Source organism: Falco cherrug, chromosome Z (assembly GCF_023634085.1).
Source record: "Falco cherrug isolate bFalChe1 chromosome Z, bFalChe1.pri, whole genome shotgun sequence".
Lineage (NCBI taxonomy): Eukaryota > Metazoa > Chordata > Aves > Falconiformes > Falconidae > Falco > Falco cherrug.
In genome coordinates, this window is record NC_073720.1 from 12,692,420 (window position 1) to 12,836,598 (window position 144,179).

At 39.9% G+C, this 144,179-nt stretch overlaps 2 protein-coding genes across 21 annotated transcripts in view; one reads left to right on the forward strand and one right to left on the reverse strand.

Annotated features, from left to right (window-relative positions):
- The first annotated feature begins 4,787 nt into the window (after window positions 1–4,787).
- Window positions 4,788–79,081, forward strand: LOC114016878 (uncharacterized). Of its 18 annotated transcripts, none has more exons than XM_027810905.2 (6): window positions 4,788–6,073; window positions 13,923–14,054; window positions 18,666–18,854; window positions 21,916–21,975; window positions 26,601–26,673; window positions 29,353–32,450. In XM_027810905.2, the coding sequence occupies exons 2-6, from the start codon at window positions 14,016–14,018 to the stop codon at window positions 29,613–29,615; spliced, it is 624 nt and encodes a 207-aa protein (XP_027666706.1). In that variant the 5' UTR covers window positions 4,788–6,073; window positions 13,923–14,015; the 3' UTR covers window positions 29,616–32,450. The 18 variants fall into 18 exon arrangements, 4 of the variants coding, with proteins under 4 accessions (XP_027666706.1, XP_027666742.1, XP_027666767.1 ...); XM_027810941.2 differs by lacking the exon at window positions 29,353–32,450 and adding an exon at window positions 78,978–79,081 and having other exon boundaries at window positions 4,793–6,073; XM_027810966.2 differs by lacking the exon at window positions 29,353–32,450 and adding an exon at window positions 28,017–28,635 and having other exon boundaries at window positions 5,423–6,073.
- A 20,352-nt stretch (window positions 79,082–99,433) lies between these two features.
- Window positions 99,434–144,179, reverse strand: part of NPR3 (natriuretic peptide receptor 3) — a 48,200-nt gene continuing 3,454 nt past the window's right edge. For 2 of the 3 annotated variants that reach the window (XM_055699383.1, XM_014283046.3), the window contains exons 2-8: window positions 140,328–140,450; window positions 135,302–135,468; window positions 117,561–117,696; window positions 113,615–113,709; window positions 110,862–110,997; window positions 109,226–109,313; window positions 99,434–107,063 (exon numbers count right to left, since the gene is read on the reverse strand). In XM_055699383.1, the coding sequence (XP_055555358.1) occupies window positions 106,952–107,063; window positions 109,226–109,313; window positions 110,862–110,997; window positions 113,615–113,709; window positions 117,561–117,696; window positions 135,302–135,468; window positions 140,328–140,450 (857 nt within the window). In that variant the 3' untranslated portion in view covers window positions 99,434–106,951. The remainder of the gene's footprint in view (window positions 107,064–109,225; window positions 109,314–110,861; window positions 110,998–113,614; window positions 113,710–117,560; window positions 117,697–135,301; window positions 135,469–140,327; window positions 140,451–144,179) is intronic. The other variant, XM_027810985.2, reaches the window with a different exon arrangement.

Genomic DNA, 144,179 nt, shown 5'->3' on the forward strand with positions numbered 1-144,179 from the left:
CCTCACCATCAGACCTCTTGCTACTGCACTATACAGAAAACTTATTCCTACATAACTACAAAACAGGATTCTCTGCTGCATGGTGGCCTTGAAGAGCCCTTACCCAAACTGTTTCTTCACACAGTCTGGGAGCAACCATTCCACTATAACTTCACACAGTCTGGGAACAACAATTCCCAAATAGGATGTGTGCTGCCAGGCACCCCTCTCAGGGTAGGAGATTTTATTGGTGTCGACACAACGTGGTGTGTGCCAATTAGACTCAGTGCTGCAGAACAGTCTGGAGCCCATTCAGTGCCCTAGTACAGGCGTAAACATATTTTTTCTAACAGCTTGCAGTCTAACACTTACCCTTTAATCATTTGGAAGGGTATTTTCTAATTCTGTCCTCACTGGAAGGTGCTGGGAAATATAACAAGTTTACACCCGAAGAATCAATATACTGAATTCCTCCACCACATATAGAAGAGTTGAATACAGTCCAATTTCTGAGTTCACAGTCCATGGAAAATACTGTGAGACTGAACAAGCTTTTACTGCAGTAGGAAAAAATGGTAGACACATCAGTGGCAAAGAGGACCTTGAAACAGATAGCTATGACAAAGGCTGAAATCAAAGCTGCATATGAAAAAATGGTGCAGAAACTCTGTCAAAGTTCTCTCTATCTGGTATGAGACTAGGAATTAGTTTAAAAAGTGAGAATCTAGGAATTTCTGATAGATCAAAGTGGAAATTATAGGCAACCGGCTGCGTTCTCTGCATGAAATCTCCATTAGTACAGCAGAAATCTAAACATGACCTGTGACATTTTCTCAGCAAGCCCATTCATTCATTCTTCTTTTCTTCCACAAATGAAAATCACATTAGAAATGTTTTTCTTGATAGGCTTTCACCGTTGTATTCAACATTCCCATGCTAAACCTAAACTAAGTGCATTGGTAGCAGGAAACCTACTATTGTACAAAAAATTTGTTCAGACAACAGGAGCAAAGTCTTACTAATGATAATTTAATGTTGACAGAACTAGGGTGTAACTTTTGTATCGTGTGAATGATTAAAAGATATCAGATGCCGGAATTTTATTAAAACATCTTCTAGAACACCTGGTCATACTGATGAAGACTTGACCAATACTAGTCTGAATTAGAAGGTGTTCACCAATTGTACCATGTTGCATGGGAAAGCCTAAAACCTCCAGCTACTGTTGTCATTGTTGTACTTTACAAAGAATTAAAGTAGGGAAATTGTTTTCATCTGACTGTAAGCCTATATGGCTAAAGCACAAAACCAATAAAAGGTGGCAAAACTGCAGTGACAACTCATTTATGTGAACATTTGAACATCTGATCATAAAGTGAAAACTGGGGTTTGACTGCTTTATTCTCAGTGTGTTTCTTTGACTTTATTACTATCATTACAAACATTATTCACCAAGACATATTCTAGTAATTACACGGCATAAATTCCTGGAACTAAAATTATTATCCAGTATGTTACCTTCACCAAAAAGTCCATAATATGGTTTCTCTTCTTTGCAAAGACAATTTAAAAGCTGGAAATCTTTAAACCTTGGATGTTGTAAAGAAAAACAAATCAAAAAAGCTATTTTGCAGACTTGTCTGGTGTGACCTTGTCTGTGTTTCCAGCCCTATGGGGTTTTGCCTCATTCTGATCTTTAAATATTTATCCTAAAAAATGGGGGTGCGGCGAGGGGGTGGAGAGAGAGAGAGCGAATGAAGGGGGGATGGGGGATGGAGGGACCTCTCTGCCTGTAACCATTCCCACAGCCTGCTGTCCCCCAGCTGGAATGAACGGAATCCAATAATACTCACTTGTTCAGAAACGCAAAACTCACCCAGACTGTGCAGACACAGCTTTAGCTGAACATTGCATGGCATTCTGGATTATGGGAGAGGGGACGATAAAATAATTAAAAGCAATGTCAACCTAGAAAACTCAGACTGGTATAGAAATTGCCATCCAATCATTACAGAGGACATTGCCTTAAAAAAGATCAGGTTGAAATTAATTTGGGCCAGATCCTCTTTCTTAAGATTTCTGTGGTAGCATGCCATCCTAAAATGTCCTTTTTTTGTATCTTCCTTAACCACATAGGCTTTGCACATTGGAGGCCAGAACTGTTTGACTGCCACTCCACAAAGTGCTTAGCAGCTTCCCAGTGGATGCTTGGGGTACTTGTTCCTTGACTGTTCTTCTAAAAGCTGCTATTTTGCATTTCAGAAGCTAACTATCAGCAGTAGACCCTCGAGATCAAATTCTGGGGGGTGTATACATATCTATGGTATGTATATTATATATCCAGAGACAGTATGAGTCTCTCTCTGCATAACACACATGAAATGAAGACCTAGGTATGTTATTCCCCTGTTTTTTGGCAGCTCACTCTGCCAAGAGCCATTGGGAGTGTCTTTGAAAGATTTCCTTAGTTAGAAAGACACAAAGATTGGCTAAGGAAATCCAAAGTCTGGGTATTTGTAGTTAATGTTGTTGATTTGGGTCCACAGCCTACAGGAGGATTTACTTTGAGAGATGTAATCACATGGTTATGTTGTCTTGGTGATAAACAGAACAGCTGATGAGTCACCTGCATGTTCAATAAGATACATCTAAAGGCTGTGCCTTTGTTTTGAACATACAGCTAGCAAAAAAAGGAGGTGGCCATGAAAAATAAGCAAAGCAGTGAAACAGAAAGGTCTTGCCCTCCCTTGATGGATATTAAGTTAAGTTGCTTACAGTTTTGGAAGTGTTTAATAATGCTTCAGGTTTTGGGTTGTACTTTCAGGATTGTGAATAATAACTTTAATTTTTCTTGAAAAGTTGTTGCAGAAAACTACCTGGACATTGAAGTCATTCCAGTGGGTGGAAACTACTGTTTGTTTTGCTCAAGGTGGAGTAATGGCAGCTGCACCCACTTTCTTAAGATTCAGGCATAAGAATGGCACTGACAACTGAATTGGCGAGTTTACAGGCTAAGGTTTTATCTTCTGGCTTACAGGTAGGCAGAGTATTCTTCAGCTACTGTCCTGATTCCAGCCTTTCCTTTTGGGTAAAAAAAACCCAAGAAAAAAGTAACCATCAACATTGAACAACAGGTGACATTAGCTGACCCTTGAGAAGGCTCATAAGCAGAGTTTAAACTAGGACAGAGTGCTGAGGCTACTTGAAAACTTCCTCCAGGCCATAGGCACACACAAAATACTCCTGATCAAACTACTGGATTTTCCTGTAGCCTTGACACAGCAAAGCACACTAGCACTACCACCAGCATCTTTGTCCTGTAGCAGGAATAGATAGGCATGGTCTACTAGACTTCTTCCCAGTAGTAATGTGCAACTGATCTTTCCCTCTGAACATCTTGCAGAGATCAGTGCTAACCTTGGGTTGTTTTTTAATTTTTCCAAATCTACATGAAACTTCTGGGAGGAGGGGAGAGAGAAACACCACGGTCTCAGCTACCAATGACAGAATGATAACACCCAACTATTTATCTTGTTTGCTGCTCATGCAGCTGTCATTATGTCTCATGCATTGGCATAGGTCAGGAAATAACCTTTCAGATGACAGCCAACTGACTCAAGCTGAAACAAGCAAGATGAAAGCAGTTTGGAAGGAAAAACACATCAAAGAATTGTCCATGATGCTGTTTCCACACGTCCTTGTAGGCATCCAACCCACAACAGTGCAAAAACTTTGCAATACTCTACTCTTCCTGACAAGTCTGAATGCCTTTCTTTTATTTTCTGACTTGCTAGGAAACTTTTTTCAGAGTGCAGGCCTGGACACAGCAGCCCATGTGTTTATTGCACTCGTTCTGGAGGATGGTTTTACTGCACCGAACTGTGATGTTGACTCCCAGGTTAATATCTAATATGGCTTATGACCTGTGACTTTGGCTGCTGTGTGAATCCCCTATTTGTACAGTGCTCAAGCTGACAGCTGGTTCCTAGTTCACTTGTGATACCAGTTCAAGCTTTTGATTCTAATTTCAGCACAACTTAATAGACCAAGCCTTACATCTTGAATTTTGGGGTCTCAACCATTGCAGCAACTGCTTCTTTTAAAGCAATACAGACCAAAACTGAGAAGGAAGCTCATGAGATTGGGAACAAATATTCTGTGATATTCTGATTGGAAGAAACTCCCACAAAACATCAGGCAAGTACAGGGTTTTGCTGTGTTCATGAAATATCTTAAAATCCTCATTTGTGTGCAAGTATTTACTACCAGTATTATTATTTTTTTAAATACAAGGAAGGATTTAGAGGGAAATGTAAATAGTTTTATCAAACTAATCTTGTTTTTAGAGAAGTTAGAAAAGCTTATGGGGGTTGGGGGTGGGGGTGTCATGTTTCCTCCAGACTCATGACTGAATGCTTTTCTTTATTTTTCTCTCTACATTGGTTACTCATCATAAATTATGTTCTCATTGTTCAAAACGATATTTCTTCTTCCAAATAATTTGCTTTATTTTCCCATGTGCCAACATAACCTGCCTCAACTTACTCCACATTCCCAGTAGAATTGTTGCTAGTGCTATTCATTCTTTGTGCTGACACTTTTACCAGCTAATTTAATAATTTTTCTAATTGTTTGAAATGTTTTTCATTTTATATGTTTTCCTTTAATAACATAAATCACAAGTTTTAAACCCATAAAACAAGAAACTTAAATATATTTATTTCTAAGTTTTGAAGATAAAAGTTTAACAACAAAAATTTCTTATTTAGGACTACTGTGGTTGAGATTTTTCATTTTCCAGATATTTAGAAATGGATCAGAATTAAAACATCATATTGAAATACTCAGAAAGTCGGGCAATGCAGCAGTTCCAATTTGTATTACAACAAACGCCCAATTCTGGTCTGCAGCTAGAGTGTGGAGAGACTTGGAAAAAATTATATGACAGGCAATTCTCTGGATGCTTTAGAAAAAGAAGTATACTTTTTTATCTCTTTTTGAGGAAAAATAAGAGACATTAATTAGCAGGACATAGGTTGAGGGGCCTTGACCTTACAGAGCCTTTGCAGAGCTCTGCGGAAGACAATGTAGTTTCCTAAGACATCTGTTTGGAGATCAGATTCTGAATTTAGTTATTTGCACAGGTGAATGTGAGGCCATGAATTTAAGGCCAGAATTTGGCTTGCAGAAACATTATTATTCTTGATGACTCACAAGAAAGAACGTGCTTGACCTTTAGATCAGGTTGCATTTGAAGGGGTAATATTTAGAGAAGCCATCTTTTTGCATAAGCCTTATATGTGATTCTGAGCCAAACTAAGCATAAACGTATAAAGCTGTGTTAAAAGATCAAGAGGCAATCAGACTAATAGAGTTTTTTTGGACAGATAGACTAAGAGGAAACTATGACTACTTTAAGTTTAATGAATTTCTCTGAAATTGAGTAGAAATGACCTCCCAGACTGTACCATATTCATGTTTAACTCATTGCCTTAACATAAAGGCCCCCAAACTGCCTTAATTCATTCTGTATCATTCTGCTCTGAAGCAGAAAAATGAGGGCATAACATAATTCAGCTTAATAACATTTTTGTCTTCCCAAGTGTACTCATTTCTGTAGTCAAATGTGTAATAAGAGGCTTGGCTCAGTTCCCAGGCTTGCTGAGCACCACAAGAACATGATACAAATCAGTTTATGCCATAGCAAAGATATTTATAAAGGTGTAGTGGGTACGCTACAAACCTCCCAGAAAGGACTTGTGCTTTGAGTTGGCTGAATTCCCTAACACACGAAATACAGGGCTTAAGAGGTAAAGAGGCACCAAATACCTCTGTGCAGTGTCTCTGCCTGATCAGCAGAATGACTATGAGACAGTTTTACTTAAAGAACTGTGTTAAATTCAGATAATTTTGTTTGTATCAACAGAAAAAGCTAAAGAACCCATTAGAAAGTTGAAAACCACCCAATGGTACAGATCACTCTTCTCAGAGCGTGAGACTGCATGAACAGGCACAGAGACAGTCAGAGTGGTTTCCTCTGCCCTGTTACTGAGCAGCCGCCCCAGGTGAGCTTGTATAACCCTGTTTTAGAAAGGTATGTGGTAACCTAAGTTTCGTATTTCTTCATATCAGACTTGAGAGGTGAGTTAACATTTTTAAAAGTTGTGAAGGAATAAAAATTCCATCAGTTTGAGTGGGAGGGGGTTGCTTTCAGACACCTAAGAAGATAGGTTGGAAAAAGCATGTAGGAGTCTAGTGTGTGTCTTAGGTACCTAAACTGCACAAGCAATCTACAACTCCTAGTTCCCCAGTTAAACCGAAGGACCACAGGCACTAGTGAAGTTACTTAGTCATCTAGAATATTGTGGCTTCACATACCCCAAAGTGTTTTTGATTAGCATCTCCTAAATGACACTCAGCAGTTTGTGCACACCTGAATTTCCCAAAGTAGGTTATCCTATGTGCAAGTTTTACGAGTGACCTACTTGCAGAGCTAGGCTATGAGCATAGCTCCAGCATACTTACAGATGGCAACTTCAGCCACCTTAACTGAAAACGTACAAGTGATGAAGTTGGTTCCACAAACCTTTTGTACAGTAAACCTTTAAGCCAAAACATGCATTCAGGAATGGCAGCCTGTGGTTCACCAGTGCTCTGGATATACTACATATTTCCCATGAAAAGCAGCGTTTCTGGTGCCACTATTTGCTGAAATGCATATTGATTTTCTTCTAAATACGTTAACAATTCCAGTGAATGTAGTCAACAGCAATAAGTTATTTATGGGCATTTTCAGGGTGCATAGTGTACTGCTGAGCCTAGGGCTCCCACTTCCTGCACAAATGCTCTCACCACCAGGCTGTTACAAAAAATACGGCACTACCATCTCATCTTCTAAAAGAATAGAGTCGCCAGGCTTCCACATCAAATGGAAAAGTTAAGTCAAGGGTGGGTTTGAGACTGTTACCCATATTCTCATGCAAGCATCAGGTGTGGTGTTGCAGACACTGCCTAAATCTAGAAACAAAGTGGCTGTTAAGACTTTGTTCTTCATCATTGCACCTGTTTGGTAGTGTAGATGTGCTCTTCTTCTGTATACGGGCTTCTGTGAATGCTGTTATCAAGTGTGTAACTCACAGCACAGTGGTTTTGTCATACTCCGCAATGAAAGACTTTGGTGTCTGATTCCACTTAATTAAAGTGCTTCAACCATAGGGTAACCGGTAAGTGAATAAATCAAATGCCCAGCAGTCACCACTAACTTTTGGCTCAAGATTTTTTGGCTATTGGTGGTGGAAGATTTCTTTAGTTACCATTTCCAGGTAAGTGTGCTACTGTGAAGGACTGGGGCTCATTAGCTGTGCTGAGGTGGAACTAGGGAAATACGTATAAACTTATCTAAATGATCTGAACCTCTGAACTTAAGTAAGTTCTGAAAGTCTCTGGAGAACAGATGAGCACTACAGAAGTCCAGCGAATAGTGCTTTCTTTCTGTCTAACAGGAAACACTGGAAGAGTGGACTTTCTATAACAGTGGCTATTTATAATTCAGCTGAAAACAAGATGATAACATCAGGAAAATGAAAAGTTAAAAGGAAACAGTGAAATTTTTTAATTGACAAAACATGGGGACTGGTCAGTTTTTCAGCAGTCCAAGGCAAATGTGAACACCTTATTTATGCATCAATGAATATATAAAGTTTACCAAGAGACAGTAAATGCTCCATTGAAAAGAACACCTCATAATATATTCCTTTTCACGAGTAACTGTTGAGAGCCTAAACATTCCTTTCTGTGGGGCTATTATACTTAATTCTTTAAACATGTTTTAGACCATCTACGATTCTGCTGCAAATATGAGCTCAGCTGTGGGTGGTAAATGGTAGACGTATTTTCAGTTTATTTGAAATATTTGACACTTTTTGTTAGCCTTGGGCTTCAACCCCCTGTAAGTGAGTGAAATGGATGATCTTAGGGTTACTGACTCATATTTCCTGGCCTCATGATAATAAAACAGAGTAAGAACAAATATGGAGAAATTAAGAAACAACTTGGGACTAATTATAAGTTAGGGTGCCTTCAAGAAAGCCAATGATCTTCAAAAATAAATACTTTTGTTTCATTTTCAAGTCTGACTGCAGAGTGATATTGAGTGAAATCTTTCTCCTTAAACTTAGCAGCAGATTGGAAGGCAGCAGCTGGAATATTTTAAAATAAGTACTTTTAAAGAAATACAGACCCTTTCATCCTTGGGAAGAAGGAAAGTGCCTGTGTGAGTGGGAAATACAGGAAATTGAATTGTTATGAGGGTTATTAAGCCTGCATTATGAGCCTGCTTTCCCTACAGAAAGACAGAGCGCAGTTCAAACCAAGAGACTGTTCATTGTAGGCGTTTGCCAAACATCTCAGAAGGGACTGCAGCACAGTCACATCTATATAAAAGTGAACATTCCTTTTCTGCTTCTGCTGCCAGCTACAGTTATCTTCCAACGTGGATGCCACATCAAAGCTAACAAGGCAATGTACGTGAATTACTGTGCTCTGGTAGAGCAATCCGCTCTTTGATTACCTATATTGGTGTCTCGGCAACAAAATTCAGAGGACTGTGGGAAGGCATTGGAGGGAAGACTCGGTGAAGGATGCTTTCAAATACGCATTTTCTAGGGATATTCCTTGAATACCCCTTGTCAGCTGTTGCTTGGGTTCACTGGTGTTGAAGCAGTATAAGAACATAAATATTCATAGGTATTCACAGAGATTTTTTCATCCCTCAATCTTTCCTGCAAAGCTGGATTGACTTGATTTTTATTCTGCTGTCTTTTCTTATTGTTGTTTTTTTTTAGCATTTGTGCATCAGCCATTTATGCTGAAATCATAGAAATGTTAGCTGGACGAGACTGTGGAGGTCATCCAGTCCACCATCTCACTTGGAGCAGAACTTTTGCCAATACTAGATCAAATCAGCAATGTGTTGTATAGTGAAGTGTTGAAAAACTCCGAGGATGGAAAATCCACCTCTGCTTTGAGTAACCTGTTGCAGTACTATAATGCCCTCCTAATGAAGAAGTTGTTCTACTCTCCAGTCTGAACCTCTGAAACTTTAACTTGTGGCTGGCAGCTTTGTTTTGTAATCTGCCACTATATCAAAGAGTTCAGCCATACTGTCTCTGTAACTCCTTCAAGTAATGCCCAATAATGGGCAGAAAATTTTTCATCTTCATTTTCAGTATCAGAATAAACAGATTATTTATTCTTTCTGGAATAGCAAATGAAAAGTCTTCTTCTGATTTAACAATCCTACTTGCAGGTCCTTGTGACACTTTGCCATATGCCATATCTTCTCCAAGAGGGGCTACTTCACCTATGTAGTGAACCTAGTAGCAAGAAAAGATGATTTGAAGTGAAATATCCTGCCACGTGATCCCAGAAACAAGGATTTGACACTGAAAAATTATGCTGGATTTTTACTTCTTATTGCATATGTAGATCTGAAATGCATTTTCAGAGTACGGACTGCTCTGAGTGATGGAAACAAATCTGACTTTACAGGCCTGAATGAAGTAAAAAGATACTATGATATATTAAGATATCAGTAGAGCATGGCAATACAGTACTTGTAGTTGAGAAAAATTTTGCCTCTAATGTACCTCTTGGTTTTCCCACTCAGGACAATTGTTGTGTTTTAACCCCAGCCAGCAGCTAAGACCCAGACAGCCACTTGCTCACTCCCCCTGATGGGGTGGGGGAGACAATCAGAAGGGCAAAATAAAACTTATGGGTTGAGATAAAACCAGTTTATTAGGTAAAGCAAAATCTGTGCACGCAAGCAAAGCAAAACAAGGAATTAATTCGTCACTTCCCATCGGCAGGAAAATGTTCAGCCACCTCCAGGAAAGCAGGGCTCCACCACATGTAATGGTTACTTGGGAAGACAAGTGCCGTGCCTCCAAATGCGCCTCCACCTCTTTCTTCTTCCCTCAGTTTTACATGCTGAGCATGACGTTGTATGGTCTGGAATACCCCAGTGGTCAGTTGGGGGTCAGCTGCCCCAGCTGTGCCACCTCCCAACCCCTTGTGCCCCCAGCCCCTCGCTGGTGGGGTGGGGTGAGAGGCAGAAAAGACCTTGATGCTGTGTAAGCCCTGCTCAGCTGGACTGAAACATCCCTGTGTTCTGATCAGTGTTTTCTGCACAAATCCAAAACATGGTCCCATATTAGCTACTATGAAGAAAATTAACTCAGCCAAACCAGCACAGCAAGGGAAGAGAATCATATCAGTTTCCGTCCCATCAAGTGTAAATATATTGACTTTGAACTTGAACTGCAGAGTACGTAATGCTGCCTAACACTTTTTGGACAGAGGTGTTAGTTATAACACTGGGTGATGAGAGAATCCCAGTTTGAGGTGAAAGCTTCTATGTTTTGGACATTGCTCCAGCTGTATGTATGTTGTTTATGTGTGTACATTGTCAAATGAATCATCTTTAAGAAGGCATATTAAGGGCTGTAAGACATTATTGCAGTAGGGCCCTTATACTGAATAGCAGCAGTGTGTACTCCAGGGAACTGTCCTCTCGTCTTTACAAACCCATTAGACAGAGTTCATCTGCTAACACTGGCTCCTCAAAGATGTAAGGGAACAGTTGACTCACTGAAAAGTCTGTCCAAAAAAACCCTAGTTGCACGCACTGCATACGACAGACATCCTTCTGGGGCTAACCATAAACTCTGTATCTTGTGAGCTGTGATATTTGAATTATGTTTACTCTGCTGCTCCCTTAGCAATCTTTTATGCGCTCTTCACCAAACAGTGATACCCCTTTCCCTCCAGAAATTATGATCCTGCAAAGAAATGAAAACATAATGAGGATTCATTCACATCAAGCTTTATAATGAGGATAATGGAGGCACAGGACAAAAGGACTTTACCTACTTCAGCTTTAAAACATTTTTTTTCCAGTTTTAGTGGGAGAGAATTCAGCAACCGTCAAGAGAAGCAGACAGAATCCTTAGTGCCAAAGCGAAGTGCCTGTGTTCTCAAGACCTTAACACTCCTGAAGGGGGATGTGGAATAAGTCTTCTGGAGATGTCAGCAAGACCACAAATAGCTTGAGAAAAATTAAGTAAAATTTTAAAATAATGGACTACAGCTGGCCTGTGGGAAGACCCCCAGTACACAAGGAATATGTTTGGCTTATACCAAGATGCCTTTGAGCTGTGTTTTTAATATAAGCTGAAATCTGGGATATAACAAGATTTAGTTAGATGGCATGTAAAATGGGATGATAGCAGTTATAGCATATAATTATATTCTTAATTCAGCAGACCTAGCTGCATGAGAAACTTTTTTTCCCACTGCACTATTAATGCTCTGTGAGTAATATATATCTATACTCATAATACATATCTGTGTTATATGAAAAGGCTGATCTGAAACAGAGGCAGGATCAGATGCCAAAATCAAGTAAAATCACAGACAACTCCAATCTCTGATTCATGATTATGAAAAGTTAAGCAGATTTGAACCAGCATTACAAAGGCTGAACATAATCCATGTATTTAGTATAAACTGTCATATTTGATTTCGGTCTTCAGGAACAACTAACACAAGCAAGGATTTCAAGTTTGGCAACTGTGTGCCCTATATTCATCCCCACAGGCCCCAGAAGGATAATTCTTAAACTTACAAACTGTCTCGTGCAGCCTCTTTTTTTTTTTTTTTTTTTTTTTCCTGAAAGACTATCCAATTACTTAGTGCTGTGCTGGGACTACCTGGGGAAATAGTAAAAGGAAATACAACTGAGAGCCACTGCGGTTTGACTCCTCTCCAGATACTTTGAAAATATTTTGGCAAAAACAAGGTTTTAAGTAAAACTGTTTCCTTTGGTAACATACCCAGAACTGCAGGTTTTACATTTTTGTACTTAGTATGGAAGGCCAAAAAAAAAAAAAAAAAAAAGACCTTGTGTGAGAAGGTTGTACACATGGTAGTAATATTAGTGGGGAAGAAATAGAGAGCAAGCGGCAGGGGGAATCTGAGCAAAATGCAGAAAGAAGACAAGGAGAGAACATATTACAAATATCTATATTCTACTGGTAAAATATACATCGCTGCAAGAAGGTACCTTTGAGTACCTTAGGCTTTTAAGTAATGACAGGAGAAGCATGATGTTCTGTTCATCAAAGGATGACTATGACAAAACAAAAAAAAACCCCAAACCCCCCCAAAAGGCAAACAATAATTTATTTTTTGCTGTTTTGTTGTCAAGCAGTGTCAATGAGAGAGCTCTTGAACTGACAATGATGAGTTGGATTTCTTTCTCTTACAGGAGATTCCTTAGAGTACTTCTGATTACTTTTTTCCTCTGAAGTTTTAGTGAGAATAGAAAGAAGTGCTATGAAAACCTTTCTAAATGCATTGTTCATACAGACTTTTCTAGGTATCTCGGTGATTAAGAGGCCTATGAATATTTAAATAAATGAAATGAAACATTAATGCCTTTGCCCTTCAGGACTGCTTACTTCCTTTAGAAAATCATTGTGTTTGTTTGGGTGCTACTGATTACAACATGTTGGTTGCACACACAGATCCAAAATGTCTCACATTTATAGGTCCATTGCTGTCGTGCTCTGTACACTCATTTACAAGAAACACAATGATTGGCATTCAAGAAAACACTGTTAAGTCACTGTTCTTATTCACCATGTTAATTAGCCAGATAACCATAATGTAAGTGCTTTTCTTTAGTTGTTTGTTTCCAACTACAAAAAAATTCCTGGCCACAACCTTCAGACAGATAAGTATTTATGTTTCTCTCAATTTTTATTATGTCTTAATTTTCCTTCAACTTGTGAGAGCTTTTTTCAAGGCTGAATTACTGCTTTTCATCTAGAAGTGCTCACCTTATCACAGCTGGTCAAAGTCTTTCTGCTTTGGATACGAATGTTGTAGGTAACCCCTGTGCACATCACAGCTTTTCTTCAGCAGGATGTATTTTCTATCCTGCAGCCACTTGTTACTTAGAAGGACTCAAAGATGCCATTCGTTAAAAATAGCTGTAGGATGGAAGTTAACTTCAGTGGGATTACACAGGTGCTTACTTGTAGTTTTGCAAACTGGAGTGACATGGAGGTGTTTAAAAAAATGTGTAGATGTGGTGCTCTGGGACATGGTTTAGTGGCGGACTTGGCAGTCCTGGGTTAATGGATGGACTTGATCTTAAAAGTCTTTTCCAACCTAAATGATTCTGTCATTCTACGATTCTGTTGTACTGGGAGAAGTTACCAAGCATGTGAGGTGTGAGTTTAGAAGTAGTCAGAAGACAAGGCTGCAAATCAAGAAGAGAAAAGGAAGAAAGGGTAGGTAGTGAGTGCATGGAGATGATGGAGGTTGGAGGGAATTGAGTATATTTGGGAAGTAAGCTTGAAAAGGTAATGTTAAGCAATAGGCAAGAGTGGCACACTGACACAGGGCTCTAAAGGACAGTAATAGAGCTGAGTTTTGATATTTGAAAAGAAAGGCGAATAGACGTATCCATTTAATGAATGTACTTGAACTCGTAGGTTTGCTTTTCCTTTAAACAAAGCATTCAGTTTAATTCTTACTTAGCTGAACCCAGTGAGAGCTAATATAAAATGAAATGGAGGCTTTTTTTCAGGGGGTGAAAAAACTGCTAACACGAAACAATGTATAATGTCCAGTAACTGGCAACTTGCCTCTTTCCTGTACTATGCTATATCTTTTTTCTCAGAGGCTGAGCTTCATTGTTCTTTGTACTTGGTTGAATTCCTTAGCTATTACACGCTGAAATCTTGTATGTTTAACCATGTCTGTATAACCTATTTCTAACAATTCTTTAATATGCCATGTTTATAAACAACTCATTCTGCTATTTGACCCTCAGCTTCAGTGCTTATTTTTTTCTTCTTTTCTTTTGTTTACAGATTGTTTATCCAGGAAACCTGAACATGCTGTTAGGCACAAACTGTGCTGGAGGGGGTAATAACCTCACTTATGTGACAGGACACTAACATCTGATGGAGCCATCCCAGTTAAGAGTCCAGACTCCTCTTTTGGTAATTAATGGAAGGAAGGAAGTTTCTAATATAACTGTTCTTTGAAAGCTACCTTAAGTTAAACTGTACAAACACCTTCTTTGGATGTTTGAAATTAAAACCCTTTTTTATGTAGCTGTCTTTCAGGAGGAGATCACAAAATAGCCTGCAACTTTGAGATGCTGTTCTGTTCTTTGTTTCTGAGATGCTTAGGGGTGGACTGAGAGAAGCTCATTTTCTTAACAAGTACCTGGAAGAAAAAAAATGTAGCAGTATTGTAGAGCAGTTCAGGGAAGAGCCTTAGTTTGAACAGAGAAGAGTTTGTGAGAAAATACTGTGTTTTCACATATCCGGTACATGTGGGTAAATTTTTCCATAAGAAATGAATGTGTTCCATTAAAGTGTTATGCCAGGAAGTTTTAATTTCTACACCTAATTCTTTCATGATCTGAAGCCAATTTTTTAAATGTTCATGTACTGTCTTCGAAAACAAAGCTTCAATGGAGAAATTCCCTAGATAATTTCTGTAGTCCTCTGTTCTAGTGGTTTGCACCATGCCATGAAGAACCGAAGGAATTCTTCCTGGAATTCCTTGAAGACCTACTATTTAGTCATTTGCACAACTATTCTGAAATTAACTGGGTCTTGAAGCTCTTATTATTGTAATTTACATTAACTATCTTTTTGGAGGCATCCTAGACTTACTTGCAGTGATCTCTTAGAGCAATAATCAGTGTGTCCATTCAGACTTCAGGCTGTGCTAGAGACTGGACACCTTTCCCACAACGGCACTGGACTTCGAACGTGTGGGTCATGTCCTCACTGATGTTAGCAAGAGATCACAGTAGTCACAGCATACACAGTTATTCTCAGCTCACTACCAGACAGGGCATCCACTAGATCTGTATTCTTCTCCAAGCCACAACTCATTTACTGTCATGACTTTTTTTCTTTCTGTCCTCTTTGGTTTTTTCCCTTACCTTTTTTATCAAAAAGGTAAGATACTGAGCCCATAATGCACCTCTGTATACACATAATTACATGTATGAAGATCTGGGTTTACCTTCCGTATTCTGGCAAATGATCTCAGCTGATGCAAACTTTTTAATCATGGACAGTTTAAACACCCTTTCTGCAGCATCAGACAATACCCCAAGATCAGTGGCCTTCAGTTCCCACAGGCTGGCAGGTGTTCTACCTCAAGGAAAAGCCGTACTCACATTCACCCTCAGACCCCTCTTTCTAACCCCACAAAATGAGGAAACAGACCAACCTATTTGGTCCTGTACTACCCACTTTTTCTACTTATTTTTCTACTTCTCTGCTTACTGCTCTTTTTCTTGTGTTCACCATCCCTTTAATCATAGACCTCCCTGTCCCCTGCCTCTCCTCTGAGGGAAGGCTCTTTGGTCTTTCCTCACTTGCCTTTCCTCTGAGATGGTCTCCAGCACTGCCAGTCTCCATCACGTGAGGAACGACAACAATGAAACGGCTCAGAGCAGGTCCCATTCCCTTCCGTTTGCAGCCTTGCTATGACAAACCTGCACCTCTGATGGTGATGGGTGACTGTCATTCATACCTTTACGAAGCACAACCAGGACAGTGGTGACAGCCTCTCTTTAACAGCAGTGACACCAGTCACAAGGTAATTCTGTGTCTGTTACTTGCAACTGCAGAAAGTTTGATAGAGAACATGCATTCTCTGTGAAGATAAAAGGAGGTATCTGGCATACTTGGAGATGTGCAGTCCATATGCATCTTTGCTTCCTAACCTCATTCTTTCCTATACTATTGTCCTGTAACACTTTGATTAGATTGTGGACTGAAAGGTTGGCATGGGATGGCACTCCAGAACAGGCACAATCTCTGGATGCAGGATTGGTGCACCCTAACAAGCGATAATAAGATTAACATTATCAGCAGTAGAAAAAATTCTGTTATATGTATTTGACAGACTGCCATGTATATGTGTGAACTGCACATCCCGAACAATTCCTGTTATTGGTGAGTAGCCTCTTTTCTCTCAGGCAACTTTGTTAAGGACAATTAACATTTAGAGGGAAAGATACTTGTATTCTGGTGACATTTCTGCCTTTCTTTTTTTCTTTGGATGTAAAAGTGCATTGAGATAATGTGGAATTCATAGTCACTCTTATTGTAGGGGTTTTCTTTTTTGTTAACTCTGTTTTTCCTTATATCAGTTTTGTCATTGTGGTGTGCCTCTTCTGAACGAGCATCTCATCTGTTAGATTAGTTCATAAATAACATGTAGATATTAAAGATGGAGATGCCCTAATTAACAATGATTTAATTGTTGGTAGTTTGACTATTAAAAAAATCTTGGTTTACACTTTGAAATAATCTAGACAAACCAGATTCTTTGAATTTCATTCAGAATCACTTGGACATGGGCGTAGATTAGCAGGTGCAAGGAAAAATGTTGGGCATCCTTTTTACAGCAGTCTTCCAAGGCTGATTTCTTATCAGAGGCAAGACAGAGGGAGAAGCTGACACAGAGACATCTACCGGTAAAGCGGGAGAGTAGTATTGAATGCAAGCTCTCATTCAGCCTTCCTGGGAGGCTTCTTGCACTGAACCGAGCTTTTGAGTCTTGATTAATGTTCTTGATTTGATTCACCATGCTTTTATCTCCCTGCACTAGAAGCGTAGGTCTTAAACCAATAAAAAGTAGTATGAAAATTGAACCACTCTTCACTCCAGCATGCCACCTTTGAATAACTTGTATTGTCTCCCTTTTACAACAAAGAAGAAAAGCAAACAAATTGTATTGCAAGTATTTAATGTAGGAATACTTGAGTGATTTCAAAAAAATAACAGTCCTGAAGTCAAGGAATCATTTTCCCAGCCATCATATCAACCCAATTCTAATGATAGCAAGAAACAAGCTGGAAGCTCCTGCAGTCTTCAGAGCGCAGACATGAAGCAGTTAATGGTGCAAGCACCCTCTCCTTGGTAACTGTAAATAACACTTCACAGTTAGGACCAGTTTAATAAAAAAATTGATGCTATTTATGAAAAAGAATGTTAATAAGTTTTGTGAAAGCTAAGAAGTAGCAGAAAATGGAGGCTGGTAAATGAGTTAATGGGCTTCATGGATATGAAACAGTAATGTGTTCACAGCTTGAAACTTATTTGCTCTGACTCAGGCTGAAAAGGAAGTTCTTCAGACGAGGTACAGATTTATTTTAAGAGGTGGCACCATGGTTAATCTGAGTCATGTTCAGTCTGTGGCTGGGTAGAGTCCCTCTTGTTATGAAAAAAAATCTGATGTTTCTATTGATGAAATAATTTTAATTTGGATTTCCCATTTTTACAGCATAGAAAAAAAGATTTTAAGCTGGCAAGTGGGATGCTCTGCCTGGCCCCCTGAACATGCCTCGAGTGTGCTGCTAGAAAACATTTCTGCTTTTTCCAGCACCCTCTGCCCTTTCTTATGAGCTTTTCATCTCACCTATCAAAATCCAAATGGGAAATGCAGTGTTACCCCTAGGATCTACAGGGGAGTCAGGACACTTATTAACATGGCCCAGAGTCTTGGTTTATAGATTTACTCCACCCTTTTTGTTCTCTAGGTACTTTAAATCATACCTGTCTCAAGCCAAATCAAGCAAAAATACAAACCCAAGCACCACCCATGGTGTTCGAAATAGCCAGCATAGTGAAAAATGCTTTCTAAAGGCCCAGGTGAATAAATGCAAGAAAAGATGTAGTTGATCTACAACATTTTTTCTAGGAAGGACCTCTCCTTCCACCATCTAACTGGCTGGCACCCTCTTGACCAGGTGATACTTCGAGTTTCAGGGTACGCACACGCATTCCCTCTTTTTCTTATGGAATATGCTCATTGTTCCAGTCAGTCTTGCCTTTGCTGTCTACTAGCTGTATGAATATTTAGTCTTTCTCCCTGAAACTCATTCTGTTCCCTCTGTAAGTAGGAGGTAGCCTGACCAGTATCCTAAACGTGTCTGTCACTGGAAATGTGTTCTGTATCAGTTTGTGTATTATAAATGTGCATGGTACAATCATTCTAAACCAATAATCATAGTATTAATGGCCCTCTGTGGAGAGCATACACAATATTGAGTAACGTCTTAGAAGTAAAAATGTTTTTAGGATGATGGCTTACTGAGCTAGGTTTACAAAAACGCATACCCTAATTTTTTTGTCACAATGATCACTATCAACACGATGATCAAAAGCAGCTACTTTGCATATTAAACTGCTTCTGCAGGAAGAGAACTACATGAGAGACCCTGTTAGGCTCTGTAGAGCTGTTCAGTGAATCAGCTGGTGTAGAAGGTGTTATGAGGCAAGAGAGCTCACCCCGCCTCTAAATGAGTCGTGTTTATCTGTAATATCTTGAAAAGACATAATCATCCTTAGGCATTGTGCAAGCACATTTTCCAGGCAAAAAATAATTAACTGAAAGAAGAAAAAATGAACAAATTGCTTTAGGGTCATCCTCAAAACCAGTGGAGCACCTTAACACCAATGGCCAGAGTCACTGTGTATGCTGCAACTGCTCTGCACAATCCAAAATAGCTGTGAACTTGATTGATGAAGAGTCGCAGATCAAATACAAAATGTTGTAATTGATCTACATTTCTGCAGGTATCCCTCGTGTTTATCACTGTGTTCTACTGGTCAGGTGCATCTGACATGTCAGTCACTCATCAGGAACAAAAATATCCCAAAGTGCTGCAGCTAAAAGCATGCCATCCCTGGACATCTGCCCAAAGAGAAGGCACTCAACACTCGCAGAGATCTTCTGCAGATGACAGAATGCTTCTACTTGGAAAGGTATTAGGCCAACAAAAATAGATAGTTTTCCTAAGTTGCTCAAAAATAAGCCAGTTCCTAGGTTAAAGGTACATTATTTATTTCAATATCTGGAGCAGGTAGACCAGGGACCCTTGCTGAGATCTGTGGATCTCACTGGAAAACAGGCTATTTTCAGTGGAGTTTGAATCAAGCACAAGTTCTTATAAACCAGGCTAGTGTGTGCTCGTGGGGTTAGTTTTCCTGATATTTAAGCCTGAAAAAGGGCTTACAAAGGAAAAACTGTCCTCTGGTGGATCTGTCCTAAAGCTGTTTCAAATTACACTTCCCATAGGTTAATAATTTAACCTCTAGTTAACACTTGAAATAATGAATCAATGGTGCAACCTTTTTATAAGTGTATTTTTCATACTTCTTCAAAAACATAATTGTTTCCTTTTATGATAAGTACATATAGTAAACTATTTTTTTACAACAAAATTTTTAATTTAGAGTCAGAATTGCTCAACTGTATTTCCTATCAATGTCATAGTTAAATTCCAGGAAATTGATAATAAAGGCATCAAACCAACCATACTGACGTCAAATCATGGGTCTTATTAAACAAAACCGTAACACCCCAACACCTACCCACACATCGCAGCCCCACAGCAAATGTAGTTTTATGCCAACATACAATCCACATCTTCACTTCCTATTCAAGGGAGAACTCTTACTGTAAAATCCCAGAAGAACCTGGAGCCTGAAACACTACTTAAACATAGACGCACAGAGACTGATGTTTGTACTTTACTTGCTGGATTCAGAGAAAATTAAGGTCTCTGAGGAAATATTTTAAAAAAGATAGTCATTATTGTGCCATATGAACACTACAGAAAACTCTTTCCCCGTATTTTTTGGAAGTTATGGTAACACTCAAAGCTAAATTCTGATGCCAAAATTGCAAAGAAAATGTTTTAACTCTTTTTATTTTGCAAACTCAGTATAAAAATGCCTCTGATCTTTCTCTGATGTTTTACCAACTTAGATTTTGCTATAATTTACTTAATATACTTTTATCCTCTTATCTTTATCTTTTTTTCTGTTGTTGGTTTGGGTTTTTTTTTAACCCCAAGAAACAATTACTCACAGCTTTAGCTAAATGACCAACTTTCTGTTAGTTCAGAGATGGGTTGGTTTTGGCTTGTAAATGGGGATGAATTATTTAAGAATCGTCATGCATTCCGCATCTGGGGCATAAAGCAACAGTGAATGTTTATAGCGAAAGAGTGAGAATGGCCCATACAGACGGATCTTTCCTCCACCCTACTCCAAGCTTCAGAAGCTAGTGGTTAAGGACTTCCTGAGTTGAAGACTGTATCAATTAAGCTACCTGCTATTAATTTATCAGATCTGTCTTCTCACACTTTAATTGACACAGAATTCTGACCTTCCAATAAAAGGGCGTAAGTTCTTGCTGACTCTTTGAGACTAGGGGCTGTTGATGCTCATTAGCCTTTAGCTCTCCAGATCCTCCTTGTCCTTCTAGAAGACAGGAATGATGTTTTCTTTCTTCTGTTTGTTGGCAGCCTCCCCAGATCACCGTGACTTTTCAAAAACTTTTGAGAGTGACCTTACAATAACATTGACCAGCTGTGAAACTCAGTAATGCTAGAAAGGACCTCACCTGCCAGTGAGTACCTCATCTGTAGATGAGGGGCTGATGAAGGTGTTTTGGCAGCAGTGTTTTGGGAGGCTGGAAAATCCTTATAATTATGGATGGAGTTCAAAAGCATGGCTGATACCAGTCCTTTAGAAAGTCCCCCAAGGAACCATGGTTCAGATACTATAAATATTGCCTCTATCTCCCTCCTTCTAGTTTAACACTTTTGTTTGTTTGTTTGTTTGTTTTTTAACAACAAATAGAAGAGAAACTCTGTAGACCAAATGTAAAGCTTTTCACTATGAAAAGATACAACTGGAAATCAGGATACTTAAGTGTGGTCAGCCAACCGCTTCCTTCCTAGATGGAATCTTTCCAGAAGTTACTGCTGTTTAGCTCACATACAATACCCATGTGATCATGTGAACAACTTCTAGTAGAACTGAATCTCGTTTATTTTGTAATGGTATGGACCAAAACTGTTTCCAGTGCTTCGTCTAAACATTAGAGTCATGGGAGAATGACATCTCAGGGCAGTGCTGATCTTCCACAAGCGAACCATGTGGTTAATCAACTCCTGAGCCCTGGTTCTCTCAGTATATAATGTAAGAAAAGTTTCACAAGATTTTGCAGAAAATTGTTAAATATAGAGTGACTGGAAATGTTGTCCCCCCTCTACCACTACCTCTAAGAAAGAAAAAAAGCCAGAAAAAGAAGGTAGAAGCTGCAGAGAGCAGAGCCTGGGGCTTTTTCTGGGGAGCTGGAAAACTACTACTTGTCAGCATTATTCCATTGAGTGGTTTTGTCACATGTTGTCACAAGTTACAGCTGCGCTGTAGGGATCTTCTCCGAAGGAATCTGTGATCTCTGAGCAAAATTTGCCCTTCCCATGCTGATTTGTGGCACAGTGTAAACTATAGCTTTACTGAGCAATCACACGATCTTAATACTTTGACCTTTTCCTTTTTTTCCCCCTTCAACAGCTGCTGACTGTTTTGTGTTTTCATATTAATTGTAACACTTCTGATGTGAGGCTCCAGCCTTGCTCACAGATGTGCATGAGGAGGTCATCTTAGACTCTAAGAAAGAATTTCTGCTGAGAAAACAAACTCATTTTAATGTTCAAGCTCTGCTTACATAGACGTGTTCTGGAGCAAGACTTAATAACAGATGTTTTTAAAAGTCACTGGAGGCAGGTCTCCTGCATTATTTTTAATGGCTTCAAGATTAATTTTAAAAATAGAATTAAAAGAGTGTAAAAGCATGAATTTAGTAAAAAAAAGAAATTCAGATGAAAGGTAATTGCCTTTCAGGATTTCTTAGCTTGCAAACCAACCTGACCCAGTTCAAGGATGTATATTGACACAGATATTTTATGGCCTTATTTTCTTACAAGTAGTTTCTCTCTCCCTCTTTTTGTCTTCCTTTTCCTCCATGTAGGAGGAAGACAAAAATGAGGGCTCTATCCCATGGCAGAAGACCAATCCAGGACTGAACATTGTGAGTCTCTTTGTGAGCTGGAGTTTCTCCATTAGCGCCAGATGATGCTGGGCTTGCTTTTGATTACTTACTGGAGGAGAAGCCCAGCAGCTGAGTGAGACCCTGCAGCCCTGGCAGAAACTCAGACACCAGACCTGGGTTTCCCACTTTCTCAGTTCTTCTGCAGATTTAAGAGCTACTGTGCTATTTCAGCATAGTCTGTGTAGTTGACTTAAGTTTATACAGCACTGTTTCCATTAGTGTTATCATTTTGTCAGTTAATTTTCGGTGTACATATACTATATGGGACAAGATTGTTTTATTCGTGTTAATGTAAGAGTAAACCATGGCCCATTTTATTTGCAGTGTGGTTAACTGTGGTATTCATGGCAGCTCCTCTGAATATTTTTGATGAAGTCTTTAAGTACATGTAATACCGAAAACACATTCCCATTCAGTAGGTCTCATATAAGACATTAAGCCAAACAGGGCAAATAGCTTCTAGAAAAATTCCATAAACATTAAGCATATTTATGCCATAGCATTAAGGTTGGTCAATTTGAACCTTACTGTATTGTAGTATAAGAAGCATCTTGTTTGCTTTTATTTACCTTCTCAGTAGTAAATGTATTTTGGTTAACCACAATGGCAAACGTGGGCAAGACATTTGTGTCAACAGATCCTTCTTCTCAACAAAGTCACATTCTTAGTTTCTAGGGCAGCAGACTGGATTCTGAGTAATAAGGTTTTTATAAGTCTTGTTGTAAATCTGAAACCATAAACATGTCTAATTTTCTATTAAACCTGCTGCTGTGTTTGAGGCACAATAAGTTCTCTTTTAGGTTCGATGGTAGTGAGCATGTTGGTTTTCCAGTTTTGATTGCTGTTGATTTAACAGTTGCCAGCACCTCCTGCCAAGCTTTTGACCTAAGTCACGCTCCCTGGTGATGTCATTAACAGTGCCTAGAATTTAGTAGTTGATGGTACCTGCTGGTAGGCAGTAAAAGGTTTCATACATCCCTTGTTTTGTTGCAGATATGTTTGGGAACAGTGGTAAGAAACTGGTTCTTTCCACAGCTGACCTCTAATTACTCATTTGTTGATAACAGGTTCAACAAAGATTCAGGCCTGGAGAAGTTTTAATTGGGACATATATTTGCTTTTTATAATACAGGCTTTCAAATGCACCTCAAACACTGCTAACAATGAAATGATTTCTGGAACATTTCTTGCATTCTTCAGCCGCTGTAGGGTACTTCCCTCCTAGTGAGGACCACAAGAGTTATTCCCATGAGGAAAGCCTATTCACATTGGTAAAGTCAGCAGGCACAGTGCCCTTGGTGTATTCTTTTCCTTTGGAATATATTAGGAGTTGTGTGCTGAATTATTTCTTCTGAATGCTTCAAATAGCTATGACTCATTTATTGTGCTGTTATAAACAGTACAAGATAGTGATCCTGTCTGCTGCAGGTGTGCATATCCGTTTTGTGTGCTTCTTCAGGCTGCAGGAATCTGTTCAGCTGAAGCAGTGTTTAGGATCAAGGTCTAATATTGAAATGAAAGTGGTATATTCACTTTCATATTCACACTTTACGGTAACTTAGTTTAATAAAGTAAGAAGTAGGAAGGAAGTTTAACAATGCTTACCATCCTCTATTTGTATCTTCATCTCAATGTCAACAGTTAGGACACATTCATGCATTTCATTAAACGCACCACCATATGACACAGCAAACAGAATTTTATTTCAACACGTGTAAATGAAGGCTGGAACTGATCCAAATTCCTTAACCTCAGTGGACAGCTGCAACTGCAAAAGCAAAAATTAGTGTGTCCTGGAGAGGCCTCAAATTTTCTTGAGTATTTTTCTAAAACTAAATCAAGGAACAACTGAACTTCAGTAATACATTCCATCTAAAACATGGTTAAGTGCTTCTACGGTGCTTAGGAAAAATGCCTACACTCCCGAACCCTTGGATACTTTTCTAGTTTCTCTGTAATCAGTTTGCATCCTATTTCTCATGCATCAGGTTTCACAGTTTCCCTAGACAGTCTGAATGTGGTTATCTGGCAATTTTAAGGTCTCACTTTCACACAGGACATCTTCCTAAAAACACTTGCTGAAAACTGTAGAAAGTAGACCACGAGAAATTATGTTTGCAAACAAGCAGGGCAAAGCATGAAGAATCTTGACCGAATGTCTTATCTTCCTAAATTTTAAACTACACTCTCTTAATAAGATGAATACTCAAAAAGCTTAATATGTATATTGTGTATGCATATGCATATGCATACACGTATACCATATGTGTATCACACTTTCCATTCTTAGAAATGTTCCTGAATCTCAGTGTAAATTTGGTAGAGATCTATTAGAAAGGGATCCTTCAGCTTGCTAGGTTTCACCAGGGAATGCTTCCTAGCAAAGGACAGGGAAGGAGCATATTCTTCCTGAAGTTTGTCTGCTTCTGGTCCTTTTGCAGGAATTGCAGACACTGCAGCCTTTTGGAAGGGCTTGGAAAGGTCTCCTGTTTGCAGGAAACACATGAGTTTCAGGCCTTTGAAGTTTAAATCAGGACTCACAATAAGGCTGTGTGCTGTCATATGTCTCACACCCTTATCTTCTAGATGATGAACCTGGGTGCTTTTGCTAAACCAAAATCCTTTGGGATTTGGCAGAGCTTTTCTGCCAGCAGCTGCTTTAAAGCTGTTCCAAAAGATGACATTTGTGTGTTAAGGATCTGTATCAGTCATGTCTCCACGGTTCCTGCAGAACCAATAAGGTCAGGAAACCTGTACCTGGCCGGTCCTTCCTGCCCATCTGTAACTGAAGGATGGAGAAGGAGTGCTCATCTGCTACAGTACCCCCAGACTGGATTGCAAAATGTTCTCTGCTTTCAGATTTAGAGAGGCAACATTTCAAAGGTAGGAAGCAAAGACTACAGATACTAAACTACAAGCATAAAGAATCATTAAAATTAAATAAAAACAGGTGAAAGGAGGTTTTGTAGCTGAAACTGGCTTTTTCTTCCGCATCAGAGGTCTTTGCAGTTTTCTTCACCATCAGATCCCTCTAGCTCTCCCAGAAATCCCAGGCCCTGATAATGCTATGTGCAGAGTAGGACTCCTTAAAGGTTAAGTGCAATAGTCAGCCTCAGGGCTTATTAGGTGACAATGTGTGACAACTGGGATGACTTGGACAAGAAGATATGGGACTCCAGTAAAACCATGCACGGGAAGGAAAAGGAAGGAAATGCATGAAGAGAGGCTGGATGACAAGAACAATTGCAATATCCTATGGAGGTAAATGTAACAAGAGGAAAAGGACATGCTGAGGCGTGAAGCTGAATGAAGACAATAGGATAAGAGAAGAAAGCACAGCAAAACCAAAAAAGACAAATTATTTCACAAAACTCTGACTGGATAGAAAGCACTCTTAAATTAACTTGTCAAACATGATAAAGAACTGAATGGGTGTTTGGGCTGGTATTTCACCTAAGGCAGCAAAATGCCAGGAGCAATTCTGACTCACATGTTTGTGAGTCAGTCCTTCATCAGAGAGCTGCTAGAACAAGAACTATTTTCACTTGAAAAATATATTTTTGTGCTGATCTAAACAAATTGAAAACATTTTCATTTGTTTTTCATGAGCAACACAGATGTTGTTTGGCAACTTCCATGCAAAGCACCATAGATAAAAACCGTAACAGGACAGCAGAAATGGATGAAGTCTATTTTTTTTAGCAGAACCAAAGATCTCCAAAGTTTTATATACTCTTTGCCAGGGAATGAGGGAAGATTAAATGAGTTTGGGGTCTCTGTGTTTGTGTAGTTTCATCCATCTCACATGGAAACAAAAGAAAAACCTCCGGAGATTTCTTTCTCATGCTGGAAAATCCAGTAGGCAGGAAAGTACATTCTTTTAAATCCACTGAACAGTTTAAGTTTATTTATTTGTACTGCATATGTGCTTTCTGCAGATGTAAACCAGCAATGGAAAGACTAATACCAGAGTTTGCAATGAATATGTAGCCCACATGCAAATTGTGGCACAGAAACTTCCAGTTTTTGACAGCTAAATGCTGTAGTCCTTATACCAAACACTGTATTTCCACAAGGATTTGAGGAGTTTACATACATACATAGATCATGCCATTTGTTCACCTAGAACATAAATTGCATATTATTAGCCACAAATTAATTTTGGAGTGAAATTGCCTCTACTACCTTCCTTTCTGTCCCCTGGGCTACACACATGTACTCTTGATAACCTATAGACAGATAATGTGGCAGTTAAACTGAAGACTGTATTCATATATTACATATTTGGGGGCCAGCCCTTTCTCAAGCACCATCACTTGAGACTATTCCATTTCACTAGTCTTAACTACATCCTCTTAATATCTCACTAAATAATTCATGTGATTTTTCAGCTGCTTTGGCATTTAAGCCTTTGAATACTGTACTAACAGACAATTAATGTCTCCCTTTAGATATCTCATAGCCAAGTTATGTATATATTTAGCTGTTTCATCTTTCCTCATAAATTCAGACATTTAATAATTGTTCTGCTGTTCTCTGAATCCATTCTGGTTTGGCACAATCATCCTTATAGTAAGTTGCTCAAAACCAAATGTATTTTTTAGGTATGGTCTCAGCAGAACCATATGGACAGGGTTATACAGCCTCTGCTCTCCATGACCAAATACCACACAGCTTGTAAGTAAATTTCTTCTTGCTACCATATTACACTGAAAAGTCACGTCAGATGTCTTATCTGTGCCTCTCTCAGAACCTTTCCCCATATCTCTATCTTCCTCTCTTTCTTTTCACACGTTTCTCCTTTTCTCCTCATTTGGCAATAACTCATTCCCCAGAATTGTTTACACTGTATGTTTCTAGTTATAATAGCAGAATGATGGCTTAAGATACTAGCAAAAGATTCGAGAAGTCTGTGTTAACTTTCCTGCTCTGTGTAAAAGGAGGCAGTATAACTTTCTATCACTAAATGGTGCTGTGAGCCAAAGTGCATTGCACTACTGCAAAACACCTGCATGTGTTGAGCTGGGGCTGTTTAAAAGCCATAGATAGTCTTTTTCTGTTGTCCTGTTTATAATTTCAGTAAATACTTGAATACTGTTCTCTGTCCTACTCAGTATTTACCCTTCCTAATTTATCTGGGATTTCATAAAATGTACTCCTATGTACCTGTCAAATATCTGCATAAGTTTAGCATGACTCCAGGTAGGGTAGATACATTAACAAAAAGACATGTTGACAAAAGAAAAGAAATTCCAGAATGTCTATACAGTGTCTGAATGTCTGAGCAACTGTTTCTCCAAATAAACATTTCTGAGAAACAGACACACTAGCAACTGGTGCTGGTCTTGTGCAAGGTGGTAAAATTTCTCACATTGTCTTACAGCATGCTAGCACTTAAGAGTTGTATTTGATAGTCTTTAAAGTGGCTGCAGTGGGTGGGCCGGTTGTTCTTGGCAGCAGCTGCTAAAGCAGTATACCAGACTGGACACCCCCCTACCCCCCCTACCCCGCCCCCAGTATTTATTTAGCAAGTAAACTCACGTCTACATCTGTAAGGTGATATGTACATTATATGTGCATCTGTGTATAGGATTATAAGGCTGACAACTGGCTATCAGCATTCAAACACCATTTTAAAGAAAAAAGGGTTCCTTGATATTTTGAGGGAGACACTTTTTTGGTCAAACATTCAAGCCCATCTGCAGGCAGCAGCTCTAGTTACACAGGTGTCTACTTCACTTCTTTAAATAAAAGCCCAGAATGCCATATGTATACTTCTAAGAGTGATCTTGTATGAAAAAACGTAGTATTGCCAGACATGTAAGAAAACCATGAAAAGAGATCTCTAATAAGTCTTTCCTTTTTCAGTGCTAATTGTTAATCCTTCCCAAGATGAATTTTGCTGCTACCTGAAATGAAATGAAACCTGCAGGTTCATGTGGATGTTCTCAGGAGAAAGGCTGCAGTTCTCTGCACTGAGGAAAGACCAGGCTTCTTTTTTTTTTTTTTGTGCATTATAGGAACCAGCTTGTTCACTGATGGAAATTTTGCATCTGTGTCCTCGGTAAATAATTCTGACTCTGTAAAAGCAAAGATTTTGTCATCAGCACCCAACATGTCAAGTATCTGCTGCAATGGTTTGTCTCAGGGTTGTGAGATACTTTTCCTGCTGTCAGGCTGGACAGTTAGTTCTACCACAAACAATCTGCTGCATGAGCCCCAGGTGGCATATTTGAATGTAAAATATCACTCTTTGTTTATGTCACCCAAAGTCAGTAACAGTTACTGTTTCTACAGTTGAGCTTAAATGTTTTCTTTATCTATGTTTATATAGTAAAACAGTGTGCATGAGTGCAATGATTTAAATGCATCTTGGTTTTCTACCTCTCCCAGCTAGCAGGCTCTGGGGAGCTGTCAGTGCATAAAAGCAAGTAAGAGGTTACCTTGAGCCTAGGAGTGAAATATATGTGGGCACATTGACAGCTAAGTGTGCTTTGGGCCCCTAATCTAGTGAACCATTGATTTTATCTTTGAACCCTGAAAATGGATCTTGTCACATGACTTTCATGGTTGCTATTCAAAAATGCTGGACTTAACATGGGCCTCATTTTCAACAGCAATAAAACAGACTTCACTAAACTCTTCAGGATGCTGTGATATTTAACTTCTGCTGGTGTATGTGTTAAAGAAATGCCTTGAGGTCTCACATAACGAGATGAATAAGAATCTGCCACTGTGTTGAAATTCACGGGGAAAATCTGTACTGTATTCTTAGCATATTTTTCTTTTATTATCTGTGGGCTTGCACTGAGAACATCTCTGTAAGCTCTTCTTTCAAACAAGGGTTCACTGGCACAATGGAACAAGGTTTTAATTTGCTCAGAAATCAAGCTGGCAACTGTCAAATAAAAAGACTCTTACCTGTCTGAACCAATCCCTGGTTTTGACACATGGCACTGCCTGTTGCTCCATTTGGAAATATCACAAATGCTATGTTTTGTAACTGACAGCCTAATTACTGTCTAGTGATTAGAGTTTGGCATAATAGACCTTTTCTTGGATTGCTTTAGCTGTTAATACTTTGCATGAGTATTTCACAACTTAAGATCATAAAATGGCAAGCTAAATTAATTCACAGGCGTGAATGGACCTGAAAAGTTTAACCTTGACCACATTTTTCCAGCTGGTTATCCATTCCCAGTAACTCTCTTGTTACAGCACATGCACATACTTTCAAAAAGACCTGTCACCAACACCACTAAAATATAAATGTCTGTGTACACAGTGCACAACAGGTTTTATGTAGGCAGAAGCCTCCTCCTCCCCTCTGGCCTTAAAAATGCTTTTTTGTTTCAGATTGTATAACTCTTTTCGGCAGTTACAGAAGTGCCAAGAGTCCGGCTTTGGCTGGGATGGGTTTTCTTTGTATCAGTTGCAGTGGTCCCTGCCAGCATCTCAGCTCTGGGGGCTGCAGAGGGCTGTTGTTCTCCAGCTGCAGCACCACCTCTCGTGGCTGCTTGTTGTGTGTCCCTTCAGTCCTTCCGGTGGCCTCAGATGCACAGCTTCTTCGAGCTGCTCCCACATCTCAGCGCTGCGGGTACACGCATGAGCAGCTGTAGATGCTTGTTGAGGAGGGCAGCGGCCAGCAACAGACACAGTACTGGCTGCCTCGAAACAAGAAGATCCAGACTTACAGATGGTTCCGTGAATGCACGCTGGGAGAGGCAGAGGCCATGAAGAATCCAGAGCTGAAAGGAAAGCTCAAGAAGACCCAGTAAAGAGAAGAGGACTATAAATCCCCTGGGATCACCAAGGTTAGAGAATGGGTCCTGTGATGTTTTGCATGGGATGTCTGGCTTTATCAGAGAGAAAAATGATTTGCTTTCAGCCCTTTAGGACGATGGCATTCTGGAGAACACCTGTGTCAAAAATCATTTTGCAGCTAGCAGGCTCAACCCCAACACCTGTCCACAGAATATTTTATCTCTAGCTTATCTCAGCAAACTCAGCAAGTCAAATTTTGTTCAGGATAAGCTCAGAAGCACAAGAGTGAAGAGCAGGAGGAAAAATATGATTGCTCAGGGCTGCTCATGAAGAAATACCTCCCTTGTACAATCGCAGCTACAGCGACCACTGTTCTGCAGCGCAGGAATGAAAGCAAGGGATGGGCCAGAAATGTTCCCTCCTATCTCCAGTGTGTCCTGGTGAGCCTAGCCTCCAGAGTTTCCAAGAGGGGTCAAATGATTGTCTCCTGGCTAAAGTCCCTTATGACACCATTAAAATGCCAGCAGATGAAAGGAGAAGCCATTGGCCCAGGAGACATTATTAACTCAGCTAATTAATTAATATCACAATATTAACTAGGCTGGACACAGCTGTTTCATGGATGGGAAGGGCTCTTTGTAGCTGTGCAAGCATTACCCATGTTGACCATGAAGTTCTGATAGTTTTTACCCATTTGGGCACCTCAGTTCCAGGGCAGCCTCATGAGGACAGCTGACCCCACCAGATGGACAACAACAGACCTGGAGCTGGGCACTTAGTACTAGACTGATGTGTGTGCGAAAACGTTTCTTTTTCAAACTGTCATTATTAGACTTTCAAAAAAGGAGGCAGCTTCTAACAAAAGCTCCTGCTCCCTGTGAATTTTTTTCCATGAGGACTGAAGTTCAGGGAAATGTTTCTGCTTTCCCACAAAATTATGAAGGAATTATTTGGGCTTGTTGCTGCAGGAATTAGTCACATTTTCTCTCAGCTCTAAGGACCTGCTACCCTGAGTATCCAAAGCAGACAACAGAAGAGGACTGCGCAAGTAGGCAGATTTTTACCTCTCTGTTGTGTTTTTGCCTTTCTCAAATGTTGTAAAATAGAAGAACCAACAACCAAGAATCAGAACCTGAACCTTTATCCTAGCTTTTTAGGCTGCTTCATTTTGACATGTGTCTCTAGGGAGTGTTTATGCGTGGTGTAAAAACAATCCAGGCTGCCAACACATCAAAAAGGAAACAGAGCAATAAAGGTTGGGCTGGTTTTGTTTGGTTTGTTCAACATGCTTCATAAAGTGAGTGCTAGCTGGCCAATGAAATTATATATAAACCTGTTATGTGAATCCCTACCTAAATATAAAACCCAAGTTCAGTTTGCAGCATGACTGGTAGGGAATTACAACATTATTGAATCATGATTATTTGGACAACTTTCCACTCTTCCGTGAATGCTAATAAATCATAAAGGAGTTGTGGATTTTAGCACAAATGATCAATGACAGCAGAAGTCTGATCTCTCTTCTTCTGGTTCATCTTTAAGTTTGGGATCAAGAAGAATACACTATGCAAAATATTTCTTGTCCTGTATGTCCTGTAATCTATCATTAGATAGATTGGCCACCAGTTAGCAATAAGGCTGCTCGGGATTCAAAGCATGCCGACAACTGGGGTGGACCTGTCTAAGCAGAGAGGTTTTCACATGCTGGACAGGTATGGATGAGGAACAGATCACTCCCCTGTCAGAGGTAAGGAGAGAGGAGTAAGGTTTTCCCTGAGGTATGGCCACAGCTGTGAGACTATGCACTGGTCCTCTTTGCAGGTTAAATTTCCTTCCTGTTTGCAACACAAGATTCAGGCAACCAAAGAGAAAACGGAAAAGAAAGATCTATGGAGAATCTTTCACAAAGACACTCTAAAAATTGTTTAGCAAAGCCCTTGGCAATAATTTGAAAAGTAATGGGCACATTCAAAGGAAATTAGGATCTGTTTGTGATGGGTCACAATATATATATCAGGCTGGTATATTTGTAATTTTTGTATGCAAGCAGCAGTGTAACAAATGTTAATACAGATCACAGGTATACATCTTTACTGCAGCTTCTTCCCCCAGTCTCCGCATCAAGGAATATTCCACCCATCAATATCAATGTTGCTTTTTATAGCAACAAGCGTTATATAAACACAAATATTTGCCCTTTAGCCATAACTCAATCAAAAAACCACTCCAGACTGTCCTTTTTACATATCACATCTTCTGCTACTCAATTTATCTTTCGGGGTGTGTGCAAGGGATTAACACCCACCTCAAAATTAAATAAAACTTAATTGTTTTTGAAACAGCTCATTCCACCTAAGTGTCTTCAGTTTAGTAACTGAATGCCAGTGCACTTCAGTATTTACCCCTGCAGCTAGATGAGGTGGCAGCTAGAGGAGCATTAACTTTGGAAAGCTTGGTGGGGTGTTTCTTTTGGCCTCCATTATTTAGAGATGCAAGGACTAATAACAAAAAAATTTGCTGTTTGAAATCTCATTTGAATGCATCCCTGGGTCATAGGCCCAAAGATGGGTAAGTGGTTTTCAAATAAACCAACTGATGCAAATGTTAAATAAGCCTTGTGCCTTATTGAAGCAGTCTTGTGGGAGATGACTTAGTCTAAGTACCTGAGAGCTGCTGGGAACTAGCCAGTATGTCTTAGGAAGCTGGATACTCACCATGCAGATACCACGAAGATGAGAAGATCATGCATAGCCTCGAAACAACAGGTAAATACAGTCATTAAAAGCAGTCCTCGAATTTGTCCTTCAGGATTAAGTGATGGAAAGGCTCTGAACTTCAGGCTGCTGATACAGCTTGCATTAGCCAAAGGGCGCTGCTCATAGCCATTCAGTGATCTGTGAAAAATGAATCAGCCTTTCTTTGTTTCCTAGAGGACAAAAAAATACTTTATTGTACAACATAGTACTAAACGTGGGTTTATTGGCAACTTGTTGGAATGTCAAGAATTAAAGAAGCATTCTGGACTGGGTTCTAAGCTTGGTAACACCAGTGTAAATTACATTAAAGCATAACTCTGTGTGTACAACAGCTCTGAAAATCAGTGCATTTGATGGAAGCAGCTGTCATGTATATTGGTTTCTTATCATTACGGCTTTTAATCACAAAATTGCCTGGGCCACACTAGTTTGAGGAAACTTGCACTCTCTCTGTAGTTGTTATGTAGGTAAATATTGTGGTTTAAGTGCTAAAATGCACATAGTTGAAAAATAATTATCCATAGTGTTAGCCAAGAAAAACTTGGCAAGCACTCTAATGCCATAGAGCTGGAAAGTTATAAAGCACCTTTATTTTCTTAAATAAGTAGGATTAGATAAAATACGTCAGTCAAAGGCACCTTTTTCTATTAGAATTAGGTTAAACTATCTTCTGGGTTTTTTTCTTAAAAAAAGGAAAATTTTCTCCAAATTTTGAACTGCATTCAACAATTAGTTTATATTTCTTTATTTCTTCTGTGCCTTTTCTGTCAAGGAAGCATATTTTCAGGAATAATAACTAAGACAGCACACAGAGCAAATACTACAAAATATCTAAGGGAAATTAATTCCTATGTATGCTAAATCAAAAATTGGACATGAAGTGTTATTTTTCTTAGTCCATTTAAACAGAAGCAAACACACCAGGCTTAAAGTGTGTTCAAATAAACATTTGTTATAGATATTTACAGATAGGTATATGAGATACGCATTTGAACACACAAATATTAATATTGAATTATTGAATTTTAAAACGCAGCAGTAATTTCTTAAAATGCAAAGTGTAAATTACAGGTCTTTCACATGAACAACATTCAGTGTTCACTTTTCTGTCTTGACAGCACTGAGAGAAATGATTCAGAGGTTTACTAATGTCACATGCAAAACTTTTTATATAGACTTGTCTTTGCTGTATCTTAATGAAGTCTGCTTTTTATTGTACTGTAAGATAAATAGTGTTAATTCCTAGGCAACGTTAGCTAAAATAAATATGTTTTGTACTTTGAGGAAGAAAGGGGTTACTTTATCACTGTCACATACAAAGTGTCCCAAGTTTGTTATCGGCACACGGTGAATGCTTGCCTTAAGATTAGCTTAATATCAGCAACCTTAGAAATGAGCAACTAAAAAACAGGCACTGATAGAAATGTGATGAAAGAGTTCCCTTTGTCAAATGCAGTTAAAGTGCACTGTGCTTAGTGCTCTGTTGCACTCTGGGGCACACAGGATTAGCCCATTTTCAGTCAATTCTATTTTAACTTGCCAGGACCCAGTGGAGGCCTGGGAATACTCAAGAGTTCTGATGACAGTCACTGGAGATCTGTTATCTTTAAATGAAGTGTTTTAGGGCCATCCCAACCTGAATTTGTGTATCCAGGTCATTTGGTTAAGCCCAGAGGAGATCCAGGTGGTGTTCTGGCAGCACAAGCCTCCTCATATTGCCTCCTTCATGTTCTCCAGCGCTGGCTCAGATAGTGCACCTGTAGGAATGAGAAGGAATTTCCCCCACCCCACTCATTTGCTTTCAGGCTTGACCTATCTTGTTCTGCTAGGATTGCCAACAAAGGTTTAGGTCATGGTAGTAGTATTTTTTATCTTTATGCAACCGAGAATAAAATTGAAACTACTAATTCATTCTTTATGCAGCCTGGAACAACTACTAAATCTTAACATGCCTTGCCCCTTTCTAGTTCAACTCGGTGATCTAAAGCCAAACAGTTCTGTTTCTCAATACTAATTCCATCATCCCAGAAAAATTGGTTTTCTCCAGCTGTGTTACTGGGAAATGATAAAAGAACACAGCAGAAAACCAAGCAAATATGGGGCAGGGGTGGTGGCAGTGGTGATGATGTTCAAGTTAAACTGAGGCAGTACTTTGAAAGAGTTAAACCAAAACATGATGTAAGAACTTCTTCAGCCAGGTTTTCAGTTCTATCAGTTTGCTCTGGAAATTTCAGGGATTTCAGCTGGTCAGCTGCTTCAGAGGCTGAATTGATCATAGATGCATGTCTGGAGCCTGGGCTCCTTTCCTTAGTGCCTTATGCAGGCTACAGAGACATAGTCTCTCCCACCCCTGACCCTGCATCCAGATGCTGTTCACATTCCTGTTTTAATACTGATGAAACATCATCACCATGAACCTCCTTCAATAAAAGTCAAAAAAAGGGAAGAAACAAACTCTTAACAACTGTTTTCAGTTTTATGCTGAATTTAAGATAGTTCACAATGCAAAAGTTCAAAATGAAACTTCAAATTTCATTAAAATAAAACAACAACAACAACAAAAAGCCCACATCCCAAAGCAGTATTATGTGATCCTGAGTTTGATTATATAAACTAAGACAGATCAACAAAATAAGTTACCTGCAACTCACCCCTCTGACAGGGCAGAGAATCAGCTCCCATCCCTCATAATCCTGAAGAGAAGCAGAATCAGTGCAGGACAAGTTAAGGGAAAAGTCCTGCTGAGGTGCAGGCTGCTGACAGGCACCACGCTGCAGGGATGGTGCTCTTAACTTCTGGCTGCCGCCTCTCAAGAGACCATCGTGTCCCATATGGATTGACCAGGCTGAGGTTCTTCTGTCTGAGGAGCCTAAAACAAAGGCTTGACAGAGACATGCCCTTTGGGGCTCTCTTCATGACTTGGTTTCACATTCACTGGGCATCTTGACCTCCCAGGAACCTTTCTAAAATCCTAAGTATAATCAGAATCTTAATAGGTACAGATGATTTTTTAAGTAGTTAACTTCTATGAAACCCATTTGATGATGGAGAAATGTCACCTCCTCCTCCTCCTATCAGATTGCATGACCCTACACCTGCATGCGTCATCTGATGCAGTCAGGAAGAACAGGGTCATTCAGAGGGTTGCTTACCTGGGACACGGACTCCAGCTTTGAAAATAAACATCTCAGCTTTTTCTTGACATTCCATTTTGACAGTGACTTGAATGCACTTCGGCATTTGTCTAGTAAAAGAAGGTAATTGCACTGGGGTAAAATGGTCTCAGAGGGCCCTTCTGTTCCAGTTCTGGAGCTCCTGTTGGGATCGCTTGCTGTCTCTTGATCTTCTTAGTGATCTGCTATTCTGTGAAGTATTATGCAGCACAGCAGATGCAAACAATCTGCATTCATTGAAGACCTTAGTTGGAATAATATTTTCTTTTTGCATTTTCTTCTATCTATAAATCTTTCATATGGAAGCTTTAAAAAAAACCCAAGTAAAACTAATACAACATCTTAATCACCTATTTATTTTATTTCAAATTATACATCCTACTGCTACAATATGAAAGTAAGCAAACTTAAAAAAACACACCAAGCTAAGTCTATAGTTACTGTATACACTCCAAGTTTTTTTGTACTATCAAATATTGCTTAGAGACTTTGAACAAAACTCTGCCATCTGTATCTATCATGCTGTTTGTCAGAATGGAAGCCTTATCATATTACTATTTTTTTAAGGGATAGGTTGCTGGCCTATCACGCAACTCCTATCCTGAGGGCAGCTTTTTGTCTGTATTTAGCTCTTTAATCTCTCCAGCTATGTGGATTTCCAGGAATTTAAACTCTCAGGAGTCTAAAAGTCTTAATGGGTTTCAGAACTTTCCTGCCATTCCAACACATTAAGGAAGAGTCTCCAGGGAAAACACCATGTTTATGTTGCACTGTACTACCTCTTGAAGACTGCAGCACATGCCCCATACCGCCTTACTATGATTATATGGTCATGACCAGACAGTCACCTGGACTCCACTTTGTTCTTCATTTCCTCTGTTTGGAAATTCACTCCATATGAGAATGAGAGGAGAGAAAAGGTCTGAATTCACTGCGATGTCTGACTACTCCTGGGTCAGGCTAAAAAGGCAGATGTGTTATGCTCTGCATGTTTCTAGTAAGAATCTTCAGCAGCAGTACTGCAAGGAAATTACGAGTCATGGCTCCATCCTGATTTTGCTGATTTGCTCTAAAAAAAGGAAAAAGAACAAAAGAAGAACACGCATTCTTATGTAGTTGTCCATAATTGTCCAGTGACAATGTGATCTTTATTAACAACTTGCTCCCTGGTTTAACGTGTGCAATGTGATGTAGATGTGTTCACAACTTTGGTAGGTGGGTTGGCACAGGTTTTTTGGAACCTGCAGCAGTGTAACGAGGTGATATCTCCTAAGGCTTTATACTAAGGTTGGGTTTCCATATGAATTTAAAATGTATTTAAACATCTTGAATAAATTGAGAGGAGAGCAGCCTTCCTCAAGACTTTTGGCACTTCAGATGCAATCAGAAACCAAAAGTGGAACAGACTTGCTGAAATGGTTCTGAACTTCAAAAACCAGTGCAATTTGGAGGTAGTTGTAGGAATGGGGAAGGTTCAAGGGTCATAGGAAATACAGAAGCCTGCCTGCATGTGGCCATCCAGTTCAAACCTCTGTACCACCAAATCCCTTCACCACCTTGGCCAGCTTTATTAGCTTCCCTCACGCTGAACACTTAGAAGAGTTAGAGCACCAAACTTCATTCATCTTATCCTTCTTTAATGTCAACATTAGGTTTTGGTGTAAAGATGAATCAAAAGGTTTTTACTTGCCAAGAGTTGAGTCCGGAGTTCTGGATTTCTTCTGCAATGGCAGATAATTTTGCTCACACTTAAAGCATATGCTCTGCTTCATGTATTAGTTTCTTATGCAGTACAAATCCAGAGACATGCAGTTATGCCCTGGCAATAAAAACAGGGGTGCTTATCAGCCGTCACTTGATTTTAAAACAAATTAATTAGAAATTGATCTATATTTAAGTATCCTAAACTTGCAGCTGGTTCCTATTTTTCTTAATGTTGACCCCCACATAATTTTAGTGAACATTCTACCTTTTTGGAAATGCGGTTATGGATTTAAGCTTCACATCTCCAGGCCATTCCTGGATTTAAATTGAATGTGCAAGTCTATCCATATTGGACTGAATCTGATCTCATGCTGAGGCAGGTCAGAGGTAACTGTACTGAAGTCAATGAAACTGATGCTAACACCATAACGTCCCTATCAGTTGAATTTCACTTACTTCAGTAGAGTTGATTTTGATTTACACTGATTGAATGAGATCAGTTAGATATCATGTTAAAGTCATTATTTTTCTTTTGATTTTAGTAAAAATCCCAATACAGCAATTCAAAAATAAGCTAGATTTTTCTGCTAAAAGTGCTGGTTAAGTTTCTTTAAAGTAAACACATGAAAAGTTTTGCATTGTCTTTATATAGAAATGCATGCTATTAGGTAAGAGAGAGAAGAAACGTTCTGCAGTGTTGAATCTTATTTTACAGTTCAATCATCTGGAAGATTTCCATATATCATATTTACCTTCACTTCTTATTTAATGCAATACAGATTTTTTACTTGCATAGACCTTGAAAGTGAGTAACATATGGAGAAGCCTTGTAGTTATTTTTTTTAATGAAATGGTATGCTTATGTTTTACAAAAGAATTTTAATGGGGAGAGTGCAAGACTATTAAACAAGGCAGTATTTCTTTAGGTCAACATTTTTCCATTTTCATTGCCCAGCTCAAGCTGTGAAATAGTCCCAGAAGAAGTCCCAGAACATGAAGATTTCATATATTCCATCCAAGTCAATGATTTATCAAATTCAGTAATCACAAAGAACGAACATATAGTTACAGAATCCTTGAATCCTTTAGGCTGGAAAAGACCTTTAAGGTCACCAAGTACAACTATTAACATAGGACTGACAATTCCACCACTAAACCATGTCCCTAAGTGTCACATCTACACATCTTATAAACACCTCCAGGGATGGCAATTCTGCCACCTCCCTAAGCAGCCTGTTCCAATGTTTCAACACCCCTTCAGTAACAAAATTTTTCCTAGTATCAAATCTATAGCTTCCCTAGTGCAGCTTGAGGCTGTTTCTACTTGCCCTGTCACTTGTCACCTGGGAGAAGAGACCGACCCCCCTGCCTACACCCTCCTGTCAGGCAGCTGCAGGGAGCCACAAGGTGCCCCCGAGCCTCCTCCTCTCCAGGCTGACCCCCCCCAGTTCCCCCAGCCGCTCCCCACCAGCCTTGTGCCCCAGCCCCGGCACCAGCCCCCTGCCCGTCTCTGGACACGCTGCAGCCCCTCTGCGTCCCCCTGGCAGTGAGGGGCCCAACCTGAACACAGGAGTCGAGGGGCGGCCTCGCCAGTGCCCAGTGCAGTTGTACCTGAATACTTCATACCCAAGTTTGATTATCCTAAAATGCCCTTTTATGATCCCTGTGCTGGTGTTAAAAATGCAAGTCACTTAAATTCCACTTTGAAATGTTTCCTGATAAGTGAACTGCTATTGTTGTAACCTAGGATGGTGAATAAATGCTGGGTTTCTGAGCATAGCCTAGTACCTTTATGGTTAAAATGTGCAGTAAAACGTGTTTCTCTTGAAGAAAGGATTATTTTAGAGACTGTAGGAAGTGACAAGGCAAAGAATGAACCTCTGACCTCCCGAAAAAAACATTTGGAGACACAGTCTGTCCCCAGTTAGAACTATAAAATTCACTGGATTTTATAAATTAAGATTTAGCCTGAAGAGTTCCACGTAGTTTATGTTGAGACATCTTGAACTGATGGAGCTATTGTGGAACCACATGATTACAAATAAAAAAAATGCAAAGAATGAAATGTAGCTATGTTTGTAAAAAGGAATGCTACAAACAAATCAGCTTTATATGTCAACCATCACATTTGAATCTAGTAGAAGTAAATGCAGCTCCTATGGAAATGTCTGGATGGCATTCAATATGGTCCACATAAGATAGACTGGGCTGAAAGAAAGACAGTTTTAGTTCTCTCTTACTACTGCCCCAAGCCCCAAAGAAAGCCTGAATTTTTTTAACTTGATTTCCTGAGCTTCAATGGAAGAGATCTGGAAATATATCTGTATCGTATCAAGTTGGTTCATTATCAAGAAGCTTGACAGAATAACAATCAAATTTCTCTGTGTGTGTGTTCAGCACCCTGTCTTTTGTTCACATTTATCACTGCATCATCAAGAACTGGTCCATTAATTTGCTGCTGAATATTTAGGCAAGAAGATTGCTTTTCACAAATGAGAATATTACAGAAGACCCCTATCAGTGCCCTGTTTCTACACTGGCACATCACCTGTCTGAAAGCAAAATAAGCTGTAGTACTTAAAGGTGGGAATGACCAGTAATACAAAAAGACTGTGACCTCACCAGACTTTAGGGAATGGTACCCCCAGGTAGACCTACTGTTTATTGTTAGCTTTGCCATCCTGAACAAAGGGCAAACTAGAGAAGACAAAAACAAGCTTCAAACACACTACTATACTTCATGAAACAAAGCAAAAATACTTGAACTTCACTTACTCTTCCTTAAATAACAAAGAAAATGTTTTTGTGTTCTTGGTTAATACCAATACCAAACATCCAATGCTGAGTAATTGCTGGTTGCCAGTACTATTAGCATATGTAACTTGTGGCTCAGAGGCAAACCTTGTGGCTCCTGTCCCCTAAACCTTAGGGCTTTGCCAGATTAGACAGCTACGCTGATCAGGGAGAGGACAGCTGGAGTCTGGAAGCAACCAGTATGTCCTTAATAATATACATGCTGCACACTTTTCAAGAATCAGTAAGACTCAAGCTGATCAATACACCTAGATCTGCACTTGTTAATATGCATTGAGTGGGTTCATCATCTCAGGCTCCTCATGTACAGTAAAGTTGCATGCTGTAAATACAGCCTATGTAAAGTGCTAGTCTTTTTGCATGTTTGGGGCATGCAGGTGAAGGTATTTTTCTTCTATTTTGAGAAGGCTTCCCAAATCCTTCATTTTGAAGTTTTGTTTCAAGCAATAGTCCTCAAACTCATTGGCTTGATAGTGGTTTTACATCAAAATGTGATTTTGAGCTAAGTCAGCAAGGAAGTAACTGTAAATCAGTCCAATCTGACTGGAAACCTTTGGAAGAAAAGTTCATGACCTGAACAAACCTGGCTGCTGTTTAAAGTTTGCAATGAAGTCCAAGGTAATTTGCTACTGAATGCTTCACATGCTTCCATATCCATCTCCTTAATAACCAACTCATCGCTATTTATGGTTTGTATGGCTGTACCAGCGAGAGGGGTCACACTGAAGCACAGGCACAAACTTTAAAAATTAGGCTTTATCTAGACATTGATGTCTGTTACCTATAGCAATATCACTGTAGATTATGAGCTTTCACGTGGCACTGCCTGCCACTGTTGATATGATGTGGTCTTTACTCCCTTCCCTACAGTATGCAGACAAGCTCTAATCAGTCTGACCATTTGCTGAGTGACTTGAGAACTGCAAGAACCAGATGTTAAGTCCTAGCACTTATTTTTCCAGTAGGGTCATTTAGGTCTCTGATTTGTTTCCTTGCTAGCTCTTCTTAAGTCTTTTATCTGCCTTCTTGGCTGATTTCCATCAAAACAATAAAGCATTTATAGTTCTTAGTTTCCCCATAACAATCATCTCCAACCGCAATTCCAAAAAGTCCCCAGTGTAACGATTTGGAGGTTTTATTTTCCTTGTGAACACAGTGAATGAGGTACAGATTTTGTTATGTCAGATACAATATTCATATCTTGTTTGTAACTGCTCAAAAGAACATACTGTGAAGCTTCATTCACAGAACTGACATTTCAAATTTATCAGAACAGGACTTACACTCTCATGTTTGTACATTTACAAAAGTTATCTCTGATGGGTGGAGGAACAAGTTTGTTTTGGGTGGAGTGAATCCATCCCAGTCTCCATGGGTAGCAAAGAAAGGACACAAAAACCTGGGATAGCCTTTGCAATCGTACTGATAACAGAGTGTCACCCTGAAAACACTGGAGAAAAAAGAAATCAAACACCACACATTTTATTAGTAAGGGTTCTTATTCTTTGCTTATTTTCTTTCATTCAGCGATTAATTTTAAACAGAAAAAACTTTCAAGAAATAATTACATAAATCTTTTTAGAAGTGCAGTTTTCAAGCTCCACATATTTTGGTTTTGCATGAAAGAAAACACACAAAAAAAGAAAATGTTGCCTGATATGTCAACACTTATTTGTCAGTATCTAACAGAACTGTACGTGCACTCTCAAGGTACTGCTGCCTCCTTAGTAGGTTTGCTTGCCTTCAGATTTGCATTACAATTCTCTCTCTTTCTGCTATGAAGAAGTTACCTGGTTCTAACCATCTCTTAATTCACTTTTCAACCCTTGATACTTATATGTTTTGTCCAGGCAATACTTTAAATTTTTTTTCTACCTAAGCTTGAAATTGCTGCTGTTCTATAGTTTTGAAGGTGTCTAGAATTCAAGTGCTGGTTTGGGTGGCTATTATGAAAGATTTTCTGTAAACACCTCATTTTTGATGAAACAATTCAAGTGAATCAATCACAAAACATCCCAAACATTGTGTAAAAGAAGACTAAAGATATGGTGCATTTGGCATAGCTTTCCGTACAGCAATATGATGGTACTATCTTAATGCACAAGCAGTTCCCAAAAATGTTAGTAGCATTTCCCACAAACAAGACATTAAATGGATTCAGTGGTTCAGATGCAGATACTACTCCAAAGAACCAAAATCTAAGGAACTGAATTCTACTACTTTTAGTCATGATAAGCAGGATTTCTTCTCCACGTTATTTGAGGGCTTAGCTACCACTTCACTTGAGTAAACATGGCAAAATCTGCATTTAAAGCAGCACCACACTGGTAGTGACATGCAATATTATATTCTCTAAAGGACATTTTCAGACGGCAAGGATGCATCTCATCCATGAATAACATAAGCTAATCCCTTTTGCTGGCATGGATTCAAGTGCATTATGGTTTTTCAGGACTTATTAGAGGTTGTTATTTTTCCACGTTTGTGACTATTGTAAATCTGCTGTTAGAGCAGTATTACTGGTACAGCTGATTAATGTCCTTGAAGAGATTGTCCTTTCTCTAGGGAGGAAAAGATCAGAAGAATTTGAAGGGGAGAAATAAAATAACAGTGATGAAAGCTTTGGGTAATGAGTGCAAAACTCAGAATTATAATTTCAGTTGCCTTATTCTGAAATATATCACAATAATTAATCAACAAATTATGAAACAGCATCTTTTCATGCAAGGAGGTGCTGTGAAAACAAACTCAAGAAAGACTCTGTTTCTTGTTGTACAGTTCTGGTCATGTCCTGATACAGGTCTAGTATTTAAGACAATTCCCAAGCTACTATTTGTCTCATTCTTAAGGGCCAACAGTGACTGTTGAAGGGGATCTCTAATGCCATCAGCCAACTAAGGAGGCATTCAAACCTCAGTCTGAATTTTCCTCAGCAGATTGTTCTGCTTTGTTTTGTTTGGGCAGGATGGCTTCCAGGGAATCGGTTCCTTAAGTTTCTGGCAATTTTCATCCCTTTGTTTCCCTCTGTTTATTCCGTCTGGATAAAAAATGAGTTGCTATGTTCAAAACATTTGGGTTTAGATATCTGTTGTTCTAGGATCCAACCATTTCAGATGTCAGCTGGATCATACGTATAAACCTTACGTGACTTTTCTTTGTGTGTAGATCCCAAGTCTTTCTTCTTTTAGTGATGCCAGCAGCTTTCTATCCTTACTACCACAACTGAAAGAAAGTGGCTTTACCTGCATCCTTTTCTGACATGCAAGTGTTAAGGCAGCTGCACAAGCCTCTGTGCTGCTGCGTGATATTGCAGAGGCTGTGTTGGCGGGCCAAGGTAAGGAGGCAGTGCTCCCCTAATGCCTATCCTTTTCAAATATGCTGTGCCTTGCCCTTATCAGGATAGGTCTTCGAAAGGAAGATTACAAACATTTGTTTTCACCAGTGAGTAGAGGTACCTCTTTGCCATTTGTCCATTCTGGACATCAGACAGAAAATGCAGACAGACCCTTTTTTGCTATGGGTTAACCATAGGCAGCTGTAGGTGACAGCATGTAACCTAAGGCTCTTTTCAGTCTGGTGCCTCTTCTGGACCCAGTTTAAATCATCATCTTGTGTAATACAGAAAATGCCTAGCTCAGGCTTCTGGACTTTTTAGGAGTAGGCATGTGTGTCCCTACTGGGTCTAGGCTTAAGGCCTTCAGCCATCAAGTTTCCTCAGGGTTTGGAGAAAGTCCTCTAGCAGAGGTACAGTCTGTACTGGCAGGTTTCTGCCATGGCAGCTTTACTGAGCCTGGGAAACACTGTGCTGGAAGCTGGTAGAGCTTGCTTGTATGGCTCTAGCTGCAGCTCTGCTTGAGGCTCTGCTGGCATATTTTTCTGTCCACAGCTGATGAGGCATTCAAAACTCATACTGAGGCATTCAAACCTCAGTTTTAATTTTCCCCAGTACTCTGCAGCCAGCTCAAAATGCCAGCAAAACTTTGAAGTTTAGACCATACCTTAACTTTACTATAGGTTCTTTGATAGCAGAAATATGATATAGTCTAAAAAATCTTCCTTTTGTTTATTCAGTCACCAAGGTCAAATCCACTGCAAATTGTACTCTAGCTGAACAAACCATCAGGGAATTTACTTTTGATTTTGTTACAAATCATCTGAGAAGCCTTGAAGACTAAACAGCTTTCCACAGTTAGATAAATGTGCTTCTAGTAGCTAATAGTAAAATACTATGGAAAATTTATTAATATACTGTATAACTTGATGCTGATGGATACACCATGTACTTACTTTTGGTTACCAAAATTTCCTGTTTAGTAACTAAATAATTTGACTACAGTGTTAAGGCAAATCCCAGTCCATACAAAGTCGTGACCTCAAGGGCAAAAGGTCTTGACTTCTCTGAGAATAAGAACAGTCTCTTATTTCAATACAGTTTCAGAAAAAGGTATTGTAAATGATTAGTTAAAAGTAATCTTTTTTAAGTAAAGTGGTATTATACAGTGTCAGCAAATATATTTATCTTAATATTACTTCTGCTGGTCCACCTTATTTTTAACTAGAATCTTATTTTGTGTATTTGTAAAAATTGGCAAAAAGAAGCTATGATTGAAGTTGCCTAGTTTGGCCTTAGTAACAAGGCGAGTGGTATTTAATAAATTCTGCAGAGCAAGAAAGAGCCAGAGAGGTTATGCAGTATGACTTTTATTTTGGAGTACCAGGTCCTGGTATAGTTCTGAAAATTATGATAAGTACTTCTTTCTTTGTTTTTAATTGGTTGATTAATCTTTTCTACCCTTTGCTGCCTCTTAGCGATCATGTTGGTATGCATGAGCAGGCCTATGACTGTTACATTTTCATGACTACCTGATGCTTCTTTTGGTCAGTATGACTTCCTAGAGGAAAGGGAAAAGGTTTGCTATCTCTGTTAATCCTACATCCCACAAAGAAGTCTTCAATAAGGATCTACCAACTTGAATATGGTAGATATGCATGACTGATATGGAAAGACCAAGGCAGATTTATTTTTTTAGTATATAAATGGCCTGATTGCATTTTGATTTATAGTCAACTTTCTTCAGAGCTGTTTCTGACTGTTCCCTGAGCTGGTTTATACACAACCGTCTGCTGGTCCTCTCCTGAAGTGGCCTATGTGTAAATGCCAATTGTCAGCCAGTGTAAAAGTTCCACTTTAAATTACACAAACTACCAGTTGTCTTAGAGGTTTTGTTCTGCTGCATGTATGCTAACATATACATATACATGCTTTATTCTACTCACTGTTTTCAATGACATTGCATGAAGAGGGACAGATTCTGCATAACAAATGTGGACAGACCAGTATTCTGTAGCCGAGTTCAAGTGCTGAGTGTGACTTCAAAGAATCGTGGTCAAATTCAGTTCTGGAGTTCATCAGAAATTTCAAATGCTTTTCCAAGGTACCAGAAAGAAAAAAAAAAATCCTTCAAGTCTGTAAAACAACCACAAATCTTGTAGGAAAGATTTTTTTAATGGTAAGATATTCAATAATTCAATCCTAGACTGTTACATTTTTGCATACAAAGAACTGCCTTATGTCTTCAATTGACATAATCTTGATTTTAGTTTAAAACAAAATAAGCAACAAAGTTTCCATGAAGGACCACAACATCTATATCTTCTTTGTCTTTAGTGAACTATGTAAGAAGGTGAGTGCCTTTGTCTTTTCTTTACTCAAATAGGCAAAATAATAAAAACATCCCAAAAGCTTAAATACTAGATTTGACTTCTCAACTTAAGTGGGGAGAGATTTCAGGTTACAGCTATCGACCTTCCTGAAATGATTCATTCTACTTCACTTGAAATCTATACTGTAAATCATGAAATTAAAACAGGAAAAAAATCAGTTTTCTGAAAGTTGTGACATGTATTCCTTGTTTTCTGATGGTAAAGGAGTCATATTAAATATGAAAATAGTGATATTTGTATCTTTTCTGGAATGCTAGAAAGAATTTATATCCTCTTTTCTGCCTAAACGGGAATGATTACAACCAGAATGTTTCCACCTTGTGCATTTTCCAGGGCTGGATGTCATGAAAAAAATTACATGAAACAAGTGTTATTTTATTCCCTTTAGCATACCATTTTATATGGCAGCTTTTAGGATTCTGTTTACAGAAAGCTAAAAATCTTGTTTGAGAGATAAAAAAGCTACAGGAGCCATTTAAAGGATCAAACTGTTTTCTTAAAACGTACCAGAAACCTAACAAAGTCCACTAAGATATGACTTCAGGGCTACAAAGATGACCAGGGGACTGGAGCATCTGCCTTGTGAGGAAAGGCTGAAGGAGCTGGGCCTCTTTAGGCTGGAGAAGTCTGAGAGAAGATCTTATCAATGTCTACAAACATCTGAAGTATGAATGTCCAGAGGATGGGGCCAGGCTCTTCTCAGTGGTGCCCAGCGACAGGACAAGGGGCACTGGGCACAAACTGCAGCACAGGAAGCTCCATCTGAATCTGGGGAAGAACTTCTTCACCTTGAGGGTGACAGAGCCCTGGAACAGGCTGCCCAGAGAGGTTGTGGCATCTCCTGCTCTGAGACATTCAAAACCCGCCTGGACATGACTCTGCAATCTGCTGTAGGTGAACCTGCTTTAGCAGGGGGTTGGAATAGATGATCTCCAAAGGTCCCTTCCAACCCTGATCATTCTGTGATTCTATGATTCTCTGACTTTCAGAAGTACATGAGCAATTGTTATTTAAAATGCCAACTAAACCACCAAAACTTTCAAGTCCTATTATGACATTCTTCCTCGTTAAAGTTTATGATCCATTGGGCTATACTCTTCGTTATTTATGAATGGCAAGATGTGATTGATAGCCACACTGGTAACCATTTAGGCAGGATATTCTCTTGTTTGGAATAATAGGAATGAGAAAAAAATGTGCAAGTTCTCTTTAAGGGATTGAAGGACTGTGCATCTATTGCAGATCTATAGCTCTGTTATCCTAAGCTTTGTTTTATAAAGAATTACAGCACTCTGACTTATAGAACAAAATAGCGGCTCTGCATTGTAACAGTGGGTTTTGACAATGAAAAAAATTTATAACTTTTACCGATCAGAAAATCTGACAATATCCTAGAATGATGGACAGGATTGGAAAGAACATTTGCTCATTTTTCTTTATCCACTACACTGCATTTGTAGGAAGACAGTATCTTTTTTAAGAGCAACTTCTATGGGTAGAAGAAGCAGTGAAGGCTTTGGGTATGCAAATTGTTAAACAGAAACAACAATTTCTAAGCAACAGTAGGTGATGACAACAGTTGTTCTGAATTTAACTTTTGTTAAGCAGACAATTTGAAAGAAACAGTGGTTGGTGGCATTGGAGCAGTAGCAGATGTTGGTGTGAAGAGGGGTGATCGTATGGTTATCTCCCACAAAACTAAAAAGGCATCCATGTAATTACTTCCCACTGAACATCAAGAGGATGATTGGAAGTGTTGGAGTATATCCTGTGTCATAAAACCAATGTCTGCAATCAGTATGTGCTTTATAGCACTAATAGAACTTCATTCTGAAGACTGATTGTCCTCTTGAAGTGGGTGTCCAATGAGGAAAAAAGTGAGTGGGAAGTCAGAGTTGTAATAGTTGTTTTGTGAAAAGTATTATTTCATCAGTAACTGGATGTTTCAGTATAAAATCAAAAGATACTGGATTTACAGCATCAATGTTAGCTTCCTTGCTAGCACCTTCCCTATGCAACAGACACTGACATTTTCTCCCAAATCTTTTGAATTACATTATCAAGCAGCTACTTTGCTGGTTTTGTTGCAGACCTGAAGAAGGTCTTATGCACCTGGAAGATAAACTGTTTTTTCTCCAAATTATAATTTAGTTTAATTGTAAAAAAACCCCCCACTATTAAACCCCCCACTGCTTCTTTCTATAAGTTTTGCCTTATTAAAAGAGTTGTTATGTCCACAGAGGATTTGGTCCAAAGCCCAGAGAAGTTAAAGGATATTGTTTTAAATCAAAGTAATGATTGGGATCTGGATCAAGCTTGAAGCAAACTAAATTAAATCCAGTATTTTTGCAAAAAATATTGTACTTGCTTGCTAAATTCCTATCATGAGACCAATCTGAATTTGCCTTTGTAATCCATTTTACCATCTTAGATACTTCCATTTATCACTGTGTATTTAAAATTCCTGCAATCATACTAATTTTAGCCAAAACCAGTGTAAGTTATTTGCTTTCTTTTGGTTTTTTTGGTTTTTTTTTTCATATGGCTCTTGTGACTCTAAGATCTTTCATAGTTTAAAATTCATAGCTAAAGTTACAAAGCTTCTTTTACCCACTTATTCAATTATCCTGATATTGGAGTGCCTATTAAAAGCAATAAAACTACTAATGCAGACCTGGAGACTCCATCTTGACTACCCTCGTATCTACATTTTCAATAGCTCACAGCCCATGCTTCTCCCAATTACACTTTAAAAATTATAGCTTATTGTATTCAGTTGCATGCACTGAACTTGATAGAACTGAATTCTTACTAAAGTAACAGGAGTTTGCTCTATAACTTCTTATGCACTTAAAAAACTCCAAAAATTCCTCAAACCTAATGACTAATCCGTGTTCTTAAGAGTAACTGTTGTTTTAAGATAAGAAAATTACATAAATGGAAGAGCCAAAATATACTTTTTTTATGTTTGTTGTAAAGCTCTTCTTTTCAGCATATGATTCTGCATAATGCAGAGTGAAGCTACTTTATTCTTCTGTTGCTGTGAAAAAAGGCATCAATTGAGATACATTTCTACCTGTATAAAAAAAGGAGATTGTGCAATTTAAGTCACTAGACAACACAATTTAGAGGTGTGGGTTCATTTCTTCTTTCTTTCTTCTGTGGACTACTTTGTGAGTTTGAGAAAGCTATCATATCACTCTAGTTCAACTCTCCTTCCAGAAAACTGAAATAGCAATATAATTCACAGTATGGCAGGAAGGCTAGTATAAGTGTGGCAGTGGTACCATACAAACATTTGAACATATGAAAATATGAAGCACAGGAGATTTTTTTTGTGTCATATCAATATCCACAAGAAAAGTACTGTGTATAGTCAAAGTCTCGTCCGGTTTTTGCCAAAGGGATTGATGTTACTTTCAGCAGCAGCTGGATAAGAATATTGATGAAAGTCCATCTGGCTCTTTCAACAGAATCCCTTTGGTAGACATGGTTAAAAATAAGTTTACTACCATGCCCACATTCAAACTAGTTTGGTATGCTTGCATGACATTGACACAATCACAATAGCATGGGATTTCTCACAGCTGCAAACCCATCCAGGAAACAGGGTCTTTTTCAGGTAGTAAAGTGATGGCACTTTCTCTTCTGTGGTTACATTTCTACCTGGATGGAACTCAAAGTCAAACACTAGATATTTAGATTTAGGTGTCTAACCATGAACTTGGTATGAAGGCTCCTAGTATAGACAGAGGGGGTGAATGGTTAAATACACCTAGCCACAAATTGCTGTCAAATGCTATTCATGATGCCCTTAGGTTTTCCATGAGACAGACAGATGTCAATCCAGAACGGCAGAGAATTCCTATGGGTCTTGTGTTACACCTGCCCAGTCCTGCATAGTTGTTTAAGATATGCCTGGATACTTCAGTTGGCACTTGATGCTTATGTGGAGGACACTGAATCAAGCCCCTGGTCAAGACAGTCTACAGCATTTTAAGACATACTCAGCTCTGCCCGAAGCAAACTTTTACATCTGGACAAATGAAACTCTTTCTAGACTTACTGACAGTAATGCGAGCTTAGAGACCTATCTTGCATGTAGATGCCTGTGTTTAGACATCTAAATACAGGTAGCTACCCGCAACTGGCATCTGAATCACTCTTTTCTCCACACTAGTCTGGATTATAATATGGACATGACCTAAAAGGATAAACTGCTGAAGTACAGAGGGTGAAAAACTACATCCTGACAGGAATTTTTGGCATGGTCTTTCTCAAAACCTCGCAGAAGCTGGGGCAGCAAATCGTAAGATGCTACCTACTGCAGTCTAAACTCTGGCCAGTAAGAAACAACTGAAATATTAAGATCAGGAGCCTGAGTGATAGAACAGGTGAAGCTGCTTGTACAGGTGGTTGTAAAGAATTATTTCCATATTCAAATCCAATCCTACATAAGAAAAGCAATTTCTCAAGTTGTATTATAAGCAGAACTAGTAGTGGGATTGCTGTTATGGAAGATGCAGGCAGTCTGTGAGTGATCATAAGTGAATGAGCTACCAGAAGTTCGTTAAATGGTTTAAGACAGTATGGGTGAGGTAGGTAGGAATGCAGAAGATAGTTGGAATTATTATAAAGCTAGCATTGGAACATGATTTAAAAAATGTTTCTACTGAGAACTAAGTGCTACTTCAGTCTTCAACCTTCCCAGAAAAATAAATCAAGACTAAAAGAAAATGCATTTTCTTGCATGGTAAATAAAAACTACAGTAGTGTCAGTCATGCTACATTGTTTATTCTCCTGTGACAATGGCACACTTGACACACCCTCTGTTCTTTGTCTGCTGCTTAACATACTTCAAACTTGCAAATTTAAATCCTACTGACACACTTAGAAGATCAAATGAAACCACTCACAAGTTTTGAAACAATTCTGCCATCATATTTCACACCAAATGTATCTAGAGTTAAAAAGAAAACATTTCTAAGATACTGTTAGAAAATGTGTATCAAAGACATAAGGAATTTTGAAAACTATGGCGAAAACTGACTTGGATGGGATATATTTTGGCAGGAAGATCTCTGGATTTATGTTTTATACCTTTAAGATGCTCAATCATATTGAACAAAGGTGTGCTTAATACAGAGTGACTCTTTTTCATTTCATTAAAACATGAATTAATTTCTGAGATTCCTTTGTTCGAAATAGATGTGACACTCTACATAGTTCTATGGTTTTTGATCTTGATGTGAAAGTGCCAAGACAATGATTCTTTGAAAGTTTGGAAAAGAATGAAAAAAGCAAATAATTGTAATTTCATCTAATAACTATTGTTTCTGAATTAAATGTTCTCTTTTATATCATAAACCCCCCTTATTAAATTGCAGTAAATAAAGAGAAGGAAGAATATTTTGCCAAGGAAAGATTAAAATTTTCTATTTTGAAAACAGATTACTGCAAACTGTGTATTTCTTCCTATTATAGAATTTTTCTTAAGTTTCTATTATACAATTTTTATTTCTTCTTCTCCCCTGCTGTCCCCCCCTAGAAAGAAAGACTTAAACTTTTAGTTTGTATCCTGGGCCTTTCTATAAACATCTTTCTATAAACAGAAGGATAGAGCTGATATACCTATTTATTAGAGTAAGTGTGCTGAGCTACTGAGCAAACAATTATTACCAATACAAGGGGCAATCTTCTGGTTTAGACCAATCTAATTTCACAGAATTCTGCTGAACTCCTGTTAGGACAGTTACGTGCTCGTTAGCAGGTTATAGTCCTCACATAAGAGAGACTTACTGCTTTGGACTGTTGAAAATGCCATCATCTAAGAATAGTTCAAAGAAGCTTGGCAGAGTCTAGTGGGATCCATGAGAATTCAGAACAATTTTAAAACGTGAGAGATACAGGGTTTGATTTTGATCAGACCTTATCAATTGAAAACACATATCCTAAGGGATTATTATGTGTAAACAGCATATTCTGCTTTTTTAGTTTTTGCTCAGGATTGCTGTGGATTTCAAGGAGTGACAAGATGGAGAATTTCACCTTTGGAAACTGACGCACTTTCGGAGTTGTGTAGTTAGAACTGGAGTCGAGGCTGTTCAGCTCAAGCATTTAAAAACACCCCATTTGATGGTGGGTGGTGGAGAAGATTATGAGAGCTGCAGAAAGGCAGAGGCAGACTTAACAAAAGCATTATTTATGCAGAACATTCGGCAATGAGTCCACACCCAGAGTCAGGCACTGGTGATGCTCCGGTGGGGAAGGTTACATGGAGGAGCTGAGAAACCATCCAGTGGAAACTGTAACAGGCGTATCCATGAAAATGACTGGACCATCAGTTTCTGATATCTGGGATAAAATACGTGTCTGAACATAGTCTCCTACTGTGCAGCAAAGTACACCTAGGCCAGTTGTCCAGGTTTCCTTTACAGATGATGGAGATAAAAGGGTAGTTCTACTGCAGAAGCCACATGCAGGAGGATATCCGTGTCAGTTAGACAGCCTGCTCTCCAAAGTGCCTTTTTCTCTGCATTGGATAAAAAGGGAACCTGGACAGCCTCTCAGACTACAGAGCTTTCACCGAAGACTCCTGAAGTTAGGTGTGGTGAATTTTTACGTAACATCTACTGAAACTGGGTTGGTATTTCAAAGGGACTTCAAATGATATTCAGACTATGTTCTAGTCATAGCAAGGGAAGCAGTGGAATTGCTAAATATCTGTCTCTGTATGACAGGCAATAAATGCAGAACAGTCCAGATTTTGTGGAAAATAGTGAAATTAAACAGCTTTTCTGAAAGAATAACCACATTTCATTTTTCTGAAATGCCTACAAAGAGAAGATAAAAGGCAGTGTCACTGTACAGTTGGCAAACACTGTGTTTCTGTAGTGCTCTCCCCGTCTCGTCTGGTATGCTGAGCAGTCTATGAACTGGCACAGGGTAATGCAACCTTCTTGAGTTTAAGCAGCTGCACACTTCTACACCTGATCTGAATTTGAGCCTCCGTTCCATACTCTTCTCTTTTAGCTACTGCAGGTTGAGAGGGATGAACAACTATGTGCAGCCACTGTTCTCAACTGTCTCCTCAACACTCATGTGCATAGCACATTTTCTTCTCATTTAGCTTTCTCATTCAGAAAAAAATACTTGTTGTTACCGATGTGATGATATACAAATGCAACATAAATGTCCTGTAAAATTCTTTAACATTCAATACAACAGCCTTGTGCTCTGCTTCATAGCATAACTTTTTTCTGAACCTGCTGCCTGGGTTTTTTGGTCTACGGCTACATTGCACCTAAGGAGTGTGCATCTCTCCCCCTGGCTATTTGTGCTCTATCTAGCTATACAGTGACCCCACTACAGCCTTTACTTTTATCTGTGCTCTCTCCCACATAAGAAACTTTCACATTTCTTTAAAAGGTCAAACTCAGACCACTAATCATTCCATAAAGTGCTCATTGCCCTTCCAGTGGGAAAATCTGTCACCTCTGTACTCTGCAGTTACTGGTAACAGTTCTTGTCAGGTTGAATTAGAAAAACTAGTAAATTTTATACTTTTTTGCTTTGGCCATGCCACTGCTGCAACATCTCTCTAATCTGCATGCAGAGTTTCCTCGACTGCAGAAACTCATCGCTTCAGATCCTCTGAACTACTTATATTAACTCCCATAGCTCAGTGTAGAATTATTCAGGAACTATTACTGTTTCAACAATTTCTTTCCCTGTCAGGCATAGGTACACTAGAAGCCATATAAAGTGTTGATAAATAGTCTGGGAAGTTGCTTAGAAACTTACTTAGTCTATACATTCAGAAGGTGTTTGGGTTATCATTTCTCTTTCTTTGCATTGTAAGTCAAACCTGAATAAATCAAAATCTCTACGAATGTATTAGATAGTCACAAGAGTGTTCACAAAAGTGAGGATGAACACTTTATCTGTTCTTTATAGCACAGTATTGCTTGGTCTTTGTAATTCCCAAATTAATGATAAAATAGAGATAACAAATAGCAAAAAAGCAGGTTCAATATTATAGTGTGTAATGTAGAAAGGCCTATAATATCAGAATTGCTTTCCTGAAAAAGCCTGAGAAAAAATGTGCAGTATTTAAATATAGAAAAGAATTACCACTTCTTTCACTGACATCTGTGATAGTGCAGCTACACTTCTACAGACTACAGAGATTATTCCCAAGTTACATTAAAATTAAGCAAACCAGACTGAGCACTCTAGATTGCACAATGTAAAATTTCATGGACTTTTCTCATTAGAGCTGACAGTTCATATTAGACATTTAAAAGCATCCTCACAAGTAACAGTTTTTCCCAACACTGCCAAATTGCAGGTACTGTGATCTCACTGAACACATATTGACTGCAGGACAAAGGTTTTAGGAACCTTAATCCTGCCTCCTGGGCTGCCAAGGCAGTGTTGATAGTTTATAGGTCTCCAGCTCCACGTGATGCCATGACATCCCATTAGCTCCCCCAGAGCAGTAGAGCTGTGCTTCAGTGGGGAATGGCTGTGACATTCTTCTTTCTCCAGCGCAGTGCAAGACTGGCCAAGACCCATGAGTTGATCCAGCATGAGGGGTTCTTGTGCACTTACCAATACTTCTGATTATCAAAATACATTCCTGTCAGTTTTTCCAAGTCTTTGTACATCTCTGCTACTGTTTAATGCTTAATTTGACCATAAACTCTGCAACACATGGACTTCCAGTGAGATGAAAAACAGGCTCATATGTGGGATTAGATGTAACTGGTTTCATGGCCCACATGTTCTCCATTCATATTGCTGCTATTAGCACAGGGGCTGCATATACTCAGAGCAAGCATGCTGTCCTTAAAAAGAAATGAGTGCCAGATATCTCCTGGTGGACTGTGTGAAGTGCTTGGTCATTTCCAGAACTAATCCTTTCAAATCACAGTTGAACAGCCATCATTCAGATTTTTACCCTTAGAGCATTATGGACCCTAAACCTCTACATGCATGTAGACAGCTAGTAGATAACCTGAATGTAACTGCCTGTGCAGGCATGCTTGGGGTCCTGATTACATGGTGAGATATCTCTCATACCAGAGAGAACTCAACATATTGTGAGTTGTTGCCTTCCAAAATGAAAAATTACATAGTCTATTAAACCAAATTCTCATAACGATCATCCCATAGTTATCACCTACCCTTAGCAGCCACGTAATAAGAGCAGGACAAGGCAGGGACTCATGTGTGGGATACCAAATATGATTTTCAATTTTATTTTCTTCATTAAAAAAATAATAATAACGGGGTGTGTGTTTGTGTCTATGTGTGCCCTTTAATATATGGGCAAAAAGCTATTCACAAGTCCTTAATGAGTATTTATGCAATACTGTATTTGTACCTGTCTATGAAGAAAATGCCTGCCTTGGACAAAAAGGAGGCAATTTGTAACATAAAGTAATACCTCTCATTAGACAGCCTAGGGTAGCTGGGAAAAAATTGCCAAGCTTTTGACCACAGAAGTCATTCCTCAGGCTTTTGGGAGAAATATAAATGCCCATATTTGTATTTATTTTAACTCTCATTTCTGTGACGCATGATTTCACCTTCCATTTGCTTTATATCTAGTCAGTAAATCTTGTGTTTATGGAGACATAAGCACTGTGAAACACTTTGACACTCTCCGTTTCCTTCAACCAAAACGGTGGCATTATCTAAAATAAATGGGCTGTCTAGCTAAGGAGACATAACGAGTGTTTTCGCAAGCCTGCCTGAGTTTCTGTGAAGTTACCCCAAGGTGTGAAAGCAAAGAGGGGAAGGGGAGAAGGGCCTGCAACGGACGTTGCTGGAACACCCTGTGTCCAGCAAGATCCAGCTGTGTAAATGTACAAATATAAAAAAGAGGTGCAGGCATGTGTTTGTGCCAATAGAAAAAAAGAATTGCTTGGCGTAACTTGTGTTGAGACTGCGGGTTATAGCTTGTGTGCTGAAGAAGCATGTGCATTCTTACATGCTTTTTGTACTCAATTGAGATACAGGGTGACTGCACTTAAAAATAAGTACACAGTGTATTCTGCATGTTGCCCTTTCAACAAGACAAATGTTCTTGTTCTCCTCAGGGGACTGAGTTCTAGTCTGTAATCACAGATTCTTCCATAACATTAAGCTCTTGATTAATACGTATACTATGAGATTTCCATTAATTCTGAATTTGAAAATTCAGTCATCCTCTGGCATAATCCTTCATTCTTATTGAATTTCTTTTTTTATAACCTCCCATTAGTTCATTACTATGATTATTTATCTACCAGCATACTTGGGCAGAAAGGCAACAGCAACATCCTCTCCTAGAAAAAGGGAAGCCAAGGCACAGACCACTGGTTAGACCCCTGTGTTGTGTCTTTTGACTTCATGCTCTTATAGCTCTTCCCTTCCTGCTATTAAGATCTCCTCCTCCCTGGTAAATGTCAAAGCTTATGTTGGCTTTTTCTCTGGAACCCCATAATTTTTCTCGAGCGAGCAAATGGAGGCCTACTTAAAACTTGCTCTGTTTTCCAACTGGTTTGTCCCATATGACCTGCAGGAACAGGTAATGGAGCTCTTACATTGCAGTCAGCCAGGGCAGCTGATAAGGAGAGGTAATCTCTCTGCTTGGGCTCACAGAATTGTTATGAAAAAAACCCCACTGTGTTCCTTCTATTTCTCCCACTAGCACTATTCTTTCCCACACAGACACAAAAGGTAGCACCTTTTTGGCTTTTGTTCGATAATGTTATTATTGACCTTTGCAGTAAGAATTTGTTTTCCCTGTTTTCTTCAAACTAAGTACGGGAACCTCATTGCCAACCTGAGCATGTGAAGCCTGTCTCAGCAATAGAAAACATTATATAAAATACCTTCCTCAATTTCTTACAGAACACTCAGTTCAGGTCAGTGCTTTTCAGTAGCTGTTACTGCAGCAAAAAGGAAACAGCAGGCAAAGGAAAAGCAGTTTTACCTTAGTGGTGGACTTTGGAAACCTGCTTCCTTGGTCTTCTTGATGGTGGTGGTCCCATCACGCTCCTCAGCCAGCATTCAGTTTCCATTCAATGCATGTACTCTGGACTAGTAAATAGCTGATGTTTTTCTAGTGAAATTGCATAAATTAAAAAAAAAGGATTTGTGAGACCTGTGCACAGTGATTCCAAATTCTTTTGCTGTGTTCTAAAAACTGAATGACAAGTGATCCATGTGAAATGGATATTTAACTTGCATCCCTTCCTGTGCCGCTTTCCAGGTGCAAAGTTGGGACTAAGACCCTTTAGGATACAGAAACATCCAACAGTCTGAGACACTGTAACAGACATTTAGGTCCCTGCATGCACATTGTTCTCTTTTAAGAGAGAATTCTCTTTGGTGCTGAATGTTTAGTTTTTCTCAGTTGCTTTTTGCTTCTTTTAGCAGACTGATTTTCACATCTGGAAAGAGCAGACTTTTTGGCCAAGCAAAACTAACACAGTAATTGTTTAATTTCCACCTGGAAGTTACCCTTTTAATATTAGGCCTACATCAGCTAATGTATTTAATTGAAAGTTCAAGTCCTTTGGCTGATCTGCTTGGTTTGGATTTACTCACTAATGATAGTTTGTATGGGTATAAGAAGAGAGAATTTCGAAGGGAAAGCGCTAAGACTGCCATCATTCATCAAATAGCTAGATAAATATTTGCTGAATGTGGATATTTGAGATGTAAAACTAATATTAATACAGCATCAAGGTGCAATGTAATAACCATACAAAAATTCTAGTGCCAGCATATACCAAACAGAAAAACTGTAAGCCATACAATGCAGGAAAGTGCAAAAAGCAAGAAGAAGCAATAACTGTAGAAACCACAGTTCTGCTTTATCTTCTTTAGCTTGTGTTTCTCTGACCCCTTCTACTTCACCAGTGAACCTGTGCTTGGCTTTCTTCCACGTGGTCTAGTGTGTTCTTCCAGCCTGCTTTGATTTATGGTAGTCTTATACAAATTCCCACACAAAATGTGCAAGAGTATTACATTCATTGTTCAGTCCTCCTCCCTCCTCTGTAGCTGTAATAGCTACAGAAATCAACACATTGCTAGTAACTGAGTAAACACTAACAAAGCAAATGATTAATGCTGCAAAATAATGTTACAAGGATCAGAAATACCTCACTGAGCAACTCATTAGAGTATGTATGTGTGGGTTTGAATGCAGTTCCTCTTGTCTCCTACGATTTGTTATAGCTCTTTTTTGATGTTACCTACTGCGAGCTCTGTAACCTATCCTCCTGGGGCAGGGAACGTACCTTTCCCTGTGTTGGTAATGCTGTGTTGGTACTGTGCCCTGCTTTATTTCTCCCTTTCTAATGGGAAATAAAGGTGGAAAGATATGTCCTGTACCCAATTCTATGCCAGTACTAACTTGTCTTTGAATCGGTTTTAGTTTCTTGTTAGTAAATAAATTCCAAAACTAAAGGCTTACCTCAAATAAGTGAAGCATCTGTATTCCACTGGCACACATGCACATGTTGGTTCTGGAATACTGCAAATCAGATCTTCCTTAGGTTACTGGAGAGCAAGGAATGCTGTTCTCTGGATAAATTAGCTCTGCTGAGCTGTGCTCCCTGCAGCTACAGTGCTGCTGCTCTCTCTACACTATACTGCAAACGAGCAGACGCTTACCTTAAGGCCAAAATGGGTTATCTTGTCAGATCTCCCCAAAAGCAGAATCCGTAGAATTGTAGAGTAATTTAGTTTGTAAGGCTGGAAAAGACCTCAGGAGGTCATCCCATGCAACCCCCTGTTCAAACCAGGACCTGTTTAGATTAAGTTGCACAGGGCCTCATGAATTTTTCCATATCAGTCAGTGGAAATGAATTGACTTTAAAAATTCCTGGAATTGAAAATCCATCATGATTCTTATTAATCTCTTTCTGTAACCAATTGCCACCACTGTTTGTTGGTGGGTTGTTTTTTTTTTAAAAAGGGCTTATTTTTAGCTTGTATTTCACTAGCTTTATCATCCCCTCTTCCTTTATGATTTCTCATTTAGATATTGGCTGGCAGTTGTTGTCATCACATAACTTATTTTGATAAAACCAACCAGACTGAACTCCATGTCACTGTATTATGTTTTTCACGTTCCAATTGCTTTTGTAACCCTGCTCTGAGCTTTCTCTAAATCATCAACAGTTAACAACAATAACAACAACTGTCCAGTCCTGGGCAAGTGAGCTGGACGGAATATTCCTAGTCACAGTGCCAAATACAGAGCTAATGTATTTCTTTGCTATCTGAAGTCAATATTCCCCTTTTCAGTTATCCACGGATTATAATAGCACTTTTGGAAATGGCATCTTAATGGTAGCTCATATGCAAGTTAGCTGTCCACCATGAACCCCAATTTACTCCTCCCCAGAACACCATCCCCATCCTGTAAGAATATTTCTAAGTATAGGATGGCCCATCTAGACATACTGATCCTGTGATTCCATGCATTTGTTTGTGAATTTCTTATGAAATGATTCAATTACCCTAAACAGACTTCTTCACTAATTACATTGCTTACACAGTCTTGGTGCCATCTGCAAAATCAGTCTGCAGAGATTTGATGTTTTCTTCCAGACCCTATATAGAATGTGATAATTATCTCAGAACCAGGAAGACAAGTCTTCAGTGTCTTCAGATGCAGCCTCATCAGGGCAGAGCAGAGAAGGCAGATCCCCTGCCTCGACCTGCTGGCCCCGCTCCTCCTCATGCCCCCCAGGGTCCCACTGGCCTGCTTGGCCACCTGGGCACACAGCTGGCCCACGGGCAACTGGCTGCCCACCAGGGCACACAGCTGGCCCGTGGGCAACTTGCTGCCCAGCAGCACTCCCAGGTCCTTCTCCGCAGAGCTGCCCCCCAGCAGGTCACCCCAGCCTGTGCTGGTGCCTGGGGCTGTCCCTCCCCAGGGGCAGGACCCTCCACTTGTCCCTGTTGAACTTCATGAGGTTCCTCTGCCCGACTCTCCAGCCCGTCCAGGTCTCTCTGAACGGCAGCGCAGCCTCCTGGTGTGTCAGCCGCTCCTCCCAGTTCTGCATCATCAGCAAACTTGCTGATGGTGCGCTCAGTCCCTTCATCCAGGTCAATGGTGAATGAGTTGAATGGCATCAGACCCAACACCGACTCCTCGGAGCACCCCAAGCTACAGGTCTCCAGCTGGACTCTGCGCCGCTGATCACAACCCCTGAGCTCTGCTGTTCCGCCAGCTCTCGATCCACCTCACTGTCCACTCATCTAGTCCACACTGCCTGAGCTTATGTGTGAGGATCTTACGGGAGACAGTGTCAAGCCTTGCTGAGGTCAAGGCAAACAACATCCACCACCGCTCTCCCCTCAACTACCCCCAGCCAGCCATTCCCTCACAGAAGGCTATTGTGTTGCTCAGGCGTGACTTCTTGGTGAATCCATGTCAACTAGAATCCATGTTGCCTAATTCTGATGACCTTCTTCTCCTCCACATGCTTCAGAATGACCTCCAGGATGAGCTTGTTGATATTTTAATTTTCCTCCTTCCTTAATCAACGTGCCAGAAGGTAACAAATGAAATATTTCACAAAAGTTGAAATATATTGCATTCATATTAATTTGGTGACCAGATCTAAATGTTAGAGTTGAGGCCACATATATTGGAGAATTGTCTCCCCCCATACTACCAGGGAATGCAGCATTAACTTCCATCTAAAAACCTCTGATTATAACAGAGTTTTGCCCCTGTGAGTTTTCTGGTTGCTTAGGCTAGGAGCCTTTATAATTACATGTAAGATTATTCTCCACTTATTAATTTCCAGAGTGACTGCTCTCTTGTACAAATACTGAAAGCTGCCCACAGCTGAACTGCACTGTGGCATTTCACTGCTTATAAAGATGAAGAGAAGATTAATTTCTTTTTTTTTGTTGTTTTGTTTTGGAGGGTTTTTTTGTTGTTTGTTTTGTTTGCCTGATGTTTTCCTTAAAAGTTTATCTTAAATGAAGGAAGGGAAATATTTACAGTGGCAATGGAACAATGGCCTGGAACTAAGGAAGGGAAAGTTTAGGTTAGGCTGTAGTAAGGAGTTCTTAACTTAAATAGCCTTGGACTCCAAAAGAAGTTGTTTGAGACAACATCATGGAAGATTTCCATAAATGGTGCAGGTGATACACTCTGGAGAATCACTCTATAAAGAACACAATCTGGTAAAAACTGAACACTAGACAATCATCATCTTTTTGTATAACCTTTCTTTCCCTAGTGCTTTAATAGTGACACAAAGGAGTATCTAAAATCAAAGAAAACGTGAGATCCTTACATATGTAAGAAGAGCTTTCCATCAGAATACAGGTCCTATTGAGAAAATAGCTCAGTGGAAACGTACAGGTCTCGTTTTATATTAGTTATGGTTGTAGTTAAACAGGAGCATTTGAGTGCTAAATTCTTGAAAGTCTGACTCATACGGTACAGCCCCTTGAGAGTGTCCTAAGGGTATTTTGGCCTTTTTAATTGCCAGCACACCAAAGATTAAACAAAAGGATGGAGGAAATGAAGATGAGACATTCTGTGATTTCTTGAAAAAGATAAGAGACAGTACCAAAGAAAGCAGTAGTTCTTTACTCTTACCAATTCACTGCTAAACACAAAATATCTAAGTAAGGAAATAGTCAACTCACTTTGGTACTAAATTTTATTAACCTATTCAAGTAAGTAAGTAGTGTTTATTTAACAAACTAATCAAGTTTCCTATTTAAACATGCTCTGTGGCATGAAAGTCAACTTTCCTAGTTATTCTATATAAAATAAGCCAGGACCTGGATAACACTTGTTCTGAAGCAAGTCCATTTTATGTAGTGAAAATGCTGCAGATTTAGCGTGGTGGAAAAGGGCTCAGTCTGGTCTGCTTAATGATATCTGGAGTTATCAGTTTTCATATTACGAACATTTATTTCTTCTTTTTTTTGCCACATTCATACTTAACAATTGCAGTTCTCTGACAGACAAACATTTATCTGAACTGAAGGGGGGAAAAATTGTAGGTCAGGTAACTTTTAGGTACTTCCTGATTTTTGAGGAATTACAATAATGATATTTGGCCTGCTATGTGCAAGATCCAGTATTAGCAGTGCCATAGGTACTAATTCACTGAAGCTGCACCTCTCCTGTGACTGTGACATATGTCCAGGATTGAAGAAAGAGTAAAACTAGTCCCCCTAGTGTACTGTTGTTGTAAAATATTTAGGTCTCTAACCTGTGGAAGTTCGTCTATGGGTTAATTAGTAAGTCTTCCCTACTTTCCATATGTTATTACTATACTGAGTACAATCCTTGGTAAAGGACACTTCTTGGTCATTTTTCTAAGGGCTGGAATAAAAAAATTCCACCTGATAATGTATCAATTCTTGCAGATTGCAAGATAAGAACTAGACAATATTTTGCTCCTGTTTATCAAAGCTTATAAGAACTACCTTGTTATTTATTGGTGTTATTAAAATCTGTATTTTTATTATAAAATTTAATCTTAGATCTGTGTACATCCATCAGTTTTCATTACATACTTCTGGAAAACATTTCCATTGCTTTGAAAAACCCACTTTTTAGTTATGAAAGATCAGATCAGACAGGCAATAATTATTGGGAAAAGTAATTAACTAAAATTTTCTTCTGGGAGATGATTCTAAAACAATTTGTAGTTAATATCACTTTAGCATTTTTATAGTGTTTGAGATTTATTGCCTAAATTATGTTTCTAATAAATTATTATGTTGTGCTCCAAGCATCAGACAATTGAGTTTTTTCATGCAGCTGCATTGACCACAATGCTGCAAAATACCACTGGCTCTGCACTGGAAAGCTTCACAAAGCATTGAAGGGGGACTATGAGGAAAACTTAAATGAACCAGTACCAAATCAGACCCAAATTTCTATATGGAAATTTACAATAGGACATTAAGCAAAATAAATTTTCGCTAGAAAGGCCACACACAATACTAGTATTTCATAAATTTTTTAGAATTTCTTTGGAATGTAGCTACCTGTATCTGGGAGTTTTTTGTGTAGGGGACCATGGAAGAATCTACAGTGAGGAAAAGATGCTTATGAATCTAAAGAAAAGGCAGATATAATCCAGAGTAAAGTCTGGGTTTGGCCTAGGAAGGGGACTGTAAAGGAAAATTTGGTTGACATGAAGTATGGGCACATCTCACATCTGCTAGTAACCACTTCAGATTACCCTCCTTCACCCTGGGTAGTCTATGACTGGTAGCCTACAGCTTAGTCATAAGGTTATTTCCTGTAAAGTAGGAACAAGAGGGTTTGAGCCTAGGCCATCATGTGAAGGATTGTCAATATGTCTCTTAAACACCAAGCTCTTCATCCTCTGAGCTTAAGTATAAATGGGCTGGGGAAACATCACCTTTACTTATGCTTTGGAAAAAAAGTAGCTTCTGCTGCTGAATTTTGAATGGGACTGGTCTTGATAGGTTCACCCTCAGAACGCCCTCAGACCATGCTCTAAATAGAGGACTGAAGGAGGTTGAAGAATGCCTGGCTGGTAGATGTCATGAGGTTGTGCTCATAAGTTAAGCAGGACCTATTCACAATTGCCATGCCCAGAAGGACAAATATACCTCTAGAGATTTCTTCTAAAAAATTGAACTGGCTACAGACTTCACATTCCTCCACAAGCTGTAGTAAAGTGGGATTTTGTGGTTTGCCATTTAAGCATCTAAACCCTGTCACCTAAAGTCCTGCTTTAACCATCTAAATCTTCCTATAGATTTAGCACAATACCTAATTAAATACTTCCTGAATGAAAAGAAATTTAAAAAATCAACACCACCTATGGAGAAGAAGGAGTGGAGCAAACAAAAGTTTAGTCATTTATCATTAAAAGTATAATTACTGCTAAGACATATCTCCTAAAACAGGAGATGAGAAGAGCTTCTGTAGGGAAGAACTGCAGGGAAAGACGAGCACATGCTTCTGGAGTGATTACTACTCTATCAGAATATATATTATAGGAAAATTTGCAAGAAACTTCATGCTGTTGTAATGAAGAACTTCCACTGATTTCCACATACTGAGTTACCAGCAGATTAAATCCTCATTTGTATTAGGATCAGGTGATGGAATTCAAGAAACAACAGTTCAGACTAGAGACTGTGATGGAGCAGGAGAGACGGGTTCTTGCCTAGAGAGGGGATCTGCAGGGGCAACTTTTAAAGCAGGTAATTTGCAGCACTTCACTTGTTTTTTCTTAAATGCCAATCTATTTTCATGGTGGTATTGCTTTATTCAAGCATATTTTAAGTCAAATAATTAAAATACCTAAATAAACCAACCACTTTCAGGATGTTCTATGTGCATTTTGGGCATTGGCAGGTGCAAAACTGTGTATATGTAGCACTTGATATTATGGCATATAAGAGTTTATTTTTCTCTGGGACACAGTTACAGAAAGATACAAAATACGCAGATGGAAACATACTAATGCTATTTATGTTTGCTTTCTCATGATTAATTTGTGAAGGTTAAAGGGCAATTTATTACCACATTTCTCAATAATTAATTTGTAGCAATACCATGTCCTCCCTGGAAGATGAGATTTGGATTTGGATCTTACAGCAACTCTTTCTGCCTGCTTATTTCTGTTAGGTTATAAATGGGAATCCCAACCATCTCAAATTGGTGTTCCAAGGATATTTTGCATATTTTGCCTTAAAACTCTTTCAAACATGCTTTTGCTGTGTATGATTTCTTCAAGTGGCATGTTTCTCTAAGCCATCTGAAACTTCTGTATTCACACAGAGAAAGTGGTACATGAATGTTTTGACATAGCCACTTTCAGGATGGAAGCTGCCTGCTAATTTTCCCTTCTAAGTTCACTCTAGCTAGCACAATTCTGTATGTGCATACAGACTCTGAGCTCTATCTTGGATGTGGTTCAGATTAACTCCTGTGGAATCTCAGGTAATCTTTCTGGCATAAGATTGTCCAGCGAAGAATCAAATTCATCATATTAGGTGAGAACATTTTGAAAGTTAAGGGTACATTTCAACAAACAAGGCTGTCAGCCTTGCTGTCAAGCTTGAGCATTAGTTTTCCAGCCCAGTGAGAGGTGTTTGATTTAGAAGAAACTCTGCATGCCAGCTTCTTGGAGATGAACAACTGAAGTTTCCTTGCTTGGTACATACCTTATGATCCTTTGCATCAAATCATGCTATGTTGTTTGCTCTGATACTATGCCAGTTCCTTTGCTGTTATAAATCACTCTTATCAAATTAATCAGGTTTTTTTTCATCTGAGGTTCTGACTACTCTTAACTTCTGCTCTCTTCCTATTTAAGGTTAAGAGAATATCTCTCAAAGCTGTACAGCCCAAATTTGTCTCTTGAAAACAAAGCTGATAAACTTTCCTTGTTAGAGCAACAAACCAATGGCTGGAAAAAAAGAAGAGCATACACTTTGAAGAATTATTAAATACAACCTAGGATACCTGGTTTACAGGCTTTTCTTTTAGCCAGGTTTCAGGAGTACATGGATAGTAAATTGTTTATGCTTCTCAGAGATAAGCAAGGCAAAACTAAACATTCAACCTGAGCATGGTATAAATTATATCAGGAGAGAGTGAGTAGCAAACTTCTTAGAGAATTTTCCTTCTCAGCTGGTGTTTGTGGCTAAACTGAAATGAGTGCAATGCAGAAGTGTAATACAAAGAGTAACTGTGTCAAAACAGAGAAGCATGTGTGACAGATTGCACATAACCCTGTAAAAAAGACAAAGATTGAATATGATTCTTAATCACCTCGCTGTGAACCTGCTGAATCCACTAGGGTTGCCTGGGGATAAGTGAAATACAAACCTGATCCATTTGGTTTGCTACAGCCTCTGGCAGTCTAAATGTAGCTTCAATCAAATCAAAACAGTAGCAATTTATCCTTAGCCAGCACAGATGCAAGAGATGACTCAAGGAGAAATGAACCAGCAACATGTTTTGGAGCAAGAGAACATCTTTGGCTGATTGAATTCCAAAACAAAAAGGAATGTAATTTGCTCCCCTTTTTGTAGCAGCTGAGGGCAGTTCTATGTGAAAATGGTATCTGTAAAATAGTCATCCTGCTGCATTATGCATTCCCTTTCTTTGCTACGGCAATCACTGATATGGCTCTTAAAATGGAAATCTGAGTTCCAGTCTTTTGAGATCCTTTTACTCTCCTGCGAAGCCAAAAAGCAGCCTTGACGCCTATTCATTAGTCATGGAATTTGGTTTGCTGGGAACACATTCTGCTCTGAAGGAGCAACTGGCACAAAGACTGGAGATGCTGATACCTTGCACACCCTGTGCCACTTGTTGGTGGTCCCCTGAATATAAACATTAAACGTGAACCGGAAGAAGCCTAACAGGCCTAGGATAGGGCCTGAGGAATTCTTTCTAGCTAGATCTCCCAGCTCCTGCACTTCAGCTTCTTCTAATCAGCAAATGTACTTTCACATACCAATGAAAGCACATTGGAAATTATGTATTCTGGATCACGCTGACTTTAGACCAAAGTGGTTTCTGTGGATGTATCAAAAGCAACTGCTAAACTACTTCCAGCACTCTGCTCCATGCTGCATGTACCTCGATGGCAGATAAGTACAGGGAAAAAAGCTTGTTATTGCTTGTCAAAAAGGTGGGAGCACTGCTACTGCAGCCACAAAAGTCAGAGGATAGAAACAAGGCAAGATTTGAAACACATCTTTCTGAGCTTTAGGAATACAAAATGATTGCCTGACAGTTAATCAATGCACAAGTTGATTTGTTGTTTCAAGTGATGGAAAGTGTTGTTCAGCCGGTGTTCAGAAATATTTACTTCCATTTTCTAGGGGAGGCACAATAATTGCCTCGTTCTCAGTTTGGAAGGAATTGCTAATTCTTTGGAAAAAATGTATGAAATATGTTGTATTTGATTTCAAACTCTATCCAGTGGAAATAAATCGATTCCAAAATGTCAGTGTTGGAGCCCCTTCTACATTTTTTGTACATAAAGTAGAATAATTCCAAAATAGAGATTCCTTGAAAGATAGGATTCTTTTGTTCGGGAAAAATAATTCAAAATTAAGGAAAGATCCAAGTTTCACCAGAACTTGAAATAAATTTTATGAAGAGTTTAGAGTTAAGCTTAGACTGTTTCAAAGTTTTTCTCCCACTTCATTCTTTTTCAGACCCTTTTCTTATTACCAGGTAGGTGACCAGAAATCAAAGTAGAAAAACAGAACACAACACCACACCCACTCATGACAGCACAGACTGTAATGTAAAATTGTGTATGATTCCTGCGGAACTGAACAATAGATTATGGCTTAGAGAAAGAAACTGGAAGATTTTTAGAAGATGGCAATCAGCTTATTTGGTACTTCCTATTTGATTTGAATCTGGGAAAAGGAAAGGCAAATTTCTTCTCTAGGTTTGTTATGACATCCAATTAGGTTTGGCTTCATTCCTCCAACTTCTGGATTATGTGCAAGGTGCCTAAGTTACCTACTCATTTGCTGTAGACTCTGTCTATGTTTAATGGATAGCTAGATGACCTTCAAGGATGATTTTGGTTTAAAGGTGTATAACTGAGTTATAGTGCCTTTCTCTCTATTGATCATAAAACAGTCTGAGGAAAAAGGTGTTTTAGAAGGCAACTCAAATAAGCACTTAAAATTAAGGGGAAAGAATTCAGGGCTACATGGTTTTGTTATACCATGGAACCTATTCCCTCGCCCTCCCCCTGCCCCGTTATATTTTTTTTTCCTCCCGTATGCTGTTCCTGCTGGAAGCTAAAGTTAGCAAAGATACTCGTTTCAGGATTGCCAGACTTAAATTTCACTGTGTGTTTATTTAAGTGTAGCTTCTATTTTTTTTTTTTTAGTGTTCCTTTGAGCAGTGACATTTAAATTGAAAGTTCACATTCTCAACAGAATGCTCAGAATTTGTACACACATATTTATAAACAAAATCAATATATGTAAATCATGTTTCCTCATGCAACTATGAATATTGGAACTTAGATCTGTCCAAGGTACATATGTAAATTTGACTTCCCCTCATAAGCCATGTTACTTGTACCTACAAATGTTATGCAAAAGCTGTAAAAGAAATTTTGAAGTGGATTATGTCCACTTATAGCCTTAGAAGCATTTTTCCCCTAATGTATACTGATGTAACAGGTTTTGATAATTCTTCCTGTTTGATCCAGGAAGATAAAACATGTGTTAATGGGTAGATTGTAAAATGTAGATCATGGTTCTTCCATTCTACTCCCTTGTGACTCAGAAAATTTCTGTGTCATCTGAGGCAAATAACTTCAAAAGGTGTTATATTTCTAAAGGTATTATATTTCTATTTCTTCTATAAATTAAGCCTTTACAGTTGAATTTTCATAAAAAGGAGTCAGGTCTGAGAGATGTCAGGGCACATCAGTCAGTGCAATTCTTGTGCCTTATATTCTTTTTAACAAGCCATGTCATGAGATCTGTCCTGATAGCTTTGTCTTAGATCCTTACCTGTTCAATTCCCATATATTCCCACAACTCTAGCTTAATATTTAAATTGATTTTAAGCTAAAATTTTCCATTTTCTTTTCCTTAGGCTATGACCTTTTGCACTAACCACTAACTGTTCAATGTTCTGCAGCTCTTGGTGCCATTGAACAGGGGTATGTAGTGACCAAGCAGCTCTCTAAACAGAAAAGGAATGTTTATTAGCCGAAACATGATATGAAGCAAAGATTTGTTTTTCCCTAGAATTTTTCCAGCCTTATAGGGAAATGAGGCATGCCTGGTTTCTTCATACATTTCCATCAGCTTTCCCTGTTTAAGGGAGAACCTTGCATGTAAAGCTTGGTCTTGATCCTCTGGCTTTTGGCCTAGTGACTGAACTCATTCCTCCCCACTGTGACTATAGTCAGGCATATATCTCAGGTGAGGTACAGTAGCTGACAGAATCTGGAATTTAACCAAACTGTTCTCCTGCCTTCTTTCCCCACCATGAATTCTCTACTCCTAGGAGGAAGCCTCCAGTATCATGTGAAAGATAGGAACAGCTGACAGGTGCATGTGCTCAGGTCTTCACCTTTACCTGCCTTACGGTTTGCACAGAAGAGTTTTGTAAGGAGCCTGATCCATCCCTGATCATTGAGGCTCCCACATCTTCCATATTTGAGCTGGTGAGGAAGGCAAAGGCTGTAGCACACATTTAAGTGCTTACCAATTTGAATGAAGGCAAAATTTGACTCAACCACAGTCTTTCACCTTATCTTAACAGATGGAAGGTAAACTTTTTCCACCCTTCATTCTTCCTCTACATGAATATTCAAAAACTTTCACTTTTCAGGAATTCTTTAAATCTGAATTTACAGGTCTTGACTTTTCTTAACTGAAAATAGGGGTATATCTGGACACAAAATCATAAAAACTTAGTTTTAGTTCCCACTCTTTAAGTATTAGGTGATATCTGGCTATTAGGAGCCTTTCTCCTCCTTGTATGCATTAGCCCCACACACCTGAGTAACTGACACATTCCACAATGTCAGGAAAGTACAGCAACTTGATATTCATCATAGCCTTAGATTCCTGTTTATCATTACTCTACACTAGGCTCTTAACAAATAAAAAGAAAAACATCCTGTCTCAAAGAGTTTTGCAACATAAAAACATCAGGAAGAGCCCAAGAGCAGATGGCAGAGGATGCGGAGTGCAAAGAAGGAAATCAGAATGCTAGTAGTTTCTCCTGCCACTAGATCTCACAGATGCTCTTTTTGCATGTGTGTGAACCTTTTTGCATGAACACAGATCACAACATTATAGGGACACTAGAAAAGAGAAGTAGAGTAAAAAGGTAAGAGATGAAGCATGCAGCCCTGTGCACTGAGCAAAGCACTGAGCTCAGCTGGTAAAGTACATTCCTGGTGATAACAGAGCAGGACTAGTGAAAAGCTTTTTACAGTTCCATGCATTTTTCAGCTGGGTTTTTTCTTCTAGCAGTATGATGCACTTTGAAATCAGCTGGAGGCTAAAGCACCTGACATCAATTGGAACATTATTTTCTCATTGCAAGTACACCAAACAGAAGATTTCTTTGTTACAGGGGGGCCTGGGTGAGAAGAGAAACAAATCAGATTCAAGGGATGCAGTCCAATCCAAAGGCTCCCACCTTTTTGCTCACCATCTGTGTAGTGAAATATAGCAAAGGCTTCCTTGCCATCGGATAATGCAAACTTGGGGACTTCCTTTACGTCACTGTGAAGGGTGGGTGGTCTATGTGAGAGAGCTGGCAGCATGCCAGTTATCAAACATGTCAGAAGATCCTAAATGGTAGAGGATAAAAGGTAGTTCACAAAGAAACAGAGCAAGTCTTTAAGGAAACTTATGTTGTCCTTACCATTTATTATTATTTTTTTTTACTGAGATTTACTGCTTTTCTAATAAATGGACTCTCATGCATCAAGCTTGCAATCCATAGAGGCATGCAAACAATGTTTTAAAAACCAAGCAGGCATACAGAGAATAAGAGCTAGGATTTCATATAGATAGATATAAACACATCAGTTTCTGTTCCTGAGTTTCTTTGAGCTACCAAAGCTGCTAAAATGACAGTGATGAAAACACTGGAAGACTGCAGTTGTCTTCCAATTCCAGACACAAATTCTGTGAGGAAGAGTGATATTTTATAAATAATTTCCTTCTCCTTTTCAGAAACAGTGCAAGTACTTGGGAGTTCAATATCTGGGAGGCTCCTAAAGCCTGAAGTGACCTCTGGGAATGAGTCTAGAGAAACAACATTTTTTTCTAAGCTAATTAGCACCAGGATCAGATCGAATGCAAGAACAACAAATCTGAATTGCACCATCTCTGTTCAAGGGTTGTTGTGGCTTCATCTGACATCTGATTCAGCTCTTCTAGAAGTCAGGGGAAAGGTTTTTCATGTAAGAGTTAGAAGACATTCTTTCACTGGGTTCATCTGCTGACAGAGTCTCCCTTCTTTACTTTGGTGGTGCACAGTCCTAAATCAATATTCCTTCACACAAACAGTTTCTGGAAATATATTTATCCTTTCTCTTCCTTCAATTAGTTTTAGATGTTGCCTAATGGAGATGGGGAGGTTAGACAAAGGTGAACACAGAGTGAAAGAAGAAATGGTAGGAAGGAAAAAGAGAATGAGTTCCCTGTGGTCCAGTCCTTTCCTTCATAAAAGGCACTCACCAATTAATGAAAAATTGCTTGCAGGGATCCATGATCTTTGTCGTTAACTTGACTAAGGACTGGCACTAGGTCTACAACCTTTCCCCATGGAGAAAGATCAAGACTGTAGGCCAGGGCATTGTTACAGGTGAAAGTTGACAGGTCTGTCTTCCCCAGCTTTATGATGTGTTCAGAAGCACCATGAGGTAGCAGTTGTTCTTTCACAAACTTGGTGAAATAGCTCAGAGGTTTTATTGGTGTGACTAAATAATGTGATAATAAATAAGAATCAGAATTAACTTCAGCACAAAAAATACAGATGGTTATTTATAGTGTTTACACACATGCATATATGCATATATACATATATCCTGAAAGTAATAAATGAGGCAGATTTGCTGTAGATAAGATTACCACATAGGGATTATGAATATCTTGAGTACATACCAAGGATGGGTTCCAAAACCACAGTGCAAGTTATTTTTGATGGGTGGTACCATCACTAATAACCTGTATGCATTTGTGGCTCTCCTTGGTGCAAGCTTACAACATTGTCCCTAGAAGCTTGTGAGTGATATCCTAGTCATCCTTTTTCACTGCTCACCTCAAACTGATCAGAATGTGAATGTCATGGCAGTTACAGAGCTCTCTTGCTGCTTTCACAGTACATGTCAGAGCTGGCTGTTTGCAAAGCAGCCCTCAGATCAGAACAGATCAAAGCTGCCTTAAACTACCCATAAGCACATTTCTGTGCTTTGTGACTGCTCTCAGTCTTTGAGGCCCAAATTTGAGGTGTTTGTAGCCTCTTCACCTACCCTGGTCTTAAATTATTTGCATCTTTACAGGTCAGGTCTTGAGCAGCTGACATTACCTTCCCATACACCGAGTCTTCTGAAATTATAGCATCCGTGGCTAAAATCACACAGTGAAAAATGTCAGGCACAAGTGGGTTTCAGAAGGAAGAAGATGGGCAGACAGATGAAGAAACAGAAAAGAGCCAAATAATATTCCTTTAGTAGTAAAGAATAACTCAGCTACTGGCATCTTTACAGGAATGTGACATAGTACAATCCAAGTATCATTTAAAATAGTTTAGGGAATGGAGAAATATATTTAAAAAACAGCTTAGAAACGTATAGTTCAAAGATGTAGAATGATATGTGAATCCCATGGCATTTTTTTGTTCAGCCCAATCTCATATCCTCCTGTTTCACAACTAAAAATCCTATTCTTTGTCTCTCATTGACGATTAGTTTCACTGAAAAAGTCATAATTCACCGTGGCCTAGAATTTGTCCTATCCTGCTTGCTGTTTTTGCTAGCCTCAAAGGAAGACAAAACAGAGAAAAAGGCTTTTATGCTCTAACAGAACACAAACAGATCTTCCATGAGCTATTGTCTGACATAAATCTCTCCTGATCTCACCACTGTATTTATCATAACATCAAAAATACAAATAGCAATGAAATAATATTTTATCTCTGTGGTGCCATTTAGTCATTGACTAAACGCTTTGCATTTAGACAGTACTTGCACTACCAGTAGCTCAAAATTATGAAAGCCATGGGTTTAATATTGACAATGCAAAGGGGTCATATGTTGGGTCTTAATAGTTACTTATTCACAGAACACCTATTTTCATCAGAAGTTATCAGAAGCTAGGGTGACTCACTCTGGATAGAAGAGCTGATGATCCTAAGAAAGTTAATAATCAAGGGAAAACAGATTTCACAGTGGATTCTGCAGGAAAAATAATCCCTCAAGACCTCAAGCAGTGTTTAGAAAGTCAAAGCTGCATTTGGTGTGGGAGCCATGAAATTATGCATGTATGTAGTAAAACAGAGGGAAAAAAAAATCTTACGGTATAAATAACCAACAACAGCAAGAAGATAGGAGAAGGAAAACTGCATTATCTCTACTCCACAGATGGAAGATTATAAAGATTAAGGATCTTGCCCAATAAACTAAACCCTAGATTAAGGCCTCTGCTTTAACCACTCAATAGTCTTGAACGAACAACACTGATATTGTTAAGTTCTGCTCCCTTGTCTCTGCTAATGTTCTAGGAGAGAAGACAAAATTGTCTTTGATGTACCACCAAGAAACTGAGAAAAAGGCATTTTTTTTTCCACACATGGAAATCAGTATGTCTCAGTCTTGCATCTTTTGAGCTCCAGAACTGAAGAATAGAAGTTAAAAAGCTTGTCCTAGGTCACAAAGCAGACCAGTGTTACCGGGGCATCCCAATTACTAACGTCCTACACTAATTACGAGCCCTTAAGTGCGTTTGGTTGCTACATCATATCCTGTACAGGTCTGCTGCTGAGTCAGGATAGTGAAAAGTCCATGTAACTCAGGTGGTTTAGAATGCAGTTCATCATCTGATAAAAAAAAATACAATATTAAAATAAGGTAAATATTCAAACAAGCATAGGGATAAAAAAATGAGCCTGGTATGAAAAAGAGCAAGTTTTACATCTACAAAATACCAGATAAAGCTTTCTATTTCATATTTTAAATGCTTCCTGAAAATTTTAGAGAACTTAATCCTGTCAAAAGTATCAGTTTTGCACGTGAAAATTAACACCACTTGGAACACATTATTCCTTTAAGTTTCAAGACTTTCTAGTACCCCATCACTGCTTTCTGCCTATACACTTTATTGTCTCCTTCACATTGCAGAGTAACCAACTATGCATTGAGCATGCAAAAGATAATGACTGCAATGGACAGGTTTCCTTGAGCATATCTATAAGGATAAATGATGCTTTTCTGTTGAGTATGAATACTACAACAGTAAAAGGCACCAACAGAAAAAAGAAGCAAAAGCAGACACAAATAATAAAATTGATTACAAACTGATGCAAAAAAATCCTTCAGGAGTGGAACACCAAATATAAGAAACTATACAAGCAAGTTTGCGAACTCAGAGCTAGCTGGAATGGGGCTCACTACAATAAATAGTGTTGTCACCTGTCTCATTTAGGAAAATACCCTTTGTACATAAAACCACTTGAACCTATCATCCAGTTTTCCTTGTAGCTGAAAGACCTTACAGGACTCTGAAAATTAGCTATGCACATACACAGGTAAACCTCCTGAGGGGTCAACAAGAAATAAGGCTATTACAAATGGGGCATGGGGTGCACGCCAGACGAGTCGCTCTAATGGGCTGTATTCAGTATATGAAGTATTGCCTGAGCATCCATTCATAGATTAGTCATTGGTTTATGGAATCTTTACGTTTAGGGACAGGACAATTCATGAAGCTCCTGAACTGAAAATATTTGGCGTACTTATAGAAATGTTTGCCATGCTTCTGCTGTTCTCCACTTATGATGACTGTTAACTTGGCTAGCACTTGGCCAAGATGACTGTTCTGTGCTTTTGGACATCTGATAATGCAAAACCACTATAAGTTAAGTTACAATAAGTCCTATCTAAACAAATATTTACCTGTATGTATGTTTTTGAACACAATTCAGTTTCCCAGTCTTATAGCATTTGGGTTCCTCTGTAACCTTAAATAAAGTACCACAATATGATAGCAATAAAGTTCTCTTTGTATGTACATGAACTCCTGGTCTCAGCCAATTACTGGTGAGGCAAACCCAGCATCTTACAAGGAAAAGTCCTAGCCATTTCTCTGTAAGTTCTTGCTTGACAAAGGTTGCACTGAAACCTCAGTTCCATTGAAGTAAATAGGTTTGCCATTCATTCTGTGGATCTGTCTTCTACCCCAGTTCTTTATTTGTAACCTTTAACAGCTGGTCTTCTAACAAAGCTCACGATGAAGTGGGGAATGTAGCTGAAAAGATATGTTTAAATAGACAAAGTGTGCTAAATGCTCATCATTTTTACAAGGTATGTTCATTCTTGAGTAGATGCCATGAAGAAACATGGAGAACACCTACACTTTTCAAAATATACCAGTAAGAGTGCTAGATAACCAGTCTGAGCTTAAGCTTGGGCAGTATTTCCTCAGAAACACAACACCAACTGGCTGATGTTTCATGGCATTTATATACCATACAGCAATATTTTCAGAGGGGATACAGTCTCTATTTTTGAAAGAAGTTAGATCTCCCATTTAGATACTTGAATAAAAAGGTTGTTCAACATGATGTGCAGCCAGAGAAAAAATACTTGTAGATGTTACAGTAGAAGCCTAAAACAACCAGATATTGAATATAAAGCTCTTCAGTAGATGAAGCCCTAAAATCCCAGTTTAGCTCTGTTTAAACAATGAGCTTTGTTCAACACATTGGAAACCCTATGCATACTACACAGAAAACTTAACTGAGGTACAGGTAAAAGTTATGAACTCCTGAACTATTAATAGTTGTTTATGTGCTGCTGTGGGCAGAATGGCAGAGCCATCACTCAGGTTTCCCAAGCCAACTGATAACACAACCTTCCCATGCCAGTTCTGAGGCTGAAGATACGTCAGCGTGGAATCACTGAGGTCACTTCTCTCCTTTGTTATTCTCCTTTTTGGCCGACTCCTAAATTCAAAATTGTTTCAGAGCTAACAGGATTTACAATCATGTAAATAAAGGACATTATATTAGCTTGCATATCAGATATGCTTGTTTATTCTGTCCAAGGAAGAGCTAGTAATAGCATTTTCATGACATCAGAGGCGAAGCAAAGGAAGCCATTCCAACTAATTAATCTGAGTGTTGTTTATAAAGAAATATAGGCAACTGATCTGTGTAATTGTTCTAAGGAGTCACAGTTTGCACAGTATGTTTAAACAATGTATGACTATTAAGGGCAACTTTGAGGATGGATTTTTAATTTATCAGTGTGAGGTACTTTCCAAAGTTTATCAGAAGTGTGAGGCCCGCAATGGTGGAGATACAGAAAAATTTCAGTCTTCTCTGTACTTAAAGTCCAGCTGAGCTGGTGGGACAGACCTAGTCTAACACCCAGTAGTTTATGAACTGCATAGCAAAGAGTTAATGACAGTCATTAAGAGTAAAATGATTAAGATATCAGATTTCCACTGATATTCCAAAACTTTGTGCAAGAGACAGTAGAACTTAAATAATAATTCTGATATGTTGTTTTAGTTTTGTTCTACCTGTTTCTCACCTGAATATTTGCAACTTCTAATCATTGATTTGTTGAAACTACAACACATTGTAAGTATACAAACACCGAAAGCATAACTTTATGGCTAAAAGGGGAGTTAAATGAGGGAATTAAATGAAATAACATTGCTTCATGTAAAGAACACTGTGTCAGTACAAAATTTACCTTTAGTTTTTAAGTGAAGAGTGATTTTTATGGGGACTTGGAAACAGATCATTTAAGATTAATTTAACCAGCTTTCTAAGAAATTGCATTTCTAAGCTTAATTTTGTTTATTAAACAAATGTTTTTTTCTAATCCTTCATACTTTACATTAAACCTCATTGATAACTTTAGGGGAAACTGGGCTATAAATAAGGCAAATTAGTAACAGTTCATACCATTAACACTGCATCTTTTTTCAACACCTGTATTTCATTAAACAATCACTGAATCTTTTCTATAGCTTGCCTTTGGCCGATATATATGAATCAGTGATTTTTACCTGTGCACTTGGTAATTACTTGATAGGTCAATTCATGTTTAACTGGTAGTTGTGTTCATGATGCCACTGAACACAAGACCAACTCTATACGGGCTGGGGAAACTTCAGGGCTGTGGTGTAGAAAGGGTATCTGTTAGCTTTCTGTTGCCTTGCATTCAATCTGTTTTGTAGGCACAGTGCTGCATTGCTGGAATGCTGCTTTGCTATCTAATAACTCAAAATTTATGTGCCTTTTACCTTCTCTACCCTATAAACTCCTCTCATCTCCATGTACCATTACCACCCCCTGAACCTAAGTCTAATCTACCTCTGGGTGATCCATTTTCTCCTCAGTGACTGCAGATCAGGAGCTGAACTCAACTCTCCTTAAGGTCTCCAGTCTTTGATCAGCACACTTTGGTGGGAACACTACTACCATTTGCATCTTCCCCCAGTTCCATTCAGAGGCCTTCCCTTTATCAGCTCACTTGGGGACTTGGAGTCCTCAGCCAGCCAATTCCTTCAACAAAGTATTTGTTGCTGTACTGCGAGAGGCAAAATATCTGAGACAGCTGAGCTTTTTCACCAGAAACCAGAACATACTTTTTTTTTTTTTGATTCCAGACATCTGATTTTTCTCATAATGTTTGAAGTACATCAAAATAATCCAGAAACATCATACTTGGCTTGCCAGCAGCCACCACCATGCAAAATGACACTGCACATGACCCCTGACCTCAGAAGAGCATCAGCTAGACCTCCAACAAATAGATTAAAAACCACTCCTGATATGCTAAATTAATCTATTTCTAGGGCTCTTCATTTTCCTGCCAGCAGTTGAGCTTACGGTGGATGATATCTCCAAAGTGTTCACTGGTTTCTAAGGTTAAAATCTGACCTTGCACACCCACACAGCAGCAGAAGGCATGGCCTCCCACCATGCTACTCACAGGAGAGTGGCTGCCAGCCCAGCCCAGGTGTCCCAACCTACACCCATAACTGCCTTCATCCTCCTCCTCCTCCTTCCCCTCTACTTCTCTGGGCTTCACTTCTACTTGATCTTCTCACAGACTGTGAGGGGATGGTGTGGACATTTTGTTGGCTCCCAAACCATTGACAGTAACGGGAGGTGGCAGCAATATTGTGTATAAGATGATTCATGTGTTGGAAGCTTTCCCATAGGTCTCCATGAAAAATTTTTGAAAAATCACTAGATCCATGGAGGTATAGTAAATTCTGCTAACACTGGCTGTGTTATGACTTCTCAGAGAATTTCTTTTGGCTGCCAGCTGTGCTAGGTAAGAAACCTGCTCACAGTGACCTGTGGCCAGCACAGAGCCACTGGGCCTGTCACCCAGCCAGTCTGTCCTTGCAAAACCTGCTGAGGATAAGGAGTGGGAATGACAGTGGAATTCCTGTGTTTATATGGGAGCTATTTAATCGAAATAAAGTTTTGCTGTCATACCTTCCTGTTTTCAGAAGTTATCCAGCCGTTAGCTTCCTAATCAAAAGAGATGTGGCAGCATGCCACAAAAACTGGGCCTCGCTTCCAGCATGTGGCCCAAAGTATTTCCAAACCCCATGTTGTGCTTAGGAACACACACCTCGGGTGAAAAGTTGACTTCTACACTCTATGCATCAGAACATAAATTCATTTAAACAAGCTATATACAGAAAAAACATGCACCAAGGCCAACAGACCACTTTGGAGAAAATCCCAACAAGGAGTGAAGCCAACTAAAAAAATCCCCATGGGTCCAGGGTTTCACCTGTTGTTCAACAGAAAGATACCCACCCATGAGGGAAATATCTCACAGATTTACTTGATAGATCTTCATATATTTAAATTAATGCCTGAATTTGCTTTATAATACACTATAAATTCAAAGGCCTCATACTTATAGCATGATAAATATGTTTTACTGTATGCAATAGAAAAGAGCTAAAGAGGCCCTCTGGGTATTTTGACTGGTGACATGAGCGATCCTTGTCCTCTCATGCTTCAGCTCAGGGCAATAGGAGGCAAAATACTAAGTATACCAGAAGTCTGACTGCCTGACATTAATTCATGGGGATTAAAAAAGATTTTTGTTCCTGTAGATTTTAGTTTGGCATTATTAATAAATAATGATGAATACAAGGTCTAGGGACTCCTGTCAGCAATATAAAGACACATTTTATGAATTTCAAGGATCCAGGTATAATATTCCTGACTCAGAGCTGACTGAAGGCTTCTTAGCAGCAGAGGCTGTAACGCTTTTCTCTGCATTTTAGGTAAAGGGCATGTTCCTGACTTGGATGAAGCTGCACATTTTGTGAAGAGGGATAGTGAGAGGAAAGAAGACAGAAGGCCAAGGGTCTGAGGCTCCTGCCATGAAGTGGAGAGGCTACCCCCCACCCCCACCCCCACCCCACCCCCCCCCACCCCCCACCCCCCCGTCACAGCTGCAGCCCCATGAGCTCTGGCACTTACCTCTGGCAGCAGGAATGCTTAACGGCTCCCACAGCGTGGGAAAGGTGAACTATGAGGACATGGCCATCTTTTCATACCAACAATACCCTGACTAACTTCTGTCCATGCTAGGGCTGTCCTCGTCCAACTTCACCAAACGATCCTTGAAAATCAAGACCTCTTCATCATTGAGGGTATTTTCCATTAAAAAAAAAGAAAAAGAAAAAAAAAAACAATCACCTATATTTACTAAAAGTGTATCAGATCACTGAACTCAATGTTCCTTTTTTAATGATCATATGAATCTGAGTCAGTTCATCACAACCTGACTATCCTGTGTCATCCTGTCAGGGCTGAGGCTCACAGCAATCCTTTCTGGCTTTAACATCTATGAACCTACAGTTCAACTCAATATTTGTTACAATTAAATGTCATATGGGTGTGGATTTGTCTTCATTGCAGAGAATATTTCTAGATAGTTAGAGGTTTGATGTGTATGTGAGCTTCACCCTACACATGTGAAACTGCAGTTCAGCTGAAGTCATAGGCAATGTGCAGAGACTGGTACCACTTTAATCTCTCCTGCCTTGCACTGAGCATGAGTCCGGATTCCACAGGTGCATATCCCAAAGGTCAGCTCAACATGATTTCTTTTAAGCAAATTTCAGGCTGCAGACTTCCACCTATGTCAACTATCTACACATCTCATCTCAAAACACTTTTGAAATGATCTGTTTTGTATATATGTAAACTGAAACTGAAAGAAATGATCATATGAAAATTTATACCAAACCACCAAGAGTTACTTAATGTAAAACCGAGTATGATCCTTTTCTCAAAATTCAGCATGTTGACCTTGATACTCAGATCATACCTGAGAATGGATGTGACCTTATGCATAGCCATGTTTTCGTCATAGCTAATGATGGACAGTGTATGCTTTTCCACTTCCTTTCCTGGTGCACATCTGCACTCTTATATTTACCAGCCTAGGAACTTTTTTTTTAATCAAAGGATAAGTGATTTTTTGGATATTGTCACAATTTCATTGTGTGGTAACAAATGTCCATGACACAGGTTGTCAGCTTTTTATTGCGGAAGACATTAGTGATGTAGAATCTCTGTATGTGTTGATGTAACTAATTTTATCTCTGTAATTGTTCTTGCCCTTGAACACAATGCCATGGACATATTAACCTAAACATGAATGAACAGCTTATAGAAAAATTTTGACTGTTAAAAATGGACTTAATTTGGACATACTAAAGCAAAGACTACCTTCATTTGCTGCTTGTGACATCTCCCTCCAGATAATTTACATCGAACAAAATCAACATAACACTTTTCCAAAACTAAAATCATATTTGTAAATTTAAAAAGAGAAACAGAATCTTAACATGATTGACTAAACCTTACCCACTCTAACTGTATGAAGGAGTCAATCTACTCTGTGTTTTTCATAGAAGTCTTTGCAGTATAAATGCTAAGAAATATTTCTTCTTTCCATGCTAACAAGGAGCCTGTATCTCTTCTGTGCACTCGAGTGAAATTGAACAGAAACACTGGTGTAGCCAACTGGAAAATCAATTATTTACACAGTGTTATATGCAAATATCTAGAATTGAATTTTTCACACCTGATTGATTAGTAAGCTTAATTGCATTCATTTTTGAAAGCCTATGAACCTGAGCTGCAGTTTGTATGGTTCTTATAAATAGAAATTAGACAGCTTCATTCTTAATGCTAAGAGAAATTTTTGCATGGTTCGTGGATCTTTAACAGTAGGAACTTTATTGCAGTATCTGTGAGCATTCCTGCATCAGACTGTTTGTGACATTTACTCTTTCTGCAGTGCTTGATGTCTTTTCCTTTGGGAATTTACTTGCCAGTTAATGCAACTTTTCCTGTCTGCATTAAAAAAGGTTCCCTTTTCTTGTGTTTTGCTGACTAGTGTTTGCTGACCAATGTTTGCATGTACCTATCTGTACTTCACAGCAGTCTTCCAGTGCTTTCCCATTCTCTGCTACCTTCCTGCTTGATTAACTATGTGCATCCCAATTATTCTTCTACTTTTCCATGCCTGGAGTGCTGTTTCAGCATTCAGGATTGTGGAGGACAACAATAAAGAGCCTGAGGAGATACACCCTTGCTACTGATGGGGAGCTCCTCCTTGAAAGCCAGGATTTCTTGCTGCCACAGTAACTCTTCCAAATGTTAAGGACATCTATGCAGAAATTTGAGGAGGATGAGTGTATCCTGAGCCTTCCAAAGAACCAGAGGGATGTTCTATTTCAGTGCAGAAGGTAGACAGCATGGCAGAGCTGTACAGCAATGAGGCACATAAGGAGGCATTTCCCATCCAGGAATATTTTGGAGTTCACCTGGTTCAGCATTTTTGCATATCTCTTCAATCTGCATCGTCTTGTGAACAATCTCTTCCAATGATGTTAACCCAAAATTTAATATCCAACATTGTAAGGGCTGCCTCCAGACACACAGGTGCAATTACTGACCTGCTCCCATCCAGTCCACTCTCCCCTTGCCTCAAACTCAAGGCCTGTGTCTGCTTCTTTGTTTGAGTGCTAAACATGTCCCACTATACATCATAAAGCCAGATGCTGTTGCCCACTGGTCCAGACCACAACTTCACACAACCAGTAGCAGTCTGGTGTACTGCAGCAAGATTCATGATTTGGCACTGAGAAAGCACAGTCTGTCATGTGCAAACTGCTGGAGCCTGAGTAAAGAAAAGTTACAACCCAGAGCTAGGGATTATTTTTTTTTCTTTCCATTTTCTACAACCAATATAAACAAGGTGTCAAGATGTTCAAGGTAAGTGTCATTATCTGCTAACTACTGGCCTAAAGGCAAGAGGTAAGAAAAAAGAAAATGGCCCACAAATCTATCAGATTAATGGAAGAAAGTGAAAACAGATGGCACCTTGCTCATGAGGAAAGAGAGAAATTTAAGCATCTATCTGATTACTTGCTTTCATGTTGGGCAGCATTGTTCTGACATAAGAGAACATTTACCTGCCCCACAATACTACCCAAAGGGCAGAGGTGGTCAGAGACAGCTCTTGGAGTTGATGAAGAGATAAATGGTTTTACACAAGTGCATGTTATGACTGTTGGTTTCTCAGAGACCATAGTAGCCTCAGACAGTGCAACAATCCAGTCATATACATGAGTCATTGTGAATAATACCTGCTGAGAGGAGAAATTTTCTGTGCAGCACCTTCCTTTATGTGTCTAGAGCACTCTTCAGGGTAGACAAAGCTGCAGTGATGGGACACGACCTTCTGCTTGAAAATGAGGCTTTGGGCACAGTGTTCAACTCTTCAAGCAGACTGGTAGAATTCTCAATCCTCTCCAGAGCTTTTGTCTTTTCCAGTGATTACAAAGCTTACAAGTCAGATGATGGTCAAAGGATTTTGTTTCTTTGATAAGAACATTTTTGCTAACAAATGATTTGATTCTTGTACGGCAAAGTACCCCAGGCTGAGAGCACAATGAATGGCTGAGCAAAGTGTTGGCCTTCATTCACTTTAGGAAAATACAGTGTATACAGTGGTCTTTCCTCTTAAAGCAATATATTTAATATATGCCATTCTGTGAAAAGTGATTCTTTTTTCCATAAAAGTGTAATCCTCATGCTTAAAAGCTATGATAGATAAAGTATCTTTATTTTCACATTTCTTGTAGGAACACAAATCCTCTCTGAATTTGTTGTCTGTCAACTCCACATAGGAACACCTTTTGTTCTTGGCCTCCATGAGAAATGCTTTCCCTTTTTCTCATTAAGTAGAATTAATTGAAGCTAGAGCAAGCACTCAGGAGGGAGGTAATGTGCAAAGTCATCCACTTAAGCATTCTCTTTTCCTGTCCAGTCCCTTAAGTGCACGGTCCACTGCCAACCTGTAGATTCTCAGGCAAAACAAATATATTGTGCTGCGCAGGACTCTTGCTTAAAGGCTTCAAGGGCAAGGGCAATGACAGGTAAGCTGTTTTTTTTACCAAATAACATCAGCAATTAAAACACTGAGAGCATCCCCTGTGGTTTTTAGAGCAATGTCCCACTTTTTTCTAAGTATATATGAGTTCATGACTGGTGTTGGAGAGGCTGCCATACTGAGCAACAAGGCCATCAAAAACTAGAGAGAAACTCTTTAATCACATTTCTTTGGAATGTTTTATCCTGGTGCAGCAAGCAAAGTATGGACACACAGATGCCATCGATACATTAATATCATATGGCAACAGGCAGGCAGAGCCACCAAGAATCTCCCATGCCTTCTATGTTTTATGGCCCACGCTTCTGTGCTGCTGCTACAGCCATATGATTGGCACAGCAGAGACGCTATGAACAGACATCATCAAAGTACTTACATGTTTATCGTCTCCACTAAGCAATACTTATCTGCAGCACAGTGCTTTCCCAGCATGCTCTGCCCTTTTCCCCTGCTCACAAAATGAAATTATTTCAGAAACAGATAATTACTGGTTAGCATTCTCATCTTCTTCCTGGTGCCATCACCTCATTTGAGCTGCTAAATGACTTGTCAAAATGGTGTGTGCTTTCTATAGACAAATCCATTCAGTGTGGAGATGTCAGCCTCTTTGTATGAGAGACTCCCAGTGGCATGGCAGACAGAAGCTATCACTTCATGGTAGCTGACAGCAACTTGAAAATGGAAAGGAGATGAACCAGTGGAAATGTGTCATTTGACCACAAGTCCTGCAAGTCTGTCTGATTCCAGCTGGCTCTGCTATATAATCACAACACACCACAGGAGAGCATCCAGAACACAGACAGCTAGCTTACCATCTGGAAAAAGGACTATAGGTTTCCTGCCCAGAATGCTATACGCTTACTTTGAAATAGTCCCCTGCTGTCTTTATGCCATTGTTGTAGAAATTAAGATTTCTACAATCTAGAAATGTAGAAATTAGGATACAGCTGGCCATGTGGACACAGTTATTGCAGAATATCACTTCTGCAATAGGGTAGCAAAAAAGGTCACTGAAAACGACCATGTGGAATGGGCTCTCCATATGCGCATGACTTTGTCAGCTTGCAACATCTGTTTTGGAGATGGAGTTCGACTGCTTTTGCTGTTGTCTTTTGCCTTCCTACTAAGTTAAACCTCAGCAGCAATGTCAAGAAAAAATCTTGCACTGGTTGCAGGAATAATAATGGAAGATAATGATATGTGTGCTGAAATGGCATTACAGAGAACTGTTGCTCAGAAAAACAAGTTCTTCATGTCTAAGTTCCGCAAGACATTGAAATTAAACAGAGTTAGTCAGCTTGTCATGATAAAGTAAGTTATAAAATAAAACATTTTTATTCTAGAGTAGTTTATAGAAAACCTAGTTTCAATGCTGTGCTTTGAAGGCAGAGTCAAAGTACAGCAGGAATCAAAAAATGCTGAACTCCTTAGAAGAGTGACTTAACCCCAAAGAATGCTTAAGTACGAGGAAACTGAAGCAGGCAAATATATACAGATGGTTTATTATTTGTCTGGATTTGGATATCACTTATGCTACCAGAAGTAAAGATTAATAGATTTGAATCTTTTTCAAGGCCTGTATCCCTCTGCTTCAACTATCATGTGTCCCTGAAGACATGAACTATAAGTCAGACTGCTCGCGAAAGGGAACTCTGTGAAGGGTTATGCTAAGACACTGGGGAGTCTGTGGCTGCTGTACTAATCAGTGTCTAAACTCAAGGGCCACAGGTTTTCAGCTCTCAGAAAGAGTGATTAGACACCAAAATCAAAGGGAGGAACAGAATGAGCATTTTAATATTTTCAGCAATCTCAAGAATGTCCAAAAGGGATGGCTTGACCAGTTTCCTGAGGACATGTACTTTGCGTAAGTCCTGTTTAAACTTAGGGTCTGCCCACTTAACTTTTTTCTTCAGTTTTTTTTTAATTAAATGGAAAGGGTCCTTGTAAATATGCAAATGTGTTGTCATATTTGCATTACCTGAGATAGGAAGTTTCTGGTTTTGCAACAAGTTAATAGCTTTTGATCAAAACTCAATAAATCTCTGCATGAGGAGAAGGAGGTAGATTTTTTTTTTTAATAAAGTTTGGCTCTAGGGTAGATTTAGATCAGTACTCCTACAAACAGACAGGCCTGCCTAATTGCTAGAGTGTATTTCAAATAGTCATGAATGAATACACAGCAAGTTTGATAAACAGCTATACATTGAAATCTATGTACCATGAGTAGTGCCTGGATGAGTTGCATGTACTTACACTAAATATGAAAGCAAGTCATATGTACTTAGATGTAGGTATTTATATGTGGAAATACTAATTTAAAAAAGTAATTTCCTTCCTCAACAGATGTATGTATTATGTTGTGTAGGCAACGTAAGTACCACATTTCTAACTTTAGGCATATACAATGTGTGCACTATTTCTTCAACCTTTTTAGTCTCATTTCTTAACGATCTATAATGTTTGTCTGACAGTCCATTTGACACTCTGTTAACAGATTTTGAATCCATTGGTTGATTTCAAGCACATTACATAAAGGGATAGAAATTACAGTCTTCATTTCCTGCAAATCAATGGATTATTGCCGCCACCACCACCACCACCACAAGAAAGGCTGCAGGGCAACACTTGTTTGGATTTGAATGCATCACAGCAGGCATTAATTTCTGCATAAGTAGGCATTAGAGAAGGTGTGAAAGAGAGGAAGAGGAAGTACTGGGGAAAATGAATGAGATGCTTTAAGGTAAATATGAGAAAGCAGCAAAGACTGATTTTGTGAACGGGTCAGGGAGTCAGGGTTATTAAAAGGGTAGCATAGCATGCTGCATACTGCAACCAGCATTTATTAGTTCTTCCATTTGTTAAAAAAAAAAAAAATTAAAGAGCTGAAAGAAACATAAATATGCTTGGATTAACTTCTGTATTTTCTGCAATCTGTTAGTAAATTTTATGTGTTGTATTTTATACAAAGCAAGCTTCCTAGACTACTCAAGCTTTTCCAGTTTATACTCAGCAATATACCAGCTCTCCATTACTGCTGTGAGAACACATCCAGCAGACAGGAAATAATTTCTCTGAGAAATGGTTAGCACTTCAGCTTGATTAAGGGTAGCACCATCAGGGTCAACTTTCTGTTGTATGGCTTGCTGTCCTGACTATCATTTTCTTTCTGCTCACATGGAGGTGAGAAGTATTTTGAAATTGTAAAATTATGTAAGAAGTAGTCACCTCCAAAATTCCTCCTGGAATGGCTAGACAGATTTCTTATGACACAAGGTACTGGCACAAATAAAGTTGCATTGCTTCATGTCCATGTACTCTTGGGAGAGCTTTAAATCTGGCTCAAACCCAAATACTTTCATCTGAGTGAGGAAGGCATCTTTTAAAAGTCAGACCTTGCATCTTTGTATTCAGCTCTGGCTCTCTGAATGAAAATGCAGGAGGGGTTCTTGCCATGCTGAGATAAAGCAGTATGAGGAAAAAGAAACTGCAGGTTTTGCAGGTCATATAGGTATTGCAGCAATGCAAATCCCGTCAGCAGTAGTCCTTCAGTATTCCAGTCTCCAAATACAACTCTTCATAGCTGTGCAGAGTCAGAAATGAGTTGAACCATTAGGAAGCTGACAGAAATCTGCCCTGGGACAGAGTTATAGTGGTCATTGCCAGATTCATACTGTGGTTGTTACAGTGTTGCAGTATCTCTCTCAGGAAAGCTATAAAAGTTATGTAGAACCTGCAATTTTCTTTTTGTTGTTCTTTATGATAGGTTGCAATGTACCATGCAACCTCCACCTAGATCCACTGTGGTGTTTTAGCATAGGAGATAAGCCCAGAGAGCCCAGTTTTTAATGCTGACACGGCCCGTTTTCACAGATTGACTATGTAATTGGTTCTAATTTGCTTCTCAAAAGTACCCAAGGCACAGGAATATCCAACAGAAATAGTCTGAAAACCCATCATAGAAGTTACTATTTTTTCACAGACACATAACTGCATGAATTCAAATAGGGATCTGACATTAATATAGGCACTGTGGTTTACGTTTATGTATGAATCCTTTGCTTCAGGACATGATCACTAATACAGATTGGGAAAAATTCCTCCTCTGAGAAGGCTTTACCTGACATTTTTCTCAGCTTTCTTTACCTGATCACCACACAGCACCGGGTAAATGCTATGAACTAAAAAGGTACTTTGGAAAATCTGATTATTATTCTTCTCCTGAGTAATACATACATTTCTCACTAATGATGATAAAAGGCATAAAGTCCCTCACTAGGAAGAGTCAGCCTCCCTGGGTTTTTTTTTCCCAGCTATAGCTATAGAACTTCTTTGATATTAACCCAACATCCACATCAGCCTTAAAAATGAAACCTTGTTTCAAGTCAATTGAGTGACCTTATTGACTACACTGTAATTACTCTTACTGCCTTATACAAGGGAAGAACTGAAACCCCAGACAAATTAATGTTCCTTAGTTTCGTCTTTGATGCTGAATACCAGTGGTCAGACAGTTTGGCTGGCATGTTTTCCTCACCTTTAAAAATGCTAAATATCGCCTTCTTTAAAAGTTTTCTTTTTTTCTTTTTCTTTTTTTTTTTTTTTTAAACCAATCTCAAGATTTCCTCAAACTCACCGGTAGAGTGTATTTTCTTTCCATTTCAAGGAGGAAAACAACAAGTGCCTTTCTGTCCACTTGTCAGAAAGCAATCAACAGGGAAACTCCCACCAGAGACCAGATCCAGCAACTGTCCAGGACAATTGCAGAAAACTGAAGAAGCAACTGAATTTTGCAGGCCAGGTTACAGTCTCCATGTCTGCAACATAAATCCTAAAAATTGTTTCAAATGGTAACACTTAGCAGTTTCATAAGCTCTACCTTCCAGAAGTGCAGAGTCCTTTTAGCATGTGCTCCACAGGCCAGGAAAGCCCATGAGGCACCAGCTTCTGATTGATCACAGCAGTACTATTTCTGTCACTACAGATTGGTGATTAAAATCTCTTGAATGTGCAGGTTCCTAAAGTAAATTAAAAAAAAGTGATGATTCCTCTTATACACCACTTTTACTCCCAGTCAGCTCCATCAATTTCATGAAGGGAATGTGGATAAAAATAGCATTAAGCACTGTGCAAAAATCAGTTACTAATATGTGTAGGTTTTTTCTTAATAAGAGAAGTTAATTTAGTTAACAACATGCCAAATATTTTGCAGCATTCATTTATTTATGTCAATCCAATATTACAAGCACCTATTAGAAACATCAGCTAAGTCAAGTATTTCTCACTTAGAGAAGGCCTGAATTTATCTGCAGTTTAATGTGGCTAGATATTATTAGCTTTACTTGTGATTATGTGCTCCGCCGTGTAGTCCTATGGGAAAACTTTTTACTGGGTACTTTTCACATGTCTTCTCTTCCATCTCTGTATCAGACCAGCTACAATGCAAGTAAGGGATTTTACTTGCCAGTTCAAAAAAGGTGCTTCTGCTTTTTCTTGGTATGAGTTTTGGACCTTTTCAGACCAGAAAAGAACATCAGAAAATACTTCTTGTAAACAAGAAGTGGTTAAGTATTTTGCTTGGAGACAGAGTTCCTAAGTCTTCGTGAACAATGTTACTTGAAATGCTTGTTATCACTTCCTCTCTTAAACTGTTAAATAAAGAGACCTTTAAACCAAAGGTTCACAGTGATATTATCAAAAGGTTAAGATAATATTTTTAGATTACTTTTTTAATCAATGATTTCAAAGGGGAAAAGCAGCATAATTTAATTTAATTACTTGTCCTGTTTCCACAGACTGGTGTGTATTGATAAAACAGATGCAATCACACCCTCTCTGAACGCTCTTACATACTACAGTCATGGATAGGCTAAATGAACCAGAACAGAATAGGAGGAAGTATGGATTACATGAAAACACTATAAACTGGTGTGTAAATACTTAATCAGAAATGTGTTTGTATACAATGCTCTTTGAATCATTTGGCGGTCCATCCTCCTGAGGCTAATTTCATAGTCACTCCTGGTCCCTCACAGTCGCAGTGAAACAGTACTGCAGGTGTGCTGAAGCTGTGCAAGGAAGTGAAGGGATCAGCTGCATCAGCAAATTGCCTCCATCTTCTGTCACCTTGGGCAGGAACAGAGGCACCCTGGAGGATCTTGCAGGCCTTCAACATGTTTCTGGTTGCAAAAGTCCCATTCTGGGCCACTTCTCAGGTAGGGATTGTTAGAGTACAGCAAAGCTTTGGCATCCTTGTTCTGTCCTGATGTACATCTTACCCTGTGAATCAAGCCCTGTCGCTGTGATGAATGGGCCTGCTGGAATGGTATCTGGAATTATTTGCAATATTGTCTTGGTATTCAGGAATGACTCAAGATTTGCTTGGTCTTTCAAAACAACAATTTGTATCTGTGGCTTTACTAGTACAAAGAAAGGTTATACAGGACGGAGACATGAGAAAGAAATGTGAAATAGTAAGAGGGGAAGACTGGAAGCCACCGATGTGAAAAAAAGATAAAAGATCCAAGCCAAGTAATCCAAGCAGGCAAAGAAGCTATAAACCTGGGACAAAGTGTAAAGTAATTTACTCAGCTGTGTTTTCCTAGTACTTGAAGTTCCTGAATAATCTCTAGTCAAAAAAAGATGATTCTTTTTCCCCTGAAAAAATGAGAACAATTTAGATGCTCAATGAAAGCGTATGATTAAATGATGTTGTAATATACAGCCCAATTCATGCTTTTGCTTTATTAGTGATGAATTAAATAATCTAAAAACATCTGCAGAGAAAGTAACAGATTCAGACCAAAATGAAATGAAAACAGTTCTTTTTTTTCCCAGCAGAAAATCAAATATAAACCTCCAAAATGTTTGAAGTCATCTAAACTCTACTGCTTAACACAAAATTAAATGTTTCATTTGATGATTATTTGGTTTGCTTTTTTTGCCCTTTTCAGCTGGAAGTATTTTGTCCAGCTAGCTGCACAGCTGATACAGGCATTTGACCTAGAGGGCAAACAGTACATTTAGAAATAAATCCAAGTAAAAAGCCAGGAAAAAATGCTGAAATATTTTCTGTCTGGTCCATTTTTCTGCATCCCAGATAACAAAACCAAAGCTTTAGGAATTCTACCTTGAAATCCAGAGAGACAGCTATCTGGTCTGGGGAGCTAACCTGACATCTTTTTCAATGTTTCAAATCACTGTTAACTGCATTGTGACCAGTAAAAGTATTTGAAAATGCCTTTAAAAAATCTTACAATGGAACTGTTCTCATAAGTGAATGAATTAGGATATAGAACTGGTCTGAAAAATTCCTTATGGGTTTACAAGTTGCAGCAAGTCTCCAGGGAGTTAGATTATGAGCTATAAACCTGCCAAAGTACACAGATCTGTGCGGTTTAGACAACGTTTGGGAGCTGACAAGTTTCCACAACAAAGACACCTCTGATACTGAAAAACAGACCTCTCTGGTTTTCTGTCTCCTGTGTTAAATTAGCCTTAGCATAGGTTTAAATGTAACATAACAATGATAATGTTAGGAAGAAGGAGATTTCCAGATAATAGTAGAAAAAGAAAAGTAAGTGTAGTAGTTCTTAGTCTAACAAGCTTAGGAAGGTTTCTTCCTTGTTTTCTCTGAACTGCAAACTCCTGTAGAAATGATTTAATGTTCATTAGTGTTTTAGATGTGTTTTGCAAAAATATTTATCCTTCCCTTTCCTTGTCCTTTTCCTCTGTTTATTTCAATGCCAAATGAAAAATAATGACTCCAACTTACACTACCATTCAGAACTGTTACTGTGAAATGGTTCTGGGACAGCATGCTTGATCACCTGCTCAGTGCATGGATTTTATATTGGCTAGCATCTGGCCAACAGAGATGATAAATGCTGAACCCAGCTTTGATTCCTTCCATTAGTAGAAACCTTCAGCTATTTCTTTCTCCTGCTCACTCTTACAGCCTCCCTGTATTTAGTTGTCCGTTTGCTTGGAATCTCTAAACCCCAGGTATCTTTCAGGCCCATTCACCCCTCTGTCAAATGTAGTTTAAATTAGCCAGCTGTTTCAAAACTCACCACCAATGGATAAACTATTGGAGTGCATAATGCCATTCCTTTAGTAAACTAGGTAAGCACAGGGTAAGGCATAACGAGGCCTTTAATTACATAAACCTTTCCCTTAAGTTTTACCTTGCTGCAAAACTCTTGCTTGAATCTTTGAGTGTTTTTCAGTAAAAAATGGTGAAGGCAAGATTATGCAATATATTTACCTTACCTTTAAGTAATTTCTTTGTGGTAGATGCTTGAAAACGGAGCTGTTCAAAGAAAAAGGAAAAGGACTATTTTCCTTGCAGAAAATATTGATTTTTTTTTTTTTACAAAAAGTCTGACAGAAAATTAGTTTAAGAGGATGTAACAGCCTTTCAAAGGTTTTAAAGGAAAGCATATTATGGGCAGGGCTCAACAGTCTTTTTCATAGTGTGCATGAACATTTTTCATTCAACCTCATATATAAAGCTTTTCACCTGTGGTCATCAAATTGGGAGCAAGAATGGCAACAAACATAACTTGGAATAGGCATTAAAAAGTCTTTCAGCCTTGAATGCATTTTGGCTTGATAGTAGTATATACAGATGTTTGTGAGAAATCTTGCACCCATGTGACTTAAGGACTAAATGTAGTGGTGGGACAGTGGAAATAATTCTACCAAATTTATTTTGGTAGATCAAGTCTTGAACAATTTCTAAAGCTTGACCTTTAATCTAAGAACTGTTTTCCTTTTCTGAATACTACAGACCAAAAAGAGGGTTGTGCAAAGGATGGTCAGGGAAGAGAAGACAGACCTAATTTCCATTAAAAACTGTTGCTTCTCAGCTATTAATTTGCTCTCCAAACATTGGAGAAAAATGTGTATATCTACAGAGAAGGCATTAATTTTATGGCACACAGAGGATTTAGCCCTGAATCTCTGAAAATAACACAGAGACACACAACCTAGCTCTGTTTCCACTGTGTAGTTAATGCGTGCTTTTAGTATTTGCAATATATATATGGCATAATCTAACAGAAGACAGCATGTTGTGCATGAGAGTGCATTGATACAATTTGCTAGGCTTATTAAGTTGCAGTTAATGCAGTACTTAGCTAGTATAACATTACCTCCTTGATTTTTAAACTATAACGACAATAGGGAACAATTTGCTCTGTTAACAGAACAAGATGGATAGTTTGCGAAACTGCCCAGCTTCCTGCCTCCCACCTAGGACACCAGCCTTCTTGGGAATCATGAATTAATCCAGTTAGCTCTGCAGCAGCCACAAGGGAGCCTAAGCAACATATGAAACACAGAGCATTGGAGCAGTGTAAATATGTGGAAATTTAAAATTACCAGAGCTGCAGACCTGAGAGGTGATGTTTTTGATTGGAAGCCCTGCTTCAGATTGCATTTTGAATACAGGTGTTAGTCAAGCAATAACTTCAGGTTTGTTACATCCACAGGGCTGGCGGGGCTTCTGGAATTCCAGGACATACTTGTGTTAATTCTCAACAGGAAAAAGGAAAAGAATTAGATCATTCTCTCTAATGAAAGGAGCACTTATATATCTATATTAATGTTTAATTTTGTTAAAAATAATTTCTCTGGGTTTGTTTGTTGTTTGGGGGTTTTTTCAGTATTTCAGACTTTCCTATACAGTTTTCTTGCTGTTTTCAGTGTTTTCCTCACATGTGCATTTGCAAAACTACTAGTGAGAAGAAACCAGTTACCAAAAAAAGGACATAATAATTAGGTTTTTAGTGTAGTAACTGAGGAATTGGGGGTTGAAGAGGATTTGGGGACTGACTTTTTTTTTTTAACACTTCTGTTTTCCAAATGATTAGTGATTTTGGATGCATTGTTTATACATGGGCCTCCTTGAGTCAATCTAAACTAGATCTGATTTTCTCACAGTAAGATTTTGCCACTAGAAAAGTCAAATTACATTGAAGTATCTCAAATTAGGCATCCCCTGAACTGAGAGATCTAAAACCACCAGTCCTTTTCCAAAGCCTTGACTGCTGCATCTGGAAGCATTTTAACCCAACAAACCTATTTTGACACAAGTAAATTACGGCATTTGCCCCATAGTCAGGTTCAATATTTAGCCAACTCAACAACAGCAATACAAGGGCTGCATCAGATGCCTGATCTGTCATGGGAGGTATCAACTTACATAGAATTTCAGTCAAAGAACTTATTCCACGAGGAAAACTGAGCTGACATTCAGCCAGAACATTAAAACATTTAAGAGGCAGTACTGCTCATTTTCAGTGCTGTGCAGTGTATGTTGGTTAATGTTCCCATAGGACTTTCTTACTGCGGTGAGGCATCGTGTAAGATGTAGTTACCATCAGTGTTCAAAGAACTTCTCCTGCAATGTAGCTTTTTGCTGCCTAAACACAGGATTGTAGGTCTATAGATAACACAGTCAGCTTCAAATTTTGCAGGCCTGTAGGAAGAATTGTGCTGGCATCACGGGATACGTACGGGTGTGTCTTTGCCTCTTCCCTCTACAATGGTACTATCCTGTTAACATTAGTCTGCCAAGTTAGGTACGTTATGTTCTAGCAGAACACAGACTCCTAATAATGTTTGTCTTGCAGACAATAAACTTTATTTTCAACAGGTGGTCTGTACAGGGTTGAAGGCTGCAATACTGCAATTTGATTTTGATCATTCTTCCAGTCTGTGAGTTTAGGCTCTGAGAAATCAGAGAGAAGCCAGTTATTTCTACTAATACTAATACTAATAATTAAAATCTTTAAAATGTCCTAAGGAAAGTTGTGTTGTCTTTTAGGAAAAAAAAAATAAAAATCATGACACTGTGTGGTATCTGCTAATAGACAGGTGACATAAGCAATGTTCTCTGAAGGAATGCAGTTGTTTGTGCTTATATTTCTGCTGTGAGCCAGAAATCCCATAGCATTAAAGAAAGGTACTTCCTCCCTCAGTAGCAGCCCCTGAAGCAGTAAGAGGTAAATGACCCTAAGAGCAGGTCACTGACAATGGAGCAGAATGCAGCACCCCTCAGCACAGCCTGGTGGATCCACAGGAAAGGCCCCTGGGCCAGAGATTTGTTGCCTCAGGCTGCCAGATGGACTGAGGCTTTTTCTTCAGGAGCAGGTAACCCAGGTGGACTCTTTAAAACAAGACAACAACAATTTTAAAAATACCTTTAAAGGAAGACAAAGCAAGCACTTAGGAAATCTGGTAGGCAGAGGAAGGAAGGAGGTTAGGTATGGGGTAGAGGGACTAGAGAGGATGATGGAGGAAATAAAGTGAAAAAATGACAAAGTGAAAACAAGTAATGAAAGGAGGGGCTATAGAAAGGACTGACAATGTAAAAGTGTGAAATGATCTCTTATGCAGACATTCACGATTGGGAAAGGTTATTTCTCCCTCATTTTTATTTCCTTGGCAGAGAAGGGGGAGCTGTAGAGAGGAAGAAATTAAGTGTTTGGTACTGGTGCTGATGGAAACTTTTGTTTCAGCTGCAATTCAGGCAGGGGAAGAATTTTCCTTGGTCAGACCCAGGTAAGGGTTTGCAGAACAGTGGTATCTGTATTGGAGGCGGATGCCCTTAATATCTATATTCATTTGTCAGGCCTTGACTAAAGAAACCAGTGTTAATGAGGCTTTAACATACTTGCCACTGACATGTGACATGCATCTATAAATAGTCAAGGAATGATGGGATCACTTAACCACTTTCTTTGTTTCAGCCTCAGTTCCCATCCCAAACTGAACTGGAAAATTTTTTATGCACTTTGGCTTGTCTCAGTTAAATTACCGCCCCCCCCCCCCCCCCCCCCTCTTTCTATACCTCCTTTCCTGTCTGCTTCTTCTGAATCACTCGCTAGAGCTGTGTCCAGGTTGCTTTCAGCTCTGGCGCTGAACTGCAGCTTGTCACTTAAAGGCATCCTGGCACATACATAAAAGAGATTTGGAGGTGGAAATGACCACCAGTTAAATCACCTCATCCTCCCTCCAGTCAGTGTGGGATTATTCCTGCAGCATACTCCCAAGGGCTTGGGGTTTTAATGCTTTCAGCAACAGAAATTCCACCTCCACCCCCTTTGGGAGGGGTGCCTAAGGGCTAATAGATCACACTCTTATGCAATTTTTCCTGATACATAGCCTACATTTTCCTTTGTTTGATGTCTTTACTCTGTTATTCCTATTTATAAATGCTGCTGGGTGAATCCTAGGTAGTTCTGAGGTTTATTTCTGTTTAAGAAGCCATGCAGAAAGGCAGAAACCTGTCCACATTCTTTAAACCTTTTGGTGCCTTCCTGACAGGCTCTGTTGCTTCCTCCCTAAAACTGCCCAGGACCCAGCAGAAAGCCTCATTTCTTTCTATCCCAGGAGAGTAAGAGATTGGATACTGGCCAGTCCTCTGCTTTGGTAAATCTATTCTCAGAACAGAGACTAAAGCTCTGATCTCCTCAATCTATAACATGCCTTATTGTACATAACCCAGTAGCCTAATTCCTCCAGTTTTATTTCCTGTATTCATCAGGCTGTTGCTGTGCTTTTTGTTCTCCCTGACCTAATTGGGTGGGTTTATCAATCCCTTTTCACTGAACCTGTTCCTTTGATGCCTGAGCACGAAAGTTACTTCTTCAGTATTTTTTCTTAAGAAAGAAAGGTATTTCTTATGCTGTTATTCCAGTTGATGTCCCATGAAACACCACAGTAATCAAATGGGAGCAAGTGGGAACCCTTCCCTTGTTCTGAAGAAAACTTGCATCAAAGGATTCATTCAGGGTCTGTGAATTCTTCCTCTAGACCCTCCATCCTGCACATGGAGACATGAAAGGCAGAGGACCCTGAACATACTCCACACTTCAAGGCTGCCCAAGCAATAGTTCAACATAATTGTCAGCAGCAATCCTTTTCAGCAGGGTCATATTATACCTGAGTGCAAGTTCAATGACAAGCAGAGCTGTCAGGACTTTCTCACTATCCGAAATTTTTCACCATGAGAGCAATTTTCATTTTCTTCAGATGTCAGAGACATTAGTCCAATCCTTGATTCAGGCATCTAATTTGGCCAGGACACATGAGTCGCACTTAGAGACTGTTCCTACTGCTGTTCTTTTAATAAATAATAATTACCAGGGCTGTAACAAGCTGCAGATCCTATCTTTCTTCTGTTTGGTTTGAAAAGGGATTTAAATCCACAAATCCATGTTGCTGTCTGAATGGTCCCTGTGCTACAACGTACAGTCTGTCTTCTCACTCTTTCCCTTTGAAGGCTAAATAACAAAAAAAAAACCCAAAAAAGCAACAACAAAAAATGTACTATTGCAGCAAAAGAAATAAGAAATGAGAAATGCCTGCTACAGTTCGGTAGTCTAGGCATTTAGATTATGGGAAAATTATTTATAATGCCTTTACTTGAGGCATTTTCATTTTTTATACAACTGTAAATTAGTTCAGCAAGACACTGGTTCACAAATAGCATTTGTTTATATTATTGTTTTAGGAGGCATCAAAACTGCAGTTCTATCTCTGATCCAAATCCAGGACACTGGTTTTCCCCCAGTCACATCACTACTACTCTTTAACACTAGGTAAGAGGCAGGAGGAAGTGGCACAAGCACTGCTTCCCCCGTACGTTTTATATGGTTTAAGTATGCTGTTAGCCTGCTAGACCCCAAAAGGGAGATGGAAGGAGAAATAACCAGTTGTGAAGCTTGCTGGCTCATAGACAGCACAGCAGTAGTCGGTCTTCGGTGGCTGTTCACATAATGAGTACTCGGAATAGAGTAGGCCAGGGAAAATGTCTGCTTTGGTACTGTAGAAATATAGGTGGGAGAAGAACAGGGCTTGCATGGACATGAGTCTTCTCTTCCCCTGTCCTGGACACACATAAAATCCTTGGTTAGAATTTTTGCCATCAGCTAGTTTCTGAACTATATATCCATGTATTTAAATTTAAAAGCAGGGGTTTATTGTGTAAATCGAATGGCAGTGTCAAGAAGTAATAGACACTGACAATAAACCATTGCACTGCCAGAACAAATAGCTGGACAGAGTAATGACTTATAGAAAGGGAATTTTTTTTTTTTTCTTCTGAGGCAGAGGACTAAAGATCATCAAACCAACCCTAGGATGACTCAGGAAAATTTACCAAGATTAGCATATGTACACAGGGAGACCCTTTTTGGCATTACAGACTGTAAATTATGCTTATTCCTAGGAGGCAACAAAAGAGGTTCTGTCAGTTGCACAATTACTTTTTATTGGCAGTCCTCTTTCAATTGAAGAAAACATTGGCTGAGGTTCAAGACCAAGATTTGGCTCAAATGCCACCATAATTTTTTAGAAATGTGATGAATGTTCCTCAAGAAATAGTTTCCTAAGAAAGCCACAAAAATGTATCCAGCTAGGTTACAGGATATCTAGAATGATATCCAAAAGTTGCTACCACTAGGAGATCAATTGCTGTAAGTAATTTCACCATATGTAATTTTTACCTGTCAGACTGGCTGATACTGAGAAAAAGATACCTAGCATACATTTGGATGAACTTTTTCATCCAAATTGGATGAACTGGATGAATATTGGTGTAAGTATACATGTACATGATTCATCACACAAATCTCAAGCATGATTCATCACACAAATCTCAAGCATTCATTTTGAAGGATAATTTTTTTTTTAAAAAAAATAATCTAGCTACAGTGGAAGAAAGTTCTGCCACTGTGAAGGTAACGACATGCTGGACATAGCACTAATAGCCTGTGGGTCATATACTGGACATAAATTCAGTCAATAATCCCTCATGCCATATTCCCAAACTTGAGTAAAAACTTTATTGAAGCTGCTGAGATTTTTTCCACTTTCAGTGAAGGCAAGATGTCAAAAGTTTCTCCTGCTGCCTTCCCTGATGATGTATCCCTACAATATAGCAGTGGTAAAGCATGTATCATTATGGATCTCAGTTCTAGCTAACTTAGAATATTAGTGAACATCAGTAAACCGATCTTTAGTTTATCCTGACTAGAATCTTAAATTGCTAGAAAAGACTGGAGATCAGTCATGTAGAATATGCACTTTTGAAAAGATCACAAAACACCTTTAATGACTACTGCAGTTATCAGGAACACAAAACACTACTTGTACAATTTTTCTACAGTGTTTTAAACAGAAATCCTGGAAAATTAGTAGGTACTTCCAGAGCACTCCTCTTTGCAATGGAATGAAGACATAAGAGCATACAACATTTAAGTGTTATGCCTGAGGAGACATATTTAAAATAATCTCAATTTTAACATGTATCAGGAATTAGCTTCTACAATTCTTGAAAGTTAATCTCTTTGCACCTTTAATCAGCTGTAAAAACTGGTACTATTAATTTCCTTGATGGCAGTATTGAGTTAAGTAAATTTAGTGACATGTTTAGAGATTTACCAGTGAAAGGCACGGCAGCTAGTACAGCATTTCAGCCCTTCCCTAACTGTTTGGGCCTCTCCAAGCCTGTATTTTTACTTTTTGCTTTCCTGGGCTGCAGAAAGATTTTAGGTCCACAGTTAACTCAGAGGATGTTTCCACCTCTCTATCAACTCTCCAGTGAATACGTGGTACTTGTAGTTTTGATGCAAATGTGATCAGATACTTCTTCCTCACACTCATTTCCAAGTTATTTTAGAATATAGAGGCCTGGCACACCGTCAAGCACAAATCTTAGATTTGGCAACATGGCTACAACAGAAACATGCATACAGAAAGCAGAAGGCTAGACAAAACAGGATAATTTGAAGACTGTATTTAATAGCACAGGAAAGAAACAGAATTACATTCCCCCAATTTGATAAGATTGCTGCAAAGAAATGAACTTGTAGCTTAGTAAAATGTTTAAGTTTTGCTCTCTTCAGGCTATAAAGATTAATTTTTACTACTTAAGGTTCCAATGTATTTAAATAATTTGGTTTCTATTTAATTGCATTTCTAGAGGACTGAAAATATATAGAAAAACATCCAAAGTTTATACTGATTACAACCTTTTCCAGACCTTAAAATAGCAGTGGAAATTTACTTCTCAAAGAAAGGTTAGACTGATTACCGATTTAATCAGTTGCTAAACATCATTAAAATCAGGGCGTTTTACGGTGCCTTAGACCCAGAATAACCCTCATGTAACTAACTCTGCACCATCTGATAGTACCCTCTATACGAAACAGACCAAGAATGTAGTAAAGGAGTGATAAAAGACACCACAGAAACAGGTGATAACATATTCCTATGTCTTTAATGGAAACATTTTGTTACAATTTAGGTTATGTGATATTCTTGCATTTTTAAAATGTGTGAAAGAAAATGCACAGAATAAAAAGTCAAAGGACACGAATGAATGTAGATATTTTAAATGATCAAGTCCTAAAAGAAATAAAATACATTACACAAATAAACAAAGGTTATATCCACAGTCATGAATACGCACTCTCCTCTACACAAAACAACAATAAATAAAATCACATTATATGCAGATAGTTCTACTTACATCAGTACAATATACTGTGCGGCTTTCCATTTGTTTTCTACTAGACTGGTACTAGGTTTCTCTGTTGTCCAGTATTTTTACATTAATAATGAACAGTATCACCGAAAAAAGGGGACAAAGTTAACGTCCGCGGTGTCTATCCTGAGTCCTCTTAGTTTTGTGATAATTACATCCTATGCACAAGAAACACAGCAAATTCTACCCATCGTCTTCATCCTGCCACCCTACCCAGCACTTTTAGACCTGCACAGTAAAGATGACATTGTTACTAGGTAAATGGCCAACCTAAGAGCATGGTACACCCTGAACAGGTCCTATGCACCACTAAAATCCTGTTTAAAATTTAGGTAAGGGGGCTATGTGAAGTTTAAAAGGGAAATAAGCTTCTGCTGAGTCTGTAAGAAAGTAGGTATTAAACAACAGTGTACTATGCAGAAACAGCTTGATCCCATCCTCCACACAGTCTATAGTATCATCATGGGAGTATAATAGATCCCTGAGCCTCTTCCATCTTCTCCATCTCCCTAACTCAACCGCACAGATATTTTCCCTATATTCTTAACAGATCTTTTCATCCTTTGCATCTATACCGCAGAAGTCATCACAACATCTGCCACAAAGCTACATCAGGGAGACACAAAATATGGGAGGAAACATCATCTCACATGGCACCAAGATAAATGGCCACTGATTCGTAACTGTGATACTGGCTTCTCAGTGGTGGCTTGTTCTGCCGTCACGCTGCATATGCAGGTCACAGAGGAAGCGAAGTCCAGATCGTCACCAAGTATGAACCAACATAGCTGTGCTCATTATGTCTGCTGATGGTTTAGTGTAACATTAGCAAAACCTCTGTTCATAGTTTCTGGAGGGGAGAATTTTGTGTTCCCTGTGCATACCAGTTGAGATTACAAAAGAAACCATTAAATCAAGATTATTTTTTTAAATACCCTTTTTGGTATGTTTTCTTTACTTGCTCAAGTGTCCTTTAGAAACATTCACATGACAGAAACACCAAGCAACAGTTCACACAGAGTGGATTTTAACCTTTCAAAGATTTAACATCTAATGAATCCACGTAAGATATCTGAAGTACTATAGCTTTACATACAAACTTTAACAGTGTCAGGTTATTTAGAATACTTTGCCTTTGATGCAGAATATTAACTTAGTGGTTAGTGAGAGATTTTGAATGCACTCTAAGCAACTCCTTTCAAAAGCTAATTTGTATGCTGTAAATCTGGAGGAGTCATTCTGAAAGGTAAATTCTGGAAGAAGTAATAGCATAATAAAACAGTCTACGTAACGATATGCTGGACATAATTAAACACTAGCCCAAGAAAGCCTCAAAGCTGTGGCAGCATTATCTTCCTGATCAAAACCAGCAGTAACTTCATAAAAACACCAACATTAACCTTTATCCTTTCTTCCTCTGTGGGTGAGATAAAGGGAGAGCTGCATTTAGGCCAGACTCAAGGCTTCACTGGGGCAAACCACAGTGCTTAGGCTTCCTGTCATTCTCTGGAAGAGAAAAGACACTATCAAAGTCTGCCGCACAGCTTGCTGACCCCTGTAGACAGGGAGGCCCGAGGTCTCTCACAAACAGCTATTTGTTTTAAATTCAAAAATCATTTCCCATCAGTCTCAGAGCTCAGATGTTAAAAGATATCTGAGAGTGGAAAAAATACAGGCCTCAAGCCATCTGAATTCATTTCTGCCTCTAAGCAGGGATATGCACAGTGCAAACACTTCCATCCTTCCACTTGAAAGGTTTCACACACACACAAATCCTTCTGTGCTTTCAACAGCAAGAAGGAAAGGGGGGGAGGAGAGGAGACACACAACACATCTGAAGGCAAAACTTTTTCCAGCATATCCCTAAAAGTATATTCCAAAAAGTAACTTTTGCATACTGTTGTTTCTAAAAAAGGGCTAAAACTGCCTCCTGTAACACATACACTTTGCTGAAATTTGTCCCTTCATCACTCACTATTGAGGCAAGTTACTAGGGTGTGTTGCTGATCAACAGAAAAGGCAATGTACCATCAGAAACTTGTATTTCTGTTCCCATATACCCTACTTTAGGGTGGTCACTAGATTTGATGTCATTTTATAGCAACAACAATTAGTGTTAAAAAAAAAAAAAAAGACTGGCTGACATCATCTCACCATGCTTGGACCAATGCATTTTGTGTGAGTCCAGTGGCGCCCAGTAATCATTTTAGCTTTAATGTGACTGCTTCTATAACCACAACTGGTTATACGAGCCTTTGGTGTTTTTAGAAGGAAAGGACACCAGCTGCAAAATTCAGCTTAAACTTCAGAATGTTTTTGGTCAATCTGATTTTTCAACTTTGCTTGGTTAAAAGACAGGCAACATCAGACAATTCTGGGTCAACATCTCCGATAGTGGCTGGTGTGGCCACGGGCCAACACAAGGTGTGCTGGCAGCAGAGCAGTGCTGAGAGTACATTAAAAGCCACAGCTCAGTGAAGAGGGAGCATTTCTGACTGAATGACAGAAAATGGCTGTCTATTTTCAAAGTATTACTGAAGCTAGAGAAAAAAAGCATGAAAAAAATGGGGAATTCAAGGGTGTTCATTTTATGCTGGGAGAAAATGAGGAAAAATAAGCTCAACTGCTTTATTAAAAGAAACAGAACAGCTACAAGGCTACTCTGAAGCACAGAGGGTAGTGAAGGATGAGGAACTGTCTTGAGCTCCGGAAAAGGTGGACTGAATTGCCAAAGAAATTTATGACCAGGCCTATTAGCTTCCTGTCTTTGATGTCTATTCTTGGCTTTCCAGGAGCATTATGGCATTCATGAGGTGAAAATCACACTGGAGCCAAGGTCAGCTAAGGCTGATGCAGCCTGTTCTAATGCAAAGCTGAGGAATTCACTCTGAACTGCTTCAAGATGCTGAGTTTAAAGCCTGAAGACACTTCACTGAGAGTCTGAGTTTACTTCCACTGAATCAATTAGAGGGATTTTTGGTCACCTTAATGAGAGTGTGATCACCCCTCCAAGCCAAAAAATGAGTCACAGATCAAAATCCCAGTAAACCATACTGTCAGGGAGCACAGTGTTATTTTGTCCAGCACAAATGTTTTCAAAGCACTAGCTATGTCTTAATAATTCTCCATTAAAAATCAACAGAATACTTCCAATAATGAAATGAAGCGTTTCTTAAAACCAAATTGAAAATAGATCAATAAAATTTATTTTCAGAAGTGAATGAATATAACTCTTCTATAAACTGAATTCTGACCACAACCTTGCAAGGTGCACAGCACTCTCAATCAGAAAATTTAGAAATGACAATGTTCTCAGAACTTAGCTGGGCAACAGAAGAAACTGGTAAATACCTGGTGATAGTGGTAGTCACAGACAACTATGGACACACGAACTGTCCGTAAATAACACTTCCAGAACTACCAATGGCCCAGGATAAAGCATCTAGGCATCTGTCTAAAGTTGCTGTTCTCAGTGTAGCAAATCACAGGTACTATTGAAAGTTCTGCTTCATCTTTGTCAACTTGCAGTGGAAGTCTACGTGTTGAAGATAAGAGGGTACAAGACAGCTAATTTGTCCACAGAATCTATTAAGCTGACCAGTATTTGGTAAATTAAAAAAATGCTAAATTAGCAGAATATGTGAAACTGTCAAACAAAAATTATGAACCCACTAGTTTAATTTTAATGTAACAGGCAGAACTGTAAGATTTAGCAATAAACATGTGCCTATGGGGCCAACTTTTCTCTGATTCAAGCACATGGCAAGATTCTCTTTGGTTCAGCCATGGCCAGGATCATACCCTTTGGTCCCAAGTGGGCAAAGCACTTAGAAGCTGAAATTGAGCACATTTTAAGTGTGTTCTAAAGTGCTGAGCTGAGCCAAGGCCCTCCTTGTGCTACGCTGTAATACAGATGTATGTCTGTACTACAGGCAATTTGTTGAAGCCAAAAATGTAGGGTTTGAAAACTCTTTTGAGAATCAATTATTATTATTATTTTGATTAGGCATTCCCTTACAGAGTCTGAAGCCTAAACATTGTGGCATTGAGCTAATGCAGATGAACCAGAAAGGAAAAGTGCTTTAGCTGGTAAAGAATCTCTCTGCTGAATAATCTAAACGCAAGGCAGTTTTTGATCTATGGTCCATAGAAGACCTGGGAACTATTAGCAAGAGGCCTGTGAAAGGTAGCTAAGAAGAGCAAGTTTATTTATGCTATACAGGAATCTACTTATATGAAATGTATTAAATGATCTCCATACTTCCATGGGAAAAAAGCACAGGTAAGTGTGCACCAACTTAGAAAAATCAAAGCCCGCTGATCTAAAATGTTCTAATGTGCAAGGAAGGTTCACCTTCTTGGGAGGTGCTGGGATGTGAAGTTGTGGCTAGGCCTCCACCAGCCTTCCACCAACAGACATCTCATAAAAACACTTACTGAGGTCATGATTAAAAACCCTACATAACACTGAGGATCAGAATTATTATCATTTTAATTGAAAAGTAACCTCTCATTATACTTCTTTTCAAAAATATGTTTAGTTACAGTAAGATGATGCAATAAAAAAAGCTGTCTCAACAATTTATTGTCCCAGCCAAATCTCCTGGCTCCAACCTTCCGCTCTGACCTGGAACAGGAAAAATGCAGATGTACACCGCTGTCTTGTCCCTAACTAGGACTGTTTGAGTACTAGTTCACACTGCAAGGCAAGTCATAATAAACATAATTTCAAAAAAAGTTTATGCTTCAAATCATACTCTCTTTTCTCCACATATTTAAAATTTTCCTTCCCTTTTTCTGTGGCAAAGTAGTCAAATGGATAAAAGAAAACACAAATACTGAAAAGTGTATTTGCAAAGCAAGAAGTACATCAAAACTCCCTTGGAAATTACTTAAAAAACCCAAATCTGAAGCATGCCCAGGGGCTAGATGAACTCAACCGCTTGAAAAAAAAATCCAAAAACTCATCATGAAGTCTTTTTTGTCTCCCCAGCTCCACATGAATGGTCTCCGGCCTACATCCTTCTCTGGTGCCCATGAGATAAGGAGACTACTTCAATAAACTGTACCTTGACCACAGTTTTACTTTGGCTAAGGCATCTTCGCAGAGGTCATACAAGCCCAGACTGGGCAACAGGGTGATGGAAATCCACCGTGTGAACAACAGCTGTTAAGGTGAGCCCTAAAGACACCAGATCTACCTGGTGTACATCCAGCACCTACACTAGAGCTGCACGGACAGTGTGGAAGCCTTGCCCTCTGGCTGCTTAGGACACCAGACAATATTTTACAAGTTGATGAACCCCTACATATGCTAAGAGACAAGTGAAACATAAGAAAAAAAAAAGTCCAAGGAAATGCTCCCTGGGCTATTTCCCCGTCAACAAATAAAAGGCAGCAGAAAGAAGACAGAGACAGCTTTCACTCTTCATCCACTTCCAGCTACCCCAAAATGGTTTCCCTCAACTGGCACTCTGGCTTCTCAGGGCCTAGAAGTTTTATAGAACACAGGCTTCAGTGCCAGTTTTCAGCTTAACCTTCAAGTCTGACCATGACTGCTGAGACCAGAAAGTTCTGCTTATGAAATCGGAATAGGATAAACCAAGAGATTTCATGCACTAGAACCATAGTCATAGCTGGGTTTTGCCCCAGAAAATATTTTTATGGGTCTTCTTCACCACATTTATAATATGTACAATCATTTCCATTCATTGGCTAGAAAGCACAGAGCTCTCCTTTGACTAGTATAAAATAACCTGTCAGTAGCTAATTCATCACAGATTTAGTTTTGCTCCTGGTAAAGTCAATGGAAAAAGTCCAGGGATACTGATGGCAGCAGGATTGAAATCAGCCCTAGAGTGGTGTTTTACCACTCCAATTCCTACTAATACAGGACTATTTAACATGTGGAAAATTCATTATTTTCAAGATCAGGGCCATCATCACACAGACAATTCAATAACTACATTTATATTGTCTAAATAACTATTTGAATGTTGCACGTGCCTGGAGAAGAAAGTGGGGCAAACATTCTGTTACTACCCATAAAGTCACTTCTCCTCCCCAAAATCCTGGTTTTAAAGTGTATTTACAGCTGTTGACTTTCCCTGCATGTTACTCCTATCATAAAAAATATGTCTTCGAAACATCCTCTCCCTTAATTTTTAATCCTACCAAAGCAAAAATAGATACTTTAATAGAAAAATACAAGATAAAAATATCCTAAAAATAAAATGGTAGCATGGAATGTCATTTGTACACAAAAAAGATCCCCTTTTGAATTGCCTCAGCTATACAAACACTTTCATATTTACAATTTTGGATGTAGTCCTGTGCTCAATGAAGTTAATGGGATTTTGCCATTTACTTCACTGCAGACAGTAGCAGGCTCTACATGGACTGTTATTTGCCTCTCTGAAAAGTCGTGGCAGTAGAGAGAAAAGAGCACAATAAAACACATACAAGATTCAGGAATTAGCCAGTCCTCTCCAGAGGCCTGATTGTCTTCTCTCTATTTCACACCAGTGAAACTCCTCATCCTTTACTGGAGTTTTTCCTAACTCCCAGCACCTAAGAGGGAGAATCAGTGCTTTTGATTGCGATAGTACACAAACAAGGAAAAAATCATTTGCGTGTGCTTCCACCTGCCTGACTTTCTCAGTGGAGTTAACTATACCCCAGTGGAGTTATACACCCAAGTGCCAGTTCCCTCCCAGAACTAAACTGCATATGCCTAGTCTTGTATCCCCTGTAATCAATGGCAACGATTCAGTGATGCAGGACCATACCCCAGACAAATCCCTTTTCTCCTTCTGACAACAACCAGCACCTGCGCCTGTGAAACCATATTTGATACCCATGGGTGAGATGCAATTAAGGAAGGAGGTTGTAGCAGATTTAAAAAAAATGGCAACAGAATGAGGCATTCCCCATCAACTAAACTCAATCTGCTGCCCTTAATATATGCCTTAAGAAACACTGTCTTTACATATTAAGTACACCCTATAACTTCAAACTGCATCATTTTCTTTTTCATGAGATGAAAGGCCATGCGGCATAATGTGATTAGTAAATCATTCCTGAGCTTCTGAAAGAAATTAAGACAAAATTACTGCTTAAAAGAGTGAGTTCTTCAAGCGCCTCTTCTTTTTACACTGATGTCTTTGGTTGTGTCCTTTTCCCTAACTCTTTTTCCCTAGGAAGAATGGGATTCTTTTTCTTCTTCTTCTTTATGCAGCAGAAAAATGAGATCTAATGGAGTCTTCACGTAACTGCCGATGTTTCCCCATGTTACACTCCTCCTGCCGAGTTCGTCTCTCAATAGTTATTCTGTATTTCTTTCTGCATGAAAGGAGAGGAACAGAGTGAGAAATCCTTCTCCAGCTATAGGATAACAGGACTTCCCTTATAAAGAATGCCTGTAGGGGACAGCTGGGTGCCAGTTGAAAAATGAAATGTGGCAGAATGTGAAAGCCTGGTCAAAGATTAAAGTAGTTTGCCCCAAAACATTTTACCCAGCCTCAAGAATGCCTGTTAATTTCTACACGACAGTCTCAAAGCACCAAGACACAGACATTTGCTTCTTTGAAAACTTCTGATCTAAGTGATTAGGAAGTTTCGCTGCAGTGTGTTGTGAACTGTGTCACATACTGCTTTATATTGATCAAAGCCAAACTTCTTTCCAGTATACAGGGTGAGGGGGAGACACTTTGTGCAGAGTTCAAACAACAGATCTGACTCTTCATTCAGTTGTGTTTCTCACTGGAACTATATATTAACTGATCCTCCCACCTCCCTCTGAGAAAGCTACTATGTCTGTAATGTTAGAGGAGGTAGTATGATGAATTAAGAAGAAGGATGTAGAGGATAGATAAGAAATAAATACAATTGCTCATGCATCAGACACAGTTTTTCCTGTGTGTCTTCCTCTAGAGCCTTTTGAAGAATTCTGTTATGTTATTTTATATGTCAGACAAGCCCTCTGACTGCCTTTCAGTTTCCCCTTTAATATCCAAATCTCAAAAAATCATAAGATGATACACATTTACATTTTATACATTTATGCTTCTACTCAGATTCAGAACCAATGTTCAGAAGGGCATTAGTCCAGCCGTATGCATATACAGTACTGCTTGTGCAGATTAATGACAAAAAGCTTGTATGCCAAGGAAAACTCTGCTCCACTTTCATGTGTAGCAGGAGTCAGAGCTAGATGTGTAGCTTTTACATGAGGATGGCATGAACTGCTCTAAAAAATGTGCTGATTTCTCCCCTCTGATGAAAAATACAAAGACTGGGTACTGAGCTCACCCAGCCTTGCTAACAAGGGTTTCCAATCCAAATCTTTATGTCAGATGACTGAGTTTAAGTTGCGTTCCCACAATGATGCTTTGCATCATTTTATACCTGCTTAGGGTATGTCTTTTGCCTCATCTCTTGTCCTCATATACCAATACTCTCACAATATGAGTAATGCTAAAAAACAAATCTAAAAATTGTCATCTTAGATTGAAAATATATAAAAGATGCAAGAACAATTGCATGTCTGATGACATACAATACAAAGACAGACTTGTATTTTTTCTTTTAAAGACAGTCTTTAATCAGTCCCAGCTAACTGATCTTGTCTCAGACCCAAACAACATATTACATAAGCACCAAACACATACACAAATAAAACCACCCTGCATAACTACAGTTTTAAGTAGCTGGTGATTAATCCTGGTTCTGGAGTCTTCTGAAACCCTGAAACTGTGCTGGTGAATTGAAGCATTTTTTTTATAAACAGGTATTTTTATTGGATAGAATTATTTCATTCTCACATACAGAGGTTAAATATATTCTCCTATGTGCCTTTTCTCTTCCACAGCACAAGAGGATAAATTAGATGCCAAACATGTATAACTAATTTGTTCCATCAGTGTAGGATCAACTCTCAAGACACGGATTTGCTGACTAGCAGTGTAAGAATTATTTTACTTAAACAGGAATAAAACACTGATCACCGTGCACTGACCTCACCTTATTAAGTTAAATGCACAGCTCTCTTAAATCCAAATGCTGTTTTATACAGAAATCTCTTTCTAGCTTCCAGTACAGTTCCACTCAATACTCAGAAACTAAGCAGGGTACCAGGCAAGTGATAAAATCTCCTGCATGATCACAGCCTGCACAATTTTGCTGGCAAGGAGTACCAAAGAAGGAAGGTTTCAAGGCCAGGACAGTTCACTAAAGCAATTGTGAATAACCAGAACTCACTAGAATTACTTCCATGAGTGAAGTTATTCAGACATGTAAGTGGTTACAGGATAAGGCCTTGATTCAATAAAATGATCTGGATATACACAAAAGGACAATCAAAGTGTGCTCACTGTCTTTGGTGGGAATGTTGCCACACATTATTAAAGTGCCTCTCTGTCTGCCATCAAGGATGCACTGCCAGGAGCTGAGAGGTTTGGATGACAAGTACAGAGTCTACAGAACTTTCAGTGAACTGGACTAACCTGAAAAAGTAGAAAGCCATTAGCAATCCTGCTCCAAGCAAGGCGCCCACAACTATTCCTGTAACTGCTGATTCTCCTAGACCACCTGCTTGAAAAGGGGAAAAATAAGCAATCAGGGTTCATATTGAGAACTACTTACATTCACATATTGGAAAATACCCACAGCTAGGAAATGAGTGACCAACTTCAGATAATAACTAAAACCTTTCAGAGCTCAGGACTCCATGGGGACCTCTTCCTTAGTTCCAGTTTCTGCACGTTTATTTTTTGCCCTTGCTTTCCTTGGGGTTAAAGAAGCCCCTAAGATCAGTGTCAGATGAAGACACAATTCTACAGATGTGATACACAGGAATGTTGTTAAGAAACTGGTCTGGACACCTTGGTATGAATCATAACAAAGACTGGGATTACAATGACGCACGTAATAGGAATCAGCACTGAATATGCCCTGAGTCATTACAACTGAAACAAACTTATTTCACCTAGTTTAGCATAGTAACTCTCTACGACCTAGGTTTCTTGAAATGACTGTATGATTATCCAACAGCTCCTCAATTATTTTTTTTTCTGAACCCATGCTGTTTCAAGTTAAAGCCATATGAGCTTTGCCTTGCTCCAAATCTCAGCAGAGGCAGAGTAGGGGCACAGCGGCTGAACAGGAGCCCAAGTAGGGACTGTCACTCTGCAAAGTGCAGGGCAGCTGAAGAATCAATGATATTTTCATGTGTGTATAGCCTACTCCCTCTTCCATGCCTACCTGGATTTGTGGGAAAGAACAGAGAAATATTAAGGAAATTAAGCTGCTCCCTCCTCTTCATTTATCATTGACCCTTTAAAAAGATTCTGTCTGTACATCAGGATGTGTGGAAGTAAGAAGGTGCATAGCTACACCATGCTGAGCATAGAGGGTAGGGCCTGGAAACAGTCTACACACAGGTTTTTCAGGGATCAATGCATTACCAGGCTGCAGATACCTTTTCACTGCAGGACTAGCAATTTGTTTCCTCCGAAAATCTAAGACCCTTTGCCACTGAGGCACCACTATCTTCCTACCTTTACCTCCTTGCAATGTTCTGCTCACTACAACACAGTCTGCAAAGTCAGTACACTGGAAAACAAGTACACCTTCTCTGCAGAGGGCAGTCCCAGCCTTCTGGATGCATAGGTGTTGCCCCATTCAACTGACTTCACTTTTTCTCAGCCTGCTGGGCCCCTCACAATGCCTTCTCATAGCACTAAAAATCATTCTGCACTGGGAGAACGCTGCTCCCATCAGCATTGACCTCCCCAGCTGCTAATTATCAATATGATCACTCTCTGTTTGAGGTTTCAGTTATATCCTTCTTTCTGGCTGGAAGAGATTTTACTTTTAGCCCCTGAAAAGTACTAAAGCCTTCAGGGCCCTGGGCTGTGCATCATGATTACTGTCACATTTAAGTTCAGGGAAGTGATTCAGACCACATACTACCCAGGGCTACCAGACCCTGACTTCTCAAACAGCCAGCAGAGAGAGACGGTCACGACGTCTCAGTTGCACAACTGTGCTAAGCAATATAATATGGCCTGTTACATTGCATCACCACATGGATTCCTCTCTCTGACAGGCTAGGCAGAAGCATTAAGTCACTAAACTTACATGATTTACACGGTGTATTATTTGTGTGCTCTGAAACTCGGCTTTCATCTAGTCGCAGCCTGCCGTGATTCCAAGGATATTTCACATTTGAACGGATTTCAAAACGGCCCTGCTTTCCGTAGTAGTCCCCAATCACCTATGTAAAAAAGAAAGGAATGAAAAGATTTTCCTATCAACTTCGGGAAGTATAGCAAACAGGAGAGTGGCATCACTCACTTGGACTCCTGTGGCAGGATGTTGAGTCACAGAGGACAGGGCTGAAGGGGTCTGTGGGAGGTTATGTAGTGCATGCCCTCCCCAGAGCAGGATCAGCTGAACAAAAGCATTCCTGACAGATGTTTATCTAACCTGTTCTTAAAAGCCTTCAAAGATGGAGACTTGACAGTTCCTGTAGGCAATTATTCTGGAATTTAGCTATCCTTCCTGTCAGTGGTTTTCCCTAATATGAAACTTAAATCTCCCTTGATGCAATTATCCATCACTACTTACCAAATTGCCAGTGGACATAGACACTCTTCCTGTCTGAAATACCACTTTACATATTCACAGGCCCTTATCTGGTCTGCCCACAGGCTTGTCTTCTATACAAACCCAGTTCACACAAGTTTTTTTAATCCCCTAAATATCCTTCCTGCTCTCCCTGCACTTTCTTCAATCGCTCCATAGTGGGTTGAGTGCTTAGGACAGTCACTCAGCTAAGTGAAAGTTATCATTTTAAGCACCTTGTGTGCGGAGCCTCCCAACCACACGCTCCAGGCTGGACTTCTCCATTTTGCAAGGATCTGGAGGTACTTGATCATGTTCAGCTAAAATCTTCACACCTTCTGAAGAACTGACAGAGCCTGTCATTCTCCATTATGCATTTCTGCAGTTGTCAATATTTACACAGAAAGGGCCTTTCACACTTATTATTCTGGTAGCATGGACTATTATTTCAGATCAATGCATCAAGATATTAGATTTAGAATTTCAGTCCTGTCCTCAGCAGTAAATGCAGGCTTTATTCAAGATAACATGTTTCATCTACTGCACAGTTTCAGGGCTAAATTGTGCTAACAGTAGCCACCCACTCATCTGAAAACATTCAAAAAAACCCTATGTACAGTAATAAAGGCATGACACTGAAATAGTCAGAAGCAATGGGTTTAGAATTCAAGCCACTGATACCCTGTTCAAACCTTTCACCTAAATTTCACTTCGAAAGGAAAGAGTTAAAAGATAACATTTCTCCTGGTTAGATACAAAGACAGATCTCACACTAAATGAAGGAGATTAATTTCTCCCCCAGTTCTGCAGCTGGGAGGTACAGCCTTAGAGGACAGACTTTTTTTAATGTTTGTTCAAAAATAAAGGCAAACTCAGTAAACTGAAGAATGTAGAGAGAAAAAACCTCCAAGCCCATTTGCAGGCAGCAGGGTATTCCTTAAGAGATTGTTTAATTTATCAAACAGGAGTGGAAGAGTCCTGTGCCAGCAGGGCTTACTAAATATGAAAGCATGCAGAAAGGCCTAAGAACAAATAGCTACAAGTAGCAACCAAATGGATTCAGATGTAATCACATGTAAAATATGTTAATTGCCTGTATATTTATATACATTATAAACAAAGCAGAGGGAAGTTAAAATAAGCAGTATGTTAAAAGGAGAAATATAACATCAAAGAAATAAAAGACAGTTTTCAATTGCAAGTGAAAGAGGGCTGGAAGGAAGAGTAGGAGAGGGGGACTAAATTGATAAACAAGATGAAAAGCTAATGGACTGAACAAACAGAAAAGATAACTTTGTTTGAACAACTTGTATCCCAAGTAATTTGTACTCCCAGATTCAATTAGTGATGATTACTGCACACGTCCCCCCACTCCGGGAGTGTCTGCAGTTCACTGCTGTAGTTTTTCAGTCACTTACACGCTAAAACACACGAGACAGAGACATCCTCATGCTTTTAGAAAGGCTCCTTGAGTTTGTTGCTGTTGCAAAACTGGCAAGAACAATGAAAACTTCACTGGATTCAAATCCACACATAGAAATGTCCAGCTCAGATTCACTGATGCTTTATGTTTGAGCTTGATGAAATAGGGAAAACCAGCAAAGCTTAGACAGCAGCTTTACGCTGCAGCTGGAGTTAGGGCAATATATGTATTAATAAACTCAACCCTGTCATGCTATTCCCTATGTGCAGCTGGTGCTATTTCTCCTAGACTGTTTTCCACAGTCTGGCTGCTTCCACTCCTGCTGTGTCCAGTGGAATAATCCACATGGCTTATATGAAGCTGTCTGATTAAAATGTTTTTTAAACACTGAAAACAAGGCACTTAGGTCTTACAGCTTGATAAGCAAAGTGAGGCAAGGTCTGCACTCCTGCCTGTGGTTAACCACAGGGTAAGACTGAAATACCTGTACTCACTGTGTTTACACATCAGGGTAACTTGTGCATCCCTGTTGCTGTAAGATTAATTTTTCTTCTTACCGAACAATGATTTATCATATTCAAAATTTATCAGTGCTTAGCTAGCTTGTGAGGTTTCACCCTCCAAATTTTAAAGGCTCTAGCATCATCAAAAAACCCTTAGAATAAATACTTCAAGATAGCTATTTTAGAGAAAGAATTTGGTCTCCAGGTTGATAAGATTAAGCAATGCCATTTTAATGTGTATATTAAATAAACGGTTGCCCACCAAGTAAACAGATAATACCGTGTTACATTACACTGGCTAATGCATCAGTGGCCAATTGCAGTGGTGTTTGTTTCCTTACCTCCTGTGTGCCTTCCTCCGGGTCGGTCATTCCAATCACAGAGAAATCCCCGTATCTGTCTCCATTGGCATCAATGGACACCTGGCCTGCAATGCCTAAAGAATGGCATGTGAGGAATTAGAAAATTAACTTCTCTAAAACACTGAACCTTTCCAAGGAAAACAAGACAACAGCAGACAGGTTTTTACAGACCCATATGACAGGAAATCTCATCCATCTCCCAGCATTTTTGTTGGCATTCCAAAAGAAATTGTAATTTCAAATCAGTGTCTGCATTCCCAAATTCTTAACATTTCTCCTTTTTACATATCAAATGTGTGAAGATGTTTGGGGAATACACAACAAAAACCTAATCCAAAAGCCAGCATCCAAGAATAAAACACAAACATATTTAATGTGAATTATTTACAGAGAGCCTAACCCTGAAATATCTAATGATGCTTCAATAAGGAGAGACCAGCTTATGTGCTGCAGAGGACACAGGGGCAAAGCCCTGCACCCCACAGACTGATAGGGCTGGTGCAGCCATACAGCCAGTCCTGTGGTGTTTCCATAAGATGGGATACTGGAGGCTCATGGACAAGGGGCACCAGTGCACTACATATGCATTAAAGTCCTGCATAAATTTACATAGGATTAACTGCATAATATGGTGCTGTTCGGTTTACATTTTTAGATCCCCCAGTTCACTTCCTTCCTTTTCAAGATCTCGGAAGCTTTAGGGAAACTGGGAATCACAGACTTATAGGATAACTCAAGTTTTAAGGGGCTTCAGGAGGTCTTGAATCCAACCACTCAGAGCAGGGTCAGCCAGGAGGTCAGGGTAGGAGGATGCTCAGGGTTTTATCTGGTCTTCAAAACCTCCAAGGATGGAAACTGCACAGCCTTGCTGGAGCAACCTCTTCCAACTGTAGCGGTAAATAAACACGTCCCTGTATTCAGTCTGAACCTTGTCTTTCAATGTATGGCCTTATGTACAAAGGATGTGGCTCTAACTTGTTGCATTGTAAGTCAAATGGGTTCTTTAAATCCATCAAACAATATCAATTAACTATGATGAAGAATTGCCGATATGCTTTATCACTTCAGATATTCTCAGATGTGATCCTCTACTGTCTGACACTAAACACAGCCATTTACACCAGTGCAAGTCAAACAGGCATCATTATACATCCATGTTACACCAACCACATGACTAGACCAGTTACAAAGCAGTAGAGAACCAGGTTCTCTGTAACAGTAAATCAGAAGAGAGAGGTGATACGCAGCCAGAGTATAAATTCCCCTCAACATACCTAATGACAGTAAACATGCAAGAGATTAACACACTTGCATTTAGCTTGTCTCTGTTCCCCTTTGGTGACGGCAGGAATCCTTAAATTTACTGTGATTTTCAAAACATGTAGTGGTCAACAGAAGCTTATTGTCAAGAATCTGTTTCAGTATAACAATACAGAAATCGAACAACTGCCAGTTTGATTACTGCAGGAAAGCAGAATGCTTTTCACCACTTCGCTGTGAAAGCTCTGGGAGAGGCGATCACAAAGGGCTACAACGTCTTTGCCTACATGGCAATTTGGATTCTGGATCTGACAGGAAGTGTTAATTGGAACAGACATCTTGACCTAAGAAAGCCAAAACTCAGGTTTTGGAAGTAGGTACTAAAATATGCTGAAACTCAGAGTTCCTATAGGATTTTTTTTTTTTTTAAATGGGAAAGACTAATTTTTAACTTTTCCATATGAATCAAATCAAAGAGTCTGAAATGTTGACATTTCCTGCAATGCTCTTCCTTAAGAACATACTTAGGAAATTCTGAAACAGCCTTATTGAAGAACTGTATGTGGATGAAAGTCAAAGGATTTTATCCAGACTTTCTTTTTGTTCTACTAAGTTAGATACATCCATACAGAAAATTTTGCTACTTTTTCAGAGGACATGCCATTGGACAAAAAGCACTCTCCACAAAATATGCCCTGCAGTCATACCAGGGTTTCTCTAATAACCCAAGCAATAAGCAATCCTTCGATCACCTCAGCCTTATCCTTTCCTAAGCACACGATGTCTGTGCAGTTGTGGCTTGTAAGCTGTAAATGCTGCAGGGAACGGCATCTACGTCCCCTTGGGAGTTCTGATGGGTCCCCTGTTCGGAGTAAGTGTAATATGATGTGCCCAGGCAATTAGATATCTAGATGACAGCAGTTAAATTAATGTCATTAATGAAATGAGAGTTCTTATGGAGGCCTGCAAAAGTTTAAGTTAAATAAAAAGCTTCAGTCCTGCAGTAGAGCCTCGTGGGTGTATGCATGGACCACACTCTGATGCTGCATCCACTTCAGAGAAGAACTTGCAAGCAGAATAAAGGAATGTGATTTTCCTAAAAGGACCGGCTTGCAAGATGTCAAGTCCTTCAAGGCCTCTTTCAAAATCAGTCTTATCCTTGTAAATTATGTCCAGCAAAGTACTGCCACAGGGAGGAGATGTCTTATGACTTACATGGCATTTTGACCTTTTCAGCTGTGCCCTCATAGCTCAGCTTAACAGCTACATTTTCAAAATAGCTGTGACAGGTCAGCCAGCAACAACAAACTGGTTTTCACGAGTGGGGAAAAGGAACATTTTTTTCCTTCTGGCTGGTTTTACAAGAAAGGTGTGAGAATCAATGATGCAACCTGCATGAAGCACACTTGCCTGGGCACACCAGTTGGTGGCTTCCTGGAGCAGAGAAGTAGGAGCAGAGAAAACACAGACAGGCTGCACTTAGGCATCTGTTCATAAACAGGATAACCAAACAGTGAGGCAAATCCTCAGGCACCAGATTGCCTCTGTTAAGACAGCATGTTTTGGGAAGCTGTGGATGTGAATGGAGGTTAGTGGGACATCAAGCACAATCTCGAGCTGGTGCAGGGCTTCTTACGGGATAACTGCAATCAGCATCATTTAAAGCAACCCTGTGTTGCCTTAAGCTACCCTGGGGACCCTTTTGCCCTGTGTTTAAGTCACAGTCTGAGAACAGAAAAGAGGTGTGGAGCCACCATCCTTCCTGCCTTCCTCACTACGTCCACTGTTTTAGAGCAGAGAAACTGACTACCAAGATTCTTCTTACACCTTCCAATTAATCACTTGCTTCTAATCCTGGGGAACTTATTCCTTCTCTTAAGCATTTCCATAGGAAATCTTGCCAATCCTACACCAAACGATTGGAGTACTGTAAGAGATGGATGGGAATATTAGACAGACGGAAATATTGTAAGAGACAACAGATGAATCAAATAATCCTTGGTTTCTTTATTATGATCCCTACCTGGCAAAAGCTTTTGCACCGCTTTGCATCAGCTGGGTGACATACAAGTGCCAGTTGGACTGTGGAATTGCAACCTACAAGACTAGGCACAGAAAAGCACAGAGCTGTTCAGCTGCTGCCTCTGAGATAACATGCACAACTCCTGAAAGGAGGCTGGGGGAAAATCCCTCCAGGGCCCAAAGGAGTCCCATCAAGAAATAAAAAAAAAAACCAAACCAAAACCAAAAAACCTGGCACCTGCTTGCTTCTATTCATTCCCAGGCTTTTAAGATAAAAAAGTCAAATGGAAAAAATGAGGCTATCTCAGAGCTAATAGATGCACGAGTAAAGCAAGCAGCTGTAATCTTTTCAAAAACAAAGCAGGAGCCTGAGAAAATTATTGGTATTCCTTTACAGCATCAGTGAGGGTCATTAAATTGTTAGGAGTTTTTTGAGCTGAGTAAGACCTTAAGGGTTGGTGCAAAAATAAGTCAGACTGGTGAGGTATGTAAGCCAGCCTTAAAGATGTATATGGTTTCATATGGTTATTTCCCTCACATTTAAGAGTGGAATAGGCATGGGTCCTCTTACTCTGCACACAACACCACCACAAGACCTTAATCTTTTTGACTCTCATAGCTAGAATTCCTTATTAACTCTTACCTTCGTATGTTCTGTTTCGTGTTTGCTGAACAATTTTTTCCCCATCTTTCTTACTGAAACCAAACTTCAGGACTTCCTGTAAAGCTAGAGCATAAAGAAGAATAGCATCATGGAATCCTTCCACAAACATGTTCACCTAAAAAAAAAAAAAAAAAAGAAAAAAAGCAATGGCAATTGACACATGAAAAACTTTTTGTCCCTATGGAATCAGTTAACTAGAGGGAATCTTCAAATTAACTGAAATTATTAATTTGAGGGTTATTTTCTCAACTGCTGGAACACAAAGGAATGTATCTCAAAAAAAACCCCAGGGAAAAATGGCAACTTTTGACCCATTTTTAAAAACAGTTAACCACTCCTTAGTACTCTGAACATTCAAATCACACTTCAATGTTGTGTCTGAATAGCTCTGCAGATAGGGGAGAAATCTGCAGACCCAGTTCCCATGCCTAGAAGCACAAATTCTGCAGCTGACCACGTGACATTCTGTAAGGTGCTGAGCACTCTCATCCCACAGAACCAAGTATGTCCTCCTCCCCCTGTGCAGAGGACTTAGCACCTCTCAGGACTGGGAGGTATGTTCTGCCATGATTTTTTTTGGAGAGCGCAACCGGTGTATTTGCTTGTTTAATGATTACCACTTCCATTTCTGGCCCTTGTTCAGCTGAGCATCTCTCCACTAGCAAATGAGCAATGGAGGAAACTACTTACCCTCTACAGTAATGTGTTCTCTGGAACTGCCAGGAGAACAGTTTCCTGTCCTTTATAGTTTTTTTTCAGTTAAGTGACATGAAATGAATGAAATTTTGGTTTCTAACCCTAATATTAAAGAAGACTGCTGCCAGCCAGCTCTGCCTCCCACTAGTCTATGTTGGCAACCTACAGCCTTTGGTCTACATCACTGTGAGTAACAATAGTTAAAGGCAGAATGCTGCAGAAACATTACAGGTTTGTTCACAGGAGCCTGGTGTGCTTCAGTGATGAAGTAATTATTTTAAGAGCTGAGATCAGATGGAGACCCATCAGCAGAAGCAGACAAACACGGCTTAAGCAGCACAGGTATTCCTCTCCTGTAAGCAGCAACTCATATCTCAGTAGTGCAATGCACCCTGGCTTGATGCACAATAATTCACAACTAATTATCTTTTCAGCTGCAAGAAATATGTTCCTATTCGCTCAGTTTCACTACAATGCAAAAGCTCCTGACATCCTAGCGAAGCATAATCAACAGTTAATGGGGTCTCTTATTGTCATTTCCAGTGAACAACCCACCTCTACAAATATTCTCCTGGATAGAAACATCTAGCTTATCTTCCACTTCAGTGTATCTAAACAATTTAAAATGTTGGTAAATAAAGTGCTACTCAACTCTCGCAGTTTTAGCTGGACATTAAAAATGTTAAAAGATGGAAACACGTAGCCAGTTAAGTAAATAGCTGCTCCATAGATAGAAAGTGTTACATCAACTGTCTAAGCTGAACTAACCAAGCCCCTGGTAATGTAATTACATGCAAGACATTCCTTTACTCTTAAACCAGTTGCCAAGTGAGGAGATACACAGAATTATTTACTGATAATAGAAAAATTTACATTGCTCTGACATTTAAAATTGACCTTTTAGATAACTCCAACCTATGTTTCATTAAGAAAATGCACCACCAGTTTAGACGAAGAGCCCACAGTGCTGCAGAAGGAACAGAACAGCTCAGCTCAGCCTGACAGCCAAAGACTAAAAGGCAGCTGCAGTTATTTTGACCTAAGGAGAAAGCATGAAAGAAGAGGTGAAAGTCAGGCTTTTGGTAGAGTAACAAGAGCTGATGGACAGAGTGCACACTAGGACAAGCTTTGCTAGTGGGGGTTTAATTTTTCAGAACTGAAAAAAAAAAATCCCAAACCAAGAAACCACAAAGCTCAACAACTGCTTTACATGCCAGTGTTAAGAGTCCAAGTGGCCTGTGGATGATCAAACATGGGCTTTCTTGATGTGACACTCATTCTCTCGGGAGAGAAATGAGTCTCTCTAGTTGCTTCACCTCCCTGCAGGCTGATTTACAGCTTGTGGCTGGCACTCATTTCAAGAAAAGCTATTTGTCACTTCCTTTGTCCATGGCAGAGACCTCTCAGAGTAACACAGAACCTTCAAAATCCATTTTGTCATCTAATATGCTCAATCTGAAATCGACCCATGCCACCAGCCTGAAAACCCTCCTGGCAGACACTGCAATTTGCTAGATAAGCCCTTTCAAAGCTCACTTGGCACTCTGGGAGGTTACTGGCAGAGCCCCTTGCCTTGACTCTTTACTAAAAGCCCTGACATTATGTATGAAAAATCCCATTAGAAAATCACCAGATCATCTGTGCCACCTCTTTTTATCTTACGTTGTCAAGGAAGGTGAAAGTGCTGGTAATTTATACCACTTCCTATCTTTTTCTAAAAGAGTAATATTTATTGTTTGCAGGTGAGACTGCACCTACAGTCCCAAGTCAAATCCTATGTTGGGCACACCATCTGCTTTTCACATTATTCCAGGAACATGTCCAAGCACCAGTTCTTGAAAAGGGATACAAGATGCCATAAAGTTTTCCTGCATATCATCTTGCCCAATCATTTAGAAGTTGCCATGATCCTACACTGAGAATGGGTTGCACGATGGGTAAGACTGCTCTAACCTAAAAAGGAGAAAACATCAGAGATGGGAGGAATATTACAAAGCAAAGTAATGGCTGCAAACAATGTTGAAAGGATTGCTCTTTCTTTATTCCATTTTCCACCTGTCCAAAGCTCACTCAGGCTCATTTTGCAGCCCTGTTGCCTGCAACTGTGCACAACAGATCCTCTGAGTAAAAAGACTGGAAAATTTGTTCTGTCTGATACCACTCCTGACTTATTAGAACAGTGTCCCCAAGCCACACAGTCCCAGGACTTCCTTTCTGGACAACATTAATGCTGTTAATTATATTATATCTCATGTACCTCGTGTGTTAGAAGGAATTTCTTTCTTCTTCTTTTTTTATTAATTTAACATAGCTTCTGTTTTACATTCAGTCCTATCAGAAATGATGAAACAGACCGAAACCAAATTTTCTGCAACAATTTTTACACTTTTAGGCCTGTGTTTATTTGAATTTTAGAATACCTGATAGTAAGAATAAATAATACTTACCAAAAAACCCCATATTTCCTTTGCTGTAGGAAAAAGGTTACAAAGGGCTAGAAGAAGTGTATGTTCCATGAATGTTTCAGACAGGAATGAGAATAAATGTGAAGATGTCTTCACAAGTCGCTTGAAGGTCTCCATGGTAATTTATAATGTGTGGTTTAACATTAGACAGCCCTCAGGACAAAACTAAACAGATTATAAAAGTATTAATGATCCACTAATCTTGTAGGTAATGAAGTTATTTTACTTGGGCTCTAACAAAAAGCAGAATTTCTTCATTACAGTATTTTTTATTTTGATTTATGCTGGTTTTTTTTTAATTACAGCTGCAAGCTGAGCTCCAAATGCTGTGATCATATTTGCACGTCCGTCTACTAAAATGTTCTGGTCCCTGACCCTGTACTGCTCAGCAGAGCCACTCCTCAATTTATGTCATCAGTAACGCGAGCAGCAGCAGAGAAGCTGCCAGGTTTGCTGAATATCTTCGGAGGATGCAATACAAATACGTGGAAACCTCCCTGTTGAGATACCTTCCGTATTACTTTCACATCCCATCCAAGCTACCATGTAACTAAAAAGTGTGTAAGCTAACTGCACAGCTGGATGAGATAAGCATATACTTTTACGCCTTTTATTTTCCTACCTTTCTACTCCAATTAACCATCTGCCATCAGAAAAAGAACCCTCTCCAGGGAAATCACATGAATAAATTTTACACAGTTCACAGTTATAGTTCCCTAAGCAGCTATAGTGTGACCACACTATTCACATATACCAAGGTGTTAACAGCATACACAGCAATGCAAAATACTACCGACATGGAAGACAGCCAAGCTACAGCTATGTAGGACCCATAATTTTCCATATCCTGCCCACTGACTGTTAAGTAAACTTATTCTCTTCCATCTGGAACTGCCCAGCTCTGAATCACAGCAATTACAGCAATTCATACCACTTCAGCGCTAGGTGGGGAGGATCATCATCACATTTTCTTTATGGCAAAGGCAAACAGCTGACATCCCCCACACATGGTCTCTGCACCTACTTCCCGGTACATCTGTAGTGATTTTCAGGTTGTCAAACTACACTCCTAGCCAAAATCAGTGAGGATCCTGGGGGTTTGCATAGCGTGTACCCAGATTCTTTGCAAAAATCTTACCAATTTACACACTTGATGTGATGCTCAGGTGAGCGAACGCACACTGAAAGTCCACTGATATTTCATCCTCTTTCAGATTAGTCCACGGAGTTTAAACTTTAAGCAATCAAGCGTGGAACTTTGATACATGAAATACATGAGGCACATCTAACCTCAGGACTGAATACTGTAAATGTACCCTCATGAATTTTAGTAATACTATGTTATACCGTAAAACTGTAACATGACACAGTAAAAATATGGCAACAAAGTTCTAATATAGCAACTATTATCTCAAATATATAATTATATGTGCTTTGATGTACTTCAAAACCAATCTCATGCCAAGTTGGTTCACCTACTTCATGACCGTGGACTGCTCCAACACAGCAACACATCTTGCAGTTTAGGTAGATGTTTTCCCACTACCTCATACTGTTACAATGTATTTCAATAAACCAGTCTTTTTCAAAGTTGTTGTAATTTAACTGTCAGTTCCCTCTTTTTATTCCTTGTTCACGAAGCAAATTATAATTACGGTGCTTCCTTTATGCTCTTTTCCAAGAAACCCTGACGTAGCTAACTTTTTAACATGCATTTCTCGACATTTTTCTTTGGTTGTCTTCTGGCAATTCACTCACTACCCAGCAATATACTCCTCACTTAATTTTGGAGCAGGGACTTTTCCTTCTGATGCCATTTGCTGATCTTACATGGTCCCATTCAGGACATTGTCACTGCTGATGCCATTGTTACAAGTACTCCTTTATGTTCCTGGGTGCCCAGGGGCCCCCAGCAGTTCCTTGATGAGTTGCTATACCTTTGCTGTGAGCTGCACAAATTCAGAACAAGGTGCTCATGTTCCCCATACAGTAGATGATAAGACAGACACAACTGGTTTGGTTTTAAATATCTCTTTTTTAAAGAAAAAATATAATTGTTAGAAACTGATTTTATGTTAAATGTTTAGTTTGCATAAACTCAGTGAGAAGCTCTGGATGAAAGTGAAATGTTGTCCTGAGAATGTGAAGCTGTGGGAAGAGTATCCTTACAACTGAGCATTATTATTATTACCTGTGAATAAATGAGGTGCATTTCAAACCAGTAATGCTGTGTCCAGTTTCAGCTTTGCAGTAATTCATCAGACTTACTGCCATAACACTACCACATATCATTCCCCATGTTACCATCCTAACAGGATTATCACAGCTCTCATTAACTTGCACCTACGGATAACAGCTACTCCCATGCATCGGGACTGGGATTTCAAGAATTCCCAACTATAAGAAATGCAAAGCCACCGGATTCACCCACAGCCAGCTGCCATGAACAGCATGTCTCAGGGTGCCTGCAGACATGGATACATGATCCACATCACTGTGAAACCAGCCTCGCAACAGGAAAGGAGGATAAAGCCGTAAAACAGTTAAAGCTGTATGTTTAGATGCCCAACACTAAAAATACAGCCTGTTCACTTGGGCAGCCGGGCTGCTTCCCTAATGGAGTTGAACCTTAGTGGTTCAAAGAAACAGGAAGGGAAAAATAACAGAAACACATGCCTTCTCCAGAGAAGCCCATTTCCTCAATATTTAATTCACAACTGAGAAAGAACATATGGTGTTACGGCAAATTCTGGGCAATGCAGCTGTACCCAAGGACAGCCTCACACTGTATTCACTGGTATCAACTCTCTGTAAAAACATAAATACATAAGCTGGCACCCGCTCAAGAACACAGGAGACCAGAACTCAGGAGCTGGTTTTCTAGGTGACAGATAACTATCCCAATTCTCATGTGTTATTTGGGGCTGGAACCCACATCTCTCTCTAGAAAAGAGGATGAGCATTCCCCAGGGTAAGGAGATGTCATGTAACAATAAAACCTTGTGCAGATTGAAGAGATTTATTCAAATACCACTGCATCAATTTCATCTTTCGCAGGGAGACAGTGTGTATGTGGAAATCCATACAAGAGTTTTCTTATAGGGGAACATGTGACGTTATTATGTAAATTCTGCAAACGGAGGCTTATAATGAGCCTTTAAAATTACAGCTTAAAAATTCAGCACTGCAGTTGAACAAGACCTCACTTACTTTAATTTTAAGGAGGTTTTTTTCCAACAAGGCTGCCTGTTTGTGTTCATCTCCTCACCAGTATTTATTGGTACAGCAGTAATGCTGAGTGCAGAGGAGATGGAGATGTGTGCCTCCACCTAAGCACTCTGCATACCAAGCAATGTGGCCTCAGCATGAGACTTTGCAATTGAAATGCAGTTTGAGAGAGAAGGTGTAGGTAGGAAAACCAAGGTGAAGATTACATCTGGGCAGCAAGCAGCCATCACAGCACATCAGCTGCCCACCTCCATCACAAAAGAGCCTGCAAGCACCATTTGAGAGATAAGACTAAAATCCCACCTCTACTGCACTTTTTTCAATTTGGACACAAAGATGCTCTGTCACCACTATGACCTTTTCCTTCAGGGTGAGACCGTGCCTTTGCCTACCTGCTCTGTTCTGCCATGCATCTGACCAGTTCATACAGGAGCTGATATGCACCCTGGACACTCCAAACCATGGCTACCCTTGCTCTACCTGGACAAGAGGATGCTTACTCCAACAGGACTGAAATATTGCCAGTGACAAACTTCCGTCCACTTTGAAACCAGCTGTGGACCAGAAGCCAGCCCTTTGTTCCACAAACAGGTCTGCTGAAATAGAAGAAATTAACAAAAAGAAAAGAAAGGTAAATTAACAAGCAACATCTGGGATTTACTTAAGAAAGACTGCCAATTTCAGGGACTTAAGGAATTTTGTCAGTGAAGGTTATTTTCTTCCTAGGGAAAGAAAACTAACCACAAAGCCAGCTCCTTTGCTCTTGCTTCTTGTCCTCATTCTTCATGTCTCTCCTCCTTGTTTTTCTTAATGCTGCATTCTCGAAAAACTAGTAGATTTACTCAGTGTCATCTGGATGGGGCAGCCACAAGTTTTTCTTTTGTCTCAAGGGTGAATTGAAGCAGAAGCCTGCTCAGTCCCAGGCTGCAGGGATGCTGCGCTGTGAAATGCCAGCTAAAACGTAACAACGCACAGCAAGAACTGAGATGCAAGGGCACGGAGGAACCCTTCCACCCCACTGTCTGTGAAAGCTCTCATTCTTTGTTTGTTTATTGCTTGCAACACTCTTCTATGATTATCTAGAAAACAGCTTTAAACCCTTAGTGCCTGCTGCCAGCAGGCCAGGCAGAAAACTTCCAAGATACAGCCAAAACTTGCTCCTTCCATTAAACACACACAGAGGAATCGCCACCTCAGCAGATTTAGAGCCTTACCCACAATCAGTTCACATCAAGTGGCTCACACTGTCGCTGATCTGCACGAACTTTGGACCAAATCCACGACCTGACAGCGCTGGGTCTCAGCCCCACCCCCCCCCTCCCGCAGAGACCTCCAACAGCGCAGCCAAAGCAAGAGGGGGATGAGCTGAAAACTGCCCTGCTCCGGGAACGGGGACCACCTCTGGAACCACATTCTCCCCCTGCAAACCTGTGTGGGATTTATTCCTGTCTCTATCCAATGCACTCACTGATTAATTCTGCAAGTTGGTACCAGCCATTTTGTGGTTTTGATTCCAGCATTACGTTTTAATACTGGTCTCAAATGAGTGTAATCAATGTAGTTAAGAAGCAGCGCTGTTTTGTGCCAGAAGCGAACTACCTACAGAACAATTATTTAGAGGAATTTTTCCTTTATGTATACTTCACACAAATACTATTCACCTACATAATTCAGCTCTAAAGGGCTCCAGGCCACCTATCAAGGAAAAGGACAGAATCAGAGAACACATCAATGAGCCTCTGCAGTTAAGATGAAGTCCACCTCCCCATGCTCATAAGACATCTCTAACTCCAGAAAAATGACCAGTGCAAAGGATTTCTGCCACACGGCACTATATTACCACTGCTTGAATACTGCAAGGATCTTAACCGTAAAAGGTACAGCTGTCATTTAAAAACTAACCATTCTATTTTTTTAGTATTTCCTGCCTTCTACCAAAATATGTGGTCATTCATGTGATGAGTTACAAACCTATGTTCAGAAATCATATTTCTAGTCACAGTGGCAAAGCACAAGAGATCATAAAGAAGTTAGTATTTTCAGCTGAAAATACACAGTAATTAAAACATGCTTGTTTAAAATGTGTTTTTCTAAGGACCCCATTGGTAGTCTGATGATAAACTGTTACACAGTTGTAATTTTAAGTTAGCATTATGCAACCGTCAGGACATTTTAATTGCAGATAAACACTTAGTAACAACAAAAAACCAAATGAAGAAAACGCAGGTCCTTTCATTAGATAGTAAGTTTTAAATGTCAGTGAGCAAGTTTGTTTTTCAAGCAGGAAGATACTCCAGTTTTCAGGATGACAAAGTCACTCATCTGAAAAAATCAGTTCCACTTGCTAAAATAAGCTAACTGGTTTAAATAAATGCACAGATAGGACAAACAGGAAGGACATTTTTTGTTAAATGTTTATACTTCTACAATGTGCAATTGTTTTTGGTTCTGGATTTCTAACATTATCACCAAACCGCAAATATAATGGAAATGATTTATTTTCTATACTAAAAACTCTCAACATCACACCAGTTCTCAAGCAGAACTCAGAGAAAAATCACTATGTCACTGTGGAGAAAACTCACACGTTCAAACTGAATTTACCTGTGTTACACCAGCTGGTAAGTAAATGAGGGTGGGCTGGTGAAATCTTCAATGGGGCAAAAAGCCATCTGATGAAAGGACCACCTGATCTGTGCTTTGCAGCAGGTTAGCAAAGGCTACCCAGTGGAGCTTTTGCTTTAAATAGTCCTAAGGGCTGGATAAACATGGATGATTTAGGCATAGCCAAAAGAGCTGCTTAGCTCAAAAGTATGCTCGGAGCTGGATTAGTCATCTAAGCTCCTTATTCAGTACCAGGCAAAAATTAGGCACACAAAACCAGGATTCATAAGCACCAGCACCCCGCCTCACCCTTGCCAGCAAAGGAGGTGGAGAATGAGGGATAAATGTGACTGTCTCACACAGGCAGGTAAAGAACTGCCGACTGTATGGGAGATGCAGTCAAGTCTTTACAAAAACCTCACAGTGAGCCAGTCCTTTCAAATCCCCTGCCCCTTTCATCTAAATGCCCCAGGGCTATGACTGCTGTGCTAGCATGAGAGAAATTCAGGATCAAATCCCTGCTTTCAGGGAATCTGAACCCCACCCTCCCCTGCCCTGTTTGCAGGGCACCCCGAGGTGCATGCTGAAACCCAGGTGCTGGGGGAGAGGGATGACCTGCCAACACCTAGGGTACCTCTGGGCTGGGAGTAAATCATTTGCCAGAAGAGCCCAAATGATCCTTTGCACTAAATACCAGGGTAAATGGGCATATGAACTTGTAAACCTTAATGGCATGGAACTAATGCAAACCCTCAGGCTGCTATTTATCATGCTTTCATTCAAAATAATTTAAAAATTAATGGCTTGGGTTTGTAATTTTCTTTTGGCTACTGGACTTCAGATGAAAGGTGTTCAGCTGGCTGATAACCGTCCCTTCACTGGCATACCAGTGAGGATCCCACTGGCATGGGAAAGGAGAAGCATAGCAGCTCTCTTGGAAGATACTTCTGTGTACCTGTCAGCAGGCAGTAATGTTCCAGCTACACACTTGGAATGCATCCTCCCACCCTCCAGCATCAGCATGGTAGTAAATGCCTCAAAATCTGAGGATTTAGAGCCCTTTCAAAAGGCTAAAACCTCACTTTCAGCTTTTTGCTTCTTCATTGACTGTTCCCTGAGATCCTGCTTGATTTTGCTTTCTAAAGTATTTTGTAGTCCACAGTCTGGTGGGCTAACTGAATGCATTGTACAAACATGTGTCCCACCAAATGTAAATGTCCTCCTGCCTACTGAATGTCGCCTTGTTCCTGACCCAACAAAGGGGTGCCCAGAGCTTCTCACCTACCCTCCTCCCATTGTCCCATGCCCCTTTCTCATGCCCCTCTTATTCATTTGCTCTGGGACAGAGACAGTCCTTGTCTTTTCAATCTGTCTTGATATATTAGTTCTTCCTAGAATGGACTAAGCCTTTTGATTTTTGCCTCAGGGTTCTCTTCCTGATGAAAAAAGTATCTATATAGAGAGAAGGAAAGTTGGGAGTATCTTCCTGTAGGTTTCTACGGCTCCTTGAGTGCACAAGATCACCACTACCTTTACTCACGCAGCTCGTCCTCACAGGCCACCTACGTTAACCTCCCTGCATTAGAGGAACTGCTAAAGAAAAGAAAAAATATCCACTGAAAAGAAATCAGAGCAGGCAGTGTGGCACAGTGATCTTCTCTCACAGCCCCAGTGGAGCACATCCAAGCCCTTGCTGCCTGCCTTTGCTCTGCCAACACTCAAACACCTGGGTGACCTGACTCACCGACAGGGCTGGCGTGCCCTTCTGTTAAAAAGATTTGTCCCGCTGGAGAGTCTTTCTCAGAGCTATGTGCAGGTTGCTTAACCTCCCAGCACTCAGCTGTCAGAAATGGATGTGCTGACATACCAGGAAATCACAGGATCGAGGTGCTACTGATTGCCATCTGTACTGTTCTTTCAGGAAGACTAGTCACCTGAATGTCATAAAGTTAGACCTTGCCCTGCTATCATTCAGGATTGCTTTCCATGTATCGATAGCTCAAAATGAGTACAGGAGAGCTTCCCTGAACCAGCTCAGCGCAGGATCTGTCCCTGTGGAGGCAACATCTCTTCTGCCCTGGAGCTCTCAAACAAGGAATACGCATTTCTGGCCTTGAAAAACTGTCCTTCCTTTATGCCCCTAAAGAAAACAAAACGTCTCCTTCCCCCAAACCCCTGCCACCCTCCTCATCAAACCCTCCAATGACGCTGTTTGGCTCAGCCACATTTCAAACACTGAACTCTTCACCCATAAATAAAATAAAACTGTAAATAAATAAATAAAAAAAATAAAACCTATGTTACTGCATTACAAGGCTCCTGGCACAGGTGAACCCTCCACAGCACCCGCAGTGCTGACGCTGGAGCACTCCATCAGCCATCTGGCAAGCACACCACTCCCACGAGAAAACAGCTTCCAGCTGCTCACCCAGGGTCCTGCTGCTGGCTGCCATGGCATCCTGACACGGGACAGGCTCACCCAAACCTCCTGCTCCATGACTTACTGACCTGAGGGGGTTTTCCAGTTAAAAATGAAACTTTCAACTGAACGTTATTTTCATAAGCTACCCAGGGAACGAGGCTTGTAGAAGAAGGTGTTAGCTGCTAGAAAGTCAGTTAGCAAAGGTCTTTCATTTTTAAAGTGTCATTTTGTGCAGAATGAGATATATATGGTGTTTCCTTGCCTTCATTCAAACACCTCAGAGCCAAACCTGAGGACCATTTAATAATAGTATTAAAAATCCCATGAATTTACATAAAAACAATACCTCAATGGGACAAATTAGCTTTTGGATCATTAGGAATGCACATGGTATGGAGAGGCATTAAACCCAGAAACAGATTATGAACTTTGCTGGAAGACACATTTTTCACACTTTTATTAGTGGAAAATGATGTGTATTTCTAGCAAGGAGCTGAAAGGCAGAGTGCCTTGCCCATAAATGTCTGAGTGTCTGTTTAGTAAAGTGGAATGTGAACATCTGTGAAACTCAAGCGAAAACATGGGGCTGTGGAAAATATACAACATATATACGAAGATCAGCTCTAAACTTTTACACTTCCAAAGAGTTCAGGTGTTAACTATTTTCAGCTATACCTACTGTTTTATACTATCTCCTGCGTGGTTTAAGACAGCTTCAAAAATATGCTTAGACACACTAGAAAAACTAAACAGAAATCCAATGGAAGACAGAATAATAATTTCTTTCTTTTACTGTCTTTTACAACATCTGTTAATGGCAAATAACACACTATTATGCTGTAGTTTTGACTAAGATCCCAATGTGGAAGACACTAGTCTTTCGTATCACTAAGAAAGCATTACCTTCAGCAAAAAAAAGTGTCTGTTGTATTTACCGAATTTAGCAGTCCGGAGTTCAATGCTGCTCTTACAGAAATTGAAGAAACTCTCATTAACTCCAAGGGGTGAAGGGCTGGTCTTGAAAATCCTAAATAAGTTTTACTAATACCATTCATCTTGTTAATAAGCTGGCATGTGAACCCATTTTTTCCAGCTGCTGAAAGCAGTTTGTGGTTTGCTTTTATTCTTTTGAACACAATTAGCAAAGCACTCCAGCAGCTGAATAGACCTATTCATTTGAACAAAGTATTCCCTAGTAGGTTGTTTTTTTTTAAAAAAAATACTCCCCAAAACTCTCTCCCATCCTGGGGTAGTCGGAAGTGACACAAAAGCCTGCCTGTCATTAATCTTGCCTGCCTGTGCCTGAAAAAGACAAGTAGGATGAATATTGCTGAATACATTACATTTGACTGAATTGCTCGCTTCTCCCAACTCTTATCTTAGCTGGTGTACAATCCTAATTAAAAGGCTGACGTAAGGAATACACACAGGGAAGGGTCTGGCAAGGATGTTATGGATGAGATGATAAACTTTATGAGCACAGCCACCTCCCACGTAGCTTTTGTAGTTAACTGTTGGAGTTCAAACAGTTGTCTTACGTGCACCATTTCTCATTGCAGAGGGCTGAAAACGTTAAATAAAACAGACTTGCCCTTTCTAATAGGTAGTAGCATCTTGCTGATCTAATTAATCTGCGTAGCTCACTCTTTCACAGAGATAACTTTACAGGCAAAGTGGGCTCCTGTTTCCCTCTCCTGCTGCTCATTTTCAGTGTGAAAAGGGCTGTGGATAGGATAAATCCCACCCATCCACCTTGCAAACAATGCTGTCATGTAGTTAACAGAGAAGAAATATTTGTTTAATTAGTTACATTTTCAGCTTTTAAATGAGAAGAAAAAACAAGCCATGGGTGGCCTGTAACCTCAGAAGAGCAAATATCCCAGGCTGTAAAATCATCCCGGCTCAGAATACTGGGTTGGACGTAAAAAAAGCATTTATTGAATCCTAGGCCTGAGTCAGGAACAGAAGATGCATTAAGAACTTCCAAACTGCAGCCTACCACCAATTCATTAAGTGTTCGGCATTATTTAATAAAAATGGCTTATACATATACTGTAACTGTAACACTATTTAGTCATAAACATTTTTAACTCACATATCTGTTGGGAGTTATTCACACACCAATTCAGAGATGGTTTCAAATTCTTCTTTCAAGTAAATGCCTGCAATTCTCATTGCTGTCTGTCTCACCAAGGCTACAGGTCTGCAAGCAGAGCTTGTCCTGTATTTTGCAATTAAATCAAGGATCTCCATTGGTTTATAGAGACCGTGACATGTTTCTGTTAACATGTTTCTTGATAACAGATTAACATTACGGAAGTGAAAAAAATGCTGTAATTTCTGTAACAGCATTAAAATGATTCTACTGTCCTTAAGATTAAACCCCCAAACTGAATGGCTTTTTGAAAAAACACTCCTTTATCAGTGAAGTCAGTTTCCAAGTAGGCACGAAATAAAATGGTCAGGCTTTCCACAGAACTATAGGATGGTTCTTGAAAAAAAAACATGACACGACTGAATGGAGCAGATCCGATGCTTCAGCCCACAGTTCTTTGGGTTACATCAACATGATAGTAACGGCTTTCTGGTGACCAAGCAAACTAGTATTTGCTAAGGGACTCAGGGAGCTGTTGCAATGGGATGTTGCAATGGGACATTGCAGAAAGGGAACATCACCATTTTTAGCTCCATCCTGTGCAACCACTACCCACCCAAATACTTCTGAGATGCTTTCTTAGAACCTCCGTGTCACTCTTATTTTTGATGCTGTCTAGTTAAAAGGTGCTTAAGGAAGCTTTTTCCTTCACAGTTGAGACTCCTGAAAAGAGTCAGAGAAATTGCCTCTTCCACACTTTCCTGCTCACTCACAAAGCACAACAGGTTTTTCCACCTTCCCCCTCCCCATAGCATAACACCCAGGCAGAAACAAGAGCAACTTCTGACCCAGGGACGATGTACCCATAACACATTTTTCTCTTCTCTGTATGATTTCACAGCTGGAGATGATGGCCAACACTCTTTGACCTATTACTCCTCCAAGGGCCGTATTTCTGCATCTGGCAGTTGGAGAGCTGCTGCTTTAGGACTTTGCCCTTTCTGTCTCCTTTATCTTTCCTTCTGTCATCTGCTTATTTTCCATTTTTGTGATATTCTTTTTTGGTAGATAATAATGCCTTTAGGATTAGTGCTGGCAAGAGGCCAGGACAAAATGGCAGCTCGAATGACTTTTGTTTGAGTTAAGGTCACTGTGAGATAATTTAGACCACAGACCTGGGGCCCCATTTTCCCATGACACTGGAAAAATCCACACAGAGAAGCAGAAACACTGAATGCTTCAAATCCAAACGTCCCTGAGTTCAACCTCTTGGGACACAGCTTGCAGAAAAGGACGAGGATTATATTTCAACACCGGTGGACAGGACTGTAGATGGACTGTGCCACTAACTATCTTTCCCCAAAGTTTTTGTTTTCAGGAGCAGAATCCAGCAGAGGAAAATCCACCTCTGTTGCTTGCCACCCATTCAGCTGAAGCGCCTCTCTCTCCCAAGCTTCCCTTGGAGGACACAGCCTTGCTTAATGCACACCCAGGCCAAAACTGCCACTTTCTTCCCATGCTGCCAAAAGAAGCACCGTTAATTAATTGTCCACTACCCATATACCTTTCAGAGAGGAAGGAACTGGCCCTCAGTTTGGCTTTTTATTTTTCCCCATTAGTTTTTAAAACCGATTTTTTCCCTTAAGCCTGAAGGCTGCCCCAGAACGTTCCTCCCCTGCACACGGCAGCAGGACAATCAGTTAAGAAGTGAGGAAATGTGAAACTCCTCATAAATGATGAAAAGCAAACCAGATACTTAAAATTCACACACTGTTAATGAAGTAACACAGCTAATGTTTTTTGCTTTGCTCAGCCCAAGGTTACCCCTCTTAAAGAAGTTTTATTTTCCCATTGGGTTAGGAGGCTGTGAGAAAGCAGGCAGGGGAGGCTCTGCTGAGATCCGTAAGTTAGGCACATATGTGATACCAGGACACCGCATTTGAAACCAAACCTCCCTTCCCCACAGCCATGATCTGTAGCTCCTCTGCAGGGAGCCCCAGACCTCTACGGCTTCCAACATGAGCTTCCCATGAGTCAACGTCTTATTTTTCAGATGTCAGGAACCTGTGGTAAGTGTACATAGATCATAGCCCTCCCTCTGCTCTGACAAGAAGAGACTGGGAAGGGTGCAGAAAGCCAGGTGGGAAGGAAGAGTGGGAAGAGACTCAGAAGAGGCAGCAGCAGCAGGAGAGGCTCCACACCACTGCCTGGCCCTAACAAAGGCTGATAGTTTTGGGAGAGGGAGTGCTGGGAGCAAGATGAAAAGCTCTGGATGACAGGTGGGATGGGATATAGGGAAAGGCAACCCTCACAGCCAGGCAGAACAAGGTTAAGTATGTGGCAGCAGGGAGCCAGGGAGCCCTGGGAGAGCCGGCATCCATGCCAGCATGGACGGCTGATTGCACAAGCAACCGTGGAGTGAGAAAAGGGAAGAAAGGACTTCTGGCAGTGGGTATGCAGCTGCGCAAGAAGTCTCCTCAACAAGCACATCAGCCTGCAAAATCTCCCCTCTGCTGGCATGGGGGAATTTTCTCTCTCATGGATACAATTCTGCTTGACCAAAACAGGGCTTACACCTATACAGCCTCTATCAGTGCTGAACTTGCAAAGGGTAGGCAGTGGGTCCCCATCCTAAAGAAGAGCAAAGCAAACCCCTGCCTGCCTCCACAGGCAGCATCCTGAACTCTTGGCAGTTTAACTCTTTCTCATCTGGGGAAACATCACGCTGCCCAGACTGGAACGGCCACAAAACTGTGGATGACTTACTCTTTAATACTCAAAATCACAATCCTCACCAACCACAACCAAGAGCACATGGCAGATTTTCGAGGTACATAGCTTGCAAAGTGACACCTGCAAAAGGGCACATAAAAGTAAAAGGGAGGAACAGCACAAATCACAGCCCCACGCCTTCCTCACAACTCCTTTAACAGGTTCTTCAAAGAGCAGCACCTTGAACTTGGCAGCTGGGGTTTCCCCACTGACAAAAGGCAAACAATGCCAACAAAAGACTGCCTAGACTTTGAAAGTTTCACAGGAAAAATATGAGCCAGTGATATGATTCAAACTGAACATTTTAAGTAAAATGTTTTAAATAAGATATATCCAAGTTCTAAGAAGCACAGGTTTTCTGAAGACAGCTGAGGTTATGCAATAAACTGCAGGAAAGGCCATTCATTAACATAACATTCAAGTTCATCAGTCTGTGCTTCAAACTAAAGATGATGCCTCCACCTGTGAGGGATACAAAGTTTAAAGCAAAGAGATGAGGTAGGTGCCTAAGTGGCAGCTGGCAAGTGAGGGGTTTGGGTTGCTTTCCTGAGTTTCAGACATAAATTCCATAAATCATTTCCTACAGCTGAAGACTGACCAAAGCCTCTTCAAGCCTCTTTTCCTTACAAGCGTATTTGGAAAGTTTACTCGCTATCATGGGGGAAGACTGACTGCCTGGGAAGTACTTTGATCAGCATGCAGAAATCTCTATAGGCATGTGCTACATATTCTTGATTTCACAGAAGACTTTTCTATGAAAACACCTAATGAACTAGCTTAGCAGTAGCTCAAAAGCCATTTTGAGAGGCATCTTCCTCCTACATTTGGAGAGATTTAAAGAAGAAATACTTTCCCACATCCATCTCTGGAGAACAGTGACAGTCCCCTAGGCTTAAAGCAACTCGCAAGAACTATACTGATATTATAGACAGTTTAAAATAAACACAGCAACAACGTAAATATGATTAGTTGGGAAATAAGACCATTTTTCTCATTCACATGAAGAAAAGCTTCATCAGATGCAATACAGAGTGTAACTTTCTGGTTCTACCAAAAATAATTACAGGGAGAAAACAAAAAAGAATATAGTTCTTTGCCTTGTAGAAAAAATGGTTAGTGGGAGACGGAGAGAGACTTGGCAATCTGCCTTTCCCCAGCCTTCCTGCTGATGAACGACAGGACAAGCACAGGACAGGTCATAAGATGGTGGTGCACAGACCTAGTGCACGTAGACCAAGTCTATTCTTGCTATTTACATTATTAAAAAAAAAAAAAAAAGAGAGAGAGAGAAAAGAAAAGAGATTATAGAGGCAACAGCGGGATTTTACAACTGTACCCAGATGATTCTGTCCTAGTAAGGTCTCACTGCTACTTTTGCCTTAATCAGGAGCACGTTTTTGAAAATGCAAAGACCCGAAGCCTGCCATCAAGTACTTACATAGTCATCCTCATGCAGACCTTGCTTCTGAACAGAACTTTTCACCTCCAGGGAAAACTTCTCAAACTCAGGCTTCACGGTCCTCAGCAGAGTGACGGTTTGGAGGTATGAGTATGCCTTCTTGGCTTCAAGGTCATGTTTGTCACCTCTTCTCCAAGAGCCATTTCCTAAGTGGAAAACAAGCGTATTTCCAACACCAAATTAGGTAGCATTTCACGATCGCCTTCCTTTTTCTACCCAAAAGTCCCCTCTCCTGCTCCCTGGGGAGATGGCAGAGTAAAAGGGAGAACTGAACGTGCTCCAAGACATGCAGGAAACCGGGCAGAGAGGAATGGCTGGTGGTAAGTAAATGTGCAAACAGAAGGACAACTTCACTCCCATGCTGTGCTTGCTTATTTTTAAAGGGTGGGATGAAGCCTAAGCATGAGAAGACATCTCAAAGCAAAAAACACGTGCCAGATCTCAAACGCAGTGATATTTAAGTTAGAACAAGCGAGGGAAGATTTGACCACAAAGCTTTTGTTACACATCACTCCACCAGCAACACTCTTGGTCAGTCAGAAAGGCACCAGTAAAGTCAACAGTATGATCGTCACCCTGAATGGGAGGCAGATGGTGCAGCTACTTCTCCCACAGCTCTCCCACAGCAGTCAAGGAGAAAACCATGTGTGCAGTGGCTGCCAGACCGGCTTTGCTCTTAGCGGAAAAGAAACACTTAGAAATAAAATTGGATCCTGCGCTATTGCTGTATTTATATGTTTTGTGTCACAGCAGGGGAACCATTTAACTCAGACCACCAGTAATCAGATTTTTAAAAAGCAGGATAGCTGACTGGTTAACCATTAATTAGAAGAGGAGTTCTTCTACCTTACAGGGATTGACCTTAGCAGGTCCCGAGACCCCGATCTCCAAAGCTTCACAAGATCAGTGGAAAGGTTCACATTGCCCTGGACCAGTTTTTGTGCTGTTGTGTGTAAATGATAAATAAAACAGGCCCAGAGGAAACAGTGGTGGCCCAAAGCAGTGTGCCTTAAATGCTTACAAATAATTAGAAGACAGTAATTTTATTTTTTTGAGTGGCATCAAAAACCCCATCATGCCTAAGTGAGCCAAGACAAAGACCAATGTCATGCTGAGCTCCCTAGGATGACCTGGAGGCACATGGGACCCTGAGGTGAGAGAAGATGTAGCTACTTTGCTTGGGTTGAGAAGATGTCATTTGGACAAAGAGAAGCAAATGGTCTGGGAGTGGAGCCGCTAACGGAGATGGAGCCCAGGCATCAAACCCATGGTGCTCCTTGCACAGCACTACCAGCTGCACTGCATATCTGCATGAGCCAGTTCATGGACACCACCTCTGCCACCCTGAAGCAACTGAATACAGACCCTGCAATCTGTCCTCCCAGCAGGTCAGCACTGCTGCTGGGACTTCTTCCCCACCCTCCCGCTCCCTTTTTTTTTTTTTGTTCTTCTTCTTTTGGACAATAAACATTAATTGGGGAATTGCTCTGCTTCCTCAGAGAGCACAGGGGAAGGAACAAAGGACCTGCACTCCTCTGGAGGACAGGTCCTTCCTCCTGCTGCTTTTGGCTCCAGAGCAGCTCCTGTCACTCCCAGCATAGGGTGGCAGGCACAGGACCACCTGTGCCCTTCTACATCTCTTTTCCACCCCTGGAAAGCCTTATTTGCCACAGCTCAGCACCAGCCAGGACTGTAATCTTCATAAATAACATGAACCTTGCTAATTCTTTTCTTGTTATTTTTTTGGAAGTGACTTCATTCTCTTGGGAAGAAGCTCTAAATACATCTGCCTTGGTTTAGGGATTTCTTTCCCAATACAAAGTTTAACCAGTCAAAACTATTGACACCAGGACCCTACTCATCAGACCTGATGGAAAAACTGGAGCAACTAACACCCCAGCATCTGGTTTTGCCCTCCTACACCCTGTCCTGGCTGCTGTTTTTAAAAAGAAAGAAATGCACTGGCAACTGCAAGCTAACATGTCTTGCTAGCTTCCCCACAAGACGAGGGGAAGGAGCCTTTCAGGCTTTCTGGAGCCTCAAAGATGAAAAGCCTCAGCCCCAGCTGGGTACCTGCATTTTAGAAGTGCAGTGTTAAAGAAGTATGGCAGAGACCACAGCACAGAGGGCTTTGCTATAGCTTTGCATTTACAAATGGGGATAGCTTAAAAGAGTGACACTGTAGACCCCAGAAAACTAGTAGTGCTGGTAGAAAGTGAACAAGTTTCTGTCCTGGACACTATACACATCTATTTTTAAAAATCCTGAGAGCAGGAGCAGGGAAGGTACACTTGCATAACAGTGTTCCTAAAATAATTTATATTATTTAAATTCCTTCATGGATTATTTTGCAGGACGTCATCTTGCCACAGTACTTATGTGCAATTATTGCACCCTTGGCATTTAATACGCCCGCTCTTCTGAAAAATTTAAAATATTCAGAACAGAGGGCAACAACAAACTGTAATATGATTATCTGAATTTAAAGGCAAAGTGTTAAATTGCCAGTCACACCCACTCTGAAGAGTACCTTATAAATACAGTACTCTTATAGTACCTTATAAAAGGTACAAAATCTAGTATCTCCAGGCACTAGGAACTAGAACTTTTGGGGAAATTTCTCTACATTTCTCTTTTATGCTTGCTTTCCCCATGTGATGACCATCTGCACAAAAGTCAACTTCTGATGCACAATCATTTCACTCTTCACAGGAAACACGTACACAAAGAAACAGAAAAAAATGGCAGTCTAAAAGAATTACTTAGAAATGCCACATTTTAACTACACTACATCAGAAGACAGGCAGTTTTCATTAATCCCTTGGAAAATCTACAGGAAGACTGTACTGTATTACCTGTGATGCAAGGCAGGATGGTGCTGAGGCTCCCACATGACCACAAGGCAAACAAGTATTGCCCCCATCACCGGGCTGCATGGAGATCCCACGCCACGACGGCACAGCTGCCCTCTACACAGCTGAACAAAGTGCTGCCTTATGGGGGCTGCATGACCGGGGACACCCACCTCCCATCAGCTGTGATGTCAGGGTCCCACCTGGGACAGGGTACTGAGCCAGGAGATTGCAACACTGCAATCGCCACTGCCTCCTAGCAGGAAAGCAAAACCATTCCAAAATGGCAGCAGCCCACCTCCTGCAGCCACTGCCCTTACGTGAGCATCCCCTGCTCATGGAGAACCTTCGGTACCATCTGTCCCAGCCAGCCTAAGCGTTTCCCAGGTAGCCATGCCATGCTCATTTCAGCCAAGGCAAGGAAAACATCAGCTGTCGGGGATGAATCATCTGAGCTACCGCGGATTCCTAAGGATGAGGTGAGTCACTGTCCAGGGGTGCCTGCTTCTCTCTGCTGACTCCAAAGGGACCCCAGCTCACACACAGGCTTGTACCCGTGGTTAGATGAATGACTTCTGATGTGCTTCTGCTCTGTGAGATGAAACACATCAGTAGTGCAGCAGTAATGAGCCACGAGCAGCAGCCAGAGGGGTTATTTGAACAGTGGTTTCTAGAAAAGTCAAAGCTGCAAAGCTCCCAGGGTCTACAGAAGGGTCAAAACTTCAGGATATGGACAGACCTTCAGCTTTTTGCTCTGGGTCCTGATTAAGGCTGCAAGGTCAAATGGTTTTGCCTATGCCACAAGGGATAAAGTCACTCCAAATTCAACTCAACAAGAAGAAAACCTTGATTCAAACCATTGGCTTTGATCTTGTCTTGCAACTTTATCTTTCAGTTATTTAAGTGATTTCCTTATTGCCTGGAAAAACTTGGCACTTCTTCAGCTAACGTAGATGATGCATGTAGCAATAGCTGTACTCCTGTAGGTAACGCTCTCTCTGAATTTAAACATCTACATACATTCATTACAGAGGTTTTCAACAAACAGCACTGTATCCTGCAAATCATCTCAGAGGTGGTAGGTGGATAACAAAAAGTTTAAGCAAAAGAATTTAATTTACAACCAACTGATTTATTAAACAAAATACATCACCGTTTTGTGAATTCAGTTGTTCCTGTTGGTCAGCTTTTGGAAGCTTGAAAGAAAGAAAAAACCCCAAGTTTTCCTTCTTTCTCAACTCCCACTTGGTTTTCAATTTGAAATGAATTTGTTTTTGTAGTGGGTAAGTTACGGCTGCCTGCAGGGAGGAAATTATTTTCTCTGCACCTGCAAAAGAGGCTGCTCCTTTCAAAAGCCACTTTGACACTTCAACAAAACCTGGTTCCCAGGCATGAATTTTCCTCAGCTTCAGCCATGTGACATTGTTTAAAATTCAGCAAAGACATTGCTCCAGTATTACTTTGAATTTAACTGAGACAGCTGTAGCAGCTGAGAGCAAATTTAGTCCCTGCCATACACTGCCATAATATCAAAAGTAACTGAATGCAGGTATATTTCAAAAAGCAAATGCATTTAATTTACATTTTAAAGTCATGTTTTGATTTGACATATCTGGTCCTTTTTACTTGGGGGTGGGATCAGCCACTGCTATCCACCCTGCTCTAGTAAATCCAGTCTGTCTGTGTGCCATCCAGCGCTTCCCCTTCAACACAACGCTGCTGAGTATTTTTGCAGATGCAGTTTCTGATCAACAGCTGAAATAAATTAGACCCCCTACCCTGAGATTTGGCAGTCACCAGGCTGGGGATGGTGCAAGCCACCTAGAGCTGAGCATGCACAAGGCAGCGTGGGGTAATGCATGCCTGGCTGCTGTAGCCAGTGTCTCCCTGGTGCTGCTACCCCTACAAGTAACTAAATACATAATGCCTACAGTGTATTTGGCACCTTGTGATCCACCCAGTGGCAACTAGAGCCACGAGGTCTGTTTTATTTCCTGCCGTACCACAGCCCAGGCGGAAGGTAACTGCAACAACGGGGCGAGACGGTGGCATATTCTGGGACTTGGTGCTGCATATTTTGAGGCTATCAGATCTAAAAATGTCACTAGGCTTACAGAAGACTTTGCAACATACTCGGGCAGCAAAAAAATTACCATATGATGAGCTGTTGAAGAGTTCAATATTGAAGAAAGCGTAGTCCCCGTTGGTCATTCCTTGCCGATGAGCAGCCAACATGATGTTCCTGATTGTGTCACCGCTGGCACACATGATTACAACTGGTGGAGGAAAATAAAAAACACAGATAAGAAGCAGTTCAAGAACTTCAGGGAACAGCCTGTTAAGCATGAATACTGCCAGCGACCGTGACCCCAGCTGTCCTCCCAGTGTTGCAACAAACATCACAACACAGACGGCAAACAAAGCTGATTGCCCAAACAGCTGACAGAAGACAGGTACCGAATGCAGACGGGCTTCCCCCTCCTTTATCTCCTCTGAAATTAATTAAATAGGGCCTGTGCGTGATACCCTTCCCACATGTGGTAAGTTCTGCCTTCGAGTTTCTTCAACCACATATATTCATAGAGTTGATTGCAACCATAAGCCTTTTTACTTCTAAGTGGACATAAGACAATGTGAAGATGAAGAATCAAGGTGATACAATGACATTACCATTTTAATATCCATTCCATTGAACAGTTTGGTGTAGATTCATCTCACCTACACCTCAGCTATCTAAAGTTTAGGTATCTGGTCTAGAATTTGTTGCCTCTCTGCAGTTAATGGAGAGCAGCATCTCAGCAGCTGTCTAGGGGCAATGGTATGAATCTCTCCAGAGCATGACTTCTCTCCAGAGGTGATACAATAAGCCTAGGCAATGACCTTTGATGGGATGCTTAATACTCAGAAATGGGAAGAGCAAGTGCTGCTTTCTGAGCATGAAGATTAAAGGTGGTTACAAGACTAATCACCACAGAGCCTCATTTTTTCTGCACCAAGAGCTAAGCAGGAGCTGTGCTGCTACAACAGGACCTAAACCCTGCAGGTGTGCTCTGTGTGGGCACCATGATCCAGACTGTGACAGCTGTGGTTGAGAGGTCTCTTCCCCAACCTGCTGGGCATGGGGGGACTACGGCCCTTGCTGCCTCTTCCCTCTACAAAGGGAAAGCATATATTCAGGCAAGGTCTTCAGCAATGGGGAGACACCTCCCACATAGAGCACATCATGCTATAAACTTTTATATAGGTTCAGAAGAACATGGGTATGAAGTTACTGACATCATAGGGAGCAGTAAAGTATCATACCAGTGCATGCTTTGGGGCTGTATCCTACAGCAGAGTCATAAGAGATCCTGTTGGGACGATGATTTGAAACCAACTGCACACACATTTCCAAGAACGCTGTTACGCATGGTAGGGCTCGAAAGCTACAATAATATATGCAGCTATTTTCAACCCAACAATAAAACTGAATCAAAACCACATTCAGCTCTTCTGGGTAGAAATGTTTGCTGTTGTAAGAAATGAAAAGGCCAAAGAGGCCAAATCTTTTTGCACACAATGAATCTTCTCCCATTGCTTTTCTGGTTGGATGCCATCACAGGCACAAAGCTGCAGATGCGACGCCAGAGTGAGTCACGTTCGGTACATCCCCACGCTTCAGGAGAGTTATACCATGCATAGCTCTGTCCTACTGATTACAGTAGAGCAATATAATAATTTCCAGAGCAACAGAGCAAGACATATTTCATGACCATGGTGAAGTACATTAGCATGAAGGAAAAGAAGAAGAAAATAAAATTTTCTTGCAATAAAATTTGGATCAAATCTTTTCCAGATGCACATCAGGAACAAATTTGTCTCACTGTTCCTAATTTCAGTATAGGTGAGAGATTTCCTTTTGAATGTTTCCCTGCTGCCTTCCCAATTCTCCCCTGACTTTGCCTTTACAATTCACATCTATCATAAAATTGTAATCTGTAGATCAAATCAAAGAGATTCTCACACCACCAGTAGAAGACCTTGTGCAAAAGGAATAAAAAAGGGTGGGGGGAAACCCCATACTTTAAAATATATTAAATCATATTTTGTAAGCTTCTAAAGGAACCTAAGTGAAGTTATATTAACTATTTGGATGTGGTTTTTAACTCAGCAGGAGAGCAAAGATAACATATTTCAAGATTTTGAAGCAAACAAGTTATGGGCATGCCTCTCGCAATCTTCCAGAAACGTAAGTAACGTGTATTTAATCTGCATCTGTACCTCACTATCGGTGTACACACAAATGTGTACGTGCAAATACATACAAAATGTTCTTCCTCCAGTACAATACACACAGACCACAATAATTCTAACACTACTATTCTGAATTTATTGACTAGGATTATGGATTCATCCAGCAAATACTTATGAGTTTAAACTGCAGTTAAAGGAGTACACGTTCCCTTTGCTACATGCATTCCTTGGACTATGTGCTTGTGTAGAATGCATTTAAGCAAGTTTGTGACCATAATGGTAAACCTGAGCCTACAGCATCAAGTCTGCGGCATGGTTAACTGAGCCTACAAGGGGGCCTGAACTACTGACGGAATTCATTCAAGACAAGCAGTTAACTTTTATCATCATATTTTTCATCATGATTTTGTTGTGGCTCCAAGATCTGAGTCTTTTGAAGTGGCTCCAGGGACTGGACAGGCAGCTGCTGGCAAACGCAGGTGCGTGGCTGGGTGTGCTGCTGCCTCCTGGACCCCTGCGAGCTCAGTGCAAACCTGCAGTCAGCAGTAACCTAACCCACAGGGCCCACCTCTGCCCCAGGTCCCCACAGGCCAGTTGGTGGGGCAGCTTCTTTCTCAGCCCCAGGAGAGTTTCAAGCAGGTATCCTGTATCTGTTTGAAAGTCCACTCCCACTTGGGCGCTCTGGGAAGCCCAACCACACGGGTGAGACCACCACTACCAGCCATATCTGGAAACAGAGAAGGTGCAGGGTCACAGCCCAGGACAGAGTCATGGTAGGTGCAACACCCCAACAACCAACCAACCAAGGACACATTTCTAGAAAGTGCTTTTGGACAGTGCCCTGTCACCCACAAGCCCTGCAGCACCGCTGGGGGGACCTCCAAGGAGTCCTCAGGAGTAATGAAGACTTCATCTGGTTAGCTAAGGCACATGGTGCATCCTTCACATGATATAGGATTTGTAAAATACTCTGATAACCTGAAAGATGCCGTGAGCAGCAGGACCACCCCTGATGCCCAAAGGAATGTGCCAGGTGAGTCCTGCAAGTCAGTCTTTAAAGTCAGAAAGGCACAAGTGGAAGCTGAATGGCCCCACTTGCTGAATTTCACAGTAGTGGCATGAGCCAGCGGACTAATGAAGAGGTGAGATGGAGGGAGGGACCCCACAGGGCACAAGGGCAGGAAAGAAGACAGAGGGCTGCTTTTGTTCGGTCATTTGCAAGTTACAGAATGATACAAGATCAAAGGTTTCGGCTCCACAAGGCATTTAAACCCGGGCTGAAAGTAAGCCTCTCTTCCCCGACTGTTAGCATGGTCTGAAGAGCAGGGTGGTCTTTAGCCATCAGTTATGTTCCCACAGCATAGCCACAGCTCCCTATGGCTAAGGGCAAACACTCATCTATTCCTGCCGTAAGCTTGCTGTTGTGCTTTTAGCATCAGGAAAGCCGAACACCACACACCCCACCACCACCACCCCACACACACATACTCCCACCCCACAGACACAAAAGTTACGCTGATTAAAAAAAAAAATATCTTTCCCCAAGCGGTGGTTCCCTCGAGCACTTACAGATTTCTTTCTCTCCATTCAGTATATTCCCCCAAATGGTACTCACTAGGAAAGTTCTATTTTAAGCACCTGCTTCTGTGAAGAGAGAATTAAAGAGCCATCTGCTATTAGTCCCCAGCCATCTCACACACGCTCCTGTGCACATTAACAACTCTCTGCAGTGTAACAACATGAACAGCGCAAGGCTGCTCTGTCCGCAGCCT

Excerpts from the sequence above, each read along its gene's own strand:
- LOC114016878 (XM_027810905.2), top strand. The coding sequence starts at position 14,016 with ATGGAGCCATCCCAGTTAAGAGTCCAGACTCCTCTTTTG. Across the intron at positions 18,855-21,915 it reads GAATGCTTCTACTTGGAAAG|GAGGAAGACAAAAATGAGGG; the intron begins GTATTAGGCCAA and ends TCCTCCATGTAG. Across the intron at positions 26,674-29,352 it reads GACCAAATACCACACAGCTT|ATTGTATAACTCTTTTCGGC; the intron begins GTAAGTAAATTT and ends TTTTTGTTTCAG.